Raw genomic sequence first — 128,738 nt, 5'->3', positions numbered from 1 at the left:
AGAATAGATTTTTTAGTTTTTTCAGAAAATTGTAGAGATAATAAAAGTATCATAAATCCTCCATAACGGCTATTCTTCTTCTTCTCTCTCTCGCTTTCATTGGGCCAATCAACGGCTAGTTTTCATGGTTTTTATCGCTGCAACTATTCATTCTCTGGTTTCACTTTAACTAACCCCATTAAAGAGCAAAGAAGAAATAGAAAGTTGGAGAAGCAGCAGAGGAAGAGGTGAGATTGTGGGAAGAAGGGACTACGGAGATATGAATTTGAGCTCGTTTGTCACGTCGCTTGCGACGTTTTTCGTGATATTTTTGTTTTTGATGCTCTTGTTCGTATTGCTTTCGAGAAAACAGGGCAACATTGTTGTTTACTTTCCTAATCGAATTCCCAAAGGGTTGGAGCCATGGGAAGGGTCGAGGTCGAATAACCCATTTGCTTGGATTCGAGAAGCGTTGAGCTCCACAGAAGCATAGCCTTAGTTTCGATAGGTTTTGCATTGGTTTCGGTCGAAACCAGTACGAAACCGTCGAAACCTGTCGAATTTATGGATTTTTCAAAGTTCAGGTCTAACTCGTCTCGGAACCTGTCGAAACCGAGTTGTCTCAACGGTTTTGACAGGTTTCGACCTAGTTTTGATTCCATGGTTAGTACTACATACCTATGGCATCTCAGGTTAGGTCAAATTAACTTAGGATTAATAAGTTGGTTAAGGATGATGGATCATTAGAAATTCTAAATTAAAATTGTACCTTACCCAACTTGTGAATCGTACCTACAAGGCAAAATGACTAAGAAGCCTTTTAGCAATAAAGGCAAGAGAGTCAGTGATCTATTAGAACTTATACATACTTACGTGTGTGGACCCATGAATATTCAAGTAGATCTCACTGGACTTAACATTAATGCATCAAAAAGTAAACTTTTCTTTAGTAAAAATACTCCAGACACTCGAGAAAGTCAAATTTGCCATCATCTAGGTATGAAGGAAATAGGAACTTTAGGAACTTCATATTTATATCAGGGTTCCAATCTCCTACATTCTAGGTCCAAATCCAATAATCTTCAACACCTGCTCTCCAAAACTCAAGGGAAACTCAGCTTATAGAAAGCATCATTTTTATCTCAAGCAGGTAGGACAATACTTGTTAAATTTGCCCTAAGCTTAATCCCATCTTATCTGATGTCTTGTTTGTTTCCTTTTTTCCAAAAAAAAATTGCACTTCTCTAGACTCTTTATCTGCTAGGTTTTGGAGAGGCTCTTCACCAAACAAAAAAACACTCTCTCTAATTTCTTGGTCTACTATGTGCAAACCTAAATCAATGGAGGTTTAGGATTTCACTCTAACTCAATACATAATTAGGCGGTTCTTCTAAAATTTGGTTGGAGACTTTTCACATAACCTGATGGTATTTGGAATAAAATTCTAAAGGTCAAATATTTCCCTCGTTCCAACCCACTTTGTAATAATTACAAGCCCCAGAGAGGTTCCTAGATTTGGCAAAGCATCTCCTCGATTCTTCCATCACTCCACATTCTTACCTGTTGGAAAGTAGGGGATGGATCCTCCATTTCTATTTGAAATGATGCATGGATCCCCAAATGGAAAAATCTGTAAATTACTTCACCAATACAGTCTCTTATCACATTCTCCACTGTTTCGAAGCTAATGATCAACCAATCATGGAACATTCCCCTTATTAACACCATTTTTGTGTGTTCCATTGCTCCACTTATCCTTGGAATCCATATTGCTCAACACCATCACTCTGATTTCTTTTGTCCTTTTGCAAAGAATAGGAATCTCATCACAAAAATTGTAGCAAGATTCCTTTGTAATGGATTTAGTTTCCTAGATGATAGGTTGACTAGTTTACACTCCTCACCATTCTCTCTATGGAAATTGCTTTGGAAACTACCTATCCATCCAAAATTTTCAAGGTTCTTGTCTGGAAAATTTTACAAAGAGGTCTTCCAACAAAGGATATCATTCACCATTTTCAAAGTATTGACATTGCATGTGTGATGTGTAATTCAGAACAGGAATCACATTGGCACCTTTATCTCTTGTCCTTTTTCAAAACGGATATGGGCAGCAGGACCCTTGAGGCTTAGAACTGAGCACCTTAGAGAATCATCAATTTTTTTATCTTTTATCCAATTTACTTTTCTCTGACCAGATCAATATAGTGGGAAAAAAAATTCATTTTCTCCATTTTTTCCATTACTTCCTATTTCATATGGTTGACCTGAAATGAATGTGCCTTTCATAAACAGAATCCCAATCCCTCCCAACTCATGCATAACATCCATAGATGGATCTCCGATCTAAAAATTCAACCAAAGATCATGCCCACCCCACTACCACCACCAGGAGATGACTTTAAACCATCTCTGGAGCAATACTTGGCAAGCATACGACCAGAAGTGATAACTTTGGAAGTTTCTCATATGATACAGGTCAAGCTGGTTGGGTTTGTCTAGCTGCTTCAAATCACTCTTTTACCCTTGCTTGTATGGATTTTGGTTTCATAGGAACAGCACAGGAAGCAGAAGTAAAAGGTCTTCTTTCAGGCATAAACTGCATCAAAGGCTTGATAGATAAGAACCTGGAGATTTGGACGGATTGCGAAAATTTGGTTCGCTGACTAACAGTAGATATTTTGAAAAGGCCATGGGACATTTACACTTTATTATGGGGTATATTTTCCACTCTCAAAATTTTTGGCTATTTAAATATTGTGAAAAAAAAAAAAAAAAAACAATTCCTTTATATCTATAGCTCCTAACCTAGCTTTAAGTGCCAAACATAATCAACAACGCACTCTTGTATCAGACAATGTTTGTTCCTTTATCTTTACCTAAAGCCTTCTATTTTGTTAGCAAACCAAAAAAGGAAACAATCCTGAGTAATTTATTTGCACAAAGTCCCAACATGCAGTGAGTTGAAGGTATAAAGAAAGAAATAGTGATAATGTTTCATGACATTAATTAACATGGCAAAGATATGAAGAATGAATAAAAAATTAGCGAGAGGAGGGTTCTCTAAGCAAGCAGCATAGGGGGAGTACACCATTGAGGTGCTACAAAACAGAATCATACATAGGAAGGCAGCGAGGGCATTTCATGTGATGATGAAAGAGAAACAGAAATGATAGCGTAACTTTCCCAATGACTCTAAGAACCTTTTCCCAAAAAAATTATGAAGAATAAAGATAACACACATTCGTCGACCAACCAACCATTAGTCGAACTATCCGAATTTTCTGTCTTCATGGAATGTCACACTTCTGAAAGCTACTCCATTGGCTGCAAACAGGCTTTAGTAGGTGGGAAGGTGTTATGTGCCCAATGGAGCCCATTCTAGTGTATGGGCGCTAGATTGGGCTAGCCTAGTATGGGAGGTTAAAGGGCTTGATTTAACGTGTTCCATCAGCTTAGGAGCTTTTGGGGTATCGGTCAAATATCTAACACTAGGCATTAGAGCCAAGAATGAGAAAAAGGGTCGAGAAATTGGTGCTATTCATTCACTTCACGTTGGGCAACAACAAATATTGGGGAGGCTTACCCAAGTCATGGAAAAGCTTACCAAGTTGTTTGACATAATTGAATTGCGTAAGTCAGCCAATGACCTTGCAATAGAAATATCTTCAAGCAAACTAAGGAGGCCAAAGGAAGAAAAGGCAGTCATAATGGTGTACCCGAAGCAGCCAACGAAGAATATGAAGACGACGAAGAAGCTAAAGAAAAAGAAGAAAATTTCCTTCAGGGAGATTCCGTTCTCTATAGGGGTGTTAGTTTATCCCTGCCAACCCGAACCCATCCTGAGCCCGAACAGAGCCTGGGCTGGATTTTTCAACCCTGAGGGTGGGTTAAGGTTCGATTATTCAAGCCCGAGGTCAGGGTTGGGCTGGGCTAGGGTTGAGACCTCGGGCTAAGCCCAGTCCGACCTTGATTTTAACCCTGATGTTTTATGTGACTTTACCACTTTAGCCTTTGCCCTTTAGTCTCTTTACTCTTCTTTAAACTTCCACTTCTACCAAAAAAATCGTTTCAGCTTCCCAACTCTCCCTTATTGGCTTTTACTCCATTTAGGATTTTAAGGTTTCATCTTTTCACTTTGTCGTTTCTCTCCCAAGTCCCCAGCTGAAAACTACTTGCAAGTTGCAATCTTGCCTTACTCTGTTGCAAGTCCCAGCACCTCTACCGCTCTGCGTTTCCATGAAGTAAATCCTCACCTGTTTAAGGATTCAACATCAAGCTATGCGTTACTTCCTCTCCCATTCCCGGCTTTGTTTCTACAACTCCTCTTCGAATCTCGTCTTCTAGCTTCTACAACTCAAGAGCATAGAGCAGTGGAGGCTGTGGAGCACCTTTACATTTCCCTTCTCATTACCCTTTGACATTGTGTTGAGACTTGAATGAGAATTTCCTGTTTCACAAAATCAGCATTTTGAGGGGCCAAGAAAAAGGACAGCTAGTTATTACCTTCCAAATTACTCTCATTTCTATTGAGGGACCAAGAAAAAGGACGGCTAATTATTACCTTCCAAATTACTCTCATTTTTAATACATATCAGCAGTATCTGTCTTTTTCTTTCTTCTAAATTTTTAGTTTTCTGGTGTAGATGAGACTGTGCGTACTAGACTCCAAAGAATTCAGATGCTTCTTGAGTTATTTTTGCAGTAGCTTTTTGAGACGCTTCTTTGCTACAACTCTCTTTCTTTGGGTGAATGCTTCATGCTTCCAACGCCAAAATTAGTCACAAAAGTCTGCTTCGGAGCACGTATTTCTCATTCGTTTCCTAACGTGAATGGTTTCGGAAAATTCGAGTGGAATTCCACTTCCTACGTCTGTTCTGCACCTTCTAGTGGTAAAATACTTTGAAGACTTTCTAGACCGAGTCATTCATAGGATCCCTTTCATGATTCACATGTGGTAGCTGTTGCAGCTCTTTTTTTTTAATCTTTTGTGCTTCTATTAGAGTTTCAGATCCTTTATTCTTTATTTTCTTTACGCATTTGAGCCTTCAAATGGTTTGATTTAGGTTAGGGCTAACATGTTTTCCTTTTTCTTATTGATTTGCAGTGGAAAATCAGGGTCAATTAGGGCCAACAGGGTCAATTTGACCCTGACAAAAATCAAGGTCAATTAGGACCAACCTGACCCAACCCAACCCTATCAAGGTCAATCAGGGCAGGCCTGGGCTGGGCTGAACCCGACAGTGGACCTGGGTTGAGTTGTTTAGACGCTGAGTTAGGGTCAGGGCAGGCCTGGGCTAAGCTAAAGGGTTCCAGGGTTGGGGTAGAATTTTGAAATACCAGCCCAACCCGATCCTGTTTCACCCCTAGTTCTCTACAACAAGATTGGCTCACTGTTTATCATTCTAACTTCAGTATTTGGAATATTCCATATTAAGATATGGAATCCTGATGGAATTAATATTTCATTACTTTCTTTTTCCTTGAGGACAAGGACACTTTAAGGGGGAATGAATGTTATGTATTAATTAATTTAAATTAATTTATTTTATTTCTAATATGTTGCATACATTAATATAGTTATTACGGGAAGTTATTGGTATTATGGAATTGTGATTATTTGTTGTAGTTACTGAGTTGTACGTGAAGAGAGGGAGATGTGGGAGATGTTTTAAGAGTTGGTAAACAACTTATTCCGCTTTGCCTATTTAATAGGTTAATATGAAATGGAAGATAAAGAATTGAATCCCCTAATTTATCTCTTAGAGATGAGGTAGGCTTCGTCACCTAAGCCAAATGTCATTGCTTCTTCCATAAAGCAAAACCCTATCTTATTCTCTCTTTTTCTCTCTCTCTTCCTACTAATTCTCTTTTTTTATTTTATTATTATATTATCCTAGCACATAACAAATGGTATCAAAGCAAATGTTAGGTACTTGACCATCCCATATTAGGCTGGCCCAATCTAACACCCATACACTAGAGTGGGCTCCATTGGAAACATAACAGAAGGTTTGACAAATGTCCTTAAGGTGGTGAGATTTGTTTGTCTATCAGATTAGCACCATAATCTTTAGAAGCCATCTGTCCCCAACATGTTCCAGTGATTAAAGGTACTGATATTGTACGAATTATTGAATTATCATTAACAAAACCATTTCCCATCCTCCCCCCCTCTCATTCAAACTGAATTTTATTGAGTGAAAGACCTAAGGTGAAGCCATGCCGAGGCTAAGGTTAGAGGGGGGGGGGTGAAAATAGGTGGTGGAACGAGCTACCAGACTTTAGATAAGCTCAGACAAAACCACCACATAGAGAACTTTGTGGCTCTGACCATGTCGGAGGACCCCGCAGGAGCCATGGGAGAAGTTCTGATACAAAGCCCAAATACAGAACAGCTCCATTCTCACTCCTGATGCTTCAAAAACCATACAGTTGTGTTTGCAGGAGTGGATAAGGACTCATGCTTTTTTTCTTTTTTTCTTTTTTTTTTGGTGGGGGGGGAAGGGGTGAAGATACCCCATAAATCTACTACTATTTGATGTGTGTGTGTGGGGGGGGGGGGGGGGGAAGATACGAGAGCAGAACTAAAACTAGAAAACAGATCAAATAAAGCATATTCAAAATTACCTAACTACCTATCGAGAAGTAAATGCCATTTTCGAGAGACACTTCTTTTGAACATCAGGTCACAAATATATTAGATGGCAGTCATCAAAAGTTAAACTGGAGGAGATAAAAAATGATGGGGAACCATGGAAAAACAACTCAACTAATCTTACCCCGAACTACATGTAGTTGGCTACATTGACTGGATATCAAGGGGGAGGGGGGGGGGGGAAGGACAGGCAAAATCGTATGAGAAGGATGATCCACTATAGCTTTGCAGGGTGGCCCTAGTTTGTGCTACCTAGCAGCTAAGTTGGTGCAGGAATTTGAAGGAACTGCTGCCCACATTCCCCCACTTATGGTAAGATTTGGCCCAAATACAACTGCTCAGATGGTAACCAACATAAGCGGATTGTCAATATCAACTAAGAGATGATGGAGGAACTAGGGTCCTTCATTGATTTAGAAAAGAAGACCCCACATTTATCTTTGCTAATTGACAATTCAGGATTCTGACGCAAAATTCAATAAATGATGTCAGAAAATCTAAAGAAACCAATGCAAGAGAAAAGCATAATAAACTTATACAATGTTTTTTAGTCAATTATGAACTATGAAGGTCAGGAATGGAGCGGAAGAAAGTTAATGCACATTTACAATTGAGACAATGTAAATATAAACTTATCTACAAATTGAATAATCCAGCAAAAGACTAGTTCAACTGGATTGCAGAAACAAAGAAAAAAACCAGAATATGACGGAAACTAGTAACTTGGAGCAGAATAATCAGAATAACCAAAACTCCAGTCGGCTGGTCTTATTCTGTTAGCAGAATAGGACTGCAAAATTTGAACAAATTCTGACAACAGAATGAAGAGTGGGCTTTTAGAAAAGACCTAGTGCTACTAGAAAAAGCAGTAGCATAACCAGAACAATTCTGTCAACCAGAATTCTCAACGGTATCAGAAATTTAGAGAAAACAAGAACAGAAACTAGTATGTGAAATTTGGAATAATTCAGACCAGTATTAAGGAAGTTATGAGAGTAACAAACAGTATAAAACTTGGAAGAAAACTAAGGAACCACAGATATGAAAAATAGAATAATACTGACCTCCAGTTGAACAAGATAGGTTGGAAGAATAAAGAAGAACCGGAGTTTTGGAAGCCACCAACCCCCCCCCCCCTCCTCCTCTTGGAATATACCAAGGTGAGAATCCACTCAAGCAAAGTAATGAATCCATAGCAGAAAGTTCAGAAAACTGAAAGCTGTTATGCGTAAATTCGCATGACTGAATGGTTGGCTTCATAGATATATACAAACTCTCAAAATCTAACTCCTAAAATGACTAGAAATATCCTAAACCAACTAGTAATCTAACCAGTTACTTATTTGACCAATAAAGTACTTAAAACAACTCCTATTCTGACTAGGACTCCAACTTAAACTAAATAATACAGTAAATCCTACCCTTATTTTGGGCTCATTAAAGTGAAAATATCTAAGACTAAAGGCCTAATATGCACTGAACCCAGCACAAAGCCTATTTCTACAAAAAAAAATTAGTCCATTTCTGTGATTTACCCGCATCACCATGGAACCAGAACCTGGTCATGTGATGTACAGTGCTTAATGTCAATGAATTGATCATTGAAGGGTACAGTGAGTGTCACCTTTCAAACTCAGAACATATGAACTGATCAGCATATAGGGTTGCTGTTGGAAATTTCCTCCACTGAAGCCAATACCATTTGAGGTTGGGGTACAATGCCTTCCTTTCTTGCTTTCCGGCATTCACGTTGCATCCTGAAATACTCTCTCTTCCGTGCTCTGTAGCTATTTGGATTTTCAGGCTGCTCGACACGTGGATAAACACTAACCTGTGAGGCCACATGAAAAGGAGAGAGGGAAAGCATTCTTGCTTTATCAGCCTAGTAACCTACAAATATCCAAAGGAAATTGCCATTACAAGCTGCAATTACAAATTCTCGGGACTTCTAACATTACCTTTTTCCTGTCTGGTCCATAGTTCTCAAACTTTACTGATCCATCAATCAGAGAAAAGAGAGTGTGGTCCTTGCCCATCCCAACATTCTTCCCTGGGTGAAACTGAAGCGTCACAAATGAAAAATTAAATATCATGGGGATTTTAGGCATATTAGTAATAATTTATAGATACTGGTACCAAGAATTTATTTGGGTTGTTGTGGAGAAATGCTACTTAAATGGTGGTCCAACACAAATTATCATATGGAAATTAAAATCTTTCATGTTCCAGTCAAGAAAACTGATGCAGCAGCCTTCTATTGGTTGCATGAATGTGACCCTATTTGGGCAGCCCAAGCCCAAAAGAGGGTTTTGAAGGAAAATATAGGTTTGGTTTAGTTATTATATATGGTGGCCCTTTTATTTTAACGGGCATTTCCATAACGGACTAATTTAGAAGCCCAAAATTGGACTTTTTAAATAGACATGCGAGACTACTTAACAAAGTCCAGTCTTATGGTCTGTTTAGAGTTCATTTAGTAAGTTTTTTTTTTATTTTTTGTTTTTATGAGTATGTTCCAATTAGTGTTAGAGTTGTCCTTAATTTATCTATTTAGAGTTTGAACAGCTTTAGGAGAGTTGATATTTATATACGTGCCTAAGTATCTATCCAAGATTGAGCTTGTAGAAACTGAGTTTTGGAAAATCATGTGGTTTCGATTAGAAAGGCAAGAGACTGGAATGGAATGAGATTTGATATTTATATATGTGCCTAAGTATCTATCCAAGACTGAGCTTGTAGAAACTGAGTTTTGGAAAATCATGTGGCTGTTCGGTGCCTTCGATTAGAAAGGCAAGAGGCTGGAATTTCCCTCCCACCGATACCTTGTTTTTGAGTCTCTTTTCATCCGTCTTTCAGTTATCATATCTGACAGAATACTTCTCAGTTTGCTTTCAAATTTTTGCTGTTAAAATACTTCTGTCAGTTCTAAAATTCTGATTTCAGATTTGACTTTACTCTCCCATATTATAATATTGCGCAACACTTCTGTATGTTGCCCAAGTCAGGAACCAGATACAACCGCACCCTTGAATTTTAGAAGAAGTAATTTCTGATCTATTTGATAGACCAGATCCTAAGGGGAACTCGACTGAAATTTGGTGGCTTTCTGATCATTACTTTCTCAACTGTTGATTTGCTCTAGAAACCCTAATTCTCGCCCTTATTTCATCCTATTGATTTCTTCAAGTTTCAATTCTGAATTTTACTTTCTCAGTTCCTAAACTTCTGAATCGCTTTCTCATAATCTTTAACCAGTTCCCCAATCAAATTTATAAATATTCCAAATTCCATATCTTGTTTCTATATCCAAATTTGAAATCAGCAAGCACCATAGCCCTATTTCTGTAATTAGGGCTAGGGTTAGCTTGGCTCTACATGAGAAACAATTGGAAATTTTGAACCCATATTACTTAAAAATGGACAAGCTGCAAAAATGCTGAACCCTCGAAACTTAGTAAACCTTTACCAGGAACTTCCTATCAAACAACCATCAAATTTGTTTAAACCCTGCTATCCTTCACTCCTAGCCTCAAAAAATCACTTAAGAGACAATAAAAAAGAACATAATAATAGCAGCAACAACAAAATCTTTTGGGCTTCAGCCACGCATGTTTAAACCTTGGTATTGAGTAGCTCCCCATTTACTTCCTTCTCTTTTATCCATTAAAAAATAGAGAGAAGGAAAGACAAGTATACCATTATTTTCCCAATGGCACCTTTGAATTTTGGCATTTAAAGCTAACACCCACATATATGTACAGTTTGCTCTATTTTTAGCAACCTCTTAATTAAACCAAACATACTCTATGATAGAGAAAACTATTTCAGGCTCCTGCTTCAACTACTAAAACTACTTACCGATAACTAAAGTCTATGGCATGATACTGATACAAACAAAACAACAAACTTAGCCTTATCCCAACTTAATGGGGTCCGATACAAGGATCCAACCAAACAAAGTAGGGAAAACTAAGGTCTAACCAAGAAAAGAGGGATGTGGAGATGGGAAAAGATGGATGGGGAATGAGATGGGAAATGAAAGTAAAAGGAAGGAGGCATAGCCCAGCAGGTCAGGAGAATCTCAGCTAAATGGGATCTGCAAAATGGATCCTTGCCCTCCAACAGGCTCTATCCAAGGTCATACTTGGTACAAGATCTAAACGATACATGTCCTTCCTCACAACTTTTCCTATGGTCATTTTAGGCCTGCCCCTAACCTTTGGTTAGGTCATCCATGATAAGTGCAAATAGATAAGGGCTTAAGGCTGATCTCTGATGTAACCGAATTGTAATTGGGAATTCCTTGCCCTGAACTCCCACAGTTCTTACACTAGTCATCACGCCCTCATACATATCTTTAATTACATCCACATATTTACTTGAAACTCCTCTCTTCACTAGAATCTACCGGATTAAATCTCTAGGGATTCGGTCATAGGCTTTTCCAAATCAATAGACCATATGGAGATCCTTCTTGCTATCTCTATATCTTTCCATGAGCGTCCTCAATAAGTAGATAGCTTCCGTCGTGGATCTACCTGGCATAAAGCCAAACTGGTTTAGTGAGATATGAGTCTCTCTTCTCAAACGGGCTTCAATAACCTTCTCCCAAAGTTTCATAGTGTGACTCATTAGCTTTATGCTTCTATAGTTATTGCAACTTTGGATATTACCTTTATTTTTGTAGATCGGGACTACAATGTTTCTCCTCTATTCATCTGGCATCTTCTTTGTGTTCATTATCCTGTTAAACAGCTTGGTTAGCCAATAAACCCCACAACCTGCTTGGGTTTTCCACACTTCTATTGGAATCCCATCTGGGCCTGGTGTCTTGCCTATTTCATCTTTCTTAGGGCTTCTTTAACTTCCTCCACAATAACCTTTCTTACATATCTATGACCAGTGGTATCATATTGAAAGAATACTCATTTGGGCCATTTCTACTTAACCTATCTCCATTTAGTAGGTCACAGATATACTCATCACATCTCTTCACAATGTTCTCATTACTTACCAAGTACCAACACCCTTCCATCATCACCCTTGATACACCTCACCTGATCGAAATCTCTGCTCTTCCTTTCTCTCATCTTAGCTATCTTATAAATAGCTTTTCCCCTTCTTTTGTGTTTAGGTAGTTATAGAAATCCTCATATTTCTTCGCCCTATCCAACCCCACAATCTTTTTAGCTTCATTTCTGGCATCATAATATCTTTTTTTTTTATCCTCTGTCTCTTTAGTCTTTACCATGTCTTAAAACAATCTTTCTTGATCTTAATGGTTGTTTGGACCTTATCATTCCACCACCAAATCTCCCTAGGGGCCTGACAACTATTCTTCGCTTCCCCTAGCACATCTTTGGCAACCCTCCAAATACAAGTCATCATCTCGTTCTGCATCGCATTGGTGTCTCCCTCAAGGTCCTGCTTTCCTTGTTTGACCACATTATCAATAATGCCCTTAGGGACTCCCCTTTTAATCTCCACCACCTTATCTTAGGATCATGGTTCAAAATCTCGCGATATATCACCGATATTTCAGTATATTTTGGATATCTTGACATTGCCGAGACGAAATGACCATACGATATGAAAAAGTCCAAATTTCAATATATTTCGTGAAATTTCATTGAAATTTTGTGAAATTTCAATATATTACTTAAACAATATGTATTTAACTATTTATACATCAAGGTCCGACCGTATACTATCAATCAAGGGTGCAAACCCAAAACACTACTTTGAGTTTATTTTTTTTTGCAATATAAAGGTTTAAATGTGTTTATTTAGCTTAAATAAGGGTGTACATGAAGTATCAGGCCTTAATATGTCCAAAAACCCACCGAGCTGGACTGCCAAAATATGGCAGAAAAAATACCATATTTCAGCAAACTTTTGGTAAATTTCGGATATTTCGGAAATCTCGACTTGCCCGAAATGGCGAGACGGGATGAGATCTTGAACTATGTTTAGGATGCATAGGTTCCTTTCTCCTACACTTCTGTGCACTGAGGCATAGAACCAAACCAGTCTGTGTTGGGTGGTAAGAGTTCCCAAGGATAATCTTACAGCCCTTACTCACCATTTTGTCTACCCTTCTTGTTCGGAAGAAAACTATTTGGCTGCGATGATTCCCACTTTTATAGGAAACTAAGTGCTCCTCTCTTTTTTCAAAGAAAGTGTTCACAATGGGAAGATCATAAGCTGTCGGCTATAGCAAAGTCTAGGATTGAGGTCCCCTCATCGTTCCTCTCCAAACCCCGTAACTGCCATGGACACCTTCGTATCCTCTACGATCGCTCCCAACATGTCCATTCAGGTTAGCTCCAATAACAACCGATTCATCCTGGCCAAAACCCTACATTAAATCATCCATGTGTTCCCAAACATGACGTTTACTACTTTCATCCAATCCTATTTGGGGAGCATCAGCATAAACGATACTGACATTCTGACAACCACTTTCTCCAACACCAATTTAATGAATATAATCCCATCTCCCAATCTTTAGACCTCCACTACATCCTTCTTTAGATCTTTGTCCATTATTATGCCCACTCCGTTTCTATTACTTTGACCTCCTAGATATCAAAGTTTGAAGTCATCCAACACCTTAACTTTGTTACTCTTCCATCTAGTCTCTTGGATACAAGCGATATTAATCCTTCGTCTCCTCATAACATCTACCAACTCCAGGCTCTTACCCATTAAGGATCCAATGTTCCAAGAAGCAAGTCTTATCCTAAATTTCTGGGCTGGCAAATTTCCTCTCAGTTGCTCTTCCGTACTTATCACGGCATCCGAGCGTTGACGCGGTGCGTCGCAAACGCGACACCCTAGCCAAATAAGGACGAAAAGACATGAAAACAAGAAGAAAAAAAAAAGATAGATTAGAAAACAAGAGGATCCGTGCAAAAGGTGATTGGCTAAATAAGTAAAGTGTTGGCTGCCTACCTGATGCACCACTATAAGAATATAGATAAATAATAGATACGAATAAACAAAAAGGGTAGAGGAGAAAGAACACCTAATGCATTAAAAGACACTCACACATATAGAAGAGGGATGCACCAAAAAATAAATAAATATATAAAAAAAGTAATAGAAGGAATATCTAATGCATTAAACAGACAATCTCAGCACTTGATGGTGTATAGTCTCCAGGAAGCCAGGAAAGGTGTCTCACAACGCATGCAAGCATATAATATACGCAACCACATGAAGGTTCGAGTAGATGTTAAAACAACTAGAGCTGTCAAAAAACAGGTTTCTATTCATAACCAAGAATGATACAGCAGAGAAAACAATCACATTGGATCAAGCAAAGTACACAGCACAAAGTAGGGTTCTATGATTTTAACTCAACAACTAACAAAATCAAAAGTAAACAGAGAATCAGCATGGAACAATAGAAACAGATAAATGGAACAAGGTTCAAGAGAGATGGAACTCAGGTACTTGAAACTCAACGTTTCAGGTTGATAGAAGGGTTATCGAGAGAGATAGAACTCTCTCTTTAGGGTTTCATATAGTCCCAGGAACAGAGTATCAAAAATGGGAGACAAAGAAACACAGCAAGGACGGATAGGCATATGTAACTCTAACATAACCAAATAAACACAAACCAAATAAGCGCAAATCAGAAACACAGTAAAAACAGGGTAACTACTAGAAGCACAGTAGCTACTGAAAAGCCAAATAAGCACCACATCAGAAACATAGTCATTACAGGGTAACTACCTGAAGCACAGTAACTACAGGGTAACAAGCACAAATCAGAGCAAGTACATGTAAGATTAGAACAAAAGAACTCGTTGACCACCAGGTCGTGCGAAGAAATCACCACACATGTTCCACCTGGTAGAACGGGGCCTAACGGAGCAGATTGTAGGCGATTGTACTAGATACTCCACCGGAGCACCAAGAAATCAGAGCCACTCAGAAACTAAAGGAAAAGCCAAACACAGAAAGCCCTCACAACAAAACAAAGTCACAATCAAATCCTCCCTTCACCGTGAGAAACAGATTCCTCTGTCCTTTGCGCTGCTGAGGAGAGGATACTTGGATAAAGTAGCTCAACTCCTCGAATCGAGTGGAACGACTGAGCCTCAATAAAGTAGCAGCCTATGACCCAGTGCGTTACAAAGGGGTTTTGCGAGGCCAACGGATATAGGGTCTCTCCGTGTACACCAGAAGGATTCTCGGTTTATCCACCTGAGGTAGGAGCAGGAGAAGGAGCGAGAGAGCGAGGGGCTCACTAGTCTCTTCTGGCCTTGCCCGATAGTCACTCCATGCTGATCCACCGTTACAATGAGAGAGAGAGAGAGAGCACAAAACAGTGTTCACGTGAACAGTGTCACAACCCATATTTGCCTTGTTTGGGGACCCATCAAGTGAAGAAAGATTATATTCTAACGCTGCCATAGAGTAGTTTCTATTTTCAGTTTTAGAAAGTTTATTTTATTTCATATTTAGGAAGCTTCTAATATTAGTTAGTTTCTATTTTTGTGTCCTTGTTTGTTTATAAGGCCAGATCCTATAAAGCCTTAGTAGCTTCTATTTTCCTATTTTCTATTTTATTTTAGGAAGCTTCTATTTTCTTATTTTCCATTTTGTAAGCTTGCCTAAGCTATAAAATTGGCACCCATTGTAAGAAAGAGTCACCAATTGATTAATGAAATTTACAAGCAATGTTTGCCTCCAATTCTGAGAAAGAATTTGCCTTTCAAAAGCTGAGATAGCTGTGGGTGAGCGACCCAAGGCTGAGATAGCCTACCCCACTCCTATCCCTATCCCCCTTTCTATCTGTCCTTCTATTTTCATTTTTGTTCTTCCAATCAACCCCTACTGTTGCTGCCACCTTGTGACTGCAATAAACTGCTGCTGGAGAACTCTTTGAAGACTTGAATCAATCCACAATCATCACCAAATACTGCTAATGGTGTTTAGACAATCAAGTGAAGGACTGCTGCACCTGCGATCTCAGTTCTGCCCAGAATCTGCTGCAAACTTCAGACTTGAATAACTTCACAACCAGCCATTAGAATTGGCTGATATTTGGAGCACAAACCACCCCTGCCTAGGCCTTCGCTCAATCCTACTTTGGAGCCATTCCTGCTGCTGGTTTGGTCCTTATTCACAAAGTTACTAATTCTGATTTAGTTTTTATTGTGGTGTTCTGCTGCAACTATTATCGATCCTACTGTAAGGTGGTTCTTAGTTGAAAACCTTCTACGTTAGTTGTTACTTGGGATCTTGTAAAAAAGGGTGTTCCTACCAACCCCATATCAATCTGGTATCAGAGCTATGGCTACTTCAAGTGCTATCCCTACAGATTCAAGAGAAGTACAGATTTCTATACGTCAACTGGCTGATATGATTAAGAATCAGTCCAATCAAATGACACCTATAGAGCATCATATGGATACAATGTCACGATGTATCGATACAATGTTACCAAGTATCGATACAATGTCACAACATCAGCCCACTCCAGAGGACCATAGAGGCCATCATCACAGAACACCAACAGATACCAGGGAAGGTTGCCACAAAGAACTATTACACCATAGGCACCACCGATTACATTTGAGGATCATGTGAGAACATACTTCGACAACAATACTGGTTTTCCTCCTCGGCAATCTGACGATTCGCAAAAGGTGAAGCTAGAATGTAAGGAATATAACAGGAAGCTTGATCCATAGGAGTTCCTTGATTGGGTAACTGCGATTCAGACAATTGCAACGGGTATGACATATAGTAAGCTAGAAAATTCAAATTTGTCAAGACTAAACTTGTCGGACCAACCAGAGAGTGGTGGAGATTACAAGAGCAGAGGGGATCAAGATTGAGGCACGTCCATTATTACGTGGGATACAAGAAAGTCGATTTAAAGGGCAAGTACCTCCCAGAGTCTTTCGTAATACGCTTGCATGATCAACTAAATACACTACGGCAGGGTACATTAGCTGTGTCTGAATACACGGATAAATTTGATGGTCTATTGCCATGGACAGAGTGGAAAAAGATGACATGCAGCTGATATCTTGGTACAATCTTGGGCTACGACTAGAAGTCAGAAGAACAATTGGAACAGCTATGTCTATGATCTTCAAGACTGTTATCAAAGGGCATCAGAGGCAGAAGATATACAGAAGATTCCCGTCAGACCTTATGAAATCAAGCCAGGGAGTACAAGAGGCCACCACTTACTACACAACCACCTCAATCCACAGGTAGACCGAACAACACTCCCTCATTTGCTGATAAAGGGAAAGCTCCCATGAATGCAAACAACAGGAGAAAAGTGATATCACTACAACAGATATGGACACTTTGCTAAGTTCTGTCCACAGAAGACATGGAGTACAAATTGTTGCTTCCCTTGAGACCGAGGAAGATGTTGAAATTAATGATGGACTTCCCCTCGAGGATGATACGGAAGATCAGCCATCAGATGAGTATGACGATGGAATGCAAGCTTAGGAAATTAATGTGGTTAATCACATTTTGGTTGCTGAGTCACAGGGAGAAGACTAGAGAGATGTAATTGTATTTTCTACTGTAGAACGGTTCCCCTCCCTTCTCGTGCACATGTTAGTATTGTGGCGGACTAGTTTATACAGTATATCACTGAGGTACACGCTGACGTACACCGACGTATTCCTCTCAATAATGACATATATAAGGCTACGGCTGATCGTCATCATTTTTATGTTGAGTTTAAACCCGACGATATGGTGATTGTACGAATCACACCAGAAAAGTTTGCACCTATCACAAACCACAAGCTGCATCCGCGGAAGATGGGTCCTTACAAAGTACTGAAGAAGATTGGCCCTAATGCTTATATTCTAGAATTGCCACCAGATATGACCATTAGCAATGTTTTCAATGTGGCAGACTTGACTCTTTATGTTGGTCACCATTCAAATGAGGGCAACACTGAGCATTCTCTTCGGTTACTCCAATTCATTACACCACTCTCTAACAAGATTGAACATGTCGTAGATGACAGTCACACTAAGGAACAAAATGGCGGCGGCTATCATATTTTTCTTGTCAAAAGGAATGGATGGTCAAGGACTGATTGCACTTGGATCCATGCAGACGATTCCAAGTGACTGAACTCGGACCTTTACAAGTGTTACACGCCACTTTTACATTTGTTGGAGCCGAATGCTTTTAAGCCGGGGAGAGTTAATGTTGGGGAGTTTATAACTTACTCCCGAAGAAAAAAGAAAGCAAACAGGCCTTAATTATAAGCAACCTGGGCCTCTTTTAAGTGTCCAGCCCAACATGGGCCTTTAAAGCCCATTAGTGAGCCTGCTTGGTTGCCCAAATTGTAGGCTATATTTAGACTTCCTCTCTCTCTCTTTCACATTTTTAAGTTATGTTGTTTGATTTAAAGACTAATTCCTTAGCCTATTAGGTGTCCTACTTGTTTATGTTTCCTACTTCTCATTGGCTAGGAATTCTCTCTCTTTTTAAATATAGTTTGTAGGCTATTGTCATTCATGATTTATGAATACAAAAGTTATGGTCTTATACATGAAGCTGCTGAGAGAATCAGTGTCCTGTGGGAAACAGTGACAGACTGAGAGACTCTGGTTCGATTGGAGGGATTCCTTCGTGAGAAATCAAGTTTTTATCCCCATTGTTCTGGCTCTGTTATCAAGTAAGTTGCTGTTTCTTTCACTATCAATTGAGTACTGTTATATAATGGATTTAATCTGAGTTTGGGTGCATCAATCCTCTGTTATTACTGCTTATATGCTGGCATTGCGGGTAATAAATTCTCAGCACAGAACTACCAGCAGCTACCCAAGAACAGCTCTGTTTTGGCCCCTGTTTTGTCAAACCAACATCTGCTGTAGTTGGGAATCTACCCATCAGATTCCTTCAATATTTTGGGGTGTTAAAGGCCACCTAAAAGGGTCCTTCAACCAGAGTTTTAAGGTGATCTACTCACCTGATCTGGAGATATAAGAAATATCCTAAATATACTCTGTTTGGTCCAGATCTGAAGAGCAATTTTTTTATTCTAATTTAACCATTAGTGGGCGAGCCTTGGTGCAACGGTTAAGTTGCACTATTGCAACCTGTTGGTGGAGGGTTCAAAACTTGGAAACAGCCTCTCCTGTGAAGCAGGGGTAAAGCTGAGTACATTTGCCCCTCCCAGACCCTGCAGTAGCGAGAGCCTCGTGCAATGGGACGCTCTTTTATTCTAATCTAACCATTGGATCTTTCCCATACTTTTAGGCTTGGAAGAACCCTCCAAGAGTGACCTTCGACTAGATTTGGAGGCTGATCAGAGCCTCGGATTTCATGCAATTGAAAATATCCTATTCCTGGGTTTGAAGTTTAAGATTGGCTTATTTGATTGTTGTGTGCAATCCAGCCATTCAAATTTTACTGTGTGCTGGAAATCATCTATTCTACCAGATTGGAAATCTTGGTCAAAATCTGAAATTTCATCCTGGAAGGTTGACTTTTGACCTATTGGTTGATTTAGTCCTGTTTGAGGTTGTTACTTCGGCTCTTGTAAAAAGGGGTGTTCCTAACAACCCCCATCAGGTATAGTTGTTGGAGCATAGATTGTGGAATTTTACGGCACCCAGAAAACAAGAAACGATAAAAAAAGTTCAACGGGATGGCATCCATGTTACAAGATAACACTTTCAAGCTCATCTAATCTCGAAGAGGTAAAATTTTCAAGTGGACCTCAAGCACAATAAACGCGCTTAATGAAAAGTATTAAACATATAATCAGAGGCAATAACAAATTTGAAGCTCCAAAAATTGTTTTCTATTCCCAATATTTTCAGAAAGCTTCTTTAAAAAGTTGAATTGGACAAATGAGGTTCCTAGACCTTACCTTGGTCCCACGCTGCCGAATGATAATCGCACCAGGCTTGGCAACCTGATCACCATAGATTTTGACACCAAGTCTCTGACCTTTCGAATCTCGACCATTCTTGGTGCTTCCAGCTCCTTTCTTGTGCGCAGACTCAATTATTAATGGCGCTTTAACAGGAAATGAGACGGAGACCCTGTTACCAGCACTAATAGACCCAAAATCTCCTTTGAAGAAAGTAGACGACGAGCTTGAACCCAAGGAGAATCCTTTAAAAGCTCCAACCAAGTTGAAGCTGGCTACAGCTGCCATTTTGCCCCTATCTCTGCTAAAAAAATTGTGAGATAAAGAGGTTAAAAATGAAACCTTATCATGCGAGTTGTGATGTTGTATTGCGTTCATGCACTGCTACTCTAACACATGCACACAAATCCTCCGTGCAAAACAGCAAAGGAAAATGCTACATTGTATGTGGAATCAAGGATCGACCCATCCCCTCAACGAAGAGGTTTTTAAAAAATTGAACACTTAATTTCTAAGTTTCTCTATGATATGTAACCTATAAAATAAGGGGGCATAAACCTTGGAGATCCCTAGCATACATTTCTAAAACTTAATGTTACATCCAACTCCTACTCAATTAACTTTATTTTTTATTTCCTTTTTTTTTATGCCGTGGAAAATATCTATTAGGATTCCTTCCTGAGATCACTTCCTTAGGCCTAGAAACATATTAGCCAAACTTAGATATAGAGGATAATTTGGCTTTGCAATGGATTGATTCAGCCAAGTTGGTTGATTTGTATTCCGTGATAGCTAAAAACTTCCACATGGTAAGAAAGAATCTGAATTGATCTTAACGAACAATTTAATATATTTTGTAAAGGTATTTTGTATGCATTGGTATTTGTTTTGAGTTGGAGACTAATATTCCCTGCATTGAATTTTGGCTCAAGGGATATTATTCTTATAGCCTTGATAACAAGCTCCACTTCATTTTCTAAAATTTGGGCCCTTATTCAACATCTATCCATCCCAAACATAAGTTGGAACCAATAGCAAAAAATTTAACCATCAGAGACATCAGCTGTTTTTCATGATCACATAAACCATTATGGGCTGGCAACAGTGAGGGCAGGGTCAGGTACTGACCTCACCCTTACCCTCTAATGCGTTGTGGAGGTCTTTGCCATGACCCTATGGAATATGGGTGAAATTACTATAGCTTGGATCTGACATCAAGAATGAATCCCAAATCTGTTAGAGGGATCTTGACTTAGAAGACCATCTTTTAAGGTTGCGCTCCAACCAGATATCATAGATAGCAGCGCCAAATGCAAGCTTGCCCATCGTATCACAACAAGATTTGCCGGCAAAGGATAGGTCCACCCAGATCCATTCTCTATCGAAAGGCAAAATTCTTCTTCTCTGAGGCCAACATTTGGCCAAAAGACCTTTCCAAACCAAGGAAGGGAAGCGACAGTCAAATAAAAGGTGATCCACGTCTTTGGTGGCATTCCAACTGGCCCCAATTCCTGATTTTCTAGAATCCCAAAATCTCCACATATGGGTTCAGTTTGAGTCAAAGAACTGGTTCAATAATGAACCAAACCAACCAAGTCATACGAAATCTGCATCACCAGATACCTGTACTTTAAAACCTTGGTCACAGCCCTTGTGGTAAAGCAAGTGACAACCAAGGTAGTGAAGCCTTGGAGGGAAGGTAGTTAAAGCCCAACCGCAGGACATTGGTGGTGAAGCCTATTGGTCATATGTTCTTCTTTCTTCCTTCTTCTTCTCTCTCTTGTTTCCTTTTCTCCATTCACTGTTTGGTCAATATTTTACCTTCTGCTGTGGTCATCTACTAGGTGATTTCTGATCTTCTCTTTTGTGTCTAGTTAATCTTTAATATTGTTCACTACGTTCTGCTTAAGTTCTGTTATTTTTCGGCACTTTTACATGTCTGTGATATGCTGTTGAACAGCAACATAGTCTGATCTTCAATCCACAATATCTGAGAGTAACCATCATCTTGGGCTGAAATTAAATTATGTTATTCCCCTCCTGTCCTTCTTTCGACCCAAGTATGATGCCCATCGTATTGTTAGATCATGATTTATACTACTTTTCCTAACTTGATATTTTCTGTTTTCTATACTTCCTATTTTCTGTCTTGCATGTTTCTGCCCATGCAATCTTTAGTTCTTTTTGATACATTTACCACATAGTTTCCCCCATAGGACCTCTGTGATATATTAATTTCAGCTTCATCTGGTTTCTAGTTTGCAAGCTATATTCACTTCAAGTTTCAGTCATATTTCTCAGTTTTCTGGTTCACTGCGATTCTGGTTTCTCATAGGTTTGCTAGTGTTTGTTACTTCAGCCTACCTTACCTCATCATCACTAGTCCAGAAAATATCCTGCTTTGGGTGTTCTTTTATTTCAACATCTGAGATTTTGAGTCTTATATTTTTATTCTATGATGATTCGGCAAAACAGCTTACATACTTCTCCCCTATAGGACTTTATTCCAAACACTGGATGGGCTACTCCAATTGGGGTTTCATAGAATATATTGTTAAGGTAAAAAATCTGTCTTTACATGAGAAATCTAGAATCTTATGCATTGGGAGCATTATCTTTTACAATGTTTGGGTAGCTAGGAATGACTGCATGTTTAGAGTTACAAAAATCTACCCATGTTCTCTTGCTATGAAAATTCATACAGATTGCCATGATAATGACCTCTTTAATTGTTTTGACTCATGATCCTAGTGATTTGCCCTCAACCATGGCTGAAACCCTTTCATCTGCTTCCTTAGACCACCAAAAAGTGTTTGCCCTCATCTAATTTGATGCTGCCTGAAGCCCCTCCAGTGAGAGAGGAGCAGCAGCATGGATTTTTTCTGATTCTAACCTTTGCTTTGTTAACAAGAGGTTCAAGGTTATAAGATGGCAGAGATCCTGTGGCACATGAGGCAACATCAATCATGGAGGCACTGATGAGCAGCCCTGGGAGCCAGAATTGCAAGAGAGGTTGGACAATTCAGCTATGCAGACACTCAACAACGACACCATAGAAGAGTACCACAGCCTTTGGCATGGGAACTGTTGTGATCCACAGTCTAGAATAGAATCTAGATGATCATAGAAGTAGGGACCCCATTGAGAAACAGGATATGTTGAAGAAACTTGGGCAAACAGTGGCAATTCTATAATATTCAGAATAGTTCAGGGGCTCTAAGAAAGGAAAATAACAAGAACTGGGACCAACAGGTAAATAAATTTAAGGGAACAGAACATTCCTGTAATAATAACTCAGAATAGGGGTAATATAGAAATAAATTCTGAAAAGAAGGGCTTTGAGTAATTAGCAGGAAAGTTGTCCTTGTATGCAAATAAAGAAGATAGAGTGATGAGTAAGAACCACAAGTTCCTGATTTTAAATGTGTGCAACATATTTTCTTCCGTATTTTTTTATGAAAATTGAAATTCAAACATATCTATCTCAATCTTGTGGCAATTTCCTCTTCAAATCACATCAAGATGAACTTAGAAGGAGTAGGGAAGGCAACTCTGGGAATTCGGATAGAATAGTGTTGGTCATGTCATGAGGACACTTTATCACTTCAAAACACAATGACATGTTTTTCACAACACCAGGGGAATCGATGCAATCGAGACTGCACAATTGGGCTTAAGAAGACTTTGTTTTAGACCATGGATGGGTTCTATAGACCTTGGGTCACTTGTTTATAGGTTACTTGTTGTATTGATAGCTAACTCTTACAATAAAAAAATTTCAGTTAACAAAAATTATCCCCAAATTTAAAAAAAAAATACCCTAACTACCCCTGCTGGAACTAATGGCCAAATTTAGCCTAGTTCTCCTTGGCCTGGGCTTCCAAACTAGGGTTTTTTTTGTCCAGCCGGGCTCATGCAATTGCATCAAAAATATTTTGAGTTATCATTAGATATAAGTAATTTGAAAATTATGCTTGTGTCTAATGGTCAAATTTAGTCTAGTTCTTCTTGGCCTGGGCTTCCAAACTAGGTTTTTTTTGTCCAGCCAGGAGCGTGCAATTGCATAAAAAATATTTGAGTTATCATTAGATATAGTAATTCAAAAATTATGCTTGTGTCATGCTTGTCTATCATATTAGTCACACTCTACACCGTGAGAATGAGCGTCTAAGCTGCTCAACTCTTGCCCTTTGGAGTTTGGTGTCAAGAATCCTCTGCAGGAGTCCGGTCTTTTATACAGTTCAGGATGTGTGGTAAGTAGAGTGGTTTGTGACAGGGCAATTGTTGTTAATAGCAGTCCGTATGATATAGAAGTCTCCATTCACTAATACAATTTACATCTGTGTGCTTTAAAAAAAAGGGGGAAAAGATTTTTCTTGAGAGTTTCTAACATTTGCCATGGGGCAATTTGGATAAAGCTGAAATTTTGTGGATTGGTAGAACCCAAATGCCCCTGCTCGTATGTCAAGTTTTAGCCAAACCGGAGTTGGCCAAGTACCGAAATAAAGCTCAAAAAATCCAACGAAAAAGTGAAGCATTTTCTAAAAATGAATGGATGGCTGAAAATACAAGGGAAACCGCTTGTAAAGCTCTTTCGTCGAGTGCACGAAATATGTCAATACATGGGATATGTATGAATAAATTTGAGTGAAATTTGGAATGTGTGTGGCCAATCTAGACCATTTCTTAGATATATGTATAGTCAAAGTTGCCACATCACCCTTCCACGTGGCAAACTTGGTGCTGAACCAGAGAAACCCTCAAGTCATGACAACAAGAAAAACTCCCCCCCCCCCCCCCCCAACCCCCTAAAAAAGAGAGTGATTCACAGCAACATAACACAACACAACACCACAGGAATTCAAAGATTTTGAACAGCAGTACAACGCAGAGACATTCAAAGCTGTACAAAATTGGACATTTAATTATAACACGAATCGCATACACAACACTTGGACCCGACAGAGAGAGAGAGGTGAAGAATAAGAACAGCAGAAATTTTATGAAATAAACGTTCACACTTCAGATGCTCCGCCATTCGACAAGGAGCTTTGTTGAGCCACACGAAATCAGAATTTACATTATAATTAACACTACAATCTCTCAAAGTCTTAAGATAGATGAGACACAAACAGCAAGATTGAGTACTCCAACGGGCTTCAACGAACAAATAAAAGTAGGAGATTCTCCATTAAAATCCTTCACAGTTTGTCAAATTATTCAAATAGAGAAACTTAGCTCAAGAATATGAATCAGAAAGAGACAGAGAGAGAACACAAAGCAGAGACAGTATACACAGAGTGAGAGAAGAAGAGACGAATGATTAACACGCAGCTTACCAGTTTTGGTTTGCGGTCGACTTCAGCAAATCGTCGCCTCTACCTCTGACTCCGCTATTGCCTCGCTGACCAGAGAGAGAATGCAAAAAGATAGTTTTTAAAGGAAACGAGGATAAGCCGATAAGGATTGCAATTCTTTGGGCTTTTCTGTATTTTAATAGCGGAACCATCTCTGAATTTAATGGTGTCCATTTGTTTGATTTCAGTTTGTTCTAGGGATCGTTTGATAACATTACGACGCGTGTTTCTCTACCGTTTCTATAGAAAAATTTTATTTGGTATTTTTGTTTGCAGAATAACGGTATTGGATTGTGAAATGGTCTTTATATTTCCATTCCTTTCTTTCTAATTTTGGATGAGAGAAATAAAAATAAGGAGCCAAAACCATTTTTATAAATCCGAACTCGAAGTTACTATTCACCGATCCAGAGGCCTCTGGATGGGATCCAGGGGCCTTTGTTTGTGAATCAGACTCGCCCATTGGTGTAAATCTAGATGTGGTTGTCAGCTGCAACTCGACCTCTCCTCAGTGTATTGGTCATAACTCGGCTGATACACATCGAAATGACCTGATTATTTTCTAACTGAAATCTAATTTGAATACTTATGTTTCATAAGAAGAAACCTTTGACCCAGTTGGAGCGTAAGACTTTCAAAATTGGTTTCAAAACTGACTGATGTACTTTGACAACTATATTCATCTACTTTGCTATGTCTGAATATTATGATATAACTTTCTCGTCTTGAATACGTTTAACCCAATTATTTTTTAGTAAATTAGATAACATAATTACCTACATTTTTTATGTTTTGGGCTTCCCCAAACACTGGCTCAAAAGTCCTCTAAAACTCATGCGAAGTCAATACTTCACCTAAAACAGTAAGATTTTACTTTCTTTCCTCTTTGGTGTGAAGCACCAAAAGGGGTGACACATATCTACGGGTCGTTCTGACTTGTATAATAAATGATGAAAAATCTCACTTACGTCTGTCTTTCAATATTTCTATGTTGGGCTAACTCGCACCAAATTCCATCAAAATGAACCCGCTTACGTCTTTTAATCAATAAAACTCAATATTATATATTTTTCTTGATACGAAGTATTACACCACCAGTCCATTTGGTGGTGCTACCGGGCCCTTGGGTGGTGCTATTGGCCCTAGATTGGCTCCATTTGACTCCATTGGTCTTTGGGTGATCGTTTTATAAAAGTGGTCATTTTTTGGGGTGTTTTTATGGGTTCTTGGGTGATTTGAGAGAGACGCCATATGTCCATGTTATATTCTCATCATCACCGGGGGTGACAAATCAAAGCCTACAATAATCGGGATAACAAATATGGATGTTGATGTGGTTGCACAACTATTGTAAAAAGGTGCATGAAGAACTGAAATTGTTATCCAACATCTTTGTTGCGAAGGCATGGGAATTTAGAAGTTTCACATGGTAGCAAGAGTTAGTAAATTGTATTGAACCATTGGAGCAGTTGTATCAAATGTGGCTAGGCTAAAAGAATAGTTGAACTTGGAACAATGTATGAATCCTAATGGAACAATGTATAAAAGGGAAATGCAGTCACTCTAAGATGGCAAAGAAATTAAAAAAAAATATCATAATCTCCCACAACATGGAATAATGTATGAATCTTGATGGATTCAAACCATCATACCTTGGATAATTCCCAGGTGCTCTTCCATTTGAACTAAGGACTCACCTTAGAAAAACATGTTAGATAAATTTAACTATAAATACATAAAAAAAAATTGAACCATCATACCCTGAAAAATTCCCAGGTGCTCTTCCATTTTGAGCTAAGGACTCACCTTAAAAAAATATTAAATCAATTCTAAATGTAAATAACATAAAATAAATAAATAAATAAACTTAGTACCTACTTAAACCATGCTCAAATTGGCCAAAGTTTGCTGATAATACATTAGTCATAACAAAATACGATCAAAAGTCTATCAAAATGGAAGTCGTGTGAAGTTTACACAGCCTTTGCATAAAATACATTGCACGAAAGAAACAATACCCAAATACAGAGGAAGATGGTCATTCCATAGTAATGGTGGAGTAACATTTGGCCCATAAGTATTTGGTTATGCACGTGAGGGCCAGATGCTTGTTGTGGAGCAACCGAATTCAACTATGTGTGAATGCTAACAGAGACAAATGATTGAAAAATCCCCATGTCTACAGTCCCCGATTCATTCCCCAAAATTTGATCCACCCAGATAAAAGCCTCTGGATGTCTTCCATTGATCGGACATCTATAAAATCATCGCCCAAGATTTTTTTATGTGTGGGAAGTCAGCATGACCATCCTCCCATGGTCACAGCTACACATCGGAGGTTGTTCATCCATTCCTGTGAAAATATAAGCTGATGGAAAAAGAAAGTGTCTGATTCAATTAATACCTCTTGCTTAAAGATTATTTAAACATCATATTCTCTAATCATACTTATTTGCTAAAATCCATTTATAAAAACACAAATGAAACTCCTGCTATCAAATCCAACCATAAAAATGTTGACAATTCACACTATCATAATAGCAAAAGATAACACCAATCTAACCAGAATAAAACATACAGTTTGTCCAATAATTACATGAAAATCCAAGGTAATTTGCACAAGAAAATGCTACATTCACCTCCCAGATAGGGAAACTCAGTTGTTGTGTAACATAACTTTCTAAAAATAAATTACAACTTCAATCACATGCTTAGTTGAAAGAAAGGAAAATAAAATGTTATACCTTCTTAGTAATAATCAATTCAATTTATTCGAACCAGTTAGGGTTTTTGAAGAGTAAGACAACCAAATCGGTTAAGAATCATAGACAAAAGGATGGATTAAAGTGGAGTTACCATCGAATCACAAGCCGAAGATGGGGTGGGGTCTGCTCTTCAAAACCAACAGAGAAAATGACCAATAAAAATCTCAGAAGAGTTAGGGTAAATCCCAAAAAAAATATACCAGAGTGGGAGATGAGAGTTTTTCTGTAATAGGCCACCAGAGAAGACAAAGATAACAACCATGCAAGCTCCACAAATCCGAAGGAGGTCTGAAGATCACTTTTGAAGCCTGAACCTCGAAATCGTAGGAGAGATGAGGTGAAATCCCCAAATTCTTTGTAGGGGATGAACTTCACGGGCGGGAAAGGATAGGATTATAATCTTTTGGGTATTTGCCCGGACCTCAAATGGGCGGGTTAACTATAATCCAAATAAGCATAATGGGTAGCACTCAATGGAAGTGGGCAAAAAAATGTGAGCAGCATGATCTGTTCATGCCACGTGTCAATCGCTCAAGGTAGAAATGCATTGCATTTGACGATATGCAAATTGGAGAGGATTTTTATCCTCCCCTTGGTAGTGTAGGTCCTGTCGGCTTGTCCTTCCATCAGACCAGAATCATTAAATTTAGGCAACTTAATAAGAGTCCATGTATTTTACCAAAAAACCATAGTCTACATATTAAATTATATAGTCTACCTTCATCTAAATAAAGTATAATTCATGTGTAAATATACATACAAAACTAATACAAATCATAATGGAAAACCAGGTTTTTCGACTTGACTTCAGTTTCAAAACCTAATGAGTTGGGCGAGTCATTTTTTAGAATTTTCCTTCTTCTCCTTCTTCAAGTGAGAAGGGAATGAGGCTAGGCTGCTTCGTAGGTGAGAGAAAAAAACATTAATATTGAAGACAACAAACAAAAACTAGGGATTTTTAGTTGTATCCCAACCTTATGGTCTATGAATAGTATGTGACCCGGAAAAAAAAAAAACCAAACTCGAGCAAAAATAGTGCGTCAATAAAAATTTGGACTGACTTGGACTTAGTTTGGTCATTCCTTAAACCTATGAGAAGAGACCGAGGCTAAACTACTTCATAGATGAGAGAAAAAAAAAAAGGTTAATATTGAAGACAATAAACAAAAATTCTAGGTTTTGCTTAGTTGTATCATAAACTTATGGTCTATGAATATTATGTGACCCGAAAAAAATTAGACTCGGTGAGCTTCACATGACTCGAGCAAAAACATTGAGTCAATAAAAATTCAAACCGACTCGGATTTGGTCTGGTCATTTCTTAAACCTAGACGAGTCTTCATGACTCCTGACCAAGTTTCATGTTTTGTTTACTCGACTCGAGTGACTCATTGAAACAACCCCGATCTCAACAAACATGACCAGGCCCATGAAGCCAACGATACATGAGTGTCTAGTGAGCTCTGTGAGGACTACACGTGGAAGATTGCGATCTGACATCCCTGATTAACCTACCCAAACTCAAATGTTTTTCACCCATTTAGCTCAAATGCCCGACAGATTACCCAAACCCGATTCTGCTCTTATGTCTATTCCCTCTTTTTCCCTCTTTTTCTTCCTCGACTCAAACCTGTGAGAAGATTTTGTGTAAAGCCCTAACTCTTATGCGATCCTCTTCGTACCTCTCGACTGCGATCATTTTCCCCTTCTTCCTCGACTCAAATCACGACACTCCTGCTCATCTTCAAAAACCTAACTCTTCTTGGTTGCAACTCCTCTTTTGAATTCTTTTAAGCCTTAAATTCCTATGATCCTACGATAGATGTGCAACTACAGTGTCATCGGCTCCAGCGCACCTTTGGCTGATCAACAATTGCTCTTCATCTTTATGTCGGCGCTTAAGATGAAGAGCAATTGTTGATTAGCCAAACGTACACTAGAGCCAAATGACACTGTAGCTGCACATCTATCGCAGGATCACAAGAATTTGAGGCTTGGAAGAAATCAAAAGAAAAGTCGCAACCTAGAGGATTGAAGGTTTTGAAGATGAGCAAGAGTGCTGTGATTTGAGTCGAGGAAGAAGGGGAAAATGATTCACAGTCGAGAGGTATAGAGGATCGTAGAGTAGTTAGGGTTTTGCAACAAAATCTTCTCGTAGGTTTGAGTTGAGGAAGACAGAGAGAAAAAAGAAGGGGATAGAGATAGGAGTAGAAATGGGTTTGGGTAATCTACAGGGCATTTGAGCTAAATGGGTGAAAAACATTTGAACCTGGATAGCCTAATCAGGGTTGTCGGATCGCAATCTTCCACGTGTTGTTGCCCTCAAAGAGCTCACTAGAGACTCTCTGGGCAATGCCCTTGTAGGAGAGGAGCCAAATTCGTGATAGGTGGCATTGATGAAGCATAAGGTGATGCTGACATGGCATTTCCTTGGACCGATATGTGGCACTATTATTGTTATTGTTTATTTATCGTCCTTTTATATTTCAAGCACTTTTTCTCATGTTCCAAGGAGGAAATATGTGTTGCTTCTCTCTTAGGCATACAATAGTTTGGCCAAATTCCAATCCGCGGATTTTCGAGTTATGCACAACTCTTTCCATGTGTAATACACCTTAGTCTTACTACCAAAAAGAAATAAAAAAATATGAGGCATCCTCCTTCATCCAACGATGCAAATCTGAACCATTTTTTAATGATCAGAACGATGGATGTATTATATAGGGTTATAGCTTATAACCAACCCGACCCATCTCCACATGTTGGAGTTGGGATCAACCACCCACATGGGGAGCAGATCCAGACAAAAAATTATCTCCTCCAGTTCCCTGCCCGGCCTAGTTTCTCAGTTCCTCTAATGGAGGGTGGTGGACCCCACCCAGGCAGAGTGTTCGGGTAGGGGTAGAGTGGTCATTTCAGCCCCCCTTGTTGGAGGAATTGGGGAAGTACGTGGGGCAGGGAACTCGAGGGGATAAAGATCCCGGACTCCACATGTTGTGGAATTCTTGTGATTTTCATCTTCTAAGAGGGCATTTCACTGTCCCCTCCAGTCCTCGTAAATATTTCGAATTTGGATGAATGAACATGTGGGGAAGAGAAACAGTGGAGCGAGCAATGGAAGAACTTTCTTCGCCATCTTCTCCAGGAGTCTCACCACTCCAACTATCACATTGTATCGAAGAGCTTTTGAGATTCACTCTTTCGTCTTATGTTAATGAAACACTAGAATTCGATCTTGGTTTGTCGAAGGAATACTGCACCGATCTCCTTAGAGATGATCACTGGGACCCAAATTCGGATCGTTCTGGTGAGATCATCAATCTTGTTTCTTCACTTCTCATTTTCAACAAATAGTAGTAGAAATTAAACTGAAATTATTCTGAATTAAGGATTGTAGTGTTGGGATGAAAATGAAGTTGGATTTCATCTGTGGTCTTCGCTTGCTTCTGCGTTGAAGTGATGGATAATGCATTTTTTCTTGTCCATTAGTTTACCTAATATTTTGTGAGACCTTTATTCCAATTTATTCAGCTTACATGTAGTTTGAGAGTTTTGCTTTAGTTTTCTTGAGTCGCGGTTTATTTATTTAATTTGCAAATCGATCATTTTTCTTCTATTTGGTAGCAGAGTTAGTGATTACACCTATACCGAGACCTGGCCGGTACCTGATCGGGACAGAAGATACAATGGTCAAAATCCATGTTGGTATTGCTATCTTTGAGGGCAAAAACGTTTGATATGGACCAAAATGTATACGTATTGGTTTTAGAATTGGCCGATACCTGATCTGATACTGTGAACTCAAACAATTAACCTGTTTGTGTTGCCACAAATCCATATGCGATCAGATTTTGATCCGTAATTAAATATTTTGGCAGTTTTGTTATGACAATGCTTTGAACACACCCTATTTTTGCTAAACTGAGCACACACTGTGTGATGTCAAGAAGCATCTTTGTGTAATGATGTGACTGCCCTCATTTTTTTTTCCAATACTTAATATGATAATGCATGTAATTTTTTCTGTGACCGTTCCTTGTTCATAAAGGACACAGTATTCCCTAGCCCCAGGCTCCCGGTCAATACTAAGTGCCAATAAATTTATACGTCATTTGTTTTACTCTCACTTTTGTATGCGTGTCTCTCGCATATGTATGGTATAGTAAATCTGAACTTGAAGGGAAGAGAAGTGATCAACCATAGGCAGGCAGCTGGCAAGAAATTTGATACTTAAATATAATATCTCAATGTAGTAAATCCGAACTGAATAGGGCAGAACATAAGAAAGAAAGAGGAAAAAGAGAAAAGAGAAGTAAGGGAAGAGAAGTGATCAACCATAGGCAGGCAGCCCCTTATCGATTTTATGTTTATAGAATATCTTAATATGAAATTTATACCCTTACTTAACAGAGCCATGATTCGGTGTGTCTCATTACATGATCTAAGTACATCTCATTAGCACTTCACCTTAAGCTGGAGCATAGACATCCCCCATGCCCAACTTGGAACACATGATTAAGTATAGACTATGGCTCATAGCTTTGGTGAAAATGTCACCCAACTGATTTGAAGAATTGACATAAGGAGTAGAGATAACTTTCTTCATAACTGCATCTTGAACAAAATGACAATCCACCTCAATATGTTTGGTTCTCTCGTGAGATATAGGATTACTAGCAATATAAGTGGTAGCTTGATTATCACACAACATCTCCATTGGTTTAGTGACAAGCAAATTTCTCTTATGGGAGTTTTAAACCATATCAACTTAGCCATTGTGTGAACCGTAGCACGATGCTCAACTTAAACACTCGATCTAGCAATTGGACTTTTGATGCAAATTCATCATCCAAATGGGCTTATTTCTTTAGAAATAAGTCTAGGGTTGGGATATATATATGTTGGGCCTTTGATCCCAAGGGTTTTCTATGTAATAGGCCACTTTAATGGGCTTAAAATATGGGTACATAGGTTGCATACGGGATTAGCCCTATACTTAGTTTATTTTAATATTTTTAATGATTTTAATTGAACCGGTCCAAAGATTGTTTGAACCAGTTGTTCAATTTAAGTGATTTTATTAGTTTTCTTTTAAGTATTTAAGTTGGGCTGGATTAGGACTCTATTTTGAGTCTATTTCAATTTCCTAGTTAGTTTAAGTTAGCAGGTTAAGGATTGGGTTAGACCTTTCCTTTTTAGTGTAGGAGTCTAATTTCAAGTCTTTCATATAAGGTTGTAAGGGGGGAAAGTATTGAACACGAATTTGATTAATAAAAACTCAGCTTTATGCTTGTGGCTTTTGCTCCATCGTGAGTGTGCCTTGTGAGTAATATCAAGGTGAAGGGATTGGTGGATCTCCAATCGACTCCTTGCATCAGTTAAGATCGGGGGGCTCTCTTATCCATCTTCAAAGCTGCTGCTGCCATTGAAGATCAGTTTTCAAGTTAGTAGTTTATTGTTACAGCATTCAACCTTCTTCTTCTCATCCTTCAACCTAAGCCCTATCTATCTCCATCGATTCCCCTTGTTATCCACCATTAAAACCCATCAATCCATTAAACCCTAGACCTTCTACATTCTGTCCAGCATAATTTCACCATCCAATTTCATTCAAACTAAAACCCTAGATCCATGAAAAACCTTAAACCTGCAACGAAGGTCACATGCAAGGTGATTTTCGTGAAAATTCTACGCAACCAAATCTAACCGTTAGAACCTACTAAAAATTTGATCGAATCTTCCTCAAACCCTAAGAGAAACTTGATTCAAATTTCAGCACCATTCACCCAGCCAATTGTCTAAATTATAGTTTTACCCCTCTCTCCTACTTCTACTAGGAAACCTCCATGACTCCAGATTTAACCATCTGATTTAGCTGTAACTTTCAGCATATATTTCCCTCCACTCTACCCACACTCGACCTAAAGCCCTTGCCCTAACTCCACCTCTAAACCCTAGATTCCGTCACTTCACTATTTCCCAAAACCCTAACCCACATCTCAACTACTTCTACTCGTCCAAAACCAATAAAAACTAGTTCATTAGACTGCCCTAAAGTTGCTTAGCTTTACCATATAAGATACCTATCCATTACCCTAACCCTAAACTTGACCTACAACTCCAATTCTGTCCCATCGAACCAGCAGCTCAATAGGTCCTGGATGTCTGGCTCCTAGTAGGTCTTCTACCTATCTAGGACTACATTAACTTTGCTTCTTACTTCTCCAAGCAACTAGGGTACCGCCTACAAACGTATCATACCCAGGTTTAGACATTGTATCAACTGAACCAGCCCAGTCAACATCTGAATAGCCAACAACATTAAAATGATTATGTCGTCTGTAAACCAAACCCTTTCCCAAAGCATCCTACAGATAATGGAATACATGACAATCAGTCTCCAAATGGGACTTCATTTGCTGCCTCCATCAATTGACCAACAACAATTATTGCAAAGGATTAGGATGAGTTACAATTAAGTAAATCAGATTCCCGACAAAATGCATATACCTTAGTTTATCTACAAATTTGGCATTACTCTCATTGTCAAGTTTAGCATTAGCATCCATAGGTATATCAGCAGGTTTAGCCCCCAATATTCCAGATTAATTTTATCATCCTTACTGGGAGGAGGATCAGATAGAATATGAAGTTTTCCCCTTGAACCATTATAAGCTGTCACAGCTCGTTCCCACAGTAAAATTTGTGATGGATTCAACTTAATAGATTAAATATGAATAGTATTTGCATCACTAAATATTTTCTTATTACTATTATTAGCCATTCTACTACTCCAACACCAAGCAATAAAGTGCAAAAAATCAACCAATGTACTCACCGGAGGAGAAAGTACAGAAATCACAATGTTGATGATAGTCACACTCAGCTTCACTTTTAGTCTTTTACTCATAGATAAAGAGCCACAACAGCCGGTACTTTTTTAAATCACCCACTATTGCACAGATCACACCATTTAAAAAAAAATAAAATCCAATCACAGATACCAATTGATCCAGGCACAACACTGATCAGCCCGTTCTATTGTCGATTTGATTTAGAAGGGATGGTTATACACCCTACTAACAAAGCCAGCAACCATTAGGCTGCAGCGCACACAACAAAAGGAGAGAGAAAGGAATTGATTCCTGATTAAGCAGAGGGAAATCAGGAATTGATTGAGAGGAATCTGAAGTTAGAGAGAGAAAGGAAGATGCCCTAGATCAGTGCTCTGATATCATGTGGTAAATCTGAATACTGAATAAGGCAGAATATAAGAAAGAAAAAAGAGAGGAGAGAAAGGGAGGAGAAGTAATTGAACATAGGGAGGCAGACCCTCATTGTCTTGATATAAGACTGCCTCTATTTTTAGTTGATGATTCATTATTGAAGCGAAGAAAAGGCTGGATCAAGAAAGGGGGGGGGGGGTAACCATGAGCCCTCTGCCCAATGCATCTGACCAGCTTGCATGGAGACAAAACCATCAAGCGTCTTTAAAGGTCGTTGCTGCTTCGTTGGTATTGGTCAAGTGTTGTATTGACCTGATATCAGACTGCCTCTATTTTTAGTTGGTGATTCATTATCGAAGCGAAGAAAAGGCTGGATAAAGAAAGGGAGGGGGTACCATGAGCCCACTGCCCCATGCATCTGACCAGTTTGCATGTAGGCAAAATCATCAAGTGCCTTTAAAGGTCGTTGCTGCTTCGTTGGTATTGGTCAAGAGTTGAATAGGGCCCCAACTGGTTCCTACCCATGAATCAGCTGGTGGATGACATACCTCAATATGATAATTATAGCCCTACTTAACAGATCTATGATTCATTGTATCTCATAACACGATCTAGTTCATTCCAGTAATGTATTGCGGAACAGGATAAGTGTAGCCGGCACCAAATAGTTCAAAAGAAACTTAGTTTCTTGTTACTGTTGTTGTTTATGTTGCAGATACTGCTGGAGGTGTGCTGCTTTATCCCTTATACAAGTCTCTAGCATCTGCTCTATGCCAGTTCCAAACTTCTGGATCCTTTTAGAGAACATCTAGTGGGTTAATTTTCCAGGAAGAGAAGTCCATAAAGCAAAAAGAAGATGAGTGGAATAAACTGTTTTGGATAATTTATCTGAGTTAACAAATGTAAGCTTGTGCTTCTGATATTATTTTTCTCATTAGTTCAATGATAACCTTGTCTTAGCATTAATTATGTAATTGCAATTTTTCAGATGTTAAAGGCCGTTGAGTTTGAACTTCATGTCCAGGAGCCATTCTTTTCACAACTAAGAGGTAAAATTAATCCATGATTTACAACCAGTAAGAGGCAATGATGACTTTATCATTATTATTCCCTAAATATTTTGTAATATTTGTCATTTAATGTGTTTGTTCTAAGCTTCAAATAGATTTATGGATAAGAAATGATGGCATATTTCCTCAATACAATTATACATTTGTTAGTTTCCTCTATCATTTAGGGCATAAAACTATTGATGATTCCCATCAACTAGTTGGATGTCTAACAATCCTCCAAAGAGATTACTATAATTTCAGGATACTCTCCTTTTAGAGATGTTAGGTAGTCCTACCAGTTCGATCCAGGTGCTGTCAAATAGAACTTGAACGTTAAAAGAGTTATTTTTTGGGAGCCTGGTTGACAAATAATTTACCATAGCATGAATTGGTGCTGGCAAAAATGAGCAAAACCTCTTGGGGTTCATATCTGTTGGAATTATGTCTTTGTTTGACTGAAGTACGGAACCTCTGTGTGCTGTAACTTTTCTTTGGTAAGGGTTATAACCTCCTATTTTTTGGGTAAATAATATAATTCATTGCCAAAGAGAAAAGCGATACAGGGGGGCCCAGAAAGGGGAAGAAGAAAAAATAAGATCGCAAACAAATTAACAAAGAAAACCCCTATCCTCTTGAAGGAGAGGTGGGGGGGCTGCGGGATAGACAGGGAAGCCTCAAGACACAACAATGTGCCTGTTTCTTAGGGAAACACTTAGGTGATACACCTGTCCTCTTTGCAAATGACGGAGACACAAAAGAATGTATTGCTCCTGTATCAAACAAGGTATATGCTGGTGTAGAACAGATGAAAATGGTACTTAAATGCCATGACTTGATGATTACATATGCGTGATATAAGTCAATGAATACTTAAGGAATGTATAAGTTTAGAATGATACCCGTAACCGCTGATTGGTTAGCCTAAGCATCACTACCTGAAACAGAGTAGATTCGACCCTGAGGCTTGCTGCCTGGTTGCCCAGTAGGGAAGTGTAGGTCTTCTCTGGAAGCAAGTCCTGGACGTATGGCCAGCTTGACCACAAGTATAGCACTTGAAATCAGTAGTATTTGCCGGAGTTGTTGCATCTGTAGCCTTGGTGCTGGGATTGGCATATACAGGTCTGGACACAGATGACTCGGACTCACTCCTCTGTGACTGGCCTGGAGCTGAACTAGAACCAGAGGGTTTAGTGAACTTGTTGTACCCTCTATCAGTGAAAGGTACTACTCTCTTGCCTGATCCCTGGCTCACTTGATATGCATCTCTCTGCTTATCTTCAACTCTCTTTGCTAACTGCACTGTTTCAGAGTAGCTCTGTGTGGTTCAAGTAGTCATAATAGAGGCTCTGTGGGCTCAACCCATCTTCAAACTTCTGAGCCTTGGCCTCATCAGTGCTAAGATGTGGAGGAGAAAAGAAGAATAGTTCCTCGAACTTCTGTTGGTACTCTAACATTGATCTTGGCCCTTGTGTCAATATAGCCAACTCAATCTCCTTCTTCTTTTGCGCATTGGTGGGAAAGTAATTCCCAAAGAAAGCTTTCTTGAAGATATCCCATGCCAGAACCAGGTGGGCAGCCTCTAAGATAGGCCTTGTTTCCCACCATGCTTCTGCTTCATACTGAAGCTTATATCCAGCACATGTAAGCTTTTGTTCCTCAGAACAACCTAGGAATTTGAATGCTTTCTCCATTTCCTTAACCCATCTCATGAGCTGCACAGTATCCTCAGTAATTCTAGCAAATGTAAGTGGCTAGATTTTCAAAAATCTCTCAAGTAAGTAGCCTTCCACATCCTTGTGTTGTGCTGTAGGGTCTGCCTGTGCTACAGGAGGGACAGGAACAGCAGGGGCTGCCTGTGGAGGTTGCAAGGTTCTTATCGCTGTTTGAAACTGATCAGCCATTGTTGTCATAAACTCCTGCATCTGTTGTTGCTGTCTATCCATAATATTATCCACTAGACTAGCAATATCATGCATGTCAACATCTGGAGGGTTTCCTTGTGCACACTCAACTGGGGGATCATTATTAGCAGGATTAGAGGAAGAGGCTGCATTTGCATGCCCATTGGCATTCAACCTCCTATAGGTATTAGGATGTTGTCCTACCATACTGATCAGCTGAGGTAAGAAAACATCAAAATATTAGCATATGCATTTAGTTTGATATGGTGAAGTGCACAATAAGTATGAATGCAACAACTGACAATAAAGTATGCTTCATCATACATGAAATGATTCAAGGAAGACCTTGAAGTTTATCCGCCCATCTATGGAGGATACTTTCGATGCGAGTGGTGTGAAATTGAAGGTATTCCACCCTTCGATCAATGATATAGAAGTCCCTGGTCATCAAGGATTTTTCGTTCCACAGTACAGACTGGAGGTACCTTCGATCATTGATGAGTAATTCGAGCTTTCGATTCAATTCATCAATATTTTCAACATTGTAACTATATTCCGCGATTGGCCTTAGCACATAACTCATCTTGAGTTGCAAAGATATGTTAGGCCGACATTTCGAGTCCCTAAAAAGAAACAATTGTATAATACAGTACAATATATATATAAATAACAAATATAACAATCCATGCATAAAAATAATAGTACCATAATATACAGTTAAAATATTAGTAACAATTAGTAATATTATTGCATCTACATAATTTTATACTTAGACCATATTTATATACCTATATATTAGTTATATTATTATATACATTTCCTTCTATAAATATTATAGATTTATGTGATTTTTGGCATATTTTTATCCCATATTACATGTATATGCATTTATATTTAATATAATACTTTTATTATTAATATTATTGTTATATATTTATTTATTTAAAATTTATTATTTTTATATGTCTATTAATACCATTTTTATTGGTGTTTGATATTATATATATATATATATATATATATATATATATATATATATATATATATATATATATATATATATATATATATATGTATGTATGTATGTATGTATATATAAATTTATTTTATAATTTTTAAAATTATTTTTAAATTTTAAAACCCAACCGATTTTAGGGTTGAAGTCGTACGGTCGATCATATGGCTTCATAGTAACTTACCTGAGAATTAATTTGAACCCGATTCACTAAAAATTTTGAATCGGATTCAGGGCCTGGGTGAACCGATTGATCGGTTCACGAAACAATGTTACAATTTTATAAACACCTGTTTTTCCTGTTTTCATTTTACTTTTCACTCTTCACTTCTCCAACTCTACTATCTTTCTCAAGGGTTGCCTAGGGTTCTTCTAAAAACCTTGGAAGGTTTCTAAGCTCCAGATCTTCTCATTTAAACTAAATTTAAGTACTCTAAACTTAGATATTTCCAAATCTTATGTCTCTTTCAAGAATCTAACCTAGGTTTTTTTACTCTTTTCCTAAGTTCTTGAAACAAAATAGTAGACTTTAACTTTTTTAGTTATATTTTCTCTTTATATTCTTCTTATGATTATGTACTTTGTTCTCTTTTTTCTTTTACCTTTTCATCTTCTATATTTACCTGGTCTCCGTGTTCTTTTATTACTGTGCACAACAAGAGTTTGTACAAATGCCACAATGGGTTTCTTTCTTTTTTTTACTTGTTTCTTAACTCTCATGTATGTTGTACTATCCTACTATCCTTCTTTCCTAAAATTCTTTATATTTATACTCTTTTTTTATACTTATTATTATTCCTTCTAGAAGACTAAAACTGCTTTTACTTATGCATGCTATATGTTTGATAAAATGCTTGTGTGAAAATTTTAGTTTATAATTTGATTATCTTTAAGTCATCTTTACTCCATTATGTCTTAATACTATATACATATAAAATCACTTATATATACATATTTTTATAGGTGTATTACCTTAACAACTTAGCACACATACATTTTTATACCATTCATTAGTTTGCAGTCCTATTGACTGTGGTTACCTATAGGGCTGCTGTCCCCTATGTAAACACACATGCACATATATCTTTAATACTTACAATCTATCTATTTATATGTGTGCATCCTTTTAAAACAAATGGCTGCAGCTCGTGGTAGAGGAAGGGGTGGAAGAAGAAGGGGAAGAAGGGCTGTCAACCTTGATGCTGATTTTGAGCCTCTTTTATTCCGAAATGCTCAAGAAGAAATTAGGTATGGAGAAGATTTCATGGAGATGAACATAGAAATTGAACGTGGAGTGGTTCTTGATGACTTAAGGGCTTTTAAGGTTTGAGAAAGGTTTGAGAGGATAGGGTGGCTACCTATGCTCCAACCAAAACGCCACTGCTATCCTTGCCTCATTCGGCTGTTCTACATCAACTTAGCCTATAAACATGAGGGAAATGACTTCATCATTACTAGTTATGTGAAGGGCAGAGAGATCTCCTTCAGCACATGGCAGCTCGCCCAAATATTGGAGACCTCCAACAGAGGGGAGTGGAGGTATTGCTCTCCAAGGACAAAGACCACAAAGTTCCTTTCCCGAATTGAGATACGATGGCTTTTCTCCTTGCTCACAGATGGGACATCTTACGATAGAGTATTGTCTGAGCTCGACTTCATGAGATTTGTGATTCATCTCATGTTTTAAACTGTCAACCGCTACAATTAAAGGAAGATCTTTCATATGTGGAAGAATCAGTTGAGATCTTAGACCAGAATGATAAAGTTTTGCAGAATCAAGTTGTCTCGTTGGTGAAAGTCCTTTGGAAGAATCATACCAGCCAAGATGCATCATGGGAGCTTGAGTCTGACATGCGGGAGAAATATCCCCAATTGTTTGATGATCAATCAATTTTGAGGATAAAATTTTTATAAGGAGGGGAGGATGTAATACCCTGACCCAAGTACTGTCTTTTAATATTAGTTATTAATTATTTTATAGAGTGACTGGATTGGATGGAAGTAGATCGATTCTATTATATGATATTGTTTGTTTTTTTATAAGGATTCTCTTGTAATTATGATTTTACTTGTGTTAAAATGGTTTATGAGCTTATTCTTGATTAATAGCTAAGTATGGGCCTTATGATGTTTATTTTTTAAAAGCCCATGGTTTTTATTTAATTTATGGACCTAGTTTATGATGTGTTATATTTTTTTTGAACTCATTTGTGAATTTGGGTTCATTTTGATTCATTTGGTTTAGGTTGATTCAAGTGAATCTTAACCTAATAATATAACTAAGGGCATTCTAGTACAAGACTTTAGCTAGATACCATATCTTTGAGCACTATTGGATATTAAGATTAGGGTTTAGACTTTTGACTTGACTTTTGAGTATTTCTATGAGGAGACTTGTTATTTACAAAAGTGCCATGCATTACAAATAATCCTTATGAGGAGCTAAGACATAAGATTGGAGATTCTCTTAACATTGCTAAAGAAGTGAAAGAGGGAGAAAAGAAGAGAAAGATGGGAAAAGCTTAGGATTAAAGTTTTGATGAATGATTTAATAAAATTGAGGGTTGTTGAAGTAAGATTAAAGGGGTAATTGAAGGATTAGAGCCTTGATTTGAAAGGATAATCTCCTATTTGAAATTTGAAGGTAAGAAAGCTTGATTTTAGTTTTAGTTTTTAAAATTAAATGATAGATCTATGAAATTGAAGGTTTAATGCTCTTGCTTAGGTTACGAAGAGGTTAAATCTATGTGGAATTGAAGGGACTCCATAATTTGATAGAGGATTTGAAGGAAGAACATTTGAATTGGGGGTTTTTCCTTGAAAGAGAAGGTATTCCCTTTTGATTCTTAAATTGATTTAATTAATAATTATTTTATATTTCCAAGGGGTTTTAGAACATCTTTTTGAGGGGTTTCAGTAGGGTAATTCAAGTATGGAAGCTAGGAGATGAAATCCCCAAAGCTTGGAGAGTTTCCTCTAAATTTTTAAAAGGATTAGATTTTTCTGCAACGTGGACCGGTTGACCGGTCCATGCTGCCAGGGACCAAGCGGTCGACTAGTCCTCTGGGCAGAAAGGTCCCAAAAATTGAAAATTTGATTTTTGAAAAATTGATCTTATGATTTTGTTCTATAAATTGGTCAGTCCTTGGATGCAAAAAATGAGTTATAAATGGGATATTTGGATGACCCTTAGGGCCACCCGAAGATCGGTTTCAAAGTTGGGAGTTTTGAAAACGTCGAACTATTTGTAACGATACACGATCATATTAAATGTATAGTTACTAAATGAATGTATGTATGAATAATCAATTGGATAAATGAATGAATTTATGCACTTATAAGCTTTGTGTGTATAGTGTATAAAAATGTGTATGTTAGAATGGAAATGAGAACTTTATATATATAAAGAAAGATGCTAGTATTCATTATATGTACAATTGAGAATATGAATGAGAAAAAGGCATGATGATTGTTTATGAACTTTACATGTGATTTGAATGTTTATGATTATGTTGTGCCTTACAGCTATATTATGCCCCTATATAATATGCACATGTTCAAGATAGGGCTAAGAGTAATTAAGGAAAAGGTACACATATGCATAATGAAAGTCAAACGTTTTAAGAAAGAATGTAAAATAAAGTCTAAATCAATAGACGACTCAGAATGATAATTGTTAGTGTTTTGAGAGGTATTGAGGCTAAAGCCAAGACATGACCCAACACAAAAGATTTTGAGAGGTGTTGAGGCTTTAGCTAAGACATAGCCCGGCATGGAAGGAAACCATTTCCAATGAATAGTTAAGATTAAGGCTAAGAATGTTATGCGGGTATCGTGCGAAAGATATAAAGAAAAATGAAAATAATGAAATATGCATGTACCCTAGTAATGATTAAAATAAAGTGTATGTCTGATTATGAATGATTGTTTATCTTGCTTACTGGGCTGTCAAGCTCATTCCATTATTAGAAATGTATTTACAGAGAAAGGAGCCAAAGACAAAGGAAAGGAAATAGTAATCGAATAGGATCATTTGGACTGAAGGGAACCTTGCTATTCTTGAAAATTTAGCTAAGGTCTATGATATACATATTTAGTCATTTTATTGTAGTTGTTTAAGAATTGTACTTCTTAAGGATGACTATTTTAAATAGGGATAGATGCCAATAAATTGGGTCAGAGAGGACAATATCATGCCATTAAAGGGGCTGGGTCGTTACAGTGGTGTCAGGGTAAACTCTCGACACCGGTGGTGAGGCCACAGCGGGGACGCTGTACCCATAAGGGAGGAGAATGTAACACCCCAAGAATACAACCTGGTGTCGGCCCGCCTGGGAGATCGGTGAGGTGTCCCCACTAAGAGACGGCCTAGTACCAGGGGGTTTTGGGAGATCGGTGAGGGGGTACAAACTTAGTCTCATATTGGCTAGGGAGGGAGATCCTGAGCTATTGATACAGAGTAGACTCCTCTAATTGGTATGACGCATTTTAAAGCCTTGAGGCCCATTAGACCAGAGAGGACAATATCATGCCAATAGAGGGGTTGGGTCGTTACATTATCTATTAAAATTTTTCGTTCTGATAATGCTTTGGAGTATGTTCAACGTGATATTTCTGATTTTTGTGTTTCTAATGGCATGATTCACCAAACTAGCTATTCCTACACTCCACAACAAAATGCGGTGGCAAAACGTAAGAATAGACATTTACTTGAGATTGCCCGCACTATTATGTTCCATATGCATGTTCCAAAGCAATTTTTGTGTGAAGGGGTACTTATTGCCTATTACCTAATTAATCGAATGCCTTATTCTGTTCTTGCCGACAAGTCCCCTTTTTCCATATCTTTTTCCTTGTCAGCCCAGTTTTCATTTACCTCGTGTTTTTGGGTGTATTTGTTTTGTTCACAATCTATATGCTCATTCTGATACTCTCTCCCTAGTCCGCTAATTGTTTTTCTTGGATATTTTTGTACCCAGAAAGGGTACAAGTGTTGTGACCCTGTCTCCCATTGGTATTTTGTAAGTGCTGATGTCACCTTCTTTGAGGACCGTTCTTATTTTTCTTCCTCCTTTGTCTTTGAGGATGAGTGGCGTGTTGATCCTCCTCCTCCTGTTCCTGCTCTTGTCCCATCCCTTACCCCACCAATATAGGTTTATCAGCGGCGTGACAAGACGGCCCCAAGAAGAGGTTCCAATAACTCCACCTGTTTCACTACCTCTGCCAGCTTCTTCGTCTAGTGAAGCTCCACCTCCTCTTACTGATGATTTACCTATTTCCTTGCGTAAAAAGTACTCGCTCTTGCACTCAAAAGTCCACTGCTTTATATTCCATTGATAAGTATGTGTCCCTTTCTCACTTACCCTCTTCTATTCATACTTTTGCCTTATCCTTGTCTTCCAACCTTATTCCCAAAAATCATATTGAGGCTCTTCGTCTTCTTGGTTGGAAGAAGGCCATGAATTTGGAAAGGGATGCTCTATTATCTTGTCACACTTGGAGTTTGGTTGATCTACCTTCTGGAAAGGAACTTGTTAAGTGTCGCTGGGTTTACACCATCAATTACCTTTCGGATGGTTCTGTTGAGCGCCTTAAAGCCCGTCTGGTTGCCAAGGGATATATACAAACTTATGGTGTGGACTACTTTGAGACCTTTCCTTCTGGTTCTCGGCTGAATTCTGTTTGCCTTCTTATTTCTATGGCAATTAATTTTGATTGGCCTTTGTTTCAGTTGGATATTAAAAATGCCTTCTTGTATGGTGATCTTCATGAGGAGGTGTATATGGAGCAACCTCCTAGGAGGTTGCTCAAGGGGAGAATAGTACTCAGGTGTGCAAGTTGCAGAAAGCAATCTATGGCCTCAAACAATCACCCAGAGCATGGTTTGAGAAGTTTAGTACCACAGATGTATCGTGCAGATTTTCACAGTGTTACTCTGATCATTCTGTGTTTGTTCGTCATCGTGGTGGCAAATTGGTTATTCTGGTTGTGTATGTTGATGATATTATTGTTTATGGTGATGATGTGTCAGGCATTGCTGAAGTAAAGGCTTACTTAAACAGAACTTTCAGACCAACGATTTAGGTGATCTTCACTACTTTCTTGGCTTTGAGGTTGTGAGAAGTAATAGGGTATTAGTCTTTCCCAAAGGAAGTATGTTTTAGATCTTTGATCTGATACTGGCATGCTTACGCCCAAGCCAGTGGATATTCCCATGGATCCTCATCAGAAGTTTCGTGTAGATGATGGAGATCCTCTCAAGGATGTGCACCAGTATAGGAGTTTAGTTGGAAAGTTGATTTACCTCACTGTCACGAGACCGGACATCTCGTTTGCTATTGGTGTTTTGAGCCAGTTTATGCAAACTCCTCAGAAAGCTCACTGAGACGCTGCCATGCGCATTCTTCGTTATTTGAAGGGTGCTCTTGGTAAAGGGTTGATTTATCGTCCTAATTGGCATATGGATCTAGTTGTTGCAGACTGGGCTGGATTGGCAAGTGATCGTCGCTCCACTATAAGTTATTGTACATTTGTTGGGGGTAATCTTGTCTCGTGGTGTGGTACGAAATAGACTACTATTGCGCGGTCCAGTGCAGAGGCGAAGTACCGGGTTATGGCCCACACTACAGCTGAGTTGATGTGGCTCAGGTATCTCCTTCTTGAGATGGGATTTCCTGTGCCTACCCCGATGAAGATGTACTGTGATAACCAAGTAGCTATATATAGTGCTAGTAATCTTGTTTACCATGAGCGGACTAAACATATTGAGGTGCACTGTCACTTTGTTCGGGATGCTATCTTAAAAAAGCTAGTTGAGATCCCGTTTGTTTTGTCTTCAAATCAGCTACCTGATGTCTTCACCAAGTCGTTGTTTGCCCCTAATTTTCGCACTTATTGTAACAAGCTAAGCATGGGAGATCTATATGCTCCAGCTTGAGGGGGAGTGTTGAGAATTAGGGTTAGTTTAGTTATAGTTATTTTGGGTTTTGGGGTTCTATGTTATTTACTTTCTTTTCTGTCTTTATTTGTTAAGTTGTAATTGGTAAGGGCTTAAGGGTAATTTTGTAATAAACCCCTAACCAACTTACCTTAATTCTGCCCTTTAATATTAATAGAACCCTGGTCCTGCGATAGAATACACAAGCTCTATCATAGGTTGCCTTCATCTCTCACTCTCGGCAGTGTGCCTCTTCTCGTCTTCTCTCTTCTTATTCTTCTTCTTCTCCACTTGTCTACTGATTAGTTAGTGTCTGATTTGCAACAATATTCATTTGTTTTGATGTCCAAAAAAATATTTTCATTCAGAGCGATTTTGATAGAATTTGCGTACACCAAATTAAGTTTGACCTGTACATAACTCCTTCAATATAAATCAGATTTAAGCAATCTTGGACTTGTTGGTAAGCTTTGTTGAAAGCTTTCCAACAAATCCAAGATTGCTTAAATCTGATTTATATTGACTTAATTTGGTGTGCGCGAATGCTGTCAAAATCGCTCTAGATGAAAATATTTTTTTAGACCTCAAAACAAATGAATATTTTACCACACTTTTGGTTTTTAGCAATGTTTTACCATATTAAGATTTATGAAATTTTTAGAATTGAGAAAAACTCCAACATTAGACAGTTGAAAATTGCATCTACCGCTGAAAATCCAGATTTTGTTTTTGAACTAGGAGGTTGAATTTTTTTTCTTTTTGGAATTTTATTTTTTAACTATTTTTATTGGATTCAAATAAGGGGTATATTTGCTTATTTATGAATAATATCCTAAGTAAAATTACTTAAATGATATTAGGCATAAATAAGTGTTTGTCCTGTGTCTGTCTTGGTTTCTGGCATAAGTAAGTGTTTGTCCTGGTTTCCCACCAAGTGAAACTCCTATTTAGACTTTGTTTTTTACAGAATCTGATAGTGTCATTGTGTTTAAATGGCCTAAAATAGACTGAGTACCAAGTTTCAGACCCAAACTAGGTTTAAAATCCACCGAAACTAGGTTTCAAGTTGAAAAAAAAATATGCACCAACTCAACCAAGATCTCGAGATATCTCGAGTCAACTCGATTTTTCCAGGGTCGAGTTTCGATTTTTAGTACCATGGTCCTACCATCACAATAGACCATGAAGTTGATGATGTGTTGTCTAGTGGACTTATTCCAACCATCACACATCACAGTCACTCCATAGTTTTCCCATGTCCCCTTCAATGTATCAATGTACTCCTCCAGCTCCTTTAATTGTTGGGGGAAAATAAACATTCATTTATTTGTTTGTAGCGAGCCCCTTCACTGCTATGCTAGCCTTCCCCCATAGTTCAAGAATGCTCTAGTAGTATTGGTCCCTCATTTGCATTTATTGGGATGCTATGACAAAAGAACCACTACAAGACGGTGTCGCCCACTTTACTTTTCCGATCAGACCAGACATGCTTTAGCTTTCTTTGCTGGCATCTGGTTCTATATATGGAAGGATCCTGCTGAAGGACCTCAATGAAGTCATCGTCATCAACTACTGTTGCTGCTGGGGCTGCCCTCACACTGTTATCTCCGGAAAAGCAAATCCTCTTGCCTCTGTTTCTTCCTCCTCTCCCTTGCCTCTAGTGCAATTGCTCTAGAGCTAGAGGAACCAACTTCTTTCCCCATCTCTGTAGTCCTAACCCGCTCCATTTGATGTGTGACTTGGCTCGTTGTCTAAATTGTTGTATGTGTCTCCTCTCCACCTCTGTTTCCACATCAACAGACATATATTCACTATTAGAGTCAGCCCATGCTGCTGGTGGGTGTCTTTATAGCAGTGCCTCATCTAATTCCTCCCTTCCCCTTTACTTTTCCAACTTCCTCTGTCTTCCTCCCTTCATGAGGGCAGCCATGGCATTCTATACCTCACTAGGAACCTTAGGGCATTTTGCCACATCCTTGCAGCCACCAGCTAGATACCACTTTAGTCTAGTACCCCCTCCCTGAATTTATCATCTTGCCACAATAATTACATTATGACTTTTTCTTGTCATTCCCTATTGCGCTATTGGTACATCATGCTTCCATGTTGTCTCTACTACTACCATCTACCATTGTTGCACAATCTTCTTTTGCTGTTGCATAAAAAAAACACATACATTATTAACTATTCTACATTATTTAAGATTCCTAAAACAATAATATAGCTATTATCTACTTTTCCCTAATTCTTATAGTTTTTTCCTAATAAAAAATTATAATACACTTATTTATAAAAAATAATTATGGAATGTGAGCCATCTTTTCAATTGTATTGTAAATACGGTAACAAGACTTATATAAATTTCCAAAAAATTTCAAATCAAGGGTCCAGAACTGAAAATTTTCCTTATTTTCCTGAATTTTCTGCTATTTTTCAAAATAGTTTTAAATTCAAAAAATAAAATAATTTATTTTTTAATAAGAAAAAAAACTACTCCTTGAGGCTGTAGATTGGCCAAAGACGTCTAACATTATAAAATTGAGCTCCAACCAACAACTATTAACTATATTTTTTTTTTCATAAATTTGTTGCAAGAAAATAAAAATTTTTCCAGAATTTTGTTTTTTTATAAACAGAAAATTAAGTCCAGCTCTATGAAGTCATAGATTGGGCTACGATTTATTACATATAAAAACTTGAAGGCCAATCACCAAGTATTTACCATATTTTTTTGCAAAAATTGATTTTTAAGAAAGATGATGTACCTTCATCTTTGAATCTTGCACACATCTTCCAACAATGCGGAAAATTGTTGTTTTCGATGTGTTCCACTGCTTCCCAACAAGTTATTCCATGCTTGAAGGGGAGTGGTTAGTGCAAAAATCACAAAAAACCCAAGTATTCCCAATCCTTTCTGTCGAAACCAGCAAAGTGAATGAAATGGGTCAAAATTTCAACCTATTTCATTTGAAACTTTCCATTTTATACTTGAGACTGAAATTTCGACCAAAAAACTGAAACCCTTCCATTTCATTTGTGATTTGTTGAAACCGAAATATTTCGTGAAATATGGTTCTTTTGATAGCCCTGAGCAAGTGTGAGAGCAAACGGCGCATAGGAGGGAATCTTGTTTCCCACTAGGGGACGTTCCCCCTCATTGAGGCAAATAACCGACCCCACTATTGCTACGTGTCAGAAGGTGGGAGACTGGGAAAGCTATAAACCGCCTCGATAACCATGCCAGGTATAAAAAGAGAAGAGGGTGACCCAAGGACGGTATTCTGAATTTTACTTACTACTCTCGCTGTACCCCTTCTCTGACTATTCATCTATGCGCCGGACTGACTTTGGCATCGGAGAGTCCCCACTCGGAATCCGCTCTAGGTCTCTTCTTTGTCTTTTCCCACCTTGCAGGTTGCACACATCATCAGGAGACTTTCCGGCGGGAACAGGATGTGACTGGGTTGATGATCGTCTTCACCAACTTGCCATGTGGCAAAGAGGGTGGGTCCATGTAAAAGCTCGATAGAAGTAGAGGAAATTCCTTAAAAGGGGGTTTAAATTGAACAGAAAATTACAAATGATGCCATTATGTTCCATTAAAGTGAAATGCATTCTTGTAATTTTATGGTACTTCAAACCCAATTTTAGGGCACTTCTTATGCCCTGTTTCAGGCTGAAATTTGACTTCTCAGATAGAGTAGAGTCACTATCACATGTTTGCCCAAGCGGGTCCATGTTTGTCATGTAGTAAGGGAGCGGAGTTGGGGCCAAGGACCCCTGATACATTTAAATTTCCAAATTCAAAAAATAAATAACCAGAGAATACAAAACAGCTTATTTTGGTCTCTTGCGCAGTATAATCGATAGCTATTTTAAACTAAAGAAAACCCTTTACATAATTATGAATGATAATAGAAACTAATCCAACAACAAATTCAGCCTTATCCCAACTTAACGGGATCGGCTACACGGATCCAAACAAAATAAAGTAGGAAAAACTGAGATCTAAACAAAAATGGGAATGAAGAGATGAGCAATGAAAACTGGAAACTGACAATAAAAGAAAATCAAAGAAACCCTCCAAAATATAAGCAAAGAAGTCCACTTAGAATTGACTTTTTAAACACCATAAACAAAATCAAAACCATCTTAAAGAAACCCTCTGGCACTACAAAAAAAAATTATCCATGAACCATCCCACCGCCATACATGTGCTTTTAAAAATGCAAAGAACAAACTTGATGGTTTATAAGTTTCATAGAAGGTTTTGGTTTGTAGTGCTAGTATTCCCAGTTAAAAAACCAAAAAGAACTGTAACCACCACTAACCCCCCTCCTGGGTTTATCTGAAGCATATCTCAGAAGGTATGAGGAAAGAGAAGTTTAACTGCTAAATAGAAGTTCCAAACAAAAAGAATTCAAGCAGAGACATCATGATAAGTTGTAACTGGCCTTTACAGAGCATGCACTTTCTTTTCCCTCTTTCCCTCCCCTTGGCTGCAATTGGTAATGACCAAAAAAAATAATGTACGATGCACATTGCTTTGCTGTGAGTATAGTAAAGAAGAAAAAAGAAATAAAGAAATATCAAGTAGCTTTATCCTAAGCACTCATCTAGTTTCTTTTGGATCGTGTTATGAGTGGTTGCTTGTGACACGTGTCGCATGATCTGTCTTGATGGCTGCCTGCTGGGATTCTACCACATGTCGACCGTTTGTTGGTCAGATATTCTTGGGTGTATCACATCCAACACCCCCTATTGATTTAGCTTTGTATCTTAGGCTCAACATAGCATTGTTTTGCATTTGTTAACTGCCAATTGTTAATAGCATGACCACCTGGATGAAGCATCAATGTATAAGCTTACAGCAAATGATATTTCTACTAGTTAATATGTTATTGCATAGTTTAGATCTTGGGGTCGATATTTTCTTCTTTCAAATTGTAGCACACTATATTGCTTCATTGTCATGTTGATCTGTTTGCCAGAGATTCTGACACTTCCATTTATGTATTTTAACGTGAAAATGATTAAGCATTTGCAGTTATAGTCTGTTCTTACAAAATGCAGAAGACTCTTCTAGTCACAGCTCCATAAGTTTTTTTGGTTGGTAGTTGTGTGTATTCTCATATGTAGCCTCTTTCTTCCCTCTCCCTCCTTTCTCCATCGCAGAATTGGATCAGGTGCTTTGCTTCTCTTCAACAAATGTCTGTTGCTTGAAGTTAAGGTGATAAATTTTTCATGTGATTGATCTTGCTTAATTTTAAATTCCTTAATCCCTAAGAGATTCTGACTATTTGCAGGATGTTAGACGGTATGATTCATTTTCTGAGATGTTGGAGTTAGAGTCCCTTCCTGATACATCCAAGATTCACCGAACCAGTCAGCGGCTGCCACGTGTCACAAAGCAACCCGCTCCAGAACCAAGGAGAACCAACCGGGGGTCCCACCCTGGCGCCGGCCTCACCCAGGCGCGGCCTCACCAAGGCGGCGGCCTCACCTAGGCGGCGGCCTCACTCAGGCGGCGGCCTCACCCAGGCACGGCCTCACCAAGGCGGCGGCCTCACCCAGGCGGCGGCCTCACCCAGGCGCGGCCACACCCAGGCCCGGCCTCTCACCTAGGCGCGGCCTCACCCAGGCGCGGTCTCACCCAGGTGCGGCCTCACCCAGGCGCTGGCCTCACCCAGGCGCCGGCCTCACCTAGGCGCGGCCTCACCCAGGCGACGGCCTCACCCAGGCACGGCCTCACCCAGGCGTGGCCCCACCCAGGTTTGGCCTCACCCCAGGCGCGGCCTCTCACCCAGGCGCGGCCTCACCACGCCGCGGCCTCACCCAGGCGCGACCTCACCCAGGCATGGCCTCACACCCAGGCGTGGCATCGTGGACGGAGATGTGATGTACATGGACACCGGGGCCACTCGTCTATGACCCAATCGTGTCACTACAGACTCATGTCACCACCAGGACTCTAGGCCATCGCTTAGAAGTCATGTCACCCAGACGGATTCAAGCACCAATGACGTTATCACCACACACGGGTATCTATTCGCCAAGGATCTTGATACCACCAGGACACTCCCTCCCGTGGGGAGATGGCCAATCAGGATAGAGCCCTGCTACCCAGGGCCTCTATCCACTCAACGGCACACTCACCATCAAACTGGGACTCTCCACACCGCCATACACTACTATAAAAGGCAAGGTACACAACCCCATCAGGGGGATCAAAACTCATATTGAATAATCACTATTCATCTATTTTCGCCAGGAGATCTAACTTTGGCATTGGAGAGCCCTAGGCCGGAACCACACCGGTTCTCTCTATTGACCCCTTGGTCCACTTGCAGGTGACGGTACTCGCAGGACCGCTCGACGATTTCTTGACTCAACACTTCCAAAGGTTTTGCCTGGTGTAAATTCAATCGAAGAAGGCAAGGGCCAAGAGGCTCGTCCTTTGTACTCCCTATCTTTTTTTGTTTTCTTTATGGTCTTTCACTGGTTTACATAGACAATGAAGGTTACATAGTGGTCTATTGATAAGAAAAAGGGAAATGGCAGTAAGTAGTAGTCAATTTAATATCATACTAAAATTGAAAGAACAAAACAGGACCTTTTTCACAAAGAATAGTTCCCAGATTTAAGAGAAATCACAGATAGTTGCAAATCAGATGGTCAGATCAGAATAGAACTCAGGTTGAATTATGTTCTATGGGGGTGAATCTCAGATCAATCCGCTGGACAAATCTGAGTTTAAGACCAAATCCTTGTTGCACTGGGAAAGGAGTATTTCAGTCAGATCTCAAATCAGTTTATCAAATCAAAAACAGAATATTGATCACCAATCGAATCTAATATATGATAGAATTATGGAAGAATGAAAGGTCTGAACTTGTTAATGGCAGGAAAAAGATGGAAGAATAAGAACAAACAAAAATTAAACCCCCGGGCTTCATACTGCAAGGATGTTCGACTGGATCAAATACCAATCTAATCCTTGATCACACACAAGGGGTTCTTTGATCAAACACCAGAATTCTTCAATGGAGAAGAAGAGCAGCAATAGCCTTTTCATTAACCAATTTTCGTGTACAATGTTGTCCTTCCTTACAAACTTATATAGAAGACTCAAAAATTGACTCCTACACTAAAAAGGTAAGGCCTAACCCATTCCTTAACTAATAAGATAACTGTTGAGAACCATGGGATCGGAATATTCTCTCTTTATGTTTAGGGTTTTATTTATTTTCCACTCTGTACTATTTTTCCCTTGGGGTTGTAATCATTATAAATAAAGTGGACCTCTATCATTAATGACAAGTTAAATCATTCTCTTAATTATGATTCTGAACTTGGTATCAGAGCGCAAAACCCTAAGAAAATCTTTCTTGGTCTTTGCATAGTCCTCTCCACTACTGCCACCGCTTGCCTTGGAGGCTTCGCCTCCTCGTCTAGCATGGTAGACGATATTTGTACCATGCACACTTGATTTCTCCTTCCACTGTGCCTACTCCCTGGGCTCTTGATTCCATTGTTGCTGCCGCTACTTGTTGACCGCCAATTTTCTCCCTATCAGCAGCCTCTCTGCAGCCGCCTCCTCTTCCTGCTGCAACTTCTCGGTCACTGCACCAAATCCACCGGCTCTTATATTGTTGATGCTGCCTCGCCGCGACCCATTGTTGCCACGCCCACATTGCCTGGCCCTCCTCTTGCCGGCGCCATCTTGCCGCTACTAGTCATCGCCGTGCCATCCCGCTTGGCCCTCCTCTTGTCGATGCTGCCTCTTGCCATGACCTCCATCGTCATACCACATCCGCCGGCCCCTTCTCTGGCCGGTTCTTCCACTCGCTGCGACATCCAGCCACCGCACCATATCCATCGACCCTCTTCTAGCCGACGTTGCCATCGTCGTGACCCATAGGTTACCGTGCTTCTCTACGGTCGGTGTTGCTGACTTCTCCTTGCACTGCTTCTCATAGTTGTGACGGCAGTTAGGCGACCCAAGGCGTTGGAGAGGGTAAACTTCAAGCCGAAACCAAGTAGGCGACCAAGGTGCCCAAGTCGACCAAAGCGCCTGGACGCAGCGGCGCCTAGGCGATGCCTTGACAACCATGCTGCTTCTGAGTTCTCTTCTCCGTGGTTCCCATGGGTGATGAGAATACCAGTACCACCATCACTTCTGGGGTTTCTGCAAGGCAAACTCTTGGTTGATCTAGCACCACTGGGCATCCCAATCTTCAACCTGGACCTACCAAATTAAATGGTTAGAACTATCTCACTTGGTTCTGAGCATGTCTTCTCACACTTTGAGGACACAATTATTTTGGATTTCTCATAGGAGACACTCCCAAACCATTTGATCCTATAGCTGCTGCTACTTGGCTGTCCAATGATGCACTGGTAATGTCGTTCCTTCTAAATTCGATGGAACCCTTTATTAGTCCCAGGTTTGTTTTACTTAATTCATCCAAGGAACTATAGGATGTCGTTAGCTAGACCTACTCCCAAGTAGGAAATTATGCCCAGATATATGAAATACGATGTCAGGTTTGTAATACTTTTTACAAAAGGAGTTCTCCCTTACGGCATGCTACTCTGCCCTGACTACCCTCTGGCAACAATTGGACTTCTACCAACAGGTTCCTATGGTCTGCCCTGATGATGTTGGCACCTTTCAAAAGGAACGGGAAACGGAACGTGTATATGATTTTTTGATTGGTCTCAATTCTGAGTATGACCAGGTTAGGGTGCAAATTTTGGGACGTGACACGTTTCCCACTCTTCTTCAGACATAGAATTTGGTTCAATCTGAGGAACAGCACGAATTGTTTGATGCCTTCAGTTGCTCCTATTCGGTCTGCACTGTTTACTACACCTCCCTCATCTGCTCCGGCTCTTAAAGATATCTCCAAGTCTTCCCCTACTGCACGAGCACTCGTGATGTGTGATTATTGTGGTTGCACTTGTCACACATGGGAAACCTGTTGGAAGTTACATGGGTGCCCTAAAAATGGGCGTAATCCTAAACCAGGCAGCAATCGTTCCAGGCACACCTTACTGAAGCATCTAACACTACATCTCCCACTTCTACTGTGGCACCTCTCTCTCCTGAACAGATGGCTGCCATCCAAAAATTGGTGACACAATTAACTTCTACTTCTTCCTCTTCCTCTGCGTCCAACCTTGCTCAATTAGGTAACTTTCTTGTTTCTTCCTCGAGTCCTTTGTGGTAAATTGACTCTAATGCTACTGACCATATGACTAGTAACTCTGAGGTAATCCATACCTACACCCCTTGCTCTGGGTGGGATAAGGTATGCGTTGCCGATGGGTCTATGTCCTCTATTTCTGATAAAGACCTTGTTTCATGTTCTTGTCATCTTTCTCTTTCTTTTGTTTTACATGTTCCCAAGTTATGTGCGAATTTATTATCTATTTATCGTCTAACTACTAAGTTGAATTGTTTTGTTCACTTCTTTTCTACTCACTGTGTGTTCCAGGATCTGGTGACGGGTGCCAAGATTGGGTATGGTCGGGTCCGTGATGGTCTCTACTACTTGGATTCTCCTCCATCAACATCTCTTCCCTCTTCTGGCCACACCATTTGTTCTGATAGTGTCTTGACCAAGCTTCAACATTGGCATCGTTGCTTGGGACATCCTGGTTTTTATATTATGCATTCTTTATTTCTAGACTCAGTTAAAATTTGTGGTTTGGAACAGCTTCATTGTGACGTGTGTGAATTTGCAAAGCACACTAGAGATTCTTACCCTATTAGTGATGTTAAAAGTGCAATTCCTTTTTCTATTATTCATTCTGATGTGTGGGGTCCCTCTAGGATTGTTGATTGCAATGGATTTTGTTTTTTTGTTACATTTATTGATAATTGCACTTGTCTCACTAGGGTATATCTTTTGCGCAATAAATCTGATGTTTTTGCTTGTTTCCAATCTTTTCATGCCATGATTCGTACCCGATTTAATGCCACTGTTCAGGTTCTTCGAAGTGATAATGGCACTGAATATCTCGAGGGTGCCTTTCAACAATACCTTCTTTCCCATGGGATTCTCTCCCAAACTTCATGTATAAGAACACTTGAACAAAATGGCATCCCTGAGAGGAAAAATCCACATCTTTAGATATTACCCGACTTTAATGTTCACTATTGCGGTTCCTAAAACCTATTGGGGGTGATGTTGTCCTTATCTTCCTCCCAGATCCGACCATTGCTTCCTCTCTACCCCCTAAAGATTTTGGGTGTGTTTGCTTTGCCCGTAACTCGTCTCCCTCCGGATCCAAATAGGATCCTCATGCTATACGGTGCATTTTTTTAGGGTACTCGGCATCTCAAAAAGGGAACAAATATAATCATCCCCCTCCCCCTGCCTCTATATTACCCATGATGTTACTTTCCATGAATCAAAACCATATTACACGACACCTCTTCAGGGGGAGTATCTTGAGAAAGAAGAGATGTACTATTATTATTGTTGGTAGTCATCCTGTCCCTATTCCTGCTGTTTCTACTTAGGGGGAGACACCTTCTGTCCCTAGCCCAGACGTGATCACCTACACTCGGAACAAATCTAGGCGAAGGGATACCATGGCTGATACGCAACCACTACCCATTGTGGTGTCTCCACCAGATCTGCCCTCTCCGTTAGGTGACATTTCTCCTGCTACTCCTATTATTGATTCTGCAACTATTACTGCTCATGATGACCGTCCCATTGCCCATAAGAAGGGAGTTCGTTCATGTACCCAACATCCTATTAATCATTTTGTTTCATATAGTTCTTTATCTCCCTCCTATTAGGCATTTGTTTCTTCTTTGTCTTTTGTGTCAATTCCACATGATTGGAAGGAAGCCATCAAAGATCCCAAGTGAAAGGCTGCCATGGTGGAAGAGATGCAATAAAAATGGTACTTGGGAACTCACTCATTGCCCAACAGGGAAGAAATTAGTAGGTTGCAAGAGTGTATTCACAGTGAAGTAGAAAGTTGATGGTACTGTTGAGAGGTATAAGGCACGTTTGGTTGCAAGGAGTTTCACACAAACCTATGGGATTGATTATCAAGAGACCTTCGCCCCCGTGTAACAAAGATGAACACGGTTAGGGCATTACTATCCTGTGCTGCCAACTTGGGTTGGAATCTCCAACAATTGGATGTCAAGAATGCCTTCTTGAATGGTGATCTTGAAGAAGAGGTTTACATGGATCTACCTCCTGGGTTCTCATTCCCTTCAGCTACTGGTCAAGTCTGTAAGTTGAAGAAATCCTTATATGGTCTCAAGCAATCTCCCAGAGCCTGATTTGGTTGATTTCTAAAAGCAATGCAAAAGTTCAGATATCGTCAAAGATAGGCTGTCCACACTTTATTTGTGAAAAAGGATGGGACTTAGCTTACCACCCTTATTGTTTATGTCGATGACATAGTGATAATTGGGAATAGTGATGATGAAATTTTCCATTTGAAGTCCTTGCTCGCAAGAGAATTTGAAACCAAGGACTTGGTCCCTTCAATATTTTCTTGGGATTGAAGTGGCAAGGTTTGCTAAGGGAATTTTTATTTCCCTACGAAAGTATGTCTTAGACATTCTCCAAGACACTGGCATGCTAGGGTGTAAACCTACAGACTCCCCTATTGAGGTAAATTATCAGTTGTGCAGTGGTATGGGTGATCCGGTCGATAGAGAACAATACCAAGGACTTGTTGGTCGGTTGATCTATTTGTCCCATTCTAGACCTTACATTGCTTATGCTGTAGGAATTGTTAGTCTCTTCCTTCATGACCCTAAGACATGTCATCTCGAAGCAGTCAATCTCACATTGCGATATTTGAAATCTTCCCCTACAAAGGGTCTCCTTTTCTCTAGTAATGGGAACTTACGGCTTGAAATATTTATTGATGCTTATTGGGCAGGTTCCATTGATGACATGCGATCTACTTTTGGATATTGCTCCTTTCTTGGTGGCAATCTTGTCACATGGCGAAGTAAGAAACAGTTTGTCTTCTCTCGCTCCAGTCCAAAAGCTAAGTTCCGTGCCATGGCTCAGGGCATCTGTGAACTGATGTGGCTTAAAGGGATTTTAGGTGATTTGGGAGTTGTTACTGAAGATCCTATGCACCTTTACTGTGACAACAAGGCAGCCATTAGTATCGCCCATAATCCCGTCCAACACGATTACACCAAACACGTTGGGATCGATAGACACTTCAATAAAGAGAAGCTTAAAGGAGTGATCTGCATCCCTTTTGTTATTTCAGATAATCAATTAGCTGATGTTTTCACGAAGGGCGGAGGGCCTAAATTGTGAGATGTTCCATCCACTGGTCTCCAAGTTGGGCATGTTTGATATTTTCGCACCAAATTGAGGGGGAGTGTTGAGAACTGTGGGATTGGAATAATTTTTCTGTATGTTTAGGGTTTTATTTATTTTTCCCTCTTTACTATTTTGCCCTTGGGGTGGTAATCATTATTAATAAAGTGGACCTCTGTCATTAATGACAAGTCAAATCATTCTCCTATTTCTGATTCCAAACTATAACATAGACTGACTAGGAAACTGAAATAATAAAGGAAACTAACTCAAAACCGGGCTGGACTTATAGAGTCCCAATCCAGTCTAACTAAAACATTTAATAACAATTAAAATAAAGAAAAGACACTGAACTAAGTAATCCCGTATGCCTAGCCTGTACTCACATTATAGGCCCATTAAAGTGGCTCATTACAATGAAAACCCATGGGATCAAAGGCCCAACACGTACATAACCCAACCCAAAGCTTATTTCCAATAAAATAAACCCATTTAGCTGATCTATTTGCATCACAAGCGTTGCTAATCCAGGCTAAAATAGTAGAATTGGTGAAGGTGCTGAAAAATCTGATGTCTTTGAAAATAAGGAAAAAAAAGTATATGCTGTTAAGAACTCAGTTTGATTCAGGCTGAAATAAATAATTATACGATTTGTGCAATTCATTGGAATTGTGAGAAGAAGCAAACAGCAGCACAAGGCAGAAATCCCCTAGGATGTGACCCTGAGAAGCTCCAGCAATACTCACTTGAATTTACTCAGTCTCTCAGTTCTCTACTCCCAAACTAAAAAAATGAGAATTACATCCTACTAGCTTGTCTATTTGCAAATCTCTAACTCTTAAGTCTTAATCCTAGACTTAATTCAAATAAACGGATTCCAAAAGCGACTATGACTCTTAACTTGAGACTTAAAATTCATATGCTCAATGGGCTTTGCAAGTAAAAAAAGAGGAAAGGCTTTGCAAATGTGGGATTATAGGAACCCATAAATTAAAAGCTCAAGTAACACATAGTCATGAACCAACCGAACAGTCAAATGGTTAAGCTTTTTGTGTGCAATCACATATCAATTTGTGGAGACATTTTTTTTTCTAGGTCTGTTTGGATTGTTGCACCAGTATTGTTTCTACTTGTGCAACAAAATTTAAGGGGTAAGGACTGGGCTCTGGAGTTGAACTTCTTAATTCCAAAACATATCTATAAAAGAAAACAAAGAAATGAATAAATAATTATTCAAGAGCTGATGTGGTCTTGCGTCTGATTTGATGCTGAATGAGAGGGTGGGAATGGCAGATGAGCTGCAACAATGGGAAGAATGCAGATCTTTGCAGGCCCAAGCTTGCATGTTTTTGGATCAACAACCTTCTCATTTGAACCAAGAGCTAGCTGTCATGCCCGAATATAGCCACAATAGGTTTACAGCTCTTGCGTGTAAAGAGGGTGTGACTGATACAGAATTAATGATACAGAAGTAGGCGGATGTCAATCAACACCCTGCCATTGAAACTGCTGAAGTGTTGCATGGATCAGATCCTTTGCTAGTGGATTTGCCTTCCCAATCAGATATCCACATGTCCGAAAGTTTGTGTAAGAGAGGGAAAGAACCTTTTTCAGATCTGCATACTCCTTCCAATGTGAACACCAGAGTCTCAAAGGTGCTTCAATTTACAAATGTGAACAGTCATAGTGAGCCCGACTACCAGGCTGGAGGTCAGTTCCTTCCAATTGGAGAGGGTCAACCAAGAACACATAGGACTCCTACCCATGTTGGAAGCCAGCCGCAGGTTACCAACGAATCAAGCTTAAGGCTTTTGCAATCTGAAAAGCACAAAGCCCAAGACTTCGATGAAGTTTATGTAGCTCGAGGAGGTGAGATCCATGTAGTGCTTGAAGTTAATCCCGTTGATGCTGTTTCGGAAGCAATAGACAGTGGCCCGTCTTATGGTCCTTCCTCTGTTTTGAAGAATCAAAGTGGGAGATGGGTGATTCCTCCTATTCGTCCCTACAACCCTAATGGGAAGAAGGTCAATTTTATATTCAGGTGATTGATGCTCTAAGCGGTGAGCCTATTGATCCGGGTTAGTTGGCCTTCTTTGAGCCGGGCTTGGTTCTTTGGCTCTTTGGTTTGCCTGGCTTGTTATTTTTGGGCCTTTTTTTTTGTTTTGGGTTGGGCTTTGCCCCTTGTCTTGTCCCTGCTTTTGGTAAGGCTTGTGTCGGCTTTCACTTGTAACCTCCCCTCCCCCCTTTCTTCTCCCTTTGGTAATTTGAATTATTTATTCATCCGAAAAAAAAAAACATAAATAGATAATAAATTACTTCATAGCCATGCATGTTTGAACCATGATTCCTGTTGATGCCCAAACTCAGATTCCCTTGCTTTTGTTCTGTCACATGCATTACTTTCAAGTTCTTGATATTTAGTTATATGCTTTGCCTCCAAAGTTACTGAGCATTTGACATTTTCAGGTGTGCAAATCTATCGTAAGTTTTATACAGAAGAGAAGGCAAAGTCTAATGGTGTCCTTGCAATTTGCGTTACAAAACCAACTTCTCAGCCTTACATTTCCCTTGCTGGCATAATTTCTGTGAGTATGCTTCTTATTTGAATTTTATGATTTCATAAGCCATATTGATTAAATATTTTACAGACTAAGTTGTGGATGACTCTTTGCTAGTATAGCTCTGTTTTTATCTATGAGGAGTGGTTTTTGCCCAAAGCTATGGTCTTTTCTGAAATGCCTGCAGTATTTCACATTTGACTAGCAATAGTTTTGGAAAATTAATTTTTTGGTCCATTGCAAGCTTAACATCTGTAAGCTAACTAAAACATTCTTGAAGAGTTTAAAGAGGAAAATGATGTGATTGTAGTTCAGGAAACTGTTTTTTTTTTGAAAACAAGAAAAAGTAAACTTTATATTTCTTAGGTTATCAGAGATCTTCTGTTCTTTCTCAGATTCGTTCTATTGAAAGCAAGGTTCAAGATATCAGGTCGAAACCAAAATGGCTGAAATATGCCACTGACACGGTTGAAATGGCATTGAACTATGGTCCATTTCAGTGGAAAAACTGAAACATTGAACACCCCTCCATATCGTTTTGGCCAATATAGAAAGCAAAATACTAGGTGGGTTCAGTCTAACATTACCATAGAGATCAGAATCCTGTCAACAGAATTGTATGGCTCACAAAACCAGAGGCTTGAACATCAAAATTAGTCCCAATTTACAAATCTGTCAGCTGAAATCAACAGCAATAAATGATCCCCCTAGGATCTTCAATATCCCGAAAAGAGATCTCAATCCAACGGTGGGATGGAGAGTAATGTATTCCTAGATTGGTAGAGGACCAACTAGGAGCCAATCAACCAGGATCTGTTATGAACAGGTGAATCAGCTAGGTCAAAATAGGGTTTTGGTCAAATCAGGGTTAGGGTTTGATGTATGGGTTATGTCAAGTGAAGGTAGGGGAGTCTATCAGTGAAGGTCCTGAAATGTTTTGATGAATGGAAGTGTGTAAACTTGAATAGGCAGCGACTTAGGTTTAGGGTTTTGGAAAAGAGGATTTGGCTGGACAGAAGTTAACCAAACTTGAATGGTTTTCTTAGGAGGGTATGAGGGATAATTTGCCAGATTTGTAGACCATTATGATGGTTGGTTTGGGCTGGGTAGAAATTAGGGTTTGGGTTTTGATTTGAGATGGAGGGAATTAGGGTTTCAGTAGTCGGGATGGGCAGCAAGGGAGATCGAGTTCTCCTTATGGACAGGTGTGGTTGTGGTTGAAGTTTGATGAAGTTCTGATGGTTGGTTAGGTCTGTGGGGAATTTAGGATATGGGAAATTTGAAAATAACAAAAGGGAAAACTAGGGTTAGGGTTGTAGAGGGTTAGAAGAAGGATGGGGATGGGGATGTCTCAAATTTACTTTAGTAGCAGATTACTCTTGGCAGCAGAGGATGAAACTTGAATAAAATTTGGATCTTTAACTAGAACTTCAAAGAAATCTTCGAGTAACTTGAAGGAGAGCTTCAAAAGAACCACCCGGGCTTCATACCGCTAGGTGTCGGTTAGATCAAACATCAATCCCACCAAAAAACCACCTGGGCTTCCCTCTGCAAGGTGTCAATCGGATCAAACATTGATCCCACCAGCCTTGATCAAACACTTGACAAAAATCTTCATTGGAGAAGAAGAGCAGCAAAAACTTTTCATTAATATCAAAATTCGTGTTCAATACTTTGCCCCTTTACAACCTTATATAAAAGATTCAAAATTAGATTCCTACACTAAAACGGAAAGGCCTAACCCAATCCTTAACCTATTAGGTAACTTAAACTGACTAGGAAACTGAAATAGACTTAACACAAAGTCCTAATCCAGCCCGACTAAAACTCCTACACTAAAAAGGAAAGGCTAACCCAATCCTTAACCTATTAGGTAACTTAAACTAATTAGGAAACTGAATAGGCTCAAAACAAAGTTCTAATCCAGCCCCACTAAACACTTAAAAGAAAACTACTAAAAAATCACTTAAATTGAACCATTGGTTGAACCGGTTCTATTTATGAATAAAAACACCTAAATAAAATTAAGTATAGAACTAAAACAACTAATCCCGTATGCAACCTAATTACCCATATTTGAAACCAATAAAGTGGCCTATTACATAGAAAACCCATGGGATCAAAGGCCCAACATGTATATAACCCCAGCCTAGACTTATTCTTAATAAATTCTTACTAAAACAAGTTTATTTTGGTGATGAATCTGCATTAGAGAGAGATTGTATGATCATCAAAATGACCACTAAGTTTCAGAATTAGTAACCTTAACTCCACACCAACAGAGTAACTCACCATCAAAATAATATGTCAACCACAAAATTGCTGAAATAACATATATCATACTCAAGGTATTCCAACCGGCAGAATCTTCAACTCAGCAGCATTCCAAAATTAGAAACTAAAGGCCAAAACTTCAATCAGCAACAGCCAGCGATGGACGCCATGGATGGAGCCCAAACTGCTATTGAGGGAACTAGGGAAGGGTCTGGGATACTCTTTAACAATTCAAAAGTTCAGTCTCAATGGATGGCTGGATGTGGAATAATGGCTCTTCCACAGAATTAGAAACTATGTGAAGAATATTAGCAACTTGCAGTCACAGCTCTATTCAGCCAAGGGATGGGGCTGAAACCAGTATAAAAATGAAGGTTAGAAGATGGGTAATGGAATACCTGAATAATGCCTTAAGTTAATGGCCATTGGCTAGATTAAGATTATCATGACTGGAAAAATTATGATAGAGAACTTCAAACGGTTGGATATTGTGTCCATCAAATACAAAATATATGGTTTATTTTTAATTAATTTGCATTTTATGGCGATAGTGTGTCCAGAGGTATGACGTCAAAGTGTTTGCAACTAGGTACGGAGTTAGACTCTCTGTTAGCATGGTTGCCACATTTTGTTTTGAGGATTGTAATATGATGTTTACATTATTGCTACTGGTTATGGGAGTTAATATTGCATAAGATGTAATTAAGTAATAATGTTTCTTTAATGAGATAAATGAAACTTTACTCCCTCTATCTTTTTGAGAATGATTTACTCCCCTTAGGCAATTCAAATTGGTTGCATTGAATTTCTCAAGTTTCTTTTATGATGTTATATTATTTTTAATTAGATACATAGGTCGTGGATGTATGAAATTTTCGTTTGGAAGCATGGTGGAATGTATGCATATATGTGATGTATAATGTAGGAATTATTGCATTGAGTGGAGCATGATGATGGCTTTATGTTCTCATTTATGGGTTATGGAATTCAGTATTTTATATCTTTGAATGACTAGTATGATTTCATCTTTGTTTTAAAATCTTATTTAGCATGCATACTTCCTCCTAGATATCTTTAGTATCACAAGTATCCTGACGTTGTTGAGGAAATTGTTTCTACCTACTATTATAGTATTATACCAAGCACATATACATTTACCTATCTGAGTTACTTGCAGTTTGCAATGTCATTGGTAAACAGTGTGCAAGTAATAACTGTTTCTACCTTTCATCCAGGGATTGAGTAACGACGGCATACGTAGCCTTTTGGGCTTGGCCCATACTGTGGGTTCAGCTCCTGATGCACTTCCTCCACCAAGATATGCTCTGCTATCATCTTTTGTGATGCCTCATAAGTTAAATGTAAGTACTTTCTTGACTAATCATTTCGTTGCCTAAACTAAGATTAGTCTCAGACCTATTATCAAGTCATTCATTCTAATTTATTATGTAGACAGAAGTAAAGATTGCCATTTTATATGGTTTCAGTGAGGAATACATTGCAAGCTCGGTCTAGATGATTGTACTTATCATGATCAGATGGTAGATGGTAGGGAAGAAGCTGACTTCTTGAATGGCGGTAAAGGCATGCTCATATAATGAACCCACCTAGTAGGGGAGGGGAGGGGAGGGGTCAAAATTGACCCAATTTGATTTTCTAGGACCTAGCTTTCTAGCTTTTTAAAGATTCTAATGGAAAGGATTATGACGAGTGAACTGTCCACGTTTTGGTTCAGATTGTATCTTTTGGGTGACCTTGGTGATAACAGTTTAAATGACTGTTCCTTGGCAGTTGGCACATTGAATGTATGCTAGGTGTCCTGAATTCATTATCCTCAATATTTTATGTAGTATTATAGTTATAAGTATTGAATTGCTTTAAATTGCTTGTCAGAGTGGATCAAGGAAACATATTCTTGCTTAATCTATATTTATTTCCTTACAATGTTTAGGAACCTTGCCAAAATTACTAGATTGCTTGATACTGTTTGTCTTCTGTGGTTTGAGGTTAAAGGTAGTACCTTAACCAAGGGAGCAAGGGCATTGGCTAAGCATGTTAACAGGAGTGGTGATGGATGGTGGGGTAATTTTGATGGAAATGGTAAGCATCTATTCAAATATGGCACCCATGTTACTGAGGATTGAATTCTACAATTATCCTAGTCAATTTGCATTATGGCATGCTGTTATTCTTAAGACGAGTATGAATATTGCCATATGCTTGTCTCTCTCGCTCTCTCGCTCTCTCTTGTGTGTGTAATACAAATCCCTTTGGTCCATTATTTAAATTATTGTTCCTAATATGTAGTTAGACTTTACACTACTGATGATAAGCACAGATTGCTTAGTCGGTAAGCACTTTTACAAGGAATAGTTCTAAAATAAGATTGATTGAAGGGTGCTAAAAGCACTCAATATTCAAACATACTTTAGACTTCCTGGTGCTGGAAGGTTTGTCAAACCCACTAAGACCGGCTGGGTGTGGATCCAAATCCTAAAGGAAAGTAGTTCTTTTCTTCAAGGGCTGCCTTGTCTTTCGATCAATTTTATGAAAACATGTGGAACCTGACTTAATAATGAAGTCCGAATCCTGTGAAACTTCACAATCACACAGGAGACCAGAAAAAAAAAAAGGGAGAGTAGAATCCTGAAACAAATGATACCAAAATCTTGAAAATCAGATCTTGTTAGCATCAACAGGGATGCTAGATGATAAAGCTTTATGGTAGAACTGAGAAATGGCAAGAAGGATTGATTGCAGATTCTAAATGGTGCAAATAATTAAAGCACAATAGAGTCTTCCGTGTGAATCAGCAGACAGTAGATCTCATTAAAGTGGCAGAACATGAATTTCCAGTGACAGGGTTGCACCAACATTGCATAGAATGATGCCATGGTGCTTCACTGGTAAAGTCTATGGAAGTTGTACCCCAGATTGGAGATCAAATTTCATTTTCACCTAACGCTCTTACAAACATAATTGTAATGACAATAAGGTGAGCCAAGGCGATGGTCAGTTGCCATGGTGCCCAGGTGGGACCAAGTTTGATGCAGCACAGCCTAGAGTCATGGATTTTCAAATGTCGAACTACAAGAACAGGTGGTGGGGAATGGGATAGGATTTGTTGCATCAAGAAACTGTTTGGTGGATCCTCCCAGGATGTAGCTTGCACAGAGGAACATATAAGCAAGGGAGAGCCGGTCTTCTCTGGTGAGGGCTCTCCGATGCCTAAGTCAGGTCTCTTTAGCAGCAGACAAAGTAATAGAATTCAAGATGATCATTGTGATCTATACCTGAGTATATATATATATATAATATGAACTGTAGGTAGAGGCAGTGATGGAGAGTCCCATATACTGAATCTTCTATTCGTCGTAGGAGATTTCATGGCAGAGTCCTTGTGGGAAAGTTTTTCCCTAGTTAGTAGGAGTCGTGAGGTTCCATATCACCGCTCTTCGGGGGGATATGGCTTCCTTGTAGGACTGTAGTGCTAACCGTCTATGATATATTAGGATTTGGATAGATAATCTCCCATGTGGGGGAAGATATCCTTTTATAGCTGAATCTCTTGTCTGGCCGGGTTGGTCGGATACTATGTGAGTTTTACCCGACAGGCTTATCCATCGGACTGTCCATGATAATTGCCACGTGGCATGCCACCATTGGATGGCCATATTTAGGTACATCAGGGTTGAACAGGTTTAAGAAATAGAAGTGTTTACATGAGAGGGCTGTCCATATCCTGTAACCTTTAACAAGAAAAAATAAGGGGAATAAAATTATTAGTTCTGTGAAACAAGAATAATAAAAAGAGGAAACCAAGCATGAAGAAGAGATATAAAGAGGAAAGAAAAATAATAAAATATAAAAAACTATTAGAAAAAGGAATTGAAAAGAAGAAAACAATGAGGAGAATCCCGAAATAGGTATGAAGAGTTGTTCAGGAAAGAACAAGAAGATCTTCGGGCACGACTGAAACTTTAGTAGCAGAAACCAATTAACCAAACTCAAAATCTTTATCCAGTCTCTTATAGTCCGATAGAGAAAATATGCTTATGGAACCCTTAAAATCTGACTACTACTATGTCCAGAACTTCCCTAGTCATAATGTGGCACAAATTATTATACCCGTGCCCCAATCTGTACTTATTGTACTTGTGTGCATGTTATAACGTAGCTTAGATAGCCCTTCGGAGTCTCGGAGGAAGACTTTGACTAGGTAAGCTTTAGACTTTGACTTCATACCTTGTTGTATGCCCATCTTGCATGATTGGTTCTTGACCATTGTCTTAGCTTCTATGTACATTATTTTTACTCTCGCATGCCCTCCTTTCGTGTTCAAACACCCCGGAGGAAAACTACATGCCATCCGGAGTCAATTCAATTCTAGTTTGCTGTCAATGCATTATAGCCATCTTTGAACCCAATTTTGAGGGCTTTCCTTTCTGATTTAGTCAAAGGTTTCTTCATGAAAAATGTAGCTCTTTGAGTCTAGTTTACAAACCATTTGAGTCGCGTCATTTTGTTATGTATTGACAGAGTTATGATCAAAACAATGGGCGGAGGTCTGCTATATTTTGCCCTTGCAGATCATGCCTGGGTAGCCTGCGGACGAAGTGCATCAACCGCAGCCGCATCATCTGCAGGGGCTAAAAACAGCCTGATTTTACACTTTTGGCTTGGGCTTGAGCCCAAGGCTTAGCCCTAGCCTAACCTAAGGTTATGTATGCCTTAATAGACCTAACTAAACCCTAAGATGGAAACCCTAAGAGCTATTTGGAATCCCAAGTGTTTGAAACCCATTTTGGACCTTAAAACACCCCCAATCAAACACACTCTAACTCACTTAGCTAATCCAAGCCAAACCCTATTCCTCTCCTCACTTCTATCATTTTTAACACCTGAGAGAGGAGAGAAAATGTAGGAGACTAAGGAAGGAGGAAGAAGGAAGGAGAAGAAGGAAGAGAAGGAGGAGCCCCAACCTCCATTGGACCCTCTCTTGAGTGCAAACCACCTCGCAATCAGCTGGAGATCCAAGCTTGGAGCTAGGAGCTCGTGGGAAAGAAGAATTGCAGTCCCATTACAGCCTTGAAGCTTTCCCCCTTTACTGTCCTAAGCTAACCCTATTGTAAGTAAGCTAATTCATACATAATCTAGGTGATTTTCATTTGGATTTGATTGAAACCCTACCCAGGCCTTAGCCAAATCTTAGGGCTTCTTACCCTACTATATTTAGAACTTCTAGTGGGTGTTAATGACACCCATCAATGGCCCTAATAGATGGATTCTCAGTTCCATGATCCAAATACCATTAAACCCTCTTGAAGAACCTCCAATTTGAGGATTCTTGTTGTTGGAATCTATCCAATCTTTAAACAAACCATAGGGTTTCTTGCTTTACTGTAGTTAGACCTTTTATTTGGTGTTATTAATGATTAATTTTGACCCCAATCTAATAATTCCCCAACCCATGACCAAACCACCATGAAACCCCATTGTACAACTCCCAAATTGAGTAATTCTTGATGTTTAGGACCCAATCCCTCTTAGGGAATCTTAATTGAATCAAATACCTGTGATTATTAACATTTTAGAAGGCTAATTATACTCCCCAAATGATCCCCCTGCAGTCCCAAGGTCTTGAGCCAAGGCTGGAATCAATCCAAGCTGTAAAACAGCCTCTTCGAGCCAGCGGACGATAGGTATCAACCGCTGCCCATTGTCTGCTGAGGCCAATATAGTGCAGGAATGCTGAATCTTGCGAATAATAGGCTGCGAACGATATCCATCAACTGCTAACCCATTGTCCATTAATGTGAACAGAAACAGAATTGTAGTTGGATTTTGGCTTTGGGATTTGATCCCAGACCCTATATCACCTATTGTACACCTATGGAATGACTTGTTAGGATAATCTACATCGACGGCGAAGGCGTACGTTGCATGCAACCCAAGATTTCTTACTTTATGATAATTGTAAGTGGATTAGACACTTGACCTTATTTTATGAAATGTTTTTGTGTGGATTGCGTAGGATGCCATTCATGCATGTGAAATGTTAATTGTTATATGCTTATGAATATACAGGAACATGTGGTTATGAGTTTGGATAAAACGATGAATGAGGTAGTGGGTGGAGGTGGAATACATGTATCATGTTGAGTGCTAGAGAATTAGGACATGTTATTGATTATGGAATATTGCGAATCATGTGATATGGATTATGGTGATGTTAGTTATTGTGAATTGGTGAATGAAATGAATATCCAAATATGTGGTGAATGTTATTGATGAGAGCCAAGTGCCGTGAGTGATGCCAGACTTGGGATCGCCATGAGATGGAAATGTGAATGGTAAGTGAGAATGGTGTATTGTGAATGATATGTGAGAATGTGATTGATTATATGTATTGGTGTCGTGGATTTGGATTGGGATGTGACCGGCCGACTATGTTTTCGGTATCACACCCAATCTACTTGTATGTGTACGTGTAAGTTAGAGGGGGCAAGAGTATAGGTGGGCTGACCGGTATTTCAGCACTATGGACTCGACCTCTGGCCTATACGTATGCATATACCTTTATGCATTTAGATGCATATGGTTAGGATCATACTCCCTTGTGCTACACCCCTTACCAACAGGGGGAAAGTTGTTGGGTAACCGATGCTAGCTTCCGATGGATTGGGGTGCCATTCTCAATAGACCACCGGTATTTGGGTGAGAGCTAGGGTTATATCGGGGGCTCGCAGACAACCCGGTGAGGGGGTCCAGTCTCGTAGGTTTCCAACCACAACTTGGTTGTTGTCACCGAATAGTTATGTGTGGACTCTGGAGGCCGGGATGCCACCCAAGAGACGTTGTAGTAGCACTTTATTCCAACCACAACTCGGTTGTTCAAACCTTTCCTCCTGCACTTTTTCTTCTTTTGTTTTTTGTAGATATATGTTCCACTCCTTCACTTTCTCTTCTTTCACTTCTCATTTCTCTTTCTTACTTTTTGTCTCCCATTTTGCTCTTCTTTAATTTTTCCTTTGCATTCCATTTTATGCCTTTTGTCCTCTTTTTGGTGTCCACCATGTATGTCTTTGGGTCACCTAGACTAGTATCCATTTTTGCTTGATTTTGGGTCCTTGTGTTTGCTTTGTGCTCACTTGGTGTCTTGTTTTCTTGGAGGTTTTGAGTGGTGCTTGGCTTGAGTGCTTTGCCTCTGGTGGTCTCTCTCACTTGATCGTGCTAGTGGTGTGGCCTCGTCGTCGTGTGCCTGCCTCCCCGTGCGATCGCCTTCCCCCTGAGGTAAGTTTGATCCCTTTTCTTTCTTTTCTTTTCTTTTTTTTTTTTTTTTTTTTTTTTTTTTTTTTTTTTGTAGGGCGGTGCCTAGGTGAGGCCGCGCCTGATGGTGTGGCCGCGCCTGGGGTGGCCGTGCCTGGGTGGCCATGCTTGGGGTGGCCGCGCCTGGGTTGCCGCTCTTGTGAGGTGTGAGGTGGCGCCTGGGTGGCCGCGCTTGCGAGCATGGGGCTGCACTTGGGGTGACCACGCCTGTGGGTGTGAGGTCGCCTGGCTGCCGCGCCCGGGTGGCCGTCGCCTGCGGGTGCGAGGCCGCGTCTATGGTGGCCGCTGCGTGGGTGTGATGGACCCTCATGCTTCTTCACTTTTCTTCTTCTTGTCTGTGATGGATCTACTGTTTATACTTTGCAGGTGGCCTTCATTTCATTTTTTCTTGCTAGCTTCTGGGAGATCGCTTTCTCGAGTAAGTAGTCCATTCCTCTCTTGTCCTTCATGTCGTTCCCGGGTGACCTTGGCCCTGCTTCAGTCGGGGTTGGATCTTCAAAGGAGCGTTCCCCAGGATCGCCTTCTTCTGTGGGTACTCCATCCTCTATACCCTCCCCTAGTGCTATTGATGGAGGTGCGGGACCTTCTAGTGTTTCCGGTCCCAGTAGGGATCGTAGGTCCTCTGGTGCGGCATCCTCAACAGCCAGTCCTGCTGATAGGTTGGGCCCTGTTGCTAGCATCTTGTCACCTTCTGACTTGGTCTCCCTCCGTGAGGAGTTCCATATTCCCGCTGAGGTCATGTTGCGTACTCCTGGGCCTGGCGAGTATGCCTTCTCTCACCGTGCGGATGAGATCTGTCTCTACCATTCCTTTTTTCTCCAGGGCCTTTGCCTTCCTATCCCTCGCTTTGTCGAGTTGGTGTTAGAGCATTGGCACCTCACCCCTGGGCAGGTGTTGCCCAACTCTTGGAGGGTGATCTTGGGTTTCTATGTCTTCTTCGCCCGCCTGGGGCGTGCCGCCACTATTCCCCTGTTCTCCCACTTTTATCTATTGAAGAAGGGGAACCATGGATGTTATCACTTTGCTCGTCGCGTGCTCAAGGGGCCCTATGCCTCTGTGGAGCTTCTCACGGGGATCACTAGTAGCGTAAAGTATTGGAGGGATCGCTTCTTTTTTTCCATGGTCCCCCGATGCCCACTACGGACTGTTAGGGAAGTTATTGACCTCAAGAGGGTCAATCAGGGGCTTGAGCTGAGTGATTTTGAGGGTGACTCCCTCAAGCTGTGCATGGGTCACGATCCGTTCCACGTCCAGGAGTTAGACTTGGAGGCCTTCCTGTCTCTCTGGAAGCTGAGTCCTAGTAAGAGCATTATCTTTTGTACTTGATTGGCATGTTGGTATTTGAATATATATGTCATCTGGTTAGTTGGGCGATCTATGCAGTGGATATATGTCCGGACTTCAGTTTGCTCCGTGGCAATCTGCGGAGGAAGGCCGCTTCTCAGGGTGGTCCATCTACTGGAGTGACCGATGTTGGTGGTGCTTCTGCGCCTGTGGTTATTGGAGCGAAGCGAAAGGGTGGTCCAGGACATGCGCACGTGACGAGCTCTGGTGTGTGTGTCCTCCTTCCCCGTACTTCTCCTGCTGAGGATGGTGTTTCGGGCTCTGTGCCTCTGCCTCCCTCTGTCGCCCCTTCCGGGTCTTCTGTATTGCCCCTCTCCAAGGGGAAAGGTGTGAGTTCCTCTGGTGGTACTGCCACTGATCTTCCCACGCTGGATGAGTCCCTGGTGATCACCTTGGGCATGCCGGAGGGCTCGACCTTGGCCAGAGTCGGCGTGTCGCAGGAGTGGGTGGACAGGGGCAGGCTCCCTACCGCGAGGGTGGCCTTGCAGAGGCTTAGCGATGCTTGTCTGGCCCAGGCTCTCTACCATGATATGGCTTCGGTGAGTTATCCCTTTTTTGTCTCGTTATGTTCATTGCTCCATTTATTCTTAGATTGTTTTATCGCTTGCCATGTTGATTGTAGGTCCATCACCGTTTGCTGAGGCGATGCTTCAATTGGAGGGTCACGCTTCTCGTGAGGTGTAGATACAGCGCACCCTGCGTGACCTGGAGAGGGAGCTCTAGGGACAGATCGATGCTTGTGAGAGGGCCGAGGCCGACGCGCAGAGGGCGTCGAGGGAGCTCGCGGTGGCGTCTGGGAAGCTCCTGGAGGTGTCTGAGGAGCTGCGTGTGACCTCTGCTGGTGCGGCCGAGAGCTCGGCTAGGGTTCTTGCCTTGGAGGAGGAGCTTCATTCGTTAAGGGGAAGGCATGAGGTGGAGCTGGCATCTGCTGGTGAGCGAGCTGTGGCTGAGTTCTAGGCATCCTCTGCGTTCTCGACGCTGTATCAGGCGCAGCTTCATCCTGCCTATGAGGGAGGGGTCCGGGACTTAGCCGCTTGTGTCCTGGAGGTGACCCCCGATTATGACTTCTCTATCTTGGGGTTCTCTGAGTTTGCTATGGCGCTTCTGGGTGTAGCGGTGGTGGAGAGCGTTCCAGTGTCAGAGGTGGAGGCTGCCCTGCTTGAGGGGGGTGCTGCTGCACGTCTTCTTGAGGTGGACATGATGTCTCCTGCTGGGTCGGAGGTGACCCACCACTTTGTGGCCCCTTGACCCTACGGCCATACCGATCCTGTAGACATCTCAATCTTTTTCCTTTTTTGAACTTGAGTTGTAACTATTATGACTTTTCTATGTGATCACTTTTGCTTTTCTTTGATTGCATTGTCTCCTGGTGATTATTTGCGAGTTGATGCTCTCTGACCCTTGATAGTCATGGGATTTTGGTAGTGGCGTTGCACCTTGGTGACCATCGGGCCTTGGTGGGTTAACGCCTTAGGCGTAGAGCCTCAGTGGTGGCATGACGCCTTAGGCATACAGCCTCAGTGGTGGCATGACGCCTTAGGCATGAAGCCTCAGTGGTGGCATGTTGCCTTAGGCATAAAGCCTCAGTGGTGGCATGACACCTTAGGCATGAAGCCTTAGTGGTGGCATGTTGCCTTAGGCATAAACCCTCAGTGGTGGCATGACGCCTTAGGCATAGAGCCTCAGTGGTGGCATGTTGCCTTAGGCATAAAGCCTCAGCGGTGGCATGACGCCTTAGGAATAGAGCCTCAGTGGTGGCATGTTGCCTTAGGCATAAAGCCTCAGTGGTGGCATGACGCCTTAGGCATGCAGCCTCAATGGTGGTATGTTGCCTTAGGCATAAAGCCTCAGTGGTGGCATGTTGCCTTAGGCATAAAGCCTCAGTGGTGGCATGACGCCTTAGGTATGAAGCCTCAGTGGTGGCATGTTGCCTTAGGCATAAAGCCTCAGTGGTGGCATGACGCCTTAGGCATAGAGCCTCAGTGGTAGCATGTTGCCTTAGGCATAGAGCCTCCGGGGTGGTGTGACGCCTTGATGTAGTGGCAGTGATTCGATTGAGTGGTAGAAGAAGACAAGTATTCCTGAAACATCTCTTTATTTTGAATGAAATTCAAATTGACCTTGAAGCGATGATGTAATCTCTGCTATCTGCTATCTTCTTCATTACCACTACCACTCTCTCTACTACTTGGCTACTTTATTGATGGAGTTGTTTAGCTTCTATGGTAATACTTCTTGAGATGTTACGAGTTCAGGTGCGATCTACCTTCTTGCCCTGGAGTCTTGGCGGTAGGTCCCGGGCGTATCTGCCTTGGAGACTATGTAGGGTCCTTCCCAGTTGGCTGACAGCTTCCCTGCCTTCTGTAGCTGTGATGCACTTGCCCTCCATAGGACTAGATCTCCCTGGTGGAATAGCCTTTCCTTGACCCTGGCATTATAGTACCTGGCAGTACGTTGCTAGTAGGCGACGTTCCTTAGTAGTGCTCTCTCACGGAACTCATCTATAAATTCTAGGTTCGCCCGTAGTCCGTCGTTATAGGTACATTCGTTGAAGTGCAGAACCCTATGGGACATGGCACAGACCTCTACTGGCGCCAATGCTTTAGTGCCATATGCTAGGCGGAATGGGCTCTCTCCTGTGGGTGTCCGTACTGTAGTTCGGTATGCCCACAGGACGCTTGGTAGCTCCTTGACCGTTTTCCTTTGGCTCCCTCTAGCCTTTTCTTGACTCCTTCCAGTAGTGTTTTGTTGGTGACCTCCACCTGACCATTGGCCTATGGGTATGCTACTGATACAAGTCGATAGTCGATGTTGTAGCTGTGACAGAATGCTTGGAATTTGGGGTTGTTGAATTGTTTGCCGTTGTCTGAGATGAGGATCTGTGGTACCCCAAACCTGTAGATGACGTCGTCGTGGACGAACTTCTCCATCTCTGTCTCTGTTATCTTGGCCAAGGGTTTAGCTTCGACCCACTTGGTGAAGTAGTCAATCGCGACGACCAGGTACTTTCTGTTTCCCGGTGCTGCGGTGAAGTTGCCTAAGATGTCCAGTCCCCACATGGCAAAAGGTATGGGGTTGAGGATTGATGTCAGCTTGGTGGCGGGTAGATGGGGTACTAGGGCGAACAACTGACATTGCTCACACTTCTTGGCATATTGGATGGGCTCCTCTTGCATTCGTGGCCAGTATAGTCCCTAGCGGAGGATTTTGTAGGCTAGGGCTTGTCCCCCCATGTGGCTTCCACATATCCCCTCATAGACTTTGACTAGGACGTATTCTACCCCCTTGGGTCCTAGGCACCGGAGTAGTGGTGCTGTTGCCCCCCACTTGTACAGTACCCCGTCTAGGACGGTGTACTTTGCAGCTCTCATCCTGAGCTTCCTTGCCTCGGCCTTGTCTTCTGGTAAGATGTCGTTCTGGAGGTAGTTGAGTAGAGGGTCCATCCAGCTAGGTCCCTCCTCGATTTCATTAACTTGCTTTTCCTTATACGTTGGCTCATGCAGGATCTCAACATAGACTGCGCTAGCCAAATTTCGGAGTTCCTCATTGGCTAGCCTGGATAGGGCATCGGCGGTGGCGTTCTCATCCCTGGGAACTCAAACCATCTTGAACTTCATGAAACCCTCGATCAATGCTTGAGCACGTGTTAGGTATGATGCCATCCTATCATCTTTAGCCTCATACTCTCCATTCACCTGATTCACCACGAGCTGGGAGTCACTCCGGGTGGATAGGTGTGTGACTTGGATGGCTCTGGCCACCCGGAGTCCAGCTAGTAATGCCTCGTATTCTGCTTCATTATTGGATGCTTGGAAGGTAAATCGGAGAGCATATTGGATACAAAATCCTTCGGGGCTGGTTAATATGAGACCAGCGCCGCTTCCCGCCGCATTACTCGACCCGTCCACGAACATGTCCCACGATCCGTGATCCTTCTCCTCAAGCTCCCCTATTTTTTATTCGATCTCAGACAGGGTACACTCTGCAATAAAATCTGCAAGAGCCTGGCCTTTGATGGCTGTCCTTGGTTGGAACCTAATGTCATGCTCACTTAACTCCACCGCCCATGCTATCAATCGCCCGGCGACGTCTGGCTTGTGCAGTATCTTCTTCAAAGGTAGGTCTGTGAGGACTATGATGGTATGGGGTTGGAAGTATGGTCGTAGCTTCCTGGCTGCTATTACTAATGCATAGGCTACCTTCTTGATCCTAGTGTACCTGATCTCTGTATCGATCAGAACATGGCTGACGTAGTAGATAGGCCTCTGGACTTTGTCTTCTTCCTTCAGCAGTATTGCGCTGACCGCGATAGGGGTGGCGGCCAATTAGAGCTGCAAATCTTCGTTAGGTTCTGGTCGCCCTAGCAATGGTGGGCTCTCTAGGTACTCCTTCAATTCTCTGAACGCCTTCTGGCACTCTTCCGTCCATGTGAAATCTTTAGGGCTTCGAAGGTTTTTCAACGTTTTGAAGAATGGTAAGCACTTATCACCTGATCGTGACACGAACCTGGAAAGGGCGGCGACCCTTCCATTCAACCTCTGCACTTCCCTGACCGTCCGAGGAGGTGCCATCTCTTGGATGGCCTTGATCTTTGATGGGTTGGCTTCTATTCCACGGACTGAGACCATAAACCCCAGGAATTTTCCTGACGTTACACCGAAGGCGTACTTTGTAGGGTTTAGCTTCATCTGGTTCCTCCTCAGCACTATGAATGCTTCATCTAGGTCGGTCAGATGTTGGTTGGCATGGATGCTTTTCACAAGCATGTCATCCACATATACCTCCATGTTGTGCCCGATTTGCTCCTCGAACATCTTGTTCACCATCCTCTGATAGGTGGCCCCTGCATTCTTCAACCCGAATGGCATGACGTTGTAGCAGTAGTTCTCTTTGTCCATCCGGAATGCGGTATAGGACTCATCACCCTCATGCATGAGGATCTGGTTGTATCCGGAGTAGGCATCCATGAAACTCAGCATCACATGGCCGGCGGTGGCGTCGATCAGTAGGTCGATCCTGGGCAGTGGGTACTCATCTTTTGGGCATGCCTTGTTCAGGTCGGTGTAGTCGACACACATCCTCCACTTCCCACTTGGCTTTGGTACCATGACCACGTTGGCGAGCCAGGTTGGGAACTTCTCCTTACGATGAACCCTGATTGGCTTAACTTCTCGACCTCCTCCTTGGTTCTTTGCTTGTCGGTCGGCGAGTTACGCCGCTTCGTGAGCGGGCTTCCTGGTTGGGTCGACATGTAGTCGGTGTTCGGCTATGGAACGTGGTATTCTCGGCATGTCGGAGGTCGACCATACGAAGACATCCATGTTTGCTTGGAGGAGGTGTCCAAGCCCTTCTTTCTGTTCATTGCTTAGCAGCGAGCCGACCTGAACGATCTTGGAGGGGTCGTCCCGACTGAGGGGCCATGGGATGAGGTCTTCCACTGGCCTTCCCCTTCTCTCTGTCAGTTCATCTCTCTGGTCACTGACCATGCTCTCTAGGCAGAGTGCCATTCCACGGGTGTTACCATTATTCTTTTTCATGAAGGTGGTAGCACTCCCTTGCTTTCTTCTGATCTCCTCGGACTTCGCCTACCCCATTCTCGGTGGGGAACTTCATCTTTAGGTGAAGTGGCGATATGACTCCTCTAAGGGCTGTCAGTGATGGCCGCCCTAAGAGGCCGTTGAAGGATACCACGGACTTGACTACCATGAAATTCACCATGATAGTTACTTGTTGAGGATGTACCCCAAAGGTGACGGGTAGTTCTATGGTACCTCTGATGGAGGCGGTGGCACCTGAGAATCTATGGAGGTAAGTGGGCTCTGGTTTGAGCTGGTCGTCCCCGAACCCGAACTGTCGATAGGCGTCCAAGGAGAGTACGTCAACAGACGCCCCTATGTCTATCAATACCCTGTGTACAGGCCGGTTGGCTACCTTCACTTGTACTACCAGGGCATCTTCATGCGAAAAGTTTTGTCCTTCCAGGTCTTCATCCAAGAAGGAGATCACCGCCTCGGTCTTGGCTATCTTGCTTGGCTTCTCTGCCACTCCCACGAACCTAGCATGAGCTTTAGCTTTTCTGGTGGACTCTTGCCCCGGTCCTCCGAGTATGGTGAGGATAGGAGGTCCCTTGGTGCCACTAGGTTCTGTTGCATCTCTCCGCTCTTCTGGGCGGTCTCTCTCTCGATTTGTTCTTTCTTCTCATCTCGGTTCCACTCGGTCTCCGTCGCGACCTCTATCTCCTTGGCCTAAGCGGTTGTCATGTCTCCCCTTCACATACTTGTTCAAGCTTCCTGCTCTTACCAGTTGTTCTATCTCTCTCTTCAATTGATAGCACTCCTCTGTGTCGTGCCCATTCTCTTTGTGGAAGAGACAATATTTGTTAGGGTTTCGCTTCTCTGGTCCTGCTAGCATGGGTCGTAGCCAATGGAGTAGGTCACGGTCCTGGATCTGCATGAGTATCTGGGACCTGGTGGTGTTCAGTGGTGTGAACTTAGGGGCGCTTGCCCTCTCACTTCTCTCTGGGCGGCGTTCTGTCCTCCTAGATGGGCGGTCACTCTTCTCTTATCGACGCTCTGTCCTTGACCTCTTACCCTCTTTGCGGTCATCAGGTGCTGACCTCTTGTTGTCCTGTGGCTTGGCCTTGATTATTTTTGTTCTAGCTTGTAGTACCTCGGCCATATTTGCAAACTCGTTACACCGCTCCAGGAGCTCCTTCATAGTCCTGGTCTCATGACGTGCTAGGTCCTTGATCAGGTCCAGATCCCTGATGCCTCCTGCTAGGGCTGCATGTTGTGTCTGGTCATCCAAGTCTCGAACCTCTAGGGACTCCTTGGTGAACCTGCTAATGTATTCCCTGAGAGATTCCCCAGGGTTCTGTACCACGTTTAATAGATTGACGGTGGTCTTCTTCTGCTTGACGCTGCTTTGGAAGCCAGTGACGAACTGTTCGCATAGCTCTGCGAACGAGCATATAGATCTCGGTTGTAGTCTGGAGAACCATGATGTGGCTGCTCCCTTGAGGGATGCAGGGAATGCCCGACAGGAGACCACGTCCGACCCACCATACAGCGTCATCATGCCATTAAAGTAGTTGATGTGGTCATTAGGGTCAGTGGTACCGCTGTAAAGTTCAAAGGTGGGTAGTCGAAACCTGGAAGGTAGCGTGGATGGCATGATCGCCGTCGAGAATGGGTGTTGTCCAGGTATAGAATGTGTCTCGCCTTTGGTCTGCTTCTTCAACCCTTCCAGCTTCTCATCCAGGTCGTGGAGTCTTTGATCGAGCTCCTCGTCCCATGTCTGTCCCTCACGCCTGGCCGAACGTTCGCTGCGACCCCGTTCACGCTCTCTCCTGGATGTCCCCTCCCGCCTTGAGTGTTGGCGGGATGGTGAATGGTCACGCCATGATGAACCCTGTCGTGAAGGTAAGGGGCTTTCTTCTCTGTAGGTCCGACTTCATCGTGGTATGTGACCTTCTTCAAGTCGTCCGTTGAACACAGACCTCCGGACCGATCTTTGCCGGCTAGACACCCTCGCCCTGGGTGTTGGCATCCTCCCATGTTCTGACCGTGGCGAGGGGTCTCTTGTTCTCCTGGGATGCTGGGAAGGCTCCCCCTGCTGCGGAGTGGGGGTTGCCCGTTGCGTAAGTCTCTCTGATATCATGCCCCTAGGAGATGATCTCCTAGGGTTCCGCTCTTGTCGAGGTACGGACTCCACCCTTGCTAATGGTGAAGTCCTTCGACGGTGAGACGTCGCACGCTATGTCAAGTATTCTCGAAAGAGTCGTTGTTCATCGAGGATCTATCGTTGCAGGTCGTTGATCTGACCAACGGTGGCTGGAGCATTGGGGTCAGGTATCACCTCCACCACCACATCGTCTGCCTCGTAATTGTTGGGCTCGTCGACCACAAACTGGTCATTAAGGGGGATCTCTTCCTCCAGAGGGACATGGTCCTGGTCATTGACTCTGCGGCGAGAGCACTCTGGGGGTGGTGATCCATTCCTTACTCCATTGTTGGTGGTGGTAGTCTTCCTTCGTGCCATTGAATGAATATGGAAGCGAGCTAGTAGCTGTAATGGCTAGCGTCGTTCCCACAGACGGCGCCAATTTGTTGCATCAAGAAATCATCGAGCGGTCCTGAGAGTACCGTCACCTGTAAGTGGACCAAGGGGTCAACAGAGAGAACCGGTGTGGTGCCGGCCTAGGGCTCTCCGATGCCAAAGTTAGATCTCCTAAGCAAATAGATGAATAGTAATTATTCAGTATGGGTTTAGATGTCCCTTGATGGGGTTGTGTACCTTGCCTTTTATAGTAGTGTATGGCGGTGTGGAGAGTCCCAGTTTGATGGCGATTGTGTCGTTGAGTGGATAGAGGCCCTGGGTAACGGGGCTCTATCCTGATTGACCATTTCCCCGTGGGAGGGAGTGTCCTGGTGGTATCAAGATCCTTGGTGGATAGATACCCGCGTGTAGTGATAACGTCATTGGTGCTTGAATCCGTCTGGGTGACGTGACTTCTAAGCGGTGGCCTAGAGTCCTGGTGGTGACATGAGTCTGTAGTGATACGATCGGGTCATAGATGAGTAGCCCCGATGTTCGTGCACCGCACGTCTGTGCCCAAGATGCGGTGCCTGGGTGCAGGCCGCGCCTGGTTGAGAGGCCGCGCCTGGGTGTAGGTCGGGCCTGGGTGAGAGGCCGCGCCTAGGTGTGGCCACGCCTGGGTGGGACCGCACCTGGGTGAGAGGCCGCCTGGGTGTGGCCGCGCCTAGGTGAGGCCGTGCTTGAGTGGTGGCCGCCGCGCCTGAGAGATGGCCGCTGGGTGCAAGCCGCGCCTGGGTGTGGCCGCGCCTGGTGCAGGCCGCTCCTGGGTGAGGCCACGCCTGGGTGAGGCCGCGCCTGGGTGTTGGCCGCGCCTAGGTGAGGCCGCGCTCGGGTGATGGGACCCCGGTTCGTTCCCCTTGGTTCTGGAGCGGGTCGCCTTGTGACACGTGGCGGCCGTTGATTGGTCCGGGTATCTTGGATGTATCATCCTCCTTTCTCCTTCGTTTTCTAGGCTTCTCTATGGTTCTCCAAGGGTTGGATCGATTCTCTCCTTTGTTTACTTTGCTTAGTGTAATATATGAATGGTAAGATTGTTATGTATGTATAGCACTTAAGCACTAAGGGTAATCTGGTCTTTTGGGAAAAAATTACTTCTAAAACTGATTTCCCAATCAGTTTATAACCAGAAATCTGTTTTTATTGTTTTAATCTAACCATAGAGCAACGTCAGACGACATCAGGGACAATCCGAACACGGGTAACTGCTATGGACAGCATTCCCAATGGGGATGTGACTCCCATAGAGGTGAATTTACTAAAATACCCCTCTAACCCTATTTGGTCGTACAAATTGGTATATAATTACATTAAAATTATACTTACAATGCATTTAATTTAGGGAGAGATTCTGCATGCTGTTCAGGCTATAGATCAGGCACAAGTAGCTCAGGTGCGGGGGTCCATCGGGGTTCTCCGACTCCCGTAGGGCAAGTTGGGAAGAATCCCTGGATTCCTCCATGGGTGTGTCGAGAGATTCGTCCGTATCCTCGACCATTACCGCCCATAGCATCAATGCTACCATGGATTCCGAGCTAGAACCTGAAATCACACAAGTTCCAAAAAGTTCAAATTTGCCCAAATTTTACACAAATAACTACCATCCTTAGGACTGTTACCACTGGATCCAATATAAGAAGGACCCTCTATAAATCATACTAGAATTGGTCACTAGAGATGGTAGTCTGTGCTACCCTACCCCCTGGAGAACCTAACTCTCTCCAACCAAACCACTCCTCGCTAGCAAACGTAGATCTCAGGTCAACCATCTTATCCTAAAGGCTTTGCAATGCAACGAAGTTGGTTCTAAATCGAGTAATGCCAGGCCTCACCAAATCTCCTTTTCATTTCTCCCTCAATAAATTAAAGAATATTCATGGTTATTGTAAATTTAATAATAAAGAGAAAAGAGGAGAAGAAAAGGGAGAGAAGAGAATTACAGAGGCTGTAAACTCTTGGTAGTTTAACCAATAGGTTAGAACTCCCCCACTTTATTGAATAATAACCACAAGAGTAACCCATAAGGAAAGACCAAAAAGACCCCAGAAGGACCCATCTCGGTATTCGCTCTAGCATTAATACCGAGATCCTCTTGGATCACAATACTTTTAACACTCCCCCTCAAGCTAGAGCATAGATGTTAATCATGCCCAGCTTGTTACAAATATACTCAATCCTCCCACTCCCTAAAGCTTTAGAAAAACATCCACCAACTGTTCTCTTGTGTGAACATGCTATGGAGAAATGAGTCTTTGTTGCAGCTTGTTTGAGTTAAAATAATACCGCAAGCGTACGGGTCAATCGTAGCTACGGGTCGAACACGAGGAGATATACGCCACTCTATTTAATTAACTTAAAAGTAATGCAAAGTGGACCAAATTAAAGTGTTAAATTAAACTAATTAAATTAATGAAAATTAATGCATCCTAACTCATAAGCATCTAACAAAATTAAGAGATTAAATTGGCGTCCTAACACATGAGCATCTAACCTATCAAACTAAAGTGAATTGAAAGGAATAACAAAAACGCAGCCACACTTCATAATCACATAAAAAGAAATAAGGGAATAAAAGTGCATCCACATACCACAACCATATAAAAAAAATAAAAGAAATAGAGGGAGAAGAAGAAGAAGATAGAGAGAGATAGAGGAAAGGGAGAATGAGATTAAGGGTTTAGAGAATGAGATACCTTGATGTGCTTGAATACTTGAATAAACTCACCATGGCTTCCTCTTCTAAATCTCCATGTCTTATCATCAACATAGGAACTTAGACTAGGAAGCTTTAAACTAAAACTATTACAACCATTGAACTAGACTTATGAAATCAAAACTAAGAACTTGAAATCAAAACTAAGAACTTAAGCCAAAAATAGGAAAAGAAGAGAAAATTTCACTAAGTGAATGAAATAAAAATTACACTAAAAAACTGAATTAAAATTGAACTGGAAACTAACTAAAAACTGAACTAAAAAACTACTAACTCCTTACAACCCAAAGGGTAAGGGGTATTTATAAGAGGAAGAGAGGAGAAGAGAGAAGAGGGAAGTGTAGGATAAATATTTCCTAAGAAAAGAGAATATTCTCTTCTCCTTCCTCTTTTACAATGCCTTGAATCCTAAGAAAAAAGAAAAAAATAGAAAGAAGAAGAAGAGAAGATTGTTTACATAGACCTTCTATTTCTAGAAAAGTAAACTTCCAATTCTAACAAGTGCTTTCTTTTCTTTGTAGATATCTTCTCCAAGCAATAAAATCAAAGCATCTTTGATTTTTCAACTTTCCATAGGTGAGAGAATATCTTTCAAAATAAATCTATCCCAAGTAGAATTCCAGAAGTGCCCTTGAGAAGTTGGAGGAGAGAGAGAGTAACAGTGATGACTAGGATTCCTTCAAGAATAAATAAAATACCCATTCTGTCCTTTAGAAAACGTGGAGCATGGGGTGCTTATATAGGCCTCACCATTGTGTTCCTTACGAAAAATCACCCAAAATAGACCCAAATTTCGTCCAATTTGGAGTTCGGGAGCCCAAGATATCTCAAGTTGAAGTTGGACTGTCCAGAGCCCTCCAAATGGAATCTTTCGGGTACAGGAAATATAACTTCTGGTTATTGCGTTAAGGCCCCTAGAATCCGAACTTTTGCTTCACTTTGTCTCCGGTCGACTGTCAATAATTGCAAATAAACCCCTACAGACCATTGTCGCACTTCGTTACGAAAACGGCCGTAACTTCTTCGTTTCAACTCGGAATCAAGTGCCGTTTGAACCGTTACGAAGCTGACTCGATGGGCTACGCATCCAAGCCATTAACAGCTTTAAACAGCTTAAAAACATTTCCTTAGCATCATCTCCTCCATTTTCACAAGAATTCACCTAAAACCTGAAAAGCACAAGAAAGCACCGAGTAACTCTGTCCAATGTGGTAAAATATATGCTTTATGCCCTAAGATTTCACACATATATGTGTTCATCAGATTCCCCCACACTTGAACGTTACTTGTCCTCAAGTAAAACAAAAACAAAAACTAACATAGAATGTAGAAAATCCTAACTTACTTTCGTAGGAATCACGGTTGCACTTAGCATGTGCAACAAGCCTTTAAACCCCTAGGTTACCCCTAGTGGACGAGTTGTGTCTCGTGGGTGTTTGCAGTGAATATACTCCCAAAATTCAATTGTAAATGAATGCTGTAAATTTTAATCATGACATAAGTAGGACAGTGTACATAATCCCAAAAAGTGTTCAACTAAAGATCAAGGAGCCAAAGGTTCCCCCACACTTGAATTTTATCACCCCACATCAATTCAAGTAACAAGCATGCATCAAGTTCAAGGGATCTCCTCATATTTTCTGAACACTACTCACCTTCAAGATAGCATCGATGGAACCAAAGACTTAGGCATTGAGTATTGTTGACCATACTTTTTTTTTTTTTTTCAGGCATTAAGGCAAAAGTTTTTTTCTTTCTCAACCACAAACTCTATTTCTACTCCACTACTGTTCTCTGAATGACATGGTGGAGCATACACCAGACACCCAAATACTTGGTAGCTTCGCTTTTTGCATATATCCATAAGACATTGAGACATTGATGCAAGAGTTTTTTTTTTTGAGTTTCCTTCCAAGGAATTTCGATCAAGTCACCCTGCTTCATGAGGCACAGTGCCCTGTCTAGTCCCAAGGAATTCCACTTTCTTTTCTATTCCTTGTTTTTTTTCTTTTTCCTTTTTTCATTCACTTCCACTTTCATGCCTTGCCGTGCCACAAACAAATTGGTCTCAACTACTAGCCAAAAGATCAAAGGGTCCATAAAACACATAGAGGAATCTAGCCATCAAATGAAATAACGCTCATATTTTTCAATTCAATCCCTCTCACCGGATACAAACCAATTATCGTCCTTGAAAAGGGATTTTTTATTATTTCGCATGCTAGGACACCTAATTCCCTCTTTCTGTCGCTTTGTAATCAAAGAGACATATGCACAAAACCAAACTATTGTCACAATCAAAATTCACCAATTAAGCCCAACATCCCCCCCACACTTAATTCATGCAGTGTCCTCAATGCATGCATAAAAGAAAGAATAAGGACAAGGGAGGAGATGAAGGGGCTTACCGGATATAATCAACAAAGAGGATCATGAAGAGTCATGAGCTCTACAAAAAGTGCTAGGAGCAAAGAACAGAAATCTCAATCCATGGCCAGTAAATGGAGAAATAGCTTCAGACCCAGAAAACACTCGACCATGAATTTTAGTAAAGCGAGAAATAATATGGAAGTTAAGAACAACTGAGAAATATCCAATAGAAAAATCTATCCTCATGGGACAGTGGAAAATGAAGGCATTAAAACTCAGGCCATAAATCCGTCCCTCCTCTCCTGTTTGCAATGTAGAACACCTATCATTCTTTGAAAAACCAATCAAAAATGGATCACAATAAGCATAAAAAGGATTATGAATAACCTCATCTAAATAATCATAAAAAATTGGAGGTTTACTCAAATCAATCCTGGCAATACAACTATCCGCTCTTTGCATAACTTGGTTTGCCAAATATGGATCATGGAAATATGCTTGAAAGGCATTATGACTAACATTGTCCTCCTCAATAAAATAGTCAAACCTAGGAGGTTTGGACAAATCAACATGTGAGACAATGAAATCCTCAAAATGACAATTATCTAAGTTTTCCAAAGAGAGAGGGGGAGATCGAATTTCTTGGCTTTCTATGTTATCATGAAAATCTGATTCTAAATCAATAAATTCACTAGGCTCACTAAAATCAGAAATTTTAGGCAAAAGGTGGACTTCCCCAGGTAGCTCATCAAACCTCGGTTCACTAATATCTTTAGGAGACTCAATCTCAACAAATAAATTGTCATGAAAAGCATCTTGTTGGGAGTGACTCTCATTAACCTCAAATTGGGGTGGTGGACTTTCAATATCATTAAACTGGGGATGGGGCGGTTCAGGCTGACTAGGTAATGTACCCGTTTCCTCCTCTTGCACCATGGTGATCAGTTGAGAGAGTTGCTTCTCCATAGTATTTTGGCTTGTTGTGAGAAGATCTATGTATTTCTCAAGTTCATTCAGTCTGGCCTCCTCACCCATGTTCTGAAATTCAGGGGGTTGGTGGTATTGTTCAAGGAGAGGTGGCCCATTGAGATTCAATGGAGGGTTGGGCATTGGAGGACCATACTGACCATGATATTGGAAATTGGGTGGTCCAGCTTGGTTATTCCATTGATCTCACGAGAAATAGGGATGATCACTCCACCCGGGATTGTAAGTGCCAAAAGAATTATATTGAAATTGAGGACTCACATTCTCATCACCATTGCTACCCCCATAAAGATTAGGGCATCCTTCCATAACATGGATAGTCTGGGGATGTGACCAATCAAAATTTCCCGAAAGTCCATAGTTGGGTTGGGGAGCAAAATTGTACTGGGGTGGTGCAAAATTGTTCTCTATCTCACTACTTTTGGCTTCCCTAACCTGTTTAAATATTTCCTCCAAAATCATGGTTGCCTTAGCATAGGTCCATCTTTCCCCCAAAGTCTTATAAGGAAGTGTATCTCCCATTATTCTAAATTAACCACCTATCCCAAATTGAGGTCTCCCATAAAAAAAAGTTTAAAGAAAAATAAAATACTAGAAAAAAAAATACTAAAAACAAGAGGGAGCCCAAGGTAGATAGTGCATCTATCCCTCAGAAATCGAAACAATGGTTCCAAAGCTGTAAGGTTGCCATATAGGTTGACAGCAAGGGAACCCGTATAGTCTTCACGAGCCACCTACGGGTGACTCCAAATGGATTCTGATGTAGGGTGGAGGACTACTATATGTTTATGTTTCCAACGCTCTCACTATGTCGCTTTCCTATTATCAAGAGTGGTCACCTCCAAAGATAAGTCACATGCCAATCCAAACCACCCAACGAATCAAGGGGCACCAAGATTGGCTGGGTTTGGGCATATGAAGGACTTTAGATTGGGTGCACACTATTGAAACAGAAAAGAAACAAGAGGAGGTTTTCAAAAATTTTTTTTTTTTTTTATAAAAAGAAAGAGGAGAAAGAGAAGAAACTAAAGCACTTCGAATTACTTAAAAATCAAAAAAATAAAGTGGTCAATAATCTCCCTGGCATCGGCGTCAAAAACTTGTTTGAGTTAAAATAATACCGCAAGCGTACGGGTCAATCGTAGCTACGGGTCGAACACGAGGAGATATACGCCACTCTATTTAATTAACTTAAAAGTAATGCAAAGTGGACCAAATTAAGGTGTTAAATTAAACTAATTAAACTAATGAAAATTAATGCATCCTAACTCATAAGCATCTAACAAAATTAAGGGATTAAATTGGCGTCCTAACACATGAGCATCTAACCTATCAAACTAAAGTGAATTGAAAGGAATAACAAAAACGCAGCCACACTTCATAATCACATAAAAAGAAATAAGGGAATAAAAGTGCATCCACATACCACAACCATATAAAAAAAATAAAAGAAATAGAGGGAGAAGAAGAAGAAGATAGAGAGAGATAGAGGAAAGGGAGAATGAGATTAAGGGTTTAGAGAATGAGATACCTTGATGTGCTTGAATACTTGAATAAACTCATCATGGCTTCCTCTTCTAAATCTCCATGTTTTGTCATCAACATAGGAACTTAGATTAGGAAGCTTTAAACTAAAACTATTACAACCATTAAACTAGACTTATGAAATCAAAACTAAGAACTTGAAATCAAAACTAAAAACTTAAGCCAAAAATAGGAAAAGAAGAGAAAATTTCACTAAGTTAATGAAATAAAAATTACACTAAAAAATTGAATTAAAATTGAACTAGAAACTAACTAAAAACTGAACTAAAAAACTACTAACTCCTTACAACCCAGAGGGTAAGGGGTATTTATAAGAGGAAGAGAGGAGAAGAGAGAAGAGGGAAGTGTAGGAGAAATATTCCCTAAGAAAAGAGAATATTCTCTTCTCCTTCCTCTTTTACAATGCCTTGAATCCTAAGAAAAAAGAAAAAAATAGAAAGAAGAAGAAGAGAAGATTGTTTACATAGACCTTCTATTTCTAGAAAAGTAAACTTCCAATTCTAACAAGTGCTTTCTTTTCTTTGTAGATATCTTCTCCAAGCAATAAAATCAAAGCATCTTTGATTTTTCAACTTTCCATAGGTGAGAGAATATCTTTCAAAATAAATCTATCCCAAGTAGAATTCCAGAAGTGCCCTTGAGAAGTTGGAGGAGAGAGAGAGTAAGGGTGATGACTAGGATTCCTTCAAGAATAAATAAAATACCCATTCTGTCCTTCAGAAAACGTGGAGCATGGGGTGCTTATATAGGCCTCACCATTGTGTTCCTTACGAAAAATCACCCAAAATAGACCCAAATTTCATCCAATTTGGAGTTCGGGAGCCCAAGATATCTCAAGTTGAAGTTGGACTGTCCAGAGCCCTCCAAATGGAATCTTTCGGGTACAGGAAATATAACTTTTGGTTATTGCGTTAAGGCCCCTAGAATCTGAACTTTTGCTTCACTTTGTCTCCGGTCGACTGTCAATAATTGCAAATAAACCCCTACAGACCATTTTCGCGCTTCGTTACGAAAACGGCCGTAACTTCTTCGTTTCAACTCGGAATCCAGTGCCGTTTGAACCGTTACGAAGCTGACTCGATGGGCTACGTATCCAAGCCATTAACACCTTTAAACCGCTTAAAAACATTTTCTTAGCATCATCTCCTCCATTTTCACAAGAATTCACCTAAAACCTGAAAAGCACAAGAAAGCACCGAGTAACTCTGTCCAATGTGGTAAAATGTATGCTTTATGCCCTAAGATTTCACACATAAATGTGCTCATCATAGCTTCTCAAGAACGAAGTGACAGTCAACTTCAATGTGCTTTGTCCTTTCATAAAACACTGGATTGGAAGCAATGTGGACAGCTGCTTGGTTATCACACCACAAATGCATTGGAGTAATATCAACAAAACTAAGCTTAGTCAAGAGTTGCTTCAGCCACATCAGCTCACAAGTAATATGAGTCATAGCCCGATATTCTGACTCGACACTGGACCTAGTCACTACTGTCTGCTTCTTGCTCTTCCTTGAAACAAGATTCCCACCCACAAAAGTGCAATATCCAGTAGTTGACCTCCTATCGACAGGAGACCCAGCCCAATCTGTATCAGAAAACCCTTCAACATGCCCGTACTCATGATCAGAGTACAAAAGACCACGGCCTGGAGCCTTCTTCAGATAACGTAAAATCAGAATGATCCCAATGACATGTCCTGGGAGAGGATAGAAACTGACTCACAATACTAACTAGAAAAGGAATGTCAGGTCGTGTGATTGTCAAATTATTTAGCTTACCAACCAGCATGGATACTTCTCAGAATCACTCAACACATCACCCTGATCAGCTACAAGCTTCTCATTAGGATCCATGGGAGTATCTAAAGGTTTAGAACCTAACATACCAGTCTCTATGAGTAAGTCTAAAACATATTTGTGCTGTGAAAGAGAAATGCCTTTGCTCGACTGGGCAACTTCAATACCCAAGAAATACTTCAATTTTCTAAAATCTTTGGTTTCAAACAGTTGTTGCAAATGTGCCTTCAGCATCATCTCCCGTGATGACTATGTCATCCACATACACAACCAAAAATATCTTTCCCGCCTTGGAGAGACGATAGAACACCGAATGATCACTATCACACCGCAGTAGACCACACTGAAGAACAACACTAGTAAATTTAACAAAACAACACCGAGGAGACCGCTTCAGCCCATACAGTGACCTCTTCAACTTATAAACCAAACAAGACTCATCCTGAGCAACAAACCCAGGAGGTTGCTCCATGTATACCTCCTCATGTAAGTCACCATGAAGGAAGGCATTCTTCACATCCAACTGATAAAGAGGCCAGTGATGGGATGCTGTAGGAGAGATCAAAATACAGATAGAAGCAAGTTTGGCAATAGGAGAAAAAGTATCCAGGTAATCAACCTCATAGATCTGGGTATACCCCTTTGCTACCAAACGTGCTTTCAAACGAGCAAGAGAACCATTAGGGTTAACCTTCACAACAAACACCCACCAACAACCAACAACAGTCTTACCTATAGGTAACGGAACAAGATCCCAAGTCTCATTACTTTCCAAAGCCAATAATTCTTCCTCCATAGCTGTCCTCTAGCTAGGACTAGACAATGCCTTTGCAACTGACTTAGGAATAGGATGAGACAAAATAGTGGTAAGACTAAGATCGAAAAGAGTCAGAAAAACAAGAATAAGACACAAAGTTACCCAAAGGGTATTGGGTACAACTACGAACCCCCTTGCGTAGAGCAATGGGAACATCAATATCAGGAGCAACATCAAAATTGGAAGATGGAACATCAAGATAAGAATTAACAACATCACTAGAAGGTGGAACAAGAACATCAGAAACAGGGACTGGAACAAGATCAGCAGCCGAAGTTGATGTGATAGGTACTGAAGGAGCCGTGGTTGCTGTATCTACACGAGGACAACAAACAAGGTGAACCAAAGTGGAGGAACAGGTAGTGGTGGCGGTGCAGTTGGTAAAACCTATGGAGAGACCCGTTGTACAACCGAAAGAGGAAGACCATCATCCAACTCAGACAAAACAAAAGACGAATCACTGAAAGTTGTGGACTCAAAGAAGAAAACATTTGTGGTGACAAAATATTTCTGCAACGAAGAACAATAACATCTATATCCTTTTTGAGTACACGAATAACCAAGAAAAATGCATTTCAAGGACCTAGCTTCTAACTTAGACAGACCAAGACGATGGTCACAAACAAAACAAACACTCCCAAAAATACGGGGAGGTAACACAAACAATTGGGCAGTTGGGAAAGTTAAAGGATAAGGAATTGCACCCTTTAACACAGAAGAGGGCATGCGATTAATTAGAAAACATGCAGTAAGAATGGCATCAGCCCAAAAAATTTGCGGTACGTTCCGTTAAAAAGAATGGAACAAGTAACTTCCATCAAATGTCTATTCTTCGGTTCAGCCACCCCATTTTGTTGTGGAGTGTCTGAACAAGAAGACTGGTGAATCATACCACGTCCTACCATAAAAGAATTAAAGGGTTCTGAAAAATATTCTTTTGCATTGTCACTGCTTAAAATATGAATATTCTTATTAAATTGAGTTTGAATTTTAGTAACAAATGCACAAAAAATAGAATATAATTTTGACCGATTCTTCATTAGATAAAGCCAAGTGACCTTGTAATGGTCATCAACAAAAGTAACAAAATACTGAAATCCTAACTTAGACGCAACAAGACAAGGACCCCACACATCGGAGTGAACTAAATCAAAAGGGTGCATAGACCGTTTATTGACTCTAGGGGAATAATTCACATGGTGGAGCTTTCCAAACTGACAAGACTCACAATCTAGACTAGTAAGAGACTGAAAACGAGAATCAAGCTTCTTCAAATTCTGTAATGATGGATGTCCTAACCGGCAATGAACTTCAAGAGGGGATAAAATACTGGAGCATGAAACTGAAGGAGAGTCTTCAAGTAAATACAGTTCCCCTTTTTCACGCCCCCTACCAATCGTCTTCTTTGACTTGAGATCCTGAAAGACACAAGAATCAGGATAGAAAGTTATGGAATAATTATAAGCATTAGTTAGCTCACTCACAAACAATTAATTAAAAGGGAAATAAGGTTAGTAAAGAACATCTGAAAAGGACAAATTCGTACAAGGATGAACAATTCCAGTGCCATTAACCTTTGCTAATGAACCATTGGCTAATGTAACACTAGACTTAGAAGGACAAAGAGATGAAAAATTACCTGAAACTCCAAAGTCTAGACATATGATCAGCCGCACCTGAATCAATGATCCAGGGACTAGAAGAGGAGAGATGCAGTGGCATTACCTGTCTTGACAAAAGTAGCAGTGGAGGAAGACGAGGGCTGAGAAATCTGAAGCTGAGTCAATCTTGCATAATCCTCAGGAGACATAGTCACTACTTTCTCTTCAAATGGGGCAGCAGAAGACTCTGTGCTAGCTGCAGAGTTTACAAACTATTGTTGCAAAGGCTTGCCATGAAGCTTCCAACAATAACACTGAATATAACCTGGTCTCCCACAGTGGTGACACGTCCTTACAGGCCCACCATCAACAGAAGCAGAACCAGGAGCTTTTCTTGGAACATTTCCGTTCCCACAACCACGTCCTACTTCATTCCCACGGCTAGAAGCTACCAGGGCTGAACTATCACCTGTAACTGGTGTGGAATCATGAGACTTCTCACGAGAAACATGAAGAACCTGGGAGAAGGTATCAGCAAGGGAGGGCACCTTATCACCACCTAAAATATTGGAGCGAATTGAATCATACTCCTTTTCCAAGACTACCCAAATAACCCATAACTGCGAGTTGCTCCCATTGGGTCTGTATCTGATTTACATGAGAACTGATAGGGAGTATTGCATTTAACTCCTCATACATCTTATAATCAGCACAATATTGGGTCAATTGACGACCCTTTTGATCAGCACGATAAAAATCCTGTGACAGTTCATAAAGACGGGACAGATTATTCACACCTGAATACAACACATTCAGGTAATCCCACAGTTCCTTCATAGTATGTATATGGGTGACCAAATCAACTATCTAGTGATCCATACAGTTCAAAAGTTGTCCCAAAATACGTGCATCCATGACATCCCATGATGCATCACCATCTGTCTTTGTTTCTGGTAAGTGCTTCAGCTGATCACGGCCAGTCAATACCAATGTAACTATGTGCTTCCACTGCTGAAAGTTGTTAGCACCTTCTAATTTCTTTTCCACAATACGATGTGAAGAAGAAGACATCACTTCTGTCACCATATTCTTATCATCCATCGAAAGAGATTGAAAAATAATCACCATAAAAACAATCCAAAAAAAAATAAATCTGCCACAGGTTGTCCAAAAAATTGAGTCAGTCTACCCAGAAATCGTGAAACTATTCTGCCCAGAAAATCGAGCAGAAAAAGCGAGAAACAAGTCTACAAAAAAACAAGACCAATAGCCTTCCCAGAAAATCGATACAAGGTTGATCGATATGAAGCATAAACTCTATCCAAAAAATTGTTCCAAGTCTGATCCAGAAAATCGATCCAAAGCTGATCAATATAAATCTTAAAACACCCAACAATTCATTCTTGACGTGAAGTCGCAATTATCAATCCATATATCAATCACCAATCACCACTAGAAAGAGAAGACTAGTTCTCAATAAGAAACATGAACTAGTCTCTTGAAAATCCCATAAAGCAGCGTAGGGTGCTGCACCTCCTTCAAATGAATACGAAAAGAAACCGCAACACAATCAGAGATCAATCACCCAAACATAAGGTGAAGAAATATGAACAGAGAGCAAGAACAAGAGTGATGTAGCAGCCCTAAGGATCTAGCTCTGATACTATGTAAATTTAATGATAAAGAGAAAGGAGGAGAAGAAAAGGGAGAGAAGAGAATAACAGAGACTGTAAACTCTTGGGAGTTTAACCGATAGGTTAGAACTCTCAATTCCACTTCATTAAATAATAACCACAAGAGTTACCCACAAGAAAAGACCAAAAAGTCCCCAGAAGGACCCATCTCGGTATTAGCTCTAGTGCTAATACCGAGATCCTCTTGGATCATAATAATTCTAATAGTTATACACAAATGTGGTCACTTGTCTTGCTCGCTCGACCACATTCTCTACCAAGGATTTCATATCCATGTCTTTAAGCAAGAGGTCAATGCAATGGGAAACACATGGAGTCCAGAAAAGATGCATCCTCTTGCTTTTTCTATTCATCAATATCTCTCCCGCCTTCTTAAAATTACTCCCGTTGTCTGTCACTACTTAGACAACATTTGCTGACCTTAATTCCACAACTTCTTTCAACAACTTGTATATGTACACTACATCCTTTTTCTACTTGGATGCAACCACTGACTTTAAGAAGATGTCTAGTGGGTCCTGTCCAACGATCACACATAATAGTGACTCCATAGTGCTCCCATTTCGGCTTTAATGAGTTTATGTATATATCAAGCTCATGCTTTTGCTTAGGCAAATAAACATTCTTCAATTCCCATGGAGTGGGCCCTTCACTCCTGTGCCAGCCCTCCCAGCCATAGTTGTCAAGGCATCGCCAAGGTATCCAGGCGCTTTGGCCGACTTCGGCACCTTTGTTGCCTTGATTTTTTACCCTCTCCAATGCCTTGAGTCGCCTAACCGCCGTGACAACTATGCTCCCTGCGGTGTCAATCATAGCCTGGTAATATGTCATCCGAGCAACATCAGCTAGGATGCTATGATGGAAGAAGAACTTGGACATTACATCACCAACTTTCTCTTTCCAACCACTCCATGGTTGTTTTATAGTTCTTTGTTTGGTGTCCTATTGACTATATATAAGGGGATCCTGTGAAAGAATCTTAATGGGATCATCGGGATTGAAGGGTAAGGGTGGGGGTGGGAATGGGGATGCAACTCCCTTCATACTCTGGGTTCTCCTAAAAGGCAAATCCCCTTGTCTCTACTTCTTCCTCCTCTCCCCTACCGGTCGTGCATCTAAAATAGTTGGTCTAGAGCCAGAGCCACCTACTCCTCATCTCTGTAGCCCTAACCCTTTTCCATCTTAGCTGTCACCCTGCTATTACTCTCTGGTACTGTCTCCAGTCTGCGTGTGTCTCAAAATCCTTCCGCATGGGTACATACTCATCAACTTGTGGTTGTGGGTGTCTCTCTAAGACTGCCTCATGAAACTCTTCCTTTGCCCTTTGCTTTTCTGCCTTCTTTAATCTTCCTCCCTTCAAGTGTTTAGACATGCTCTGTTGCACTACATAAGGAACTAGTGTGCATTTGGCCACATCCTTATATCCACCAGCCAAATGCTGCTTTAATTTGGTAGTCCCTCCAGAATTTAGAAGTTTTTTGCAGTAGTTACATTTTGACCTTTTCTTGTTAGTTGACTTTGGCTCTCCATGCAACCATGCTATATCTCCACCTCCACCTTCAACCATTGTTTAGTAGTTTTAAACATTGGTACACTGTTACATCAACAAATACATGCATTATTGATGTATTCAACATCATATCAAAGTCCTAAATTAATCATGTAGCTATTTTCTATTTCCCCTTACCTCTTGTATTTTTTTTTTAATTAAAAAATAAGTTCTATAATTTTTTTCATAATAATCATACCATAAGTAATACAAAGTAGTAATGGATGAAAGAAGTTTTCTCACTTTTCATATTAAAATTCATTAGCAATGCTTTCAATTTTTTTTGGTGAATAAGAAAACATATTACCAAAGCCCGTGGTGGGCAAGACGGAAGTGGGGGAGGGGAAAATACAAGGGGGGGAGGGGGGCCCCAGAACCCACTAACGGGGGCGCACCAAAGAACTATCTGGGCCCCAGGTAACAACAATGTGCCTGTTCCTTGGGGAATCAAGAAAGGCCTTGAGGGGCAAAACACTGAGCTTAGAGGAAACCACCCAAGAGATGGCTTTCCAAATCAGGCCCGAGGTGCGAGAGCTGGAATTCCATCTCCTAAGGTTCCTCTCCATCCAAATGTGGTAGAGGGTGGGGCCAAAAACAAGCTTGCCTATAGTGTCACAGGTAGTGCCGCCTGTGAAAGTCATGACCATCCAAAGCCACTCTCAGTCGAAGGGGAGGATTCTCCTACGGCGAGGCCAAATGGACGACAGGGCTAATTTCCAAATGGATGAGGTGAAAGGGCAGGCGAAAAAGAGGTGGTTAATGCCTTCCGTGCTGTTCCCATAGAAAATGCAAGAAGGGGGGGGGGGGTGGAATTCTTCTGTGGGAAAGGAAGGCTTTCATTAATTTTAAATAATTTTCAAAACAAAACAGATATTTTTCACTATTTTTGGGACTTTTCTGTATATTTTAAAATAAATTTTAAATTTCAGAAATTAAAATAAGGGGAAAAGATCTCTACTTGGTGGTGTTTCCTACGCCACCAAGTATCGGCCAATGGGTTTGCACACTTGGGTTTCTACCTAGGGGGCAAAGGCGTCATCTCACGATGCCCTGTGAGTGGGCGTAGGAAACACCACCAAGTAGAAATCTTTATCCCTTAAGATAATTAATTTACTAACTGAAAAAAAAAAAAAAACAACACGTGAAGCTGTACATAAACCATATTTAAAAACAGAAAAATGTTTTTGAGAAGGAATATAAACCATATTTTTTCAAATTTTTTTTGCAAGAAGTCATTTAATTATACAGAAAAATAAATAAATAATTTAAAAACAGAAAAAAAAAAATTTCTGCCTCCGTCAATCCATAGGTCGGTGGGCACTGTATAACATATAATAATTTAATAGTCAACAAACAAGGTTAGATCATGTTTTTATGAAAAAAATTTGTTTTTGAGAAGGAATTTTTATCTAAAAGTGTTCTTGAGATGCAAACAACTCCCAAGAGAGATGTTGAAACTTCAATCTTTAGTTGGAGGTGAGATTTTCCTCAAAAAATCACGAAACATCCACTTTGTATGAGTTTTCCTTCATAGCAGACCAACAGAGGCAAGATTTCGACTTTGGGGTTGAAATCTCATCCTGAGGAGGGGGGGGGTTATAACACTTAAGTTGGTCTGGTTCAACTCGAGACAGAGATATTTGGCGAGATCTAGGCCGAGATATTGTAGTTTTTAGGTATCGACTATGGTCTTATCTCGAGATCCACCGAAATCGAGATAATAGCGAGATCTCGCCGAGATCTTGTACCATGCCACATGCTGAGAATGGACTTTTTGAAGTGTATGAACACTATATGCATCGGGCTGGGCTTACACAAGGGCCAATGATAACCAATGAGGTTGCCACTCACTTGTTGCCATAGTTCAAAATCTTGTTGAGATCTGGGAAATCTCGGTAAACTCGAGCTAGTCGAGACGAGATATGATTTGAAACAACAAAATGTCAAATCTCAAAAAACTCGACCGAAATTTTGAATATTTCGAGAATCTCAGTGAAAGCTCGAATATTTCAAGAATCTCGACCTCTTTAGCACTCATAGAGTCATAGTATTGTATTGTTGGGACTTGGGAGTTAAGACGTGGAAGACTAGGGTAGTGAGATGTCTATAGCTAATGTATTATTCATTGTACTTAGGTTGGGTGTCTAAGTAATATGCATTGTGAATACTTAATTGTATCTTGTGGTTTGTAGTAGAAACATTAAGTCTTTAACTATTTCTTAATAATTATTCAATATTATGTGCATAATGTACTTGTTTTACTTGCCAATTATGTCTCATATCATTCAAACAATGTGTAGAATAGGTAATATTACATTAAGGGTTCGGCTTTTACTGCCAACCAAGGGTGCAAATCCAAAACACCAAGTTGGGTGTTTTTTTTTCTTCAATTTGAACCTTTAAATATGTTTATTAAGCCTAAAACAAGCTTACCTTAAAGTTTCAGAGCCAACAATGGCCATATGCCCACCGAAACATTAAAAAAAAAATACATGGTCTCGCCGAGTTCTCGAGATCTCGGAAAACTCGACCTGGTCGAGACTGAGTTTTAGAACCTTGCTTGCTGCTACATAGGGAAGACCAAGCTCATGATAGAAGCTTGACCAACCAAGGACTATTGCATTCAAATCATCCTGCACATTATCAAGGACAAAGAGTGAGGTTAGATAATATAAGTTAATTGGACTTTTTACCATTTGAAAACACAGTTAGTAATCACCAAAAACCTAAGTGAATATACAATGCCTCAACACCTATATGTTGAAATGTCAAGTCTTCCCTATTGCTGTTACATAGGGAAGACCAAGCTCATGTTAGAAGCTTGACCAACCAAGGACTATTCCATTCAAATCATCCTGCACATTATCTAGGACAAAGAGTGAGGTTAGATAATATAAGTTAATTAGACTTTTCCCATTTGAAGACTTTTCCCATTTGAAGACACAGTTAAGAATCACCAAAAACCTAAATGAATATACAATGTGTCAACACCTATATGTTGAAATGTCAGGTCCTTCTGCTCAGTAGTTGACCTATTTTTTAACAGCCCTAACTAGATCTTGTGAACAGTAATTCATTGAGGATTATGACACTTAGTTTGGTCAAATGGGCTCTGTTCGTGATATCATTAAATTTTAACTTTCTATTCTTCAGATGCCAATAAGAACAGACTCGCATTGGAAATCATCAGTTCCTTTATAGCTCATTGTTGTTGGATGAACATCCATACTGTTCAACCATATGGGAGTGCCTTCGAGATAAGGGTTGCTGAAGGGTATGGTGCACGGTGGTCTAAAGATGGTTCAAAGGTAATTAATAGTCACCCCTAACTGTTTTTTGTTTTTTACCCCTTTTTTGATTAGTTTATCCATTGTTCAAAATTTTGCCGAAATTTACAAAATATTTTGGTTTCTCAAGAAACCGAAATGAAACGACTGCCGACATATAAGGTGCAAGGTTTAAAATTTCACTGTAATTACCAAAATTTCCCTGAAACTTCTTTAGGCAGGGGCAATGAAATGGCCTAAAAAAAAAAAATTTTGAACCTGGGTTAAGTCATAACAGAATTATTTGTATAGGCAGTACTAAATTAATCAGTTTTCCATGGATATTGTGGTCTGCTAGTCTATGCAAGCTGTGAACCATCTGAAATAGCTGAGGTCCATTGAGTTCTGAGATTGGAGCACCAAAACTCAAGCAAACTAAAAGCCTTCAGAGTAACCCTCTTCCTGTTCCAGTATTTGCACTCAAATGCATACTGGTTTCTTTCCTTTCACAATTTCCTAAATATGGCCGAATGAATTAGGTCCCATAAAGTTTGGCACGTCCTTCTTGAAGCCTTCAAATTTTGGATGGCCATCCAGAAATAAGGGATTGTATATGCCAAGGAATGACTCAAAAATTTCAGATGGTTGCCATATTAGTAAGTCCATATTTTAAATGTTTATAACTACATTATAGTAGGTGGTAGGTTTCCAGTTTTTGCTTAGTGTTCCGATGAAGCAAATGTTTGCCATTACTCAGTTTCTCTGAAGTAGTAGGGACCAAGTGATCCTCATGAAAGAGGGCATCATAGACAGTTTGTGAGGATTGTGCAGGTCAAGAAATCTATTTCTTGGATTTTCTTTGATGGGAGGACCAAAAAACTTTGCTTGATGCATATTCATTACAAGAATTGTCATTAACCTTTTCATTCTTGATGGTGGGCCTACCACCACCATTGGGTAGGCCATGATGTGAATTTACATTGGTTGATTGTCCCATGTCATCCAATGGAACCTTCATGTATGTAGGATCAAATACAACCCAAGAGGGGGGGGGGGGAGGGTGAATTGGCTTGTGACAATTTTAAATTGTTAGAATAAGTGGGAGTATTTTGAACAAGGGTAGAATTGAAATTAGAGCTGTGACACTGTTCACATGAATAGTGTCAGTGAACAGTGTTGGGTCAATTCTGTAATTTTTCTCTACCCTCTTTTATTATAAATAAAGGGGCTTGGATGTTCATTAAAACATCGAAGCATTGAGCTCTATTCTTTCCTATTGACATGGCATTAGAACAGGTTTGAGTGTGGGTTCAAGTCCCTCTTCTTTTTTCTCCTTTTTTTCTCTGGTTTCTTCCATTGTTACAGGGCAGCAATGGTGAGGTGATCCATGGATCTAGTTGCTGCCCCTCAATGATGACCTAATTCTAGATCGATAGCAGTTGTGCCACTTCCTACCTGCGATTTTTTAAGCTTCACCTTAGGCACTGCTTCCTTCTCCATTAGTGAGGATCAATTCTCTTTTTTCTTAGAAGATCAAGAACAGCAGGGATTGCTTGGACAAGAACAGCAGGGATTTCTTGGACAAGCTACTATTTTTTAGTCTCTTCCCTTCGTTTATATCAGCAAAATTTTGGGTTTTTCAAAACCTTGACAACATTGATCTAGGGTTTCTGGCCTTCTGTTGTTGATTTTTGAAGGAGTGTTTCACCATCAACTAAGGAGCACTTGATCTGTTTCTTGGCCACATCAGCTTTGGTTTTTTTGCTTCTCTTCTATTGTGCCCTAATGTCTGACGACACTTCTATTGTTACTTCTAGCCTTGACGGACAGTCACGACAAGAGTATCTTCCCTTTTCTTCCTCCATCAAAATTGATGGAATTAATTACCTGATGTGGTCCAGGTCTGTCCAGGTCTACATATCTCACTATTGCTGGTCGTGGTGTCACTGGACATATCACTGGCACTGCTGAGAAATCATCTACTGCTGGTCCTTGTTAGGATCGATGGATCTCCAATGACTCTCAAATCATGTCTTTTTTACTTAACTCCATGCAACCAGATCTGGCCAATGGTTATTTGCTCCTCAAAACTGCTGCTAAGATTTGGCTGGCTACGAAGGAAACTTATGGACAGGTTGGAAACGATGCCCAAGTTTATGAACTCCACAAGAAGATTCATGTCACCACTCAGAAAGACCTTTCCATCTCTAAGTATTATGCTGTCCTTTGTAATCTGGCAACATCTGAACCACTATTCAGATTTATCAGCCCACTAATGCAACCGATATTGCTGCATATCGCAAGCATATTGACAAGATTCAGGTTTATGACTTCCTGGCTGGTTTAAATGTTGATTATGACCAGATATTCGAGTTTAGGATTTGGGCAGGGTTCCATTCCCTTCCTTGGAGCAGTCCTATGCTTTAGTTCTTTCTGAAGAAAATCGTAGGGCAGCCATGCTACATGCTCCCATCGCTGACTGATTTGCTCTACAGACTGCTGCCACTGCTGCTCCCATATCTGCTCCTAATGATTCTTCCGAAGGGATTATGAGATGTGAACACTACAATAAACCCTATCACACCAAAGTTACTTGCTAGACGGGACTGTTTCCACGGCTCCTTCTACTAACATTGGTCTCTCTCAGGATGAACTTCAGGCATTCCATCGTATGTTACAGGCTTCCGCTGTATCTACTACATCGACACTTGTCAATCAATCCGCCACTTCAGGTTCCCATTTTGTCCTCTCAGGTAGTCCATTTGCTAGTCATTGTGCATCAGTAGTCTCCACCCCTTGGATCATAGATTCTAGTGCCATTGATCACATGACCGGATCCTCTAGCCTCTTTTATCGCTATTCACCCACTTCTGGAAAAGACAAAGCTCAGGTGGCTGATTGTTTTCTCCCATCTATCTTGGGCAAGGCTTTTTCAGTTGCTCTTCGTCTATCTCTTTATCCTCTTTTTTACATATACCTAATTTTACTACTAACCTTCTGTCCATCAGTAGTCTTACTCGTGACTTGAACTGTAAAGTGACTTTTTTCCCTTCCCACTGTGTTTTTAAGGATTTGGCAACTGGGGCGATGATTGGATGGGGTAAAGTGCATGGTGGATAGTATCTGCTCGATAATGGTCATCCTCCTTCACCACCACCACTATCTGCCCTTCATCAAACTTCATTGGTCTCTTCTGAACTTCAACAATGGCATAATCGATTATGTCACCCCCCTTTAGGAATTTTACCTCATTATTTCCAGCATTAGTTAAATAATGTAATAAGGATGACCTTTTTTGTGAGGCTTGTGTTCTGGATAAATAGATTCATTCAACTTATTCTCTTTTTAATAAAAAGTTTTTCCCTTTTTAATCTAGTTCATACTGATGTGTGGGGTCCTAGTCGGGAACCTTCTATTTTGAGCCATCGTTGGTTTGTTTCTTTTATTGAGTGTCACTCTAGGAGTACCTGTGTGTAATTGAAACATAATAAAAGTGATATTTTCTCATGTTTTAAGCATTTTCATAAATTGGTTAGACCCAATGCAATGCCACTCTCAAAATTTTGAGGAGTGACGATGCCAAAGAATATATGGAAGGTCAATTCCAGGTCAGTTCCAAAACTACGTTTGCCCATGGGATCTTCCACCAGATTGGTTATGTGGATATATACCCCCAGAATGGAGTGGCTAAAAGAAAAAATTGCCACCTCTTAGAGGTGGCTCAAGTACTTATGTTTGCCCGTAATGTTCCACCCCAATATTGGGGGGATGTTCTCCTTACTGCAGCATACCTTATTAATACTGCCTACCCAAGTTCTTGACTCGTGTACTCCTGTTGCCCTTTTAAATGGCTCTTTGACCTTTATAGTTCCACCTAGAGTTTTTGGCTGTGTTTGTTATACTAGGGATACTCGGTCCCCCTAGTAAGCTTGAATCTCGTGGCCGTCAGTGCATTTTCTTCGGCTATTCTCCCTCCCAGAAGGTTTATAAATGTTACTGTTAACCTGCAAAAATCAGAGTAGGGGGAAGAAGAGAAGAGAAGAAGAAGAAAAGAAAAGAATTGCAGCCAAGTGCATCATATTACTCAAGGGAAAAAAGGGAATACAAAATATAGGGATTAGGGAAGAGGAAAAGGATAAGATTGCCCTCACGGTGGAGCCTAAAGGGAGTCTCGGGATTAGACCCAGGCGCTAATCCTGAGACTCTGTCTTGGGCCCACAACATACATTTTGACACTCCTCCTCAAACTGGAGCATATATATCAATCATGCTCAGCTTGTTACAGATATACTCAATCCTCCCATTGCCCAATGACTTAGTAAATACATCAGCAAGCTACTCTCCAGTTCTAACATGCCTTGGAAGAATCAATCCAATCTGCATCTTTTCTCGAACAAATGGCAATCAAATGCAATGTGCTTCGTCCTCTCATGAAATATAGGATTAGAAGCAATATGAATGGATGCCCGGCTATCACACCACAAATGTATGGGAACTGGAGTCTTGAATCCCAATTCAGACAATAGTTATTGTATCCACATTAACTCACATGTCAAAGGTGTCATAGCTCTTTACTCTGACTCTGCGTTGGAGCGAACCACCACACTCTGCTTTTTGCTCTTCCATGAAACCAGATTTCCTCCAACAAAAGTGCAGTATCTAGTAGTCGACCTCCTGTCAGTTGGAGATCCTGCCCAATCTGCATTTGAAAACCCTTCAACTCTGCTATGCCATGATCTCGATACACAATTCCTCTATTTGGAGCCTTTGAAGATACCGAAGAATATGAACAACTGCATCCCAATGTGAGGTTCGAGGAGAGGAAAGGAATTGACTCACCACACTAACTAGAAAAGCAATGTCGGGTCGGGTAACCGTTAAGTAGTTCAGCTTACCCACCAATCTCCTATATTTCTCGGGGTCATCAAGCGTATCTCCTTCTTCAGCACTAAGTTTCACATTCTGATCCATAGATGATTCAACAGGTTTAGAATCAAGCATTCCTATCTCAGTGAGCAGATCTAGCATATACTTTTGCTATGAAAGAAACACTCCGTTCTGAGACTGAGCCACTTCAATTCCCAAAAACTATTTCAACTTCCCCAAGTCTTTAGTCTGGAATTTCTGTGGAAGATATGACTTCAACTTAGCTTTACCAGCTGAATCATCATCGGTGATGATAATATCATCAACATACACAATCAGAAAAATCCTCCCTTCTCTTGACTTTCTATAAAAGAATGAGTGGTCACTTCCACACCTTGATAGACCAAAAGGCAAGAACAACTTCAATAAATTTGCCGAACCACGCACGAGGGGACTGTTTCAGCCCATATAAAGACTTTTTTAATTTACACACCAGTGTAGACTCCCCCTGAGCAACAAACCCTGGTGGTTGCTCCATATAGACCTCCTCCTATAGTGTACCATGTAAGAATGCATTCTTGACATCAAGCTGAAATAAAGGTCAATGAAATGTTGTTGCAAGAGAGATCAGAATGCGAACAGAGGTAAGTTTGGCAACAGGCGAGAAGGTATTGACATAGTCTACACCATGCACCTGTGTATAGCCCTTAGCAACAAGTCTTCCCTTTAAACAAGAAAGAGAACCATCCGGATTCACTTTCACTACATAAACCCATCGACAACCAATGTCAGTTTTCCCTTAGAGCAACGGTACCAAATCGCAAGTATCATTCACCTCTAAAGCCTTTAATTCTTCTTCCATAGCTGTCCTCCAGCCAGGAATAAACAATGCCTCTGTCACAGACTTGGAAAGTGGATGGGCCTCAACACAGATAGATTAGAACGTAATGGAGAAGACAATGCCGAATAAGTAACAAAGTTAGAGAAAGAATGCTGAGTACAACTAGGGATACGTTTTCTTTGGGCAATTGGAATGTCAAGATCAGAAACAACAACCTCAACTGGAGGGGTATCGATAGTAGGATCTGCAGCAGAGGAAGACGTGGCTGATTTGGTGAGTACTGGATGGCAGCAGCTACTTTGTGGTGACAGATATACACTTGGAAGGGCAGCAAGTCCTGTGCAGGGGCTGGTGGCGCTAGAGCAGGAGACTGAATAATATGCACCGAGAAACCGTCATCCAAATCAGAAGCATTTACTGGAGCAACATGATATGGCGTGGATTCAAAGAAAGATACATCTGCAATGACAAAATATTTGCGCAAAGTTGGGGAATAACAATGGTACCCCTTTTGGGTACGAGAATAGCCAAGAAACATACATTTAATAGCTCTTAGATCTAACTTAGACAATCCAGGCATATGGTTACGAATAAAACACCCACCCCCAAAAATACGAGGTGGTAAAACAAACAAAGGTTCAGTCGGAAACAGTAAAGAGTGAGGAATGGCACCCTACAAAATAGATGAAGGCATGTGATTAATTAGATAGCATGCAGTAAGTACAACATCAGTCCAGAAATGTTTAGGAACCTTCATTTCAAACAACATGGAACAAGTGATCTCCATTAGATGACGATTTTTCCTTTCTGTCCCACCATTTTGTTGTGGTTGTCAGAACAGGAAGATTGATGAACCATACCATGCTTTTCCATAAAAGCAGAAAAAGGAGCCGAAAAGTACTCTTTGGAATTATCACTACGAAGAATTTTCACATTGACTCCAAATTGAGTTTGGATTTCAGAAACAAAGGCACAAAATATTGAAAATAATTCAGACCGATTTTTCATTAAATATAACCAAGTCATCCTTGAATTATCATCAACAAAAGTGACAAAATACTTAAAACCCAAATTTGATTCAACAGGACACTGACCCCAAACATCAGAATGAACCAAAGAAAAAGGAGATGCAGATCTCTTATTGACTCTATGGAATAACTCACATGGTGAAGTTTCCCAAAATGACAAGACTTACACTCAAGACTAGAAATAGAATTAAAACTAGAATCTAACTTCTTAAGTCTTTTCAAAGAAGGATGACCAAGCCAATAATGAATTTGATGGTGAGAAGCAACACTGGAGCAAGCAATAGCCTGTAAGGCTTCAAGTAAATACAACCCCCCTGACTCACATCCACCAATCGTCTTCTTTGTAGCAAGATCCTGAAAAACACATGAATCAGGATAGAAGGTCACTGAACAATTAAAGGTGTTAGTTAATTTACTCATAGACATGACATTAAATGGAATATATGGAAGGTAGAGACCTGATGATAGGGACAATGAAGAATTAGGGTGTACAATACCACTGCCCTTAACCTTTGCTAAAGACCTATCAGCTATGGTAAGATGTGGATGGGGACAAAGAGGAAAAAACACCTGTCATTCCAGACATGTGATCGGATGCCCCTGAATCAATGATCCAGGGATGGGATGTTATAGAAGTCATGCGATGGCATTACCTGTGTTAACCAAAGTAGTAGTGGAAGAAATAGGCTATGAAATCTGGAATTGGTTGTAATGAGAATACTCTTTGTCAGACATAACAATCACCTTACCCTCAGAAGGTTGGGATTGACGAGCTGAATCATCACTAGCAGCAAAGTTGGCAAATTGTTGCTGTCCAAGCTTCCGATGAAGTTTCCAACAAAATTTTTGAATGTGGCCAGGCTGACCACAATGATGACAAGTCTAGACAACACCCGAACCATTAGAAGTGGCATTAGACTGCCCATAACCTTGGCTGTTACATGATTGATTTGGACCCCGTCCACCTCCACGACTACCTACACAACCAATCCCACATCCACGACTTCCCCCACAGTAACCACCATCTCCACGGTTACCACTACCAGCCCCAGTTTGTGGAACTAGAGCGGATCTATCAACTGCTGGTGAGGAGTCACGAGAACTCTCACGAGATACGCGAAGGACACAAGCAAGCGTATCTGTGAGAGAGGCAATATTCTCACTACCCAAAATTTGTGATCTAACAGACTCGTACTCCTGCCTAAGTCCTCCCAAAAATCCCATAACAGCCAATTTTTCTCTTTGAACTTGCATCTGCTTCACATCCGACGAAATAGGGAGGAGGGCATTTAATTCTTCATACATTCTCGCTTAAAGTCAGCGAAGTACTGCGTGATGGAGCGACCTTTTCTTTCAGTTCCATTAAACACCTGGGATAATTCATAGATTCTTGACAAATTATTCTGACTAGAATAGAGTACCCCCAAGTAGTCCCATAAATCTTTCACAGTGTCAATGTGAGTAACAAAATCCACAACATGATTCTCCATCGAGTTCAACATCTGACTTAGAATTCTAGCATCAACAGTTTCCCATGTTGCATCCTCTGGTGGAGTAGGTCTATTGGCTGATTTCGACCAGTCAGAACAAGCTTCACAATTTTTCACCATCGTTGAAAATTGGTATTACCATCAAGCTTCTTCTCCATGATTCGATGGAAGAAGAGGACACCACCTCAGTAACCATTGCACTGCTCTTATCATCATCACCCATGGTGTCCTGTTAACGAAAGGCCCAAAAACTCAAAACACGTCAACAAATAATATGGCACTCAACTGCCAATAAAGAGAAAATACTTAAACAAACACCAAACACAGTTCAACGAACACCAATACAGTTTCTGTCACCAATCGAATCACACCAATATAGCTGCTGCCGCCAATCAAATCATCAAACTCCAGCCACTACTGTAGGAAAACATGATAGGATTGCTGTCCCATGAATTGAATCTTCAAACTCATCAAATCAGCACCTATGGCAATTGATTGCCAATCACACAACCATAAGCATCATCACGAACAATTCACAAATCTGCTTTGAATTAGATAATAGCAGATTTACATCATGTGCACCCCAATCGGCAACCAACAAACACCAACAAAATTGCAGGGTTGATTCCCCCCTTTAAGGTTGTGAACCTCTAGTTGGGTTAACCAGAAATTGCAGAGGGTAAAGAAACAGAAAAAAAAAAAAAAAAAAGAGAAGAGAGACTAGAGAGACTTGTGCAGATTTGTACCAGGCCTAAGGAGTCACCTCTGATACCATGTTAACCTGCAAAATCAGAGAAAGGGGGAGAAGAGAAGAGAAGAAGAAGAAAAGAAAAGAGTTGCAGCCAAGTGTATCATATTACTCAAGGGAGAAAAGGGAATACAAAATATAGGGATTATGGAAGGGGAAAAGGACAAGATTGCCTCACGGTGGAGCCTAAAAGGAGTCTTGGGATTAGACCCTGGCGCTAATCCCGAGACTCTGTATTGGACCCACCACATACATTTTAATAGTTGTCATCCACCCATCCGTCATACCATGGTGAGTTTGGGTGTCATTTTCCATGAAACCCTTTCCTATTATCCCACTACACCTCTTCAGGGGGAGAATTCCAATGAAGAGGTGTTGACTCTTGGGGCCCCTCTCTCTCTTTAGGCTCCTGTGTATAACCAGCCTGAACCCACTCATGTCCCTCACATACCATCTAATGAAGAGGATTCCACATAGGGGGGAGACCTTGGATACTGGTAATGACACAGTTCCTGTTTAGAGGGAGCTTACTCCAGTCTAGAAGATCATTTGAGAATTTTAGAAGACAATTAATGACTCCAATCTCAAAACATTTCACAGAGGATGTTCCAAATACAAGCAGCTTCCATCCATTGCAGCACCAATACCCATTCAGTTGCCTACTCAGGATCCTGATCATCTTCCCACTTGAGGTAAAACCTCTTCTCATGAGTTGCCTATTGCTTGTCGCAAAGTTACTAGGGCTTGTACTCAACATCCTATATCTCATGTTGTCTCCTATAATTTCCTTTTCTCCATATTTTTGTGCTTTTGTTTCTTCCCTTTCTTCTATTTGTATTCTCTAGAATTGGCAGGAAGCTCTTGCAGATGGAAAGTGGAAGGTAACAATGATGGAAGAAATAGGAACCTTGTAAAAAAATGATATATGGTATCTTGTGGTTCTTTCTACAGGGAAAAGACCAGTTGGATGTAAATGGGTGTTTTTATGGTGAAACAGAAGGTTGATGGCACTGTAAATTGATACAAGCCACGGTTGATGGCAAAGGGGTTCACTCAGACATTTGGGATTTACTACCAGGAGACCTTTGCACCTGTTGCTAAACTAAATATTGTCAATGTTACTATATTGTGCTTTAAATCTGGGATGGGATTTACAACGGTTGGATGTGAAGAACGCCTTCTTCATGGAGAGCTTGAAGAGGAGGTATATATGGACATTCTACCTGGGTTCTCATGTGACAAAACCAGCGGCAAGGTATGTAAGTTGAAGCGTACTTTATATGAGGTAAATCAATCACCTCGTGTCTGGTTTGGAAGATTTCATAATGCTATGGTTTTTGTGGGATATAAGTAGAGTAATGCTGACCATACTCTGTTTATCAAAATGAATGGTGATAAAGTAACCATTCTCATAGTCTATGTGGATGAATGAAGATATTGTGGTGATAGGGAATGATTGGCCGTGAATATGAAATAAAGGATCTTGAAAAGCTGAAGTACTTTCTAGGGATAGAGGTTGCACGATCTTCAAAGGGCATCTTTTTTTCTCAAAGGAAGTATATCCTTGATCTATTATCTAAGACCGGGATGTTAGGATGTCACCCTGCCGATACACCTATGGAGGCTACTACAAGACCCAGGAAAAAGAGGGTGAATTGGTTGACAAAGGTCATTACCAGCGGTTGGTGGGGAAACTTATTTACCTCTCTCACACACAGCTAGACATAGCCATTGCCATGAGTTTGGTAAGTCAGCTCATGCATGATCCTTATTCCTATCATATGGATGTTCTTCGTATTCTTCGTTATTTGAAGTCAGCCCCGGGAAAATGAACTCTCTTATCTACTCATGACCATCTACGTGTTGAAGCGTATACCAATGCTGATTGGTCTGGATCTTCTGATAGAGTGTCCATATCTGGTTATTGCTCCTTTGTAGGTGGAAATCTTGCCATTTGGTGTAGCAAGAAACAAAACATGGTAGCAAGGTCCAGTACTGAAGCAGAATTTTGTTCTATGGCATAAAGCATTTGTGAGCTGTTATGGCTTAGAGGTTTTTTACAAGATCTTGGTGTTCCTGTCTCCCTATAATGTTATATTGTGACAACAAGGCAGCTATTAGCAGTGCTCACAATCCGATTTAGCATGATCGTACCAAGCATGTGGAGGTTGATAGGCATTTCATCAGAGAGAAGCTGGAAGAAGGACTGATCTATATTCCTTTTGTAAGGTCTACTGATCAACTGGCTAATGTGTTCACTAAAGGGTTGAGTGGGAAAGTCTTTCATCCTATTTTAGTCAAGTTGGGCATGTTTGATATTTATGCTCCAACTTGAGGGGGAGTGTTAGAATAAGTGGGAGTATTTTGAGGAAGGGTAGAATTGTAATTAGGGCTGTGACACTGTTCATGTGAACAGTGTCGATGAACAATGTTGGGTCAATTCTATAATTTTTCTCTCCCCTCTTCTATTATAAATAAAGGGGTTTGGATGTTCATTAAAATATCCAAGCATTGAGCTCTATTCTTTCTTGTTAACATAAATAAAATATAACGAGCACCCAAAAACATTCCAATAATCTCACAATGGCAAGCAAGAGAAAACAAATAAACAAGAAGCACATTAAGTGCCATGGAAGATGTTATCAAGTGCTTAAAATAAAGTGTATGCGAGAGAGAGAGAGAGAGAGAGAGAGAGAGAGAGAGAGAGAGTATTTAATCCACTATCAGATTCCTTTCTGGTAGGAACCAAGCCCTTCTCCACTCAATCACTATCCCTCGGATTGATGACCAGAGCCTATGACCATACAGGTCAAAGATTTTCTTTCTCAAGTACACAAGGTATACGAGATGAGCTACGCAAGCTCAAATTTATAGCAAAATGGCTTCTTTTTTCATGTCAGTGACTACACTTTTTTCGGCTCAGTTAATCAACACAAGATTCTCTTTACAAGATGTAGTAGACAATACAGCCTAGTTCACAGCTCTTTCAAGATGACTAGCTCTGCACACAGCTCTTCTCAAGATGATGTAGACGCTATAGCTCAGTTCACAACCTTGCTTAAGATGATATATCGATTTTGCTTGGCTTCATTTCTTGTATGCTTGATATCTCGACATCAAATAACTCTACCTATTTATAGGCTATAAACTAAATGTTGGGGTCAACAAACTAGTTGTTGGAGTCTAGCTACGTTTCCCATTCAAATGGTTTGAATCATCTTTACATTTCCAAGAAAACTAGCTGTTGGAGGCCCACTTATATTCTAAATTTGTTGGAAGTATTAAATTTATTTGGTCTCCAATATTAAATTATATTTACTAAGTAAAACTAGTTGTTGGAACTCGTTAACATCAGTAAAAATGTCTAGGAATCCCACACAAGTGGTTAGAGTCCAAGTGGTTCATTAATGATTAGTCAAAGCTCAATAAAGCTTTACCATGCAACATTAAATTCTATCACACGGAAGACCATGGCTGCAAGGACTCAAGACTAACAGTTGGTTCAAATGGAAGCTGGTCACGGAATACCACACGAGCGTCCATCCTGAGATGACTTAGTGTAATCGCTTTTGGGCATATATGGAAGCTTTTCATGGAAAACTGTCAGGACCTTCTGCGGACTCATTCTTTTAAACACGGTTGTCTGTCCGAGATGACTTAGAATATTTTTATTTCCTCATTTAAGCATGGTTATCTGTCACTTCTCATGGAAGACCGTGATCAATAACTTAAAGTCACAATCACCTAGTTTCTTGGTTTTATCAATTTAGGTCTTTTTGATGTCCTTTTCTTTGGACTTTTCTCATCTTGCGGGTCATGTACATTAGGATTAAAAAGATAAACAAATTATGTTCAATCCTAATTCTTTATCTTGAATGATTCTCCAACTTGATGTAACTCTCAGCTCTTCAATCTTTCAACACCATGGATGACCGACTTCAGCTCGTGGAAGTTTGTCCTCAGCAGTTCTTCTTCCAATCAACATGCCATCTTTGTCTTCAATGATTCCACCTCAAATGCCTGGGTAACATCAAACTTTTAGCACATTAACACACATGTTAGTACACCCAAACATACATCACACAATGGTTTTCATATCCGAAACTCTTTGATATAATCAGGTACTTTAAAGTGGCCGTGTAACGTAAACTTTGGACATTGAGGGTCATTGAACAAATGATCATGGTATCAACTGTTAAGGCAACAAGGTGCCCCTTGAGGTTCAAGGTGACCAATCCCTTACATGCCAATGTGCCTAGACCCAAAATCTGATGATCTTGTATTATAGTTGTAATGTACCGACTCTACTTCGATCACTTGTTTAGGTTTTCCTTTCTAAAAGCATATGAAGGTTTTTGAGTCCTGTCAAGGTCTTTTAGTTGTCAAGGACCATTAAAATATTAGTTACAGGGTTTGGTCTTTTAAGAGTCATCTATGTTTTATGGTGTTCAGTTAATAGTTTTAAATTAGAGTTCAATTTCATTATGCAATTACCTCCCTAAAGTTCACCTATGATATCAGATTCTCTCCTATAGAATGTTTCAACTATACCCTAGAAAGTGAAAATTCTTTCAATTGTACTCTGTTCTCTGTTTGCAAGGTTTGGGTAATGATATTCTGCAAGAGGGCAGGACAGGAAGAGAAAGAATAGAATGGAGAAGACAATTTTTTTGGGATAGGCATGGAGAAGCAGTTTTACAAAAAAAATTAAAACATAGCAGGGTTATTTTGAAAGGAAACTATAGTTTTTTTTAGGGGAAAATTGCCCCGATCTACTAGTTATGGAAATTAATTACTAGTTTAGTTGGTGTCAAATTTGTTTTATATTCACAAGTTTCAAATTTGTACTCATAAGTAATAACAACTTTTGAGGGATTAAGTAAATCTTTTTAAATTTGATACTAGTGAATGTAAAACAGATTTGAAACCAACTAAACTTGTAATTAATTTCCTTAGCTAGTAGATCTGGTCAATTTCCCCTTTTGTGTTTTTAAAAAAAAAAAAAAAAAAAAAGCTTTATAAATCATGAAAAATGCTATCATACATATTAACACAAATATATACACGTACCACATTCAGATTCACATGTATGGTATATCTAAATTTTATGTGGTATATCATTCATCCTCATTTCTAGATTTTAAGTGGTTGCCGTGTCTGGCTCTCATGTCTGTCTCTGTGCATCATAGCTTATTACCCAAGGAAAACACTACCTCTGTTGATGTTCATTAGAATCATCCCGCTGATTGCTTGGTTTCTGAGATTGGATTTGCTGTATATGATATTAGAATCATTTCTTGATTGTAACTGTTGGAACTATTAATTTTGACTATAACCCTGTTTTGTTTCAGTTCATAGGATTTCTCGAACCATATATGGACGGTGGCCATTCAAGCGGTTGGAAACACTAAATATGCTCTTAGGAGAAAAATATTGGTCATTATGTAATATTTCCTGGATCTTTAAAATGTGATTTGAAGAAATCTGAATATTTCTTTTTGTGATGGGAGTTGGTTGATTTTTCACAGTTGGAGGGAGTAGAAGAGAAGAAGCAAACTCCACGGGGCAAACGTAAGAGCGAGGAATAGAGAGATCATCTCTCTCCTATCCCAAATGACTCTGGTTTATATAAATCACACAGAGAGTATAGTATAAAAATATTAGTGATTTATATGCTTGTTACGATAAGTGTACAAATATTTGTTAACTTCTCTTTGATTAAGTGTTCGTCAACTTCATTATGTTTGGTCTTTATTAGGCTGGACTAGGTTATGACCACTACTTATGACTGTTATGTTGTTACAAGAAAGGTTCATAATTTCATTTCTAATAAGCTTAGACTCTTCTAACAATATCTACAGCCATAGGTGTTCACAAAAGCCGTGTGCCCTTGATCTGGCCACAACAACTTGCTTCTTGCCTCTCCATGTTGTAAGATTACCTCCCACCCCCCCCCCCCCCAATAAAAAGTCAATTTCCAGATTTGGATCTTGTAACCATCACTGAATCTACCCATCACCATATGTATGGGCTTCTAACTTTAGGTCACCATCCTTTGCAAACAAAAAACCTTTCACAAGAAAATATTTTTAAGTATAAGGGAATTTTGTTTATGGATTCAAACTGTGAGGTTCGAGGTGCAATCCTCTTGATCCGTCCTTTATAGAATGTCTGTTTGAGCCTGTTTTATATGAAAAAGACAGTAGATTCCTTACCGTTATCCCTTCTAAGGATGAGATCAAGGATGTGGTGTTTGGAATTAGTGCTTATAAATCACTAGTCCATTGATAGCATCTCGGCTATTTTTTAACCCAAAAATGTGGGGATCTAGTTAAGAATGATATTATTATTATTATTATTTTGGTGAAATAGAAGAAAATTAAATGTTTACATTCGGACCATCATACAAAAAATAATAACTTCCCAACCATAGTAGTATACACCAGATGACAAATAATGTACACAAGATTGTTACTAAAGTGTACATAGAAATATAAGTTTATAAATCTTCTGCTTATTGCACCAGACTTCCCATAATATTAGATTTGATTTCTTGGCTTTACCAAGTCCTTCCAGAGTACCACTCAGTCCAGCCTCCAAATAGTCTCCTGTTTTCAAAAATCCTGCAGCTACCAAAACAAAATTTCCTTCTACCAAAATGCAATTAACCTAAGTAGAGGTGTTTAGGGTTGGATTAGCAACTCCTGCGCCAATTAAGATAGGATGAGTAAAAAAGGGGATAAGACCAATAGGAGTTCCAAATGAATTATTAGATAGATTATGAGAAAATACATCATAAGGGTTGGATATTAAGATCACAAATCCATCGAGAAATAGAATTAAGAACCAAATATGGGTCAGGCTTAGCTAACACTTGAAGGACTTTGATCCGAACATGCCAAGTAAAATAACAAGTTATAATAAACACAACAAAAACCATGAGAGATTGTTTGTTAAGAGTTTTGTTAGAGAGGAGAGAAACACAAAGATTTGCCATTGAGGAATGTGAGATGCAATCCCAGAGGACCTGCAATTCAAATACATTTAGACCATTTGCAAGAGAGGAAGAGATGCCAGATTAATTCTGCATAAGAACCACAAAGAATACAATGTGGCTCGATCGATATCCATTTTGAGAGAGTGGCTTTAACTAGAATTCCTGTATGTAAAACACGCCAAAAAATAGTTTAAATTTTGGATGTAATTGCATTTTCCAAAAGAAACGCCATCACTTTGAGAGATTGACATCTCTAATATCAACAACTTGAGAAAGAAATTTAGCAATTAATTTGGTGGAGATTGATATTATTATGTGTATATAACTTCTCTAATAATATTACTTTGCTTTTTGGGGCTAGGCATATGTTCCTTACTTATGTCCCTTAAAAAAAGATAAGGTTAATTATGCAAGTAGAAAAAAATTTCAGGCCTATGAGCTTATGGATAATCCTCTATATAGAGATTTAAATATGTTTCGGGCGATCAAAGTTGGTAGGAGTTGCCCTAAGGTTACTCATTTACTCTTTGAAGATGATCCCTTCATTTTTTTGTCAAACTAATGAGAATGATATTTCTACCTTTCATGCAATTTCAAATTTATTTCAGGATTTAGGGACAAACAAATAATTTAAAAGAAAAATGGTGTTGTATAGTAAACATGTTGGCGAGAATATTAGGAAATAGGAATACAGGTGCCTATAGTTAATGGTGTCAATTGGTCCAATTTACATTTTGAGAAGGTGCAAATCAAAACTGAACTAAATAGAAATCGGTCAAAATCATAATTGTTTTGTATGTGGTCCGATTTTACTGATTTCTTTTCAGTTTACATGAGGTTTGTAACGCCAGATTCAGTTTGTATTTCCAATTTGTAATGTGTTTGATTTCGGCTCATATTTGGTTTATATGTGGTTTTAACGCTGGTTCATATCAGGTTTCACACCCTTTAATTTCCTTATACACCTAATTTAAGAGCACGAACAGATAAGCTATCCAACGCTGTTGCACTATTTTCAAGAAATGGAATAGAAAGGTCTTTGGAAATATTCATGAGAATATCAAGAATTGTAAAATCGAACTTGAGCATATCCACAACCTTCCAAGGACTCTCTATTCTTAGCAAAAGGAGGCACAATTCCATAAACAACTTGAAGATGAACTGCTAAAGGAAGAAGAGATGTGGAGACAGAAGTCCAGAATTGACTAGCTTCAGGACGGCAATCGAAATACTTCTTTTTTTCATGCCTCAACAATACAACAACGTCATCAAAATAGGATTCTAAGGTTGAAGCTACCATCAGGGCAATGGTCATCCACTAAATTAGAGGTGTCTAATATCCTTTGTAAACATTTTACCAATTTGTATACCTCTGAATCGTTTGATACTAATGTTTTGAATTATGTTCTTGAGACAGTTCAGCTAGTGGTTACAAATGAAATTAATGATTCTTTATGTAGAACACCCACTATGAAGGAGATTCGGCATGTCCTCTTTGCAATGGTCCCTCTAAAATCACTTGGGCCGGATGAGTTACCTCCCATGTTTTTTCAGAGAAATTGGGACTTCATTAAAGATGACTACTTTTCCTATGTGGTGGAGTTCTTCATTTCAAGCCATATACTTATGAAGCTGAATCATACTTTTATTTGCCTTATTCCAAAGGTGGGAAGCCCTAAATCGGTTGACCAATTTCGCCCAATCAGCCTTTGCAATATTTTCAAGATCATCACAAAATTGGTAGTTGATCATCTTCATGGAGCATTGGAGCATATTATAGCACCTACTCAATCGGCATTTATCCTGAATCGCCTTATATCTGACAATATTATGGTGGCACACAAGATGTTTCATTACATAAAGAAACACAAGAAGGGTAAGGCCAAATTTCTAACTTTGAAATTAGATATGAAAAATGCATATGATAGGCTAAATGGAATTTCATTGAAGCCATGTTATTGAATTGGGATTTAGTCAATTTTGGGTAGTTCGTGTTATGGAATGTATTCAGATTTTTACTTATAATTTGCTAATTAATGGCTGCATCAAGGGAGAGATAATCCCCACTCAAGGCATTTGTCAAGGGGATCCAATTTCCCGGCTATTTTTATCTTGTATTCCCAGGTTCTCACTTCTATCATCAAACGGGCAGAAGCTACTGGTGATTTGCATGGAATCAGAGTTCGGCATAGGGGGGTTCCTATTCCTCACCTCCCTTTTGCCGATGATTGACTTTTATTTTCTCAAGCTAAGCTCCAGGAGATTACATCTCTCAAGCATTGTTGTAGACCTGAATTTTGTCACCCCCTGGCGATGATGGCAACAGAACACCAGACAGACATCGGTATCTCAAATTACCCTAACGTCCCTAAAAATGACTTAAAAGACCCTTTTACCAAATGCTGAAGGAGGTACTGCTCACCTTCCCCGACCACGACGGTCCCACTAGTCGATTAGTGAGCCGTAGGGGTTGTAGGGGGCAAGCAGCCCCCTGCGGGGGGTGTAGGGGGGTGGAGCCCCTCGATAGAAAATTTTATGAAGAGTCAAAAGGGAGGAAAAAATCCACCCAATTTTTCTGATTGGGCAATTCGATCTATGATTTATCATTCATGGACGTTGATAAGATCCTTCCATTTAGCAGCACCTTGGGATGGCATAGCCTTAAAGCCAACGGCGAGGTTCAAACGAGGACAGGCTTACGGTAGATACCTAGGCACCCAAAGACGAGGAAGGGCGTAGCAAGCGACGAAATGCTACGGGGAGTTGAAAATAAGGATAGATCCGGAGATTCCTGAATAGGTCAACCTTTCGAACTGCTGCTGAATCCATGGGCAGGCAAGAGACAACCTGGCGAATTGAAACATATACCGGGAACTAAGGTGGGGAAGGGATTTATTACAAACCAATTAATAACCTGAAATAAATACAAAAAAAAAAAAAAAAACCAACAATGAATGGAACAAAGAAACCCAAATGCCAGTGCTCCTTCGTTCTCTCCTTCTTCCTCACTCTCTCTGTTTCATTTGTCATCTACTCCTCCATCCCTCCCCAGTCCCCTCACCTAAAGTAATTATTTTCCTCCTCCATCTCTCTCTCTGGTTGGTTGCAGTAACTTTTCCTACACACTACCCAAATAGCCTATGAACAATCCCTACCCATAGCTTAATTTTTTCCTTCTTTGTATAGAAACTTGAAATTGCTTTGTGTTGTCACTTCACCTCAATAGCCTTAAACTAACATCAGTTCAATAGCCTTAGCTATATAGACTAACACCTTCTTTGTATAGAAACTTGAAATTTTCTTGTGTTGTCACTTCACTTCAATAGCCGTAGAGTAACATCACTTCAATAGCCTTAGGCTAACAATTCACAGTGTTGTTGACCTTTTCTAAGAGAATACCAATGTCAGGTCCGTTGAGCCATTTAGATTTGGGCAGAATGTCTCTTTCGTTCTCTTCACTTTCCCCCTCTGTTCTCCATTTTTTTTTCTTCTCTCCTTTCCTCTTTTTGTCTTTGCTACTTTTGGAAAATTTTTGTTTTTTTGAAATGATGGCTGTCCCCCTCCATAATCTCTCTTTATTTTTCTCTTTTGAAGCTCAATCTTAATTTAAGTGTTTTAACTAATTTACCCCTTCCCCTCTTTTAGGCATAGTTATCTTTTTGTCTTTTCCCATTTTAGCCTTAAATGGAAACCCATCTCAGGTGCCTCCTTTTTAAATGTTTTTTTCTTCTTTTCTTTCCTATTTTACCCTCCCCTTTTGATTTTAGAAATTATTTTTTGTTGTTTTCCATTTTACCCCTATCGGATTAAACCCTCAATGGGCTAGCTTTGATCCAGTAGACCTTCATGGGCCGGGACCTAGACAACCTAGTTTTTATTTTATTATCATTTTTTTCTTTGCATCTGATACAGAGATTGTCGGTATTCCGTGTATTGCCATTGTCAGGGGGTGAAAAAAAAAATCAAGTGTCTATACGTTTGTCACAAGGAAGAACCATATAATTTAAACTCTTAGTTTGAACCCACGTTAGGTGACTACGTTCCGAACGAATAACTAACTTCATAAGAGGGATTGCAAAATAATAATAATAATAATAATAATAAATAAAATAAACTTACACCTTAAGATCAATCAATACCCTTAAGTTGTAGCGGAATAATAAACTTAGAAAGATAATTAACAAGTTATAGATACTTACGGACCTAATTAACAATTGAACCCTGACAGCCAAAAACAGTCGAGAACAGAAAAGAACCGAAATCGAAGAGTTTTTTTACGAAACCTTACTCAACGATAGGTCTGAGTGGAGTAATGGGTCACCGAATGTCCCCTCCGTTATTGGGAATGAACAGTAGTGATCCCATCAATACCCTATTCATTCTAAAGTTGAGTTGGGAATTGAAGAACCTGAAGTGAACGTCTTCATAGGAGAAGTCATGTAATCGGGGTGATGCAAAAAAAAAAAAAATAATTATGCCACACAAACCAAAGCCATTGAAGTATAGATTATTTGGCAAAATACGCAGAGATAGTATTTTCTTGATAAATATGATCGAGTTTGTTTTTCCTTAGAACCCCAGATACACCAAATTTCAAGGACAAAATTTTTGTAAAGTGGGGAGAATGTTACGGCCTAAAAATTTTTTTTTTTGATCAGGACCCTAACTGAATCCGAATGTAAATTCGAAACCCAAAGTTGTGGCATCGTGTGCGTTATGGAGTATTGATTTATGTTCGAACAAGTAGAAGATAAAAAAAGAATCCCAGTGGTAACCCATTGCGTGTCAGCAAAATGACAAATACCTTTCCTGTGAGGTTGTGGGATCCACGATGTATAACTTGTTGTAAGAGATATACCCAAAAAAAAAGGCCCAAAGAAGCCCATTAGGAGCCCAAAAGTGCTTGGTAATGTCACACCTTAAGCACGGCGCCGTGTGGATTACCACAGCATCAAGAAAGGCCCTCCTTGACATCGTGGAGGACTTTCACGGTATCGTGAAAAAGGAAAAATGTCATCATATTGACATCATCCATAGCGCCATGGAGTACCCTTCCACGGCACCGTGGAGGACCTTCACACTGCCGTGAAGAACCACCATGGCGCAGTGGGGAAGCTGCTGTTACTTTTTATCTTTCACAGATTTTGTTTGGTCTTATGCACCTATAATACCTTCATTTGCCCAAACAAGTAAAACATTTCCTACTGTGACAGATGATTGTAATGTTTTACTTGTTTGTGCAAATGATGAGTTCTAACATGTTCACTTCATAGTGTACTTTTTTCCTGGCATCTAAAAGAAAAGAAATTTTATGTGTTTTGAGTGAGAACTGAGGATGTTCAGAAGGATCACATAATTGGATTCTTTATTCTTGATACTACTATGGAAAAAATAGGATAATTTCAGAATCAACAGCCATATGTTCTTTTGAATTTTTGTCTTTTCTGAATCAGCAACAACAAAAGATAGTATTTCCATTTCTTTAAAAAGATGTAGATATAATTGAAACATGACTATAATCACCTTAAAGCTCTTTAAATTTGCATGAAGAGCATGAGCTGAGAAAGGACTGACCTTTCCAGGGAACTGTTTCACTGGGTTCTAGAGTGTGAATTTTATGGATGCTGGAATTGTGTAATGCTATTCTTCTGCATTACCTAAACCATTGATACAATTTTTCCCAATTTTGATAATAGTGGAACTGCTGAAGTGAATATCTGGTTTTGATAATAGTGTCTGAATAAGCATTTTAGGTGGTCAAGAATTGATGGAGCTACTGGGGTTATCCTGGGTGCTAAAGTATTTAATTCCCTCATGACCATGCATTTGGAAATGCTAGATTGCTGGTTTATCTTTGGTGGTAGCTGAAGTCTTATTTTGGTTTATTACCTATAAAAGAAGTGGTAAGTAAGTTGCCTATTATCCTCAGACAATTTTGATCAGATATCTCTATACTTGCTCATCTTTACTGATTCACCATATTGAGAACTCTATCGGAGGTTCAGAGAGGAAATGGGAGAAGATAATTAAGATTGTAGAATTCTCCTGCACTTTATGTTTGTTCTTCATTTGCAAAATTGATGTTTTGTTGCATTTAATTGCATAATATTCATATTTGCTTGTTTGAAGCTTTCATACCTTTAAAAATAAAATCAAATAACTGAAATTGACTTTATTAAATTTTGTTTTCTGCAGTCAAGACAAAAGGCTTTGGCAGATTTACATCAAATGCAAACTGTTCAAGTAAGCTAATTTTCTTTTTATCTTTGTGTGTTTTCGGTAGCTAAGAATGCTTGTTATTCCGATAAAGTTCTGATTTTCAGGGGTTTGTATGCCATGAAATCCATTTGTGCAACATGCTCACAATGTCCTATGATATGTTTTGACATTTTGTTGTGCATAGTGGAAACTCAAACTATACTAAAAGGTTGAAAAGTCTTTTTATCGTTCGTCTCGCAGATCTATATTAGAAAATGAAATAAGGGTGGTGGTTTAACAGGTGCTTCATATGCATCAACTTTTCTTTATCTGCTGTGCTTTCACCTGAATATGTTTCTCTTTCAGGCCCAGCGGTGGGTATGAGTATTTTTATCTTGATAATACCAATGGAATTTTAAAATACTTGAGTACTAGATGTTTGCAGTAATTCATTTTAGAGGTATCAGGGTCGCTTCTGTCCTCTGCATGGGTTGAGGAATGGTGTCTCTATCTCATGTTTGTTTGTTGTTACCTTGCCATTAAATCAACTTAATATTTGGCTACCATAATATATGATGGGGGTAACAATATTCTCTTCTACAGCTTGAAAAACTTAGTGACAAGCAGTCCCAACCTGAGTCGCAGCTCAAATTTATTACAGAGGCCTGGCTACAGGTAAATAAGCTCCATATTCTTCACACTTGGATAGTCCTTATCCATCTCTTCTGACAATATTTGTGTGTTCAGATAGTTGAATGTAGGCGGGTTCTGAAGTGGACCTATGCCTATGGATATTATCTTCCCGAGAATGAACATGCTAAGAGACAATTCTTTGAGTACTTACAAGGTAGTTTTTCCTTCAAACCAAATTTTAGTGTTATTATTATTATTATTATTTTATTTTATTTTTTTTTGGGGCGGCGGGGGGGAGAACCTTGTAGGACTTACATCTCTGCTTGTTTTGTAGGTGAAGCGGAATCTGGATTAGAAAGGCTTCATCAGTGTGCGGAGAAGGAACTACAAGTTTACCTGAGTGCTGATGGCCCAACTCCAGGCTTCAATGAATTCCACACAAAACTTGCCGGGCTGACCAGGTAACTTGTGTAACTTGGTAAAGAACTAATAACCAGCAAACCAAAAGAAGAAGAGGGTGAGAACAAAGGGAGGGGACAGATAAGACGAGACGATGGACAGAAGAATCTGAACTCAACGATAGATTCAGAAATGTGACTATCGCTGTCGAGTTCTATAGTTATTTATAATAAGTAATAGAATGTTACAATCAAACTAGGAAAGCTAAACATAGAAAGTACTAGAAAGAAAAGCAACCTAATTAGTCACTACTAACAAGTCTAACCAAACCAGGAATGGATCTGGATTGATATGACTTTTGGGAGTAATTAGATCTGCAACAGGATTGGCCAGCTTGCCTTTTGTGCTACTATTTCCCATATTTGGATGGAACACAACCTTAGAAGATGGACGTCCAACTCCCGCTCTTTCGACAAGATTTGGAAGGCCATCTTCTTTGATGTTTCATCTAAAGCTTTTTCCCTCCCCTGGGGTAGTGTCTTGGACACCCCAAGGAACAGGCTGATTGTTGTCTCTTGGGGTCTGCCTACCACCATCCTTCGCCCTAGCTAGTCTTTAGCTTCGGCTTGTTGGCCCTCGGGCTTGTATATTCCCTCCCCCTTTTCTTCGTAATTTAAATTTTCATTCATCCCAAAAAAAAAACAAGTCTAACCAAAATAGGAGACTCTAACGATAGGGACACTGATGAGTTAAGATTGTCCAATTGGGTCAATTGAGCCTCATAAAACTTTATTTTGGTCCATGGTTGGATTTTATAGACCTTAGGCTTCTTTTTTTTGGGTTTATTGATGTAATAGGGCTAATTATAAGCCTATAAAGTGGGGATAATGTTAGTACACGGGATTAGTAGTTGGATTGAGTGTTTGAGTTTGATTAGGATACTAAATAGCTAGATAGAATTCTGTTTTGAGTTTATTTACTTTATTGAGTGTATTAGAGTGATTAGGAGTCCTTTTATGTCCAATTAGGAATTTTAGAAGGTCTATGATGCAGGGCATCCTTTTGATCCAGCAGCCGGCCCATCAAAGAGACCTGACCAGTAATTTTCAGAGAAGTATTTTCGAAGAAGTATTTTTAGTCTAGGCTAGGCAGGTCTTGACTGGTCTTGGATTTGGGTGGGCCTTCTTTGGAAAATACTGGTCAAGCCTCTTTGATGGCTGGCTGCTGGATCAAAAGGATGCCTTGCATCAGTGTATATATGTAATACATCCCCCATCAATTAAAGATGATTTGAGTAAAGAATGCGTTTTTTAAGAGATTTTGGTGCTGTTGAGTAGTGCATACGGGATTGGTATCCCAAATCTGATTTCTTCTCTTCTGTCCTATTTTGTTCTTTCTTCTTTCTCCCAAGAACATTGGTCTCATCTCTCTTCCCTTCCCTTTCATCAATTTGATTTCTTCTCTTGACAACGTAGTTGCTTCCTTTATTTCAGATTTGTTACAGATTTGATTATGGGGCCTACGAGCATCTGAGATCCTTAATTTGGATTATCAGATTGCATCAGACACTCCCCCTATCGTGAGCACTACCACACTAACATACTACCACCAGCACTAGGGGGTCCAATAGGGGTCCACGACTCTTATAGGACCACACACTTTAACACTTTGCAGCTCCGCCTTAAGCTGGAGCATACAAATCTCCTATGCCCAGCTTGGAGCAACACTTCCAAAAAATACGGCCACTCAAAGACTTGGTAAACAGATCAGCTAATGGGTAAGCAGATGAAATGAACAGAGTAAAAATAAGCTTCTTTAAAACAACATTCCGTACAAAGTGGCAATCGACCTCAACATGTTTAGTCCGTTCATGAAACATCGGGGGGTTGGCAATGTAGATGGTAGCTTGATTATCACAAAACATCTTCATGGGTTGAGTAATCAGAAAACCCAAGTCTTGAAGAAGAGACTTCAACTACATCAACTCACTGGTAGTATGGACATAACTCACTACTCTGCTTTAGCACTGGAATGAGCCACAGTTGTTTGTTCCTTATTGTGCCGCAAGACAAGTTTGCCACCAATAAATGTGCCAATAACCTATGGTAGACCTCTTATCACCTTCAACACCAGCCCAACTAGCATCAGAAAATCCTACTAGATCAACATTCTAATGTGATCGGTAAGTAAATCCCTTCCTTGGAGCTCCCTTTAGGTGCCTTCAGACACGACAAGTCTCCTCCTAGTGAACTTTCTTCGATGACTGCATAAATTGGCTAATCACTCCTACAACAAAGGAAATGTAAGGATGAATAACAATTAAAAAGAAGCTTCCCAGCTAGTCTTTTGTATTGGTACGGATCATCAAACATTTCACCATCATTTGTGCCAAAATTCTTAAGAGGATCCAACGGATCCACTGGTTTACATCCAAGAAAACAACTTCTAGACAAAAGATAAACACATTTTTATTGGGATAGACTAATCCCTTTCTTGCTTCGTAGAACTTCAGTACCAAGAAAATAGCTGAGATAACCCAAGTCTTTCATCTGAAAGTGCTTATGAAAAGATATTACTTCTACAATGCCAGATGTATCATTACTAGATACAATAATATCATCAACATAAACCACTTACACCACCAATTGAGAACCTCGACGACAAGTTGACAAACAAAGACAGAGTGATCAAAGTAGCATTGTGAAAATCTACACTTAGTAACAATAGATCTGAATTTGTCAAACCAGGCCCTAAGTGATTGTTTTAACACACAAATAGCTCTGTGTAGCTTACATACTTTGTGTGAATATTCCACCCAAGCAACATACTCCCCCCCCCCCATTTGGTTTATAATGTTCTTAGAAATGATCATTGTCCTAGTATACCTAGTCTGACATTTGGTTTATGTTGTTCTTGGAAAATATTATTTTATCTGTAAGTAATTAAACTGCTCTCGATTTATTGAAATGTTCTTGTTCTTTAATAAATTTGACTGGTCAAATGATTTTATTTTTTACATGAGACTTTTTGTTATAGGTAGAGCATAAAACCAGCTTTCCAGCAAATCAAATTTATATTGAAGGAGTTATGTTCCGGTCAAACTTTATTTGATTTGTGCAAATGCTGTTTAATATCGCCATGAATGGAAATAAATTGACATCAAAATTATTTTACCACTCTTTTGGCTTTTAGTGATTTTTTGGTATATAATTAGACTTATAAAATTTTTAGATTTGAGAAAAAACCCCAACATTTGGAAGTTGAAAATTTTACTTACCGCCAAAAACCCAATTTATGTTCTTGAACTGAAGGGATTGATTTTTTTTATTCATTTGGAATTTGATTTTGTAAGTATTTATATTGGATTCAAATTGGGGGGGGGGGGTTGCTTATTTATGAATAATATCTTAAGTAAATGTTTTTAGAAATATAAAACATTTATTTAAATGATATTTGGCATAAATAAGTCCCATATCTGAATAAGATGATAGTCGCCTAGACCCCACAAAATACACCAGGGTGGCATTTAGATGACTCCTTGACAACTATGGTTACTACAAAAAAAACAGTATCTAGTGTGAGAAATAACAAGTTATACCAAAATATAAATTAAGGGAATGAAATTAGCAACTGAGGAACAAATTGAGATTTGAGTATGGGAATATAAACTAGAAAATGGCAACTAAGCCATTAAAGTGAAAATACAAAACTGAACTTGAGAGAAGAAGAGAAGATAAAAAGAAGAATATGGAAGAAGATAGGAGATTGAGGATAGAAGAAGAAGGATATGAACTAGGCTTCCCACCTAGAATTTGTCTAGCATCTCACTAGTCGAACTTGGCATCCCACCACGGGCTTCACTGCATCTCATAACAACGGAGTTCTGAATCTCACAGAAAACAGCAAGTATAAGCTTAACAAATTGTTAAAATCGTTGGTAGCGGGTATGATCCCCTACTTGATGCCTTAATTCTTGTGTTAGCTGGCGGCTTGAATTGGATACCTAGACTAAACTGGATTCAAATTTGGATTTTTTGTCTAGTAAGATATTTAGGATTTTAATTGTTTCTTTATTGGGGTAGATGACATGTAATCTTTTATTTTATTGGGTAGATTAAATAGGAGATAACTAGAGGGTGGACCTCAACGCAATGGTAGGGTTACTCCATTGCGACCTAGTGGTCATGGGTTCGAGTCGGGAAACCTCTCCATGAAGCGCGGGTAAGGCTGCATACATTATGACCCTCCCCAGACCCTGCACTGGTAGGAGACTCGTGCACTGGGTACACCCTTTTTATTAAATAGGAGATAACTACGTAGGATTTTGTTTCCTAATCGTTTTTGAGTTTCCAACATAGAATATGTTACTTCTTTTATATAAGCATGTAACTGCCACTGGAGATAATATAGAATGAATTGAGTTGGTTTTTTGGGTTGAGGCCTGCGTGGCCTTTGAGGCCGCCGGTTGGCTATAGAGTGTTCTTTCCCACTGTCTTTCTTTCTCATCTCTTCTTCCTTTGCTCTCATGGAAGTTATCCCTGTCCTTCCCTCCTGCTGCTTCTTATTTGTTCTCTTCCCTTTCCTCCAGTTCAAGGGACTCTTTTGTTATGGTAGCAGAAGCACCCTACATTGTGGTCGATCTCTCCCCTCCTATTCTTTTCCTCTCAGGTTTGAGGAGCATGTTCCTTATCCATATGGGATCCTAATCTGGCTCAGTCCCTAAGACAGTTTCATCCGTGAGTTCGACCAACAGTTTATATCTTGGTCAAAAGGGGTTGTCTATGGGGTGTTTTTTTGTGGGGGTGGTGGTAGTGGTGAAAATGAATTTGATAGATTAGGTGGTTGATTGAAACATACCCCAAACAATGACGTATCCAGTGGGTTATATCATGTCATGGCATTAATTCTTGGAGACATGACCATCATTGGACACGTGTATATGGTGTGGGTCCTTGGTAGATGGTGATCTGCTTATTGTAGAATACTGCTTGTAGATGCTGTAATTAATTTTTCTGTTGGACGTTGCCAGTACATAGTACATACCGTGGTTTCTTATTTGATTTTCTTGTGACTATTTTGAGTTGCAGTGTGACACGGAATTACTTTGAGAACTTGGTCCGAGCATTAATGGAGAATGGTCTGTCGGATGTTGACAGCCATGGTGCTTGCAGCAGGGCAGGAAGCTCGAAGAACTTAGGTGGTAAGGGTAGAGGTGGAAGAGGCAAAGGAACATCATCCAATTCTGGTGGCCCTAGCAGAAACTTGGACGACTCAGGCTGTTGGTCGTGTGAACACTGTACCTTTGCTAATACATTGTCTACTACCGTCTGTGAGATGTGCCGTCAGCATCGATCGGTAGGCACTCCTTGATTCCTGCAACTTACAAGAGGTGATCCTTATGGAAGTTCCAGTGGTGAAACTTCCAGGTGCAGCGCCGCCGGGTCTATCAAGTTGTGAATGCATTGAAAAGCAAAAGAATTGGAAATGAGGAAAATGGAGATGAAACAGCCTTTCCTCTAGGTGTTTGTGTGTTGAAGAAACGAACACTCGCTGTATATAAAAAATCTAGTCGTCCAAACTGGGTTTGATACTCATCTCAAAAAATATACTGGCAGCAGGGGCTAATGAGAAACGCGATCATAGTGGCCTTTTGCAGAGCCTAGAAGAGATTTGTAGCATCTATGAATTCTGATGGAATGTATATGCACTCTTTTGCTGGATCTTGTTATGTGTTTCTTGCTTGGACAATTGTGTGTGCTTTGTGTTGGACAAGTGTGTGTCCATCAAACCCGGTTTAGTCCGGTTCAACCCGGTTCACCTTTGTATTGAATAATTATACATTTTAGTTTAATATTGTCACATGCGATATAAACTTTTTGAGCATTATATGTCCGTAAGTTATACTTAAAATGGTAGTCACGACTACGGTTTGGGTTGGGCACCCTTATCATATGGTCGTCGCATTGGGTATGCCTAGACATGTGATGTCAGGGTACGAATGCGAGTGCTCACATGTTTGATGGGTGCATTGGTGAAGAATCTACTTTGTCGATTCCCTCATGTATTTCAGATGTAGGAAGGGATAGACATGTGTCACCGACACCCTGTACCTGAGAGAACCCTGTCGCTGCAAAATGTGATCGCATTCTTTGGTTCATCAATGACTGAGACTCAAGCGAGTCAAAGCCAGTGTTCTGGGAATGCGTGAACACTTTGTGAGTGAAGGAGTTATCCAACACGGTCACCACTGCCCGATTGGGGAACACCAAGATAGAGACTGCTCGTGCATGGTCGGATCGAGAATGCGGATCCAGTACCATTTTGGAAATGGTTTTGCAAAATTTATTTTACATAAAATGATACATTATTTATAGCTATTTCAAATAAAGTGTTTTATCGAGTTTTGAGGGACCCGATCGGATGCACAGACGCTCTTATATGGACATGTACTATGGATTGGGGTTTGGCAATACATATGTACATGCCCTAGATTCCATAATGATGGTGTTGATTAGTGGGGGGGTTGTATATGATAAATTGTTATCATATAGGGAGTTATTTAGAATTTGCTAATTTAATTGGCTCTTTATTTAATTAATGGATTTGATGCTAATTGTAATTATCCATTAATAATTAAATAAAGAATCTAATTAATACTTTCCCTATTAGATTCTGTTTCTTCACCTGTGTAGCACTTTGAGTTTAAACAGAACTGCCAAACTGAGAGAGAGAGAGTCAGACTCTCACTAGGGCTCTATTAAATATATCTAGGATTTAATTAAACCCTATTATTATAAATAGGGGACCATAAAACGTAGAAGAGGGAGCTCTCCATGTTTTTGGAGCAGACACTCTCTCTCCTACGTTTTTGGTTTCTCTCTCTCCCTCTTGTGATCTCTCTTCTTCTTCTTGCTTCTCTCACCTGTGTTTGAGAGTTAGGGTTTGTGAAACCCTAGATCTGTGTTGAGGAGTTTGAGGGCATCTGGGACTGGCGTGTAGAACCTTGGTAGCACCATTGGAGGTTTAGATCTGTTTGCTTGGAGCGCTCGCTGGAGGAAGAACCATTGTCTATTGGAGGAGCAACACTTGAGGCTCACCAGGTTAGCAGTTCTTTATTAATTCTTTCTGTTCATTGATTATTAATATTTATGGGATGCGAAAGAAACTCGAATCGACCTTTTCCGCTGCTCATTCGAGTTAGGGATGGATCCCCCTTGCCATGTGATGGACTAGGGATGAGTTTCTTCGTCCCTACTGTGATAATAAATTTTATGGGACACATGAGGGAAGGAGAAACCCTAACAGGGATGCGCTAGGGTTCCCATGGGTGACCATGGGAAGCCCTAAAAATTAAAATGGGGCACCATGGGCTAACCCAGGGCGTGCAAAACCCTAAGGATAAATGTCTTGGTCTCCCTAGGGAACCATGGTTTGATCCCTAGACCGTTGTTTGGCCAACAGTGTGGTATCAAAGCCACCTTTCTCACCCATGAATATTAGAT

At 40.2% G+C, this 128,738-nt stretch overlaps 3 protein-coding genes across 4 annotated transcripts; 2 read left to right on the top strand and 1 right to left on the bottom strand.

Moving 5' to 3' along the window:
* Positions 1-8,187: 8,187 nt before the first annotated feature.
* Positions 8,188-24,982, bottom strand: LOC122647344 (50S ribosomal protein L27, chloroplastic). Of its 2 annotated transcripts, none has more exons than XM_043840775.1 (4): positions 24,860-24,982; positions 19,518-19,824; positions 8,596-8,697; positions 8,188-8,468 (listed from the first exon to the last, which is right to left on the bottom strand). In XM_043840775.1, exons 2-4 carry the CDS (start codon positions 19,806-19,808, stop codon positions 8,289-8,291), a joined length of 573 nt encoding a protein of 190 aa, XP_043696710.1. In that variant the 5' UTR covers positions 19,809-19,824; positions 24,860-24,982; the 3' UTR covers positions 8,188-8,288. The 2 variants fall into 2 exon arrangements, with proteins under 2 accessions (XP_043696710.1, XP_043696708.1); XM_043840773.1 differs by having other exon boundaries at positions 19,518-19,821.
* Positions 24,983-30,743: 5,761 nt separating this feature from the next.
* Positions 30,744-112,501, top strand: LOC122647343. Its single transcript, XM_043840772.1, has 17 exons — positions 30,744-30,966; positions 35,584-35,595; positions 35,857-35,923; positions 37,040-37,141; positions 39,982-40,160; positions 40,547-40,710; positions 44,129-44,516; positions 44,613-44,665; positions 44,755-44,878; positions 50,860-51,003; positions 51,080-51,127; positions 52,168-52,207; positions 60,563-60,681; positions 64,164-64,289; positions 64,935-65,028; positions 97,924-98,078; positions 112,361-112,501. The coding sequence occupies exons 1-17, from the start codon at positions 30,757-30,759 to the stop codon at positions 112,418-112,420; spliced, it is 2,085 nt and encodes a 694-aa protein (XP_043696707.1). The 5' UTR covers positions 30,744-30,756; the 3' UTR covers positions 112,421-112,501.
* A 7,680-nt stretch (positions 112,502-120,181) lies between these two features.
* Positions 120,182-126,984, top strand: LOC122647345 (probable E3 ubiquitin-protein ligase ARI8). The gene is made up of 5 exons (XM_043840776.1): positions 120,182-120,249; positions 120,808-120,879; positions 120,952-121,051; positions 121,172-121,298; positions 126,324-126,984. Exons 1-5 carry the CDS (start codon positions 120,235-120,237, stop codon positions 126,604-126,606), a joined length of 597 nt encoding a protein of 198 aa, XP_043696711.1. The 5' UTR covers positions 120,182-120,234; the 3' UTR covers positions 126,607-126,984.
* Positions 126,985-128,738: the final 1,754 nt, after the last annotated feature.

Source organism: Telopea speciosissima, unplaced genomic scaffold (genome assembly GCF_018873765.1).
Source record: "Telopea speciosissima isolate NSW1024214 ecotype Mountain lineage unplaced genomic scaffold, Tspe_v1 Tspe_v1.0029, whole genome shotgun sequence".
NCBI classification, from domain to species: Eukaryota; Viridiplantae; Streptophyta; class Magnoliopsida; order Proteales; family Proteaceae; genus Telopea; species Telopea speciosissima.
This window is presented reverse-complemented; position numbering and strand designations above follow the sequence as displayed.

Excerpts from the sequence above, each read along its gene's own strand:
- LOC122647344 (XM_043840775.1), bottom strand. The coding sequence starts at position 19,808 with ATGGCAGCTGTAGCCAGCTTCAACTTGGTTGGAGCTTTTAAAGGATTC. Across the intron at positions 8,698-19,517 it reads TTCGGCAGCGTGGGACCAAG|TTTCACCCAGGGAAGAATGT; the intron begins GTAAGGTCTAGG and ends GTGACGCTTCAG. Across the intron at positions 8,469-8,595 it reads ATGGACCAGACAGGAAAAAG|GTTAGTGTTTATCCACGTGT; the intron begins GTAATGTTAGAA and ends GTGGCCTCACAG.
- LOC122647343 (XM_043840772.1), top strand. The coding sequence starts at position 30,757 with ATGGAAGAACTTTCTTCGCCATCTTCTCCAGGAGTCTCACCACTCCAA. Across the intron at positions 40,161-40,546 it reads ATGACTTAAGGGCTTTTAAG|GAAGATCTTTCATATGTGGA; the intron begins GTTTGAGAAAGG and ends CTACAATTAAAG. Across the intron at positions 65,029-97,923 it reads GGGTAATTTTGATGGAAATG|ATGCCAATAAGAACAGACTC; the intron begins GTAAGCATCTAT and ends TCTATTCTTCAG.
- LOC122647345 (XM_043840776.1), top strand. Across the intron at positions 120,880-120,951 it reads TTACAGAGGCCTGGCTACAG|ATAGTTGAATGTAGGCGGGT; the intron begins GTAAATAAGCTC and ends TTGTGTGTTCAG. Across the intron at positions 121,299-126,323 it reads AAACTTGCCGGGCTGACCAG|TGTGACACGGAATTACTTTG; the intron begins GTAACTTGTGTA and ends TTTGAGTTGCAG.